Below are 144,179 nucleotides of genomic sequence, written 5' to 3'. Positions count from 1 at the left end.
CTCACACATGGATGGGGGAAACATGGCTGGTCGATGGAGAGGCGTCGGTGGTGATGATGGCGATGATCTCCTCCAATTCCCCGTCCCGGCGGAGTGCCAGAACGGAGACTTCTGGCTCCCGAGATGGAGTTTCGCGATGTGGCGGCGTTCTGGAGGGTTTCTGGCGACTTCGACTTCTCCCCCGTGCGTTTTTAGGTCGAAGGCAATAAGTAGTCTGAAAGAGGGCGTCGGGGGCCAGCCGAGGCCGCCACACACTAGGGCCGCGCGCCCCCCTCCTGGGCCGCGCCGCCCTAGGGTGTGGGGCCCTCGGGCCTCCACCTGACTTGCCCTTCTAGCTCCGTGAGTCTTCTGGAAAAATAGGACCTTTCGTATAAATTCCGAGGATTTTCCTGAAAGTTGGATTTCTGCACAAAAACGAGACACCAGAACAGTTCTGCTGAAAACAGCGTTAGTCCGTGTTAGTTGCATCCAAAATACACAAATTAGAGGCAAAACAACAGCAAAAGTGTTCGGGAAAGTAGATACGTTTTGGACGTATCAACTCCCACTTGCACTAGAGTCAATAATCTAGTTTACATATGTAAAGATATAACACCTTGGCCTTCCGGTGCTTTATCATGTTTTGCTCACGGGAGAAGTTTTAGTCAACGGATCTGACATGCTCAGAAACGTATGTATTTTGCAATTCATTTGCATCTCAACGCATCACTCATTTTCTAAATGAGTCGGCATTAAATATGTTTGGTCTTCTGGTGGAACCTTAATTCCGCGGTCTGAAATATGTCACTAATATTGTCATACACAATATAGTTTCAAAGTTCTGACACTATCGGAACTACACCAAGTTCTTAAAGAACCTCTTGACTTAACATCCTCAGTCATTGTCAAAACAATGACATATTCTGACTTCATTTGTAGAATTCGTCACAACATTTAGAACTCATCTAAATCTAGCATAGACAAATTCTAGCTCATTGTGCTACCTTTTAAACAACACTTAGCCTAATTTGAGATTGAAATTTTATTTTTGTATGTGACCAAACTAATATCGGTGCAACACCTTACAGCGATTTGTTTGTCATTACTCATACAAAACTATATATCCTTGGTTCTTCTAAAGTACTCAGGGATATTCTTACTGTTTATCCAATGATCATCACATGAATCATTCTGGTATATGTTCCTAACCATTTAGAGCATAGGACATCTGATATTGTACATATTATTCGTGATCTAAAATCACTCATGTGTTTTTACTCATTGAGTGTCAAATACACTCAAGTCTTGTAAAAACCTTCACATGAAAAGAACACCTTCTTTATATTGAACTACTTCAATATTCATTCTATGTACTTTTTAACTTAAACTTTTATGTGTTTCAATCCATCTTCATAGATCTTGACACTAAATATGTTTCAGTTCATATCCTTTCATTGAAGTTTAATTCTCAATGAAACCTTTTTAATCAATTATATAATTACATTATTTATAATCAACGATATGTCACCTACATAAAGTATTACAAATATGTCTCAACGCTCCCACTTAATTTCTTCCAAATGCAAGCCTCTTCATCGTCTCTGATGAAATCATAACTCTTTGATCATTTCATCCGGTGAAGATTCCAACTCCGCAATACTCACTTCATCCAATTGAAGTTTGTATTCCTATCTAGTATTCTACGGACTAGCAAAACTCTTGGTTGTATCTTGTATACACCTTTAATACACACTTCTGTTAAGTAATGTATTTTGCCATCCTACTATCATATCTCATGAAAGAAATATGTAGCGATTACTAGAATAATCCACATAGACTATAAGCATTGCTACGGAAGATCTAATCTTATCGTAGTCAACTCTTTGAACTTTGTCGTAAACAACTTTTCGACAAGTCGAGCTTATTCAAGGATATTCCATCCAAGTCCATCAATTTTATAGATCCGTTTACTTTCAAAAAATATTCATCTATCTTGGATTTCATGGCGTATAGCCATTTTAACGGAGTCAGGGCCCATCATAACTTCTTTTGTATGTAGTTGGTTTATCATTGTTCAAAAAACAATCCTTTGTTCACAAATCATTTATTTGATCACAAAGTAAACCATACCTACAAAGTTCAATAAGTACTTCGATCTCCATGACTATAACATTTTGTAGACATGGGAGCCATGATCGTCGTGGCCGTTTCCGGAACCAATTCCGATGCTGCGCTACTCTGATCATTATGCTCAGGTTCATAAACCTTATCAAGTTATATTGTCCTCCCACTCAAATACTTCGCTAAAAACAATTTCTTGGAAATAAGTAAGAAACATCGATAAACACTTTTGTCTTTGTCTCCATAGTGGAAAGAATTCCCAATCAATTCTGTGGGATAACCAACAAAGACATTCATCCGATTTTGGTTGTAAACTTATTTACTTTATGCTATGCATTCCAAAATTTAAGAAAGGACTATTAGGGTTCATACCCATGCCATAACTCGTATGGTGTCATTTCAACGGATCATGATGATGCTCTATTCAGTGTAAAAGCGGTAGTCTCTAAAGCATAATCCACAAAAATATAATGGCTTCATTTTATCTCATCATTAATCCAACAAGGTTTGGATACGTCTCTCGGATACTTCATCATCACTATGATACTCCAAGAAATGTGAGTTGTAGAACAATTTCATAACTCTCTTAGATGTTCGCTAAAAACTCGTAATTCAAATATTTCCACTATGATCTAATCATAGATATTTGACTTTTCTATTACGATGATTTCCACTTCATGCTGAAATTTATTTGAATCTATTCAAATGTTTCAAACTTCTTCCTTATCGAATATATCCACATATATATACTCAATTCATTGTTGGAAGTTTTTCATGAAGTAGAAGAATCTCCCGCACACAACTATGCCCAGTGAACCACATATATCATCATGTATGTTTCCACTAAGTTAGTTTCCCGTTCAACTCTTGGCCTATGAACGGTATTTCAGTCATTCTCTTTAGAAAAGATTTGCAAGCGCCAAACGATTCAAAAATCGAATGACTCCAAAATTCCATTTGCATGGAGTTCCTTCATGCGTTCCTTTCTAACATGACCTAAATAGCGGTTCCACAAATAAGTGGAATTCAAATCATTTGCCTTATGGCATTTTAGCGTCAGTGTTATGTATGTGTGTTTCACCATTAAGATTTATAATAACTTATCCATCGTACATGGAGTAATGTCATAATTTGAACAACTCATTGTTTTTATTTGACCAGAGCATAATAACAATTATTAAGTTCTTTATTATAAATTCTAAGGGCTAGATAGAATGCCAACGACGAACATAATAACACTTTATTTTTGTTCCAGACGTGCATTCCTATCATATTCCTTGTCAGTCACTTAGGCCATTGTATTCTTGTATTGCGTTGTTTTGTATGACACTTCATACCAACCAATATGGTACAAATACCCAAGAATTTCATTGTGTGACCAAACAAGGAATACATCCATAACATGTATATCATTTATATACACCTGAGCTAGACTTTCTAGTCTTTTCTTTTCTTTCTGCCAAAATATCTTTTGTAGTTTCTCTTTTAGCTTTCCTCATTATTCAGAAAAACACTTTAACATCATTAACTTCTAGGTTTGTTGGTCAAATACCAATAACCATGAGGTTCTTACTTTGAAGTTGATCATCATATGACAAGTGTTTCAGATTTTACTATTAGTAACTTTGTAATATGATGAACAATTTCACTCATAATTTTATCCATCATATCATGATGACTTTTCCGAGACCATGTCTGTACATGCTAGGCTCGTAAAGTTTAACCTCAGTATTTGCATGTGCAAATCTGGCTTGCACCCGTTGTATGCACACGTAGAATCTATACCTTAGTATTCGAAACGATGAGTCTTTAGCAACGGTGCATACTAAGGACGAATATGCGAATATCGTTAGTGCCCCAATAGTTGGAGGATTGGGACGCCTTGCGTCTTCAACCTTCGTACATTCCCATAAAACTTATGAGTTTATGTAGTCTCACTAGATTATATTCTATCATCTTGCAATAAGGTCTTAGATATCACATATATCTCATACCTTGCTTATTTCTGAAAACTAAATTTTCAGCTCCTTACTTTTTTAAACAGATTTGAACTTCAAGTTTCATGGAGACAAGATAACTTTAGGTACTAATTGAAATCATAGCTCTTTGAATCAACAATGTGAGGTTTACTAAAAGTTTGCAATAGGACTTAATCATTTCTTGATTCTTTAACAATACGGTACCAGTCCGTAAAGTTTATTTGTCAGATTTTAACAGTATTTCTATCTCAATTACAAGACTAGCGCTTGGTAGAAAAACGGATGCCAATACTACAAATTAATTCAAAATACTACTCAGACTATGTTTATGATAATTAGTTCATGTTTTAATCTAATTACTAATGAACTCCCACTTAATACAACATCCCTCATTGTTGTTAAGTGGTACATGATCCAAATCCACTACATCAAAACCGATCATCACGTGAGATGATGTAGTTTCAATGGTGAACATCAACATGTTGATCATATCATCCATATGACTCGTGTTCAACCTTTCGGTTTCCGTTGTCCCGAGGCCATGTCTGTACATGCTAGGCTCGTCAAGCAAACCCAAGTATTCCGCATGTGCAACATGGCTTACACCCGTTGTATGTGAACGTTGAGTCTATCACATCCGATCATCACGAGATGCTTCGAAACGACGAACTATATCAACGGTGCATACAAGGGGAGAACACTTTATTATCTTGATATTAATGTGAGGGATCATCTTATAATGCTACCGTCGCGATCTAAGCAAAATAAGATGCATAAAGGATTAACATCACATGCAATTCATATGTGATATGATATGGCCCTTTAGTCTTTGCATCTTCGATCTTCATCTCCAAAGCACGGACATGATCTCCATCATCAACGGGCATGATCTCCATCATCGTCGGCGTAGCGTCAAGGTCCATGGCGCCGTCTTCATGGTTGTTCACCTCATGTAGCAACTATTACAACTACTTTGAAATACTACTCAACATGAAATTTAAAGACAACCATAAGGCTCCTGCCGGTTGCCACAATACAATAATGATCTTCTCATACATATTCATCATCACATTATGGCCATATCACATCACCAAACCCTGCAAAAACAAGTTAGACGTCTCTAATTTGGTTTGCATATTTTACGTGGTTTAGGGTTTTCGAGTAAGATCTAATTTACCAACGAACATGAACCACAACGGTGATACTAGTGTTGTCAATAGAAAGAGTAAATTGAATCTTCACTATGGTGGGAGAGACAGACACCCGCAAAGCCACTTATGCAATACAAGTTGCATGTCGAACGTGGAGCAAGTCTTATGAACGCGGTCATGTAAAGTTAGCCCGAGCCGCTTCATCCCACCATGCCACAAAGATGCAAAGTACTCGAACTAAAGACAACAAAGCATCAACGCCCACAAAACAATTGTGTTCTACTCGTGCAACCATCTATGCATAGACACGGCTCTGATACCACTGTAGGGATTCGTTGCATAGGAAACAAAAAATTTCCTACCGCGATAACGCAATCCAAGCCAAGATGCAATCTAGAAGACGGGAGCAACGAGGGGATGATCAAGACTCACCCTTGAAGATTTCCAAAGCCTACAAGAGTAGGCTCTTGTTGTTGTGGTAGACGATCACTTGCCGCTTGCAAAAGCGCGTAGAAGATCTTGATCACAGTGCCACAATCGGGCAGCACCTCCGTACTCGGTCACACGTTCGGTGTTGATGAAGACGACGTCCTTCTCCCCGTTCCAGTGGGCAGCGGAAGTAGTAGATCCTCCTCGGAATCCCGGCAGCACGACGGTGTGGCGGCGGTGGTGGTGGAGATCTCCGACAGAGCTTCGCCTAAGCTATGTGGGAGGGAGAGGTAGGAGGGAACCGCTAGGGTTTGGGAGAGGGGGCACCGGCTAGGGCAGCCTTGAGGGGGTGCGGCCATGGTGGTCTTGGTGTGGCCGGCCAGCCCCTCCCCTCTTTATATAGGTGGAAGCCCCAAGGATTAGGTCAAAAGTCTTCGAATAAGACCCCAACATAAAACCTTCCATATGACCAAACCTAGGGGGAGTGGGACTCCCCCCTTTCCTTTGGTGGGGTGGCCGGCCACCATGGGGAGGAGTCCACTTGGGACTCCTCCTCCCTTAGGCTGGCCGGCCAAGGTGGGTGGAGTCCCTCTGGGACTCCACCTTCCATGCTTATTTCTTCCGGACTCTTCTAGAACCTTCTAGAACCTTCCAGAGAAAATACCGGATCATTTTCAAACCTAGAAAATGACTTCCTATATATGAATCTTATTCTCCGGACCATTCCGGACCTCCTCGTGATGTCCTGGATCCCATCCGAGACTCCGAACAAAACTTCGAACTCCATTCCATATTTCCATATCTACTTAAACGACATCAAACCTTAAGTGTGTCACCCTACGGTTCGCGAACTATGTAGACGTGGTTGAGACTTCTCTCCGACCAATAACCAATAGCGGGATCTGGAGATCCATAATGGCTCCCACATATTCAACGATGACTTAGTGATCGAATGAACCATTCACATACGATACTAATTCCCTTTGTCACGCGATATTTTACTTGTCCGAGGTTTGATCATCGGTATCTCTCTATACCTTGTTCAACCTCGTCTCCTGACAAGTACTCTTTACTCGTACCGTGGTATGAGGTCTCTTATGAACTTATTCATATGCTTGCAAGACATTAGATGACATTCCACCGAGAGGGCCCAGAGTATATCTATCCGTCATCGGGATGGACAAATCCCACGGTTGATCCATATGCCTCAACTCATACTTTTCGGATACTTAATCCCACCTTTATAACCACCCATTTACGCAGTGGCGTTTGATGTAATCAAAGTACCTTTCCAGTATAAGTGATTTACATGATCTCATGGTCATAAGGACTAGGTAACTATGTATCGAAAGCTTATAGCAAATAACTTAATGACGTGATCTTATGCTACGCTTAATTGGGTGTGTCCATTACATCATTCATATAATGATATAACCTTGTTATTAATAACATCCAATGTTCATGATTATGAAACTAATCATCTATTAATCAACAAGCTAGTTAAGAGGCTTACTAGGGACTCATTGTTGTTTACATAACACACATGTATCAATGTTTCGGTTAATACAATTATAGCATGGTATGTAAACATTATCATAAACACAAAGATATATTATAATAACCATTTTATTATTGCCTCTTGGGCATATCTCCAACACTGGCCCACCTCTGACATCGTGCCTTCGCGTATTTCATCCCCCGAGAACCCTAAGCAGAGGGGGAGCGAACAGAGAAATATTCCGCCGCCGCTATGGGGCGGAAACCTATAGAGAGAGAAAAGCTCTCTGGCAGGCAGAAATCTGCCGGGGAAATTCCTTCCCGGAGGGGGGAAATCATCGCCATCGTCACCGCCATCGAGTTGGACTTCATCGGGATCATCATCATCATCATATCCACCACCAGCACCATCATCACCGCCATCTCCACTCCATTCCGCTGTAACATTTTGGGTTTGATACTTGTCTAGTTCATAGGAGAAACTTTCCCGGTGTTGATTACTTCTTGTTGTTGATACTATTGAGTGAAACCATTGGATTAATGTTTATGTCCAGATTTTTATTCATCATTATATCACCTCTGATTATGATTCATATGATGTCTTGTGATTAGTTCATTTAGTTCTTGAGGACATGGGAGAAGTCATGATGTTAGTAGTGAAACTATGTCGAGTCGTATTTAATGTTTTGATATTTAAGTTGTGGTGTTATTCTTCTAGTGGTGTCATATGAACGTCAACTACATGATACTTCACCTTTATGGGCCTAGGGGAATGCATCGTGTATTTGGCTACTAGCTCAGGACCCCACTACTGCTCGTCGTATTTGGATTGGTATTGCTACCGCACATGATTTTGAAAGTTAATTGTGGGGTTGTGGGAGTGATAGAAACCCAAACCCTCATTAGAAAACCAGTATATGAGGGAGTGTAGGATCTCAAAGTTTAAGGCCGTGGTTAAATTTATCTTCATTTCTTTCCTGTAGTTGCGGATGCTTGCAAGGGGTATAATCACAAGTATGCATTAGTCCAAGTACGGGTAGTGCATTAGCATATGTTCACCCACACAACACTTACCAAACCAATGAAGATTATTCAGCTGCGTGAAGCGAAATCACTTGACGAAATTCCCGTGTGTCCTCATGAACGTTTAGTTATCATAAGTAAAACAACCGGCTTGTCCTTTACTCTAGAAAGGATTGGACCACTCACTGCAATTATTATTACTGTCTTTTATTTACTCGTATTTTATTTATTTGCAATACCAAATACCCCTGAAAACCTGTGTGGTAGTGTTTACAGTGAATCCTTGATCAAAACCGTTTGTCAACACCTTCTGCTCCTCATTGGTTCGACACTCTTATTTATCGAAAGTACTTCGATACACCCCTATATTTGTGGGTCATCACGCCGCAATTGCTAACGCCCTCCGAAGTTGTCTCAACACGCTACAAGCATCCCGGATCACCAAGTACGAAGGCAAGACCTTTAAGAAGGGATGCGACGTTGGGACAATGAACTGAACCTATAGTTTCCCCGGGTACTCGAGGTGATGTATATCAGCGGTAATCTCGTCAGCGCTGATGAAGCGGCAAGGATTTCTCCCGAACCCTACTACCACCAACCCCTGGATATTCGTGGCCAAGAAGCCCCACGAGGCCCATACACGAAAGTGGTAGGGACGAAAGCAGTAGGTCGATGGATAAGACAGACATAAAACAACCTATAAAGCACTACCAGTTCTAGGCTTGCTTGGCCCGGATCCAGCCAAAAAGGTCGCAGCCACCGCCTCCATCTCACCATCGCTCGGCAGCCTACAGCATCCCACCCGATGTTGGGGCCGCGCCACCACCAGCCTGCTGCCCACCATTCTTCGGACTTACGGGCCACCATCCTCCTAGTGGCCAGATCCGCCCAGAAGACACTGTTGTGCCGCCGTTAGCAGGGTCAGGCCCGCCTGGCCTAGATCCATCCCGCAGCGAGCACAACAACACCAACGTTGCACGTCGCCGGCCTCCAAGCGAACCAGCCTGCCGTCAAGCCACCCCTCCTTCCTTCACAGAGGTCTACCGAGCACCCACCCACCACCAGCTAATGCAGAGGCGGCCTACGGCCCTCGCTGCCCGCAGCCTGCGCTGCTTGGAGACGCCGAAGTCGCAGACCCTCCCCGCTGTCGGTCGTGTCGCCGCTGAAACAAAAGCCCGAGCACCCACCCTCCTGAGCAAGAGGACGAGAAGGCCTCACCGCCGCCAGGGTCGGCCAGGCTTTGCCCGGCTGCGCCCTCAGACAACGGGGAGGGAGAGGAGGGGGGAGGGGAAGGGGAGGCCCGGTGGCAGCGAGATCTAAGGTTTCCTCCAGGTCCCATGTGGGGCGACGTGGGAGGGGAGGGGTTTCTTCCACGTGGGGTGGGATGACAACGGTGAGTTGTACGACGCCAGCTGCGTGCTCTCCGGCGAGGCAGGCCTGGAAATGGAGGCGCTCCTCCGCTACCTCAACTCCTGCACGGCTTACAGATTTATTCAGGTTCGTGGGGTAGAGCTGCTTGTGCAAGGGCGACCGTCTCCATCTGGGGAAGATGCAAAAAGAATTTTCGATCGATTCATGGACCTAGCGGACGGAATTCTTACTGATATGTGTGTGTGATGCGTGCTCAAATAAATTGGGTCATGAAAAAGGGATCCAGGAGGAAGGCATTTGCTGCGTGGCTCTTTTCTCGTGATGTCCATTAACTCATTTTGGTTTCAGTCGGCATTTCTAGACATGAAAATGTCAACTTCAAGAAAGAGAATCTTTTCCGGACGATAGGCCGACAACTGCAATAAAAACCTTCCATTATTGACCGACCCATAGACGTAGCTACATGCAACGCTTGGTCAAAAACTGATTTACAATAGTGAATGTAATATATTTTTATACCATTTTTTCGAAAAAAGAAATATAATAATATCAGAAGATACCAATTACATCCAGGCTCTGCAACAACGCAACATCCTAATGACCCAATGGCTGTACGGATGCACACAACCAAAAAAGAGAAAAGAAAACTAAGAAAAAAAAGTCCCGCTACAGTGTCCCAGGCCTAGCAACAACAATACATCCACCACCAGGATAACACCTGAAATACAGACTCTCCAAAAAAGACGCCTCCAAGAAGAAAACAGTGAACCAGTGCCGTCGTCGCCTGATCAAAGATCTTAGGTTTTCACCTTGAAGATAGTCCCCGCACTCAAAACAATGCCTCCAACAAGGTCATTATCAGGCACAACCAGTTAAGGCCAGACCTTGGGTTTCACCCTGAAGGTAGGACTCTAAACTTCACCGGAATAAAAGCATGGGTGCGCGCGACCGAATACCAACCGATCCAGCAAACTCCAGGCAAAAGATGCACTGTTCCATTCGCGAGTGGAGCCTTCCGGAACTCATCACTCTGGCTAGATGAAGAAGGATCGGCATCCAGAAGGTCTTCGTCTTGGCGCGTGAGAAACCCTTGGACCGCCGCTTTTATGCAGGCCGAGGCCCCACGCAAACGGCCATCCTCGCCGCCGTCATACCGAAGATCCGGCAGGACGAATGACCCTGGGATGCGGGAGCCAGCAGGCTACACCGCAACCCCTGATAGGAGCAAAACCGCAGTCCACTCTGGGCCCAGATTAGGCCCTGGCCGCACCGCTTTTATTGTTCATGTTTCCACAGGAGGGAGCTTTTAATACAATGAGCTCTTTCGATCGCCGCCCACTTGCTATCACTCGAGTGGTAACTGGGGAATATTATGGTTAAGTGGTTGCGATTTCTTATTTCGTCACTTGCACAGTTTCCTCTTCCTCTTTCAACCTCTTATACATACTCAGAAGTAGGACGCTGGAGCTACTCGCAGTTAACTTTAGCGGATTGCATAACAGCTTCATTTTTTGGTCAATTGATTGCATAGCAATTTAAGACTTTTAACAATCGATGGTAACGAAATATTAGAATCTCATAACGTTTGGCTTATTTTAGTACCGGAGGTTGGAGCGGAGCCTTTCCATCGAGTGTAGTAGTATCCGACGGGCCGTGTTACCACATTGCTCACCGTAAGCCTTGGTTAATTTCAATACCGGAGGTTTGGGAGCTCAAAGTGTATGCTCTTTCGATCGCTGCCATCATCGCTGTAGCAAAAGGGGAGTATTAGGGTGAAATAGCCATCCATGGTGAGCTATAGTAGTATTCAGCGTGTTTCGTTGGAGGAAACGCCTTCGACGGCTCTTGTACTCTCATTTGCCTAATTTGTTTTCTTCAATTTAGTTATAGTATAATCGATAGGGTAGGTTGGAGAAAATTCACTGTCCTTTTGGATAATCCACTTGCTACCACTCGAGTTGTAACTGGGGAATATTATGGTTAAGTGGTTCCGATTTTTTATTTCGTCACACGCAAATGGAAGAATCAATACATTAGAGAAATGCCTAAATCAGTGCAAACAAAAGTGTACTAATAATATGCTAATGGACACTAATGTATAGAATAACCCGTTGCGACCCAGCACAAAGACCAAACCAGAGCCTCAATTGAAGCCATGTCTTATCAATAAGTGAATACATAGTGATAATAGCAAGAGATAAAAGACAAATGAAATGATAATAGAGAAAGAGATAAAAGACAAATGAAATCGATAGTAAACATACAACTCATACTCTGGTTGCACACAAGGTTAATCAGAAAATCATCAATAGCAACACACTGTCACACAACACAGATGATAGAATCAAAAGGTCACACCATAGTAAAGTAAATAGCCCATATAGCAATAATATGTTTAGTCCTACTATGATGGTATCTAAGGTTGGGATTTGGGCATTCTAACTCCAAACCGTCCATATCTCCGGTAAGGTAGCCCCGTCCCGAATTGCTCTCTTGCAAACTGTCAGGCTGCTACCAAATTAGAGCAGAGCAGCGGGTCCATGGCCTATGGCTTTGCTCGGAGAAGATGGACCACCAAAACTGCAGCAGTTAGTACGCCTTGCACCTCAAAATCCATGTTTAACCGGGACACAATCCTAATTTCTTTCTCCATAAGATTGTTAACAAGGTCGAAATTTTGGATAGGTCAGGCGATAGGAAAATTGCCTACAAAATGAATAATTAAAACCAGACACCAAGTTTTGTACACCACGATAGCAAACTTACAGTAGTCCCACGAAGTGGACATCAAGAACAGAGCTTTAATTTAACATAAAACGGTATGATAAATTGCAGGTGAAATGGCTCTAGCTACAGAAAAGGAAGAACACTTCATTAACAAAAATGGAATATCAATCAGAAGTCTTAAAGGTAGCATACATATCTGCATTACTACGTGCCTCATCAGGGTTTTGTGACTTCAATAGCTGTACGACGAGATGCACATAATTTAATCTACATCATTCATATGGATCATTTAACAATCATTGTTAGAGTTCAAAAGAGATCTAAAAGCCAAGACTTGATATCAAATTCATAAAGCTGTCTGCAGAAAGCAAGGTGCAAGAATAGAATAAAGACTTGCATTAAGTCCTACAAATCTTACATATGTTGACCGTCAAGGGAGGACGGAAGACACTTAACTAAAGTTAACTTTCCTCTTCAGTGAGATATCTTAAACGTGTCTTGCATCGGATATGAATAAACATTTACAGGCATGTTTATTAGTCAAAGAATCAAAGCAACAGGAACTATTTATTAACCTTATTTATTCGTGCAAGCTGCACTTTTATAGTTCTAGGGTTTCAATATCTTGCAGGAAACAAATATATAAATCATCATTTCGAAGAGCAAAGAAACTAATAATCTCTTGCATTAGAAGCATATATGTTAGAATTGAAACTTAGCTAAGAAAATCCTATACTGCAACACAGCACTGCACAGCTAGAAGATACCTGACACCCTTTAATGGATTTAGTGAAACTTTCAGTTAAAATGAGGATCCCGAATGTTTCTTCACCAACTGCAAAAGAATTAGAAGTTGCATTTAGTATAACCCAATAATACGGTCCTTGTTTCACAGATCTAATAAAGATGCACTTCAACGCAAGACTATAAGAGTAGGCTGCTTATCACATCACTGGAATGACAAAAAAATCGACTGAATATGCATATGGATTGCAGCAGACTTAAAATAGTAGCAGGGCTATTGGAATGACAAAAGAAAACGGGTAACTGAAGTGATTTATACATGTTGAACTGTATCCTGTGATGGAACTATGACCTTCTAGTGAGCTCTGAATCTCCAGCCAACAATCATATCTCACTTTAATAAATAAGAAACATAGTCCATCAGGAGACCTAAAATATTCTATCCTTCTATAAGCACCAACCCTTCTCTGAACAATTATAATTATAAACAACTCAATTGAGAAATAGGAAGCACACATTCAAAATCAAAGCAAGCAACTGCAATTTTAAATATGTGTTCTTATCAGTAACAGTGCTTTAAAAAAACTGCTATTATCTTCTTGCCACAAAGATACCACAATCCAGAATATATCAATAACACTAAACATGCAACTATTAATCATTAATGGAAAGAAAAAGGTTGGAATCAATGATGGTTACTACACGAAACTTGTATATCATAATGTCCACAGTAGCTGGAAGACTTTTGATCTACCATGTTTTAATTACCATCATAAGAAACTAAAGCAGTACAGTAAAGACAAATAAAATGCAATACATGTAAGTTGTTATGTACCTATGCGCAAACTTTCCCGCCTAAAAAAAATCCTCTGCTCAAACTGAAAATGTATGTACATATGTCCTCCCTAGAACCGAGCATCACCCCTACGTCTACTCTCTACACAAGACATGCCAACTACTGCACAATCTGTAACATGGGTGGCCTGATTGCTCGTGCTGTTTTTACATCTGCAAGTGAATGAAATAGAGATTCTGGGGAGAGAAACAAAACATCATCTACCAAATCAAAATGCAATGGCTCAATAATCTATTTGTTGATCCGAGATATTATCCAGTTGCATTGATATAGCTTAGCGTACTAAATTTATGAGAGAAAGTAACAACCGAATTTTCAGAAGCGTTGGCATAGCTACTAATTTTCAGAATTGACCTATTTTCAGAACTATCCTTTCTTCCATTAATCACGAACCAAAAAAATGCATGCACCAACAAAAGAATTAATGCAATAGTGATGTAGTTATAGAATCGCAGAAGCCAAATGAGATGGAACCATCGCAGGGTGCACATTCCATAAAAGATAATAAGGAAATGCATCACCAAAATTCAATCTTTTGGAAGAAATCATCCACAAAAATGACCCGATTCAGCATATCAGGTGAGGCAAGTTGAGAGATTAAAAACATGCGAGAGAAAGATGTGCCGGAGCAGGCCTCGAGGATGAGCAGCATGCAACATCTGATCAGCAGCTACATATACATTGATCCTCACTTCAACTGATTTTCAAGATCTATTCAGCAGCTATATATATGCATCTGATCAGCAGTAGCCACATATTGTTCAGTCAACAGAATCAGTATTTGTTGGCATTTCCAAATAAAAGAACATCACTACCTTCAGAAAATTTATTTCCCTTTAGTTAATGTATTAGGTACTATCTATTCAGAAAATTTGACATTACTATCTACCAATAAATACTATTTTGTTTTGCTATTGGTAGATAGTAATCATATATGCAACAAAGAACTATTGGTAGATAGTAATGTCAAATTTTATTTTGTTTTTCGCAACAAGCAGAGAATAAGGAAATACACAAAACTTGCCAGGTGCATTTTGCTAGCACACAACTACATGGTACTACCTAATACTTAAACACCACTACAACAAAAGCAAGAGAAAAGCTACGCGCAAATGATCAGTGTACTTTAGTTAACCGTCGGCAACAAGGCCACCTATGCTCTGAAGAACACATCCAAATCATCCTAATATCCCACAACCTGTGGCCACCCTCAAGACAGAAATGCTCGATGCTCCATCCAACCTCTGTATGACAGTAAGGTGAAATACTGAAATCAATATTTACGTCATGATAAAGCTTTCCAAAATATTTGAGTACAGAAAGTAGGTGCAAGATTATATGAACAATTCAACACTAACCCCTTTCAGCGCATAAGATGTAGGCAACTAAGAATATAATATTAATCGAAGGAGTCCAAGATGGCCAATGGTGGTTGTTGTCGCCCTCGGTGAATCTCCTGGACATCCAAACTCTAGCTGTGAAATAAAATAAAATTAGGGAGGAAGGAATTAGGAGTCGGTAAAAATAAAGAGAAGATGATGCTCCCACGGGGAGAAAAGGAGGTCAGCTGTGTAAAATGGGATGCTCTTCTCTGACCTTGTGCAAAGACATGGCTGTCGCCACCCTCCAAGGGACGCGCTCCTGCAGTGCCTCCTCTCATCCGCCACCGCTGTCGTCTCGTCCGCCTCTGTCGCGCTCGTCGGTCATCCTCCAGAGCATGTCCTTTATCCTTTTCCTTCTCTGCATACAGAAGAAAAGCCAATTAATCATCTGAACCACCTGCATCAAGCACCAGCACGATCAGAATCTTTACAAAGAGGAAAAGTTCATAGAGATATCCTAAGAATAAAACAATCTAAACTGAAGCATAACTGTTTGGATCCTTTATGCAATGCTTTTATATTCATTCGGTACCTCATTTTCCTCTCATCACAAAAGCTCAGCGCCAACATGGCGTGTTAATTAATGAGTTTCAGAAATAAGTGTGCATCTGGATATTGGTAACATAACCCCTGATGCATGGTTTCATATAGGATATATATCCCATCAACGAGGTTCAAAAATAAATCAGGTCACAAGCTAATGAATATAATCTACTCATGGAGAATGCAAAAAAAACAGTCTGCAGCAGCAAAGCTGCATTTGATTCTTTATCGAGAAAGCAAACCTACAAACTACAGCCCATAAATGAATAAAAGTATAAACCTACAAATGACAACCCACAACAAAATTCATTCACAAACCTAGAAATCAGTACATTATTGTACAGAGCAATGGAACCGAAAAGTCGACGATGTAGGGAAAAGAAGATACCGTGGATTGTCACAACCAGTATAGAAACAACCAGTAAGTGAATAATTATAGAAACAGAAAAGGAGGAACAAAGCTTTCTCACCTCACCATTCCATCACAAGAACTCACGCCAAGCTCCGGCATCCACCCTCCACTGGGCTTCCCTACCTACAGCCTAAAGAGAGGAGATATATAATTTGAGATTGAGAAATAGCTATTGTATGGAGACAACAGAGTACAAGAGACGATGAAAGAAAGAGCGGAGTGGAAGATGTGATTGCTTGTACCAACCATAGACAATATGAACACACATGCTGCTTGTTATCGCCATTGGTAAGAATCTTCTGTACACTGAAACCCTAGCTACAAAATAGAAGACTCAAATTCCTGTGACTCTTCCCTTTGCTCAAATCCATGCCAAAGATGAAAAAACAGCAGCCAATCCTAATCAACATCAAAAAACATTAATGAGCTGAATAATAAACTGGCCAAAACGATTAAGAACTCCAAATATGCATATATATATGGAGAATATGGCCAGAAAATTAGAAGTAGCCAATACACATCCAAATATATATGTATTTATATGAGCATATGACCAGAAAATTAAAAATGGCCAATATACATGCAGATCTAGAGCAGATTTTAGAGAGGGAAGATGCATTGAGAGGAAAATGAGGGGCAAAGGATAGGAAGGAGGAGCTCACACAAGGAGGTGCAGCAAGAAGCACAGCGCGGCTCAATGCTGGCCGCCAAAGACTCTCCTCTCAACTTGTGTAAACCTGCTCATACATGTTCCAAAACAAAACCAGTGAGCTCAAGAGGCAGATGTGGCTAAAATAGACTCAATTTAGGGAAGCCAAACCAACAAATATTTACAAAAGGAAAATGCAATATCTAATTTTGATGCAAGGACATAGAAACATGAAATCAGTATAGGAATCTCCTCACTATCCAAACCATTACTGCAGAATAGAAACTAAATTAGGGACAAGGGATAGGAAGGGGGAGCTCACACAACTACACAAGGAGGTGCAGCCAGAAGCACATCGCGACTTGATGCTGACAGCGACGACTGTCCTCCCAATCTGTGTAAACCTGGCCATACATGTTCATCAACAAAACCAATGTGCTCAACAAGAAAATGTGCCAAAAAATATAAGAAATATAAAACATCCAGTGCATCCAAGAATTTACGCACTCTGAACAAAATTCAATCGCCGTTTCTTCCTGGTTTGTTAGCCCAGCATCATAAAAGAAAATAGGATCTAACCTGCAGTGTAGGCAATAATTAGATATCTCGTGCCAGTAGAATCATGAACATTTGCTGCACAAACCACAAAAGAAGATCTCATGTAAATGAAGATAAATCCACCAGAAAGAACATACATGTGTTGCATATGTGTATAAAAGGTGTAGATCTAAATACGCATATTATTTTTTCAACCACTATATCCTCCCAGATAATCTGCAACTATCGTTGTTAGTAAGCTAACACCAAGGAAAGAAATTAAACAAGGTTACCTTCAGATCAGTTGGAGAAAGTGAGGTCGTTGGCAAGGAAACCTACCTCAACCATCTTCCTTGTGGTGGCGACGACCACACAGGCGCGCTCTTCCATCTCTATTGCTCTGGCCAACCGGTGCAAGATTCGCGAGGTCGAGGCGCCGCCATGGAAGAAGGATTGAAGGCTTCCTCTCGTTGCCTCCTGACCTGTTGCCTCTCACCCAAACAGTGTGGTAGGGCTGTCCTCGTCGGGTGCGGAGGCAGGGGAGGACGAGGCGGAGGAGGCGCCGTTAACCGGAGATCCCGAGCCCCACCGGCGCGGAGATCCTGACCTGTTCTATCTCAACCAAAACTAATATAACCCTGCAAATCAAACATCAGCACAAAAGATAATCTGTTAGCAAATCAAGCAATAAAGAATAAAAAAGGCGATTCAAAGGTATATGATCCCCTGCTTCTCTAAATGAAGGAAAACTTCAGATTAGTGTTCAATCCTTTGAAATTTTACCATTAAATACAAACATATAAGTTTGGTAAACCAAATAATTCTAATTATTTTTCATTCTATGATTATTTATCTTTTTAGTTTAATTACATGCCAAGGAAATAATGAACAACAATGTCACTTCACACAAATCACTGATGGAGAAAAATCGTGAGTACAGAAAGAATAACACCCATAGTAGAGAACTTGTATATTTTTAATGGGGAGATTTGAGTATAAAAGCCATGGCAACAAGAAACTTGGAAAGTCACCTGATTTTGTTTTGCAAGGATGGCCATCTAGCCCGAGGACACCGTACTACCAGGGGAGTCGCAGCCTCAAGCACGCCACAAGGACTGCTGCCGCCAGACATCTTGTTGACATCTTCGGGGAGGAGATGAAGGAGCACCAAGTCCTCAAAATTAATCTGCAACAATCATTGAGAGTTGTTTTTTATAGTAAACTCACACCAAGATAAACAACTATACAATATCAAGGATTTTTTGCATGCTGCAATATAAAGAGCATGACCGCATATCCTATTATGCATTAGAAACTGTGAATTCTTTGGGTTCCCAGAACAACCAACATAAATTAAAGTATAACTGGACCATTTGTGCTCATATACCTTAATCTATCATTTTTTTTAAAGTGAATCCTTCCTATCTATGCCTAAACCAATAAACAAAATCTGAACATAGAGAGAGATGGGGATAAGGGTGCGCACCAGGAAGAGCAACATCAGCTCCCAGTAAGGTGTTGGGGGACCTTGTCCTGCTGCTGCCGAGGCCAGAACGAACGGCCAACAAAAGCACAATGGAAGAATCGTTTCTCTGCCTTCCTGGATGTCTCGTTAATGGTTCTGATCTGGGAATCCCATAGATCCATCGGATCAAAACACAAAGAAGAAACCACAAAACTAACATGTTAGATCTAACAACCTAGAAATAGAAAAGAGAACAGAGAAGAGGGAGAAGCAAACCTGAACCCGTTGCCGCCTGACTCGCGCCTTCTAGGCTTGCCGGCCGTCCGGCCATCCACCATCCGGCGAGCATCCGCCGCCGCCGCGTCCAGTCGTCGCGCCGTCGCATCTGGCTGTCCAGCAAGCCTCCGTCACCGCCCATCACCGGTTACAACCAGCAGCACACACACATCTAGCATCAGCCCACACCGGCAACAACACAAGCACAGTACCCACATACAGTCAACGAGAGACAGAGGAAGGAAGTAGTAACTCACCTGCCTGACAGAGACAAGAACACGCCGAGGAGGAGGAGCATGCGCGACGTGCGCATCGCGGCCGCTGGTGGACGAACTGCACGCGCGCGGCGAGCTCCCGTGGCTCGTCGCCCATCTCTGCATCGTCAACCACCGCATGGAGATGTAGGAAGCCACCGGCGGGGCTGAGGAGTGCGTGCGGATCTCAGCGCGCGCTGCCTGCCACCGCCGCGTCCAGCCGCCGCCGGCTCCCACGTCCAGCCGCCTCAGTCGCTCAAGTGCCGCTCCCGCTGGAGAGGGGGAGAGAAGGTCGTGGATTGGAGATGGAGGAGAGGTGGCGGCGATTGGGGAGGAGAGGAGGAGGTGGGGATTGGAGGAGGAGAGATTGGCCCGTCTAGGTTTTCACTGCCCCAGACCAGAAGGGTGACATGAACGAGCCTGTGTGGCTGCCTATGACCGGCGGCCCCCGCACGTATAAGGTCCCGTCTGTCATAGACTCGACAGGACAAGCAAAAGGTGATAAAACAATTACGACATCCGATGGCTGAGGTGAAAAGCGGGTTGCAAAATTTACTGTGGGCGTGAAATGGACGATCAAGATTGTTTTGCCCCCTTGGAGTGGCCTGGTTAGCCGGGTACTCTAGCATCATTTATAGGAGAAATACAGCTCCCAAACTTGCTGCCTCGACTTGCGCCCTGCCCACACGATTTCCAGCAGCACAATCCCAAAGCTGTAGACGTCGGTGCTACGGTTGAAACTGACATCGCCATGTTTTCTGCATTGCGGATCCATGTATTCCCAAGTCCCTACTGCGGTAGTCACCAGCGTGGCATTGCCTTTGTTGGCGATCCTTGATAGCCCGAAGTCGGCGAGCTTGGCGTTGTATTTGTCATCAAGAAGTATGTTGCCGGGCTTAATATCTCTATGCAGAATGTACGGCTCGCAGTCATGGTGGAGGTAAAAAATAGCGGATCCTATTCCCTTCACTATATTGTACCTCGCTGGCCATGACAGAACTGTATCCTTCTTGTGTAGATGATCGTTGAGGTCGCCCTCCAGCATCAGTTCATAAACAAGGAAGAGCTTGTGATCCAAGTGCTTTAGACAACACCAACACATCAAGCTCCAAGTGCTTCTGCTGTAGCAGCACCAACCTTCCAGCCTTACCAGATTTTTGTGCTTGGTCTTGCCAATAGTTTGGAGTTCTGCAAGAAAGTCCTTTCTCCCTTCACTAGACCCCTTGAGGATTTCCTTGATAGCAACATCTTGTTTCTGGCCCTGGTCGACCATGAGTGATTTCCCAAGATACACAGCACCAAAGTTACCCTTTCCGAGCCACCTCTCCATGGAGAAGTTGTTGGTTGACTGGGCTAATTCTCGACACATGTATTTCCTAGGGCCAGCTTCCACCCTAAGGGAGTTGCGCTGCCGTTTCCACATAAACCATGAAAGAATGAACCAAATTAGGAGAAGAACCCCACAAACTCCTGCAACAATCCCGGCAATTTTGCTTTTACCTGTCAAAAAGGAACGAAGATTGTGAAATAACTAGCATAATGGTGTGCTCAAGTTGCACTGCTTCAAATTTAGTATTACCTCAGGGATTTGGTTAATGGTCGGTAAATTTGGTTACCATCCGGTAACCGAGTTTTCGAGCATCCTCGGTAAATGAGCTAACCAAGCAAAAAATCCCGACTTTTTTTGAATTTGAACGCCAGGTGTATCTCCTACTATAACAGAGATGATTGTGTGGCGTAATGGTAGTGCGGCGCTGATGTACTCTTGGTGTCGCTAGTTCGGCTCGCTCAACCCCCGTTGTAGTCGCTTTAAAAAAGATATTTGTTCAGTTGTAATCTGACATAATAGTGCAAAAAAGAAGCACATGGCGGGTTGAAACTCGAGACATCAGGCCATATGTTGAAATTTCAGCTTAAACACAACTTAAGCGCTTCAGGGAAATTTTGAATTCAAAATTAATATTTCAATTTTCTTGGTAACCACTGGGGATTTCTCGGTTACCGCGGTAACTGGGAATACCATGCGCCCTCAGGGGAAAAAACTTTTGGAAGCCAAAACCTTTGATTGGTAAGCTAACCTGCGGAACAATTTTTTTATTTAGGAATAGATGCAGTAGTGATTATCTTGTTTCAAAAAACACTTATCATATCTATGAGCAACGACTAACTGACTTTCTAACCTCTGGATCCCATTGTCAGGCCGGCGGGGCACGTCAAAACGGTGGAAAAGCGACATATCCAAAGTCAGTATTGTTTATAAATTTCTCTCTTTTCTCTTGAAAAAAAATGAAAAGTCCCAGGGTCAGCTCCAACCTACGGTGGCCGCCGGCATCTCGACCGATGAAACAATACATAAGAGATGATAGAAAATAAATTCAAGTCTGCGAAATTGCACTTTGTGCTTGATTTCAGTAATTAGCTACTCAGCTTCTCTAGATGATAGATTTCTTTTTAGATACATGAAGTAATAAACAAAATACCTATTGATGATGCTTGTTTCTTGAGGTTGGGAGCAAGCGTCGAGTTGAAGGACCATGACAACATCTGATGGAGCTCCGCGTTTTTGACGCCGGTGGCGGCAGAGAACCCCACCGCCACCTCCGGCGGGAGCAAGGACGTGACTGGGTCGGGCAACACTGCGCTGACTTCAGCTGGCTGCACGGAAGGATCGTCGTCGAAGTGCAGTCTAGCGACCAGCATCCGGGTGCTGCTGGTGAAGTTGATGGACGCTGTCATGGTCCCACCCAGACCCGGGCTGGCCAAGCTCGTCGTGTTTACCGAGTTCTTGACGGTGTTGACGTCGATGCCGATGTGGTCGGATGATCCGCTGGACGTGTACGTGTTAAACTCGACGGCGACGAACCGATCCTCGCCGTAGGCGGTGCCCGTGTTGAGGTCCATGAGGCCGAGGCCGCGTCCCTCGGTGTTGGGAGGCATCAATGAATCGTAACCTGTGAGGAAGAAAGCCATGCCATATTGCCATCCCCTTTCGGAAGGCCTTGTGGAGGGGGCACAATGGTGAAGGTGAACTGCGTGGCGAAGCTGGCCACCTCGCCGGTGGCGGTGTGGTAGAACGGCACAGGGTGGCCGTAGGACATCCGCCCGGTGCAGTTGCGGCTCACATTCGAGTTGCATGTGAGGGAGACGAGGTTGCCGCCGTGCACGTTCGCGTCGCCCTCGAAGCGGAGGTCGTGCCCGTCGTAGGAGGATGAGTTGGAGAAGTCGAAGCTGAAGGAGATGGCCGATGCCGCGGCGGCGACTTGCCAAGGAGTACCAAGCGCGATGGAGAGGATGAAGCAGCCGGCGTAGAGGAAGAGGGGTAGAAGAAGCTGCGCCGTGCCGCTGTTTGAAGGTAACATAACTCGCTGTTGCTGGCTAACTAAGTAACTATCTAGCACGCGTGTGCTGTGAGCTTAGGAGCCAGCTGTGACCTTGCGCCGTTCATGCATATAGAGATAAACGTCATTTTTTCATCGAAAGTGGGAGGCAACAAGGGAAGAACCTTCCTCATAGGCTGGTACTAATGTCACTCTCCTACCTTCCAAGTTGGTGTGTTCTCCAAAAAAAAACCTTCCAAGTTGGTGGGGTTACGTTAAGTGCACTTGGCGATCCACTTGTACCGATTTTGCTATGTGACAAAGGGAGATGTTAACATTTCTGAAGTTTGGGCTACGCTCCAATCATACTACTCGATTTTCTCCGCTGCCGTTTGTGACAGCCTTGACATTCGGGGCTCGTGTTATACTCTCTGCATCTCCTAATAGGTGTCGTATAAATATAGATTGAAAAAATCAATGTTTTTAAGATTTAACTAAGAATATAAAGTTATGTAATACCAGTTATCAAATCAATATCAATAGACTAATCATAAGATATATTCGCATAATAATACTTATTTAATGTTATAGTTGTTGATATTTTCTTTATTATATTTCGACAAATTTTAAAACTGAGTTTACACACCACCTCCTATGGATAAAGGGAGTATTCTTTATTTCACAGACAAGTGCCATTGCATCAAGATGGCTAGCTAGCATCCAGCCACTTGGATGATCTTCTTGTACGGATTTCTGGATGTTTGTTTTTCGCTTATTCTTATGATTCAATAAAGGGATGTGTGCATCTCTTGGATGCAGAGGCCGGGGTGTAACCCCCATTTCAAAAGAAAAAAACATATCAGCACTTACCGTATAAAAGGAAAGATATTTATACCTAAAAACGGAGAGTCCAGCTCAAGTGAAACCCCATAAATACCACATGTGCATTTAATTTCGTACAGAGAGGAATCAAAAAGTCATAACTCTCAAATCGTATATTGGAATTGCGTTTCATTTTCAACGTTACGCGCCCGCGGCGAGGTTTTAAAAACTAGATCCCATTTGTGTATGTTTCGGCAAACTTTTTTTTCTTCTGAAAAGCAACTCTATTGCCGTGGAAAATCAACTTTAGTGGTGTAGCAAAACAACTTCGTACAAAGAGTTGCTTTCACTATCTTCATTATATATTTTATAGCCAACTTAGTTTCTAAGGTATTTACTTAGAACCAACGGCCAACAACTTCATAGTATCGATACTTGCTAGTTTCCCACTGTAGTTTCTAGTATGTTGGTAACCAGAAAACTTATTAGCAGTGAAAATACAACTTCATAACCACATAATACTCAACTTAGACGCGGTGGTAGACAACTTAGAAGCGGTGAAACTATATTGGGTAATGAATGTAACTTAATCATATACAACTTAACAAGAGTGTGTATGTAACTTAATAGTAGTTGTTATGTAACTTCGAAATAGTGGGTATGCAACTTATCACATGTGTGAAGTAACAATTTACTTTCTACAAACACGAATTAGCAAATGTGTGAGTGAATAATTTATTCTGTGCAAAAGTACAACTTGGCTCATATATGGAACCCATAATACCACCGCCACAAATACAACTATCACATGTCTGATAGTGGTCACTAGCCCACTATTTCGACTCGTCGAATCCGACGACAAGGAAAGACTACACCAGAATAAGGGATGTTCTCGATGAGGCTATCCATGGCTACTCCTAAAATGGAGGCACCTTCAACAAGAAGGGGGAATGTATCAGGCCGGGCACTGGCAACGTCTAGATAGGCAGGGTGATTGAACGATATGGACGACGAAGGACATGTATAAACCGTTCCCAACGCCGCTAAAAAATACGTCTCGTTGATTGAGGTTGGTGTGCCTACCATTATTTTCAATCGATGAACAGTGTGTAGTGTGTTGTAAACTAAACTTGCTTAATTAGCTCAAAACAGTCGTCGTTGTTAGAATTTAATTACTATTATAGTCGTTGTCGTTGAACTTACTTACGTGATATCGGGGAGTGATGTTTTGGCTCCTGGGTGCGTATGCTCCCTTTAGTTTGAACTGCAACTTTGATATATTTTAGAATGTCAAAAAAATTTAAACAAAAAATTCACATGTACATCTTCACATGCTAAGTGCGCACAAAGTCTTCCCATAAAAAATTAACTTGTCGTTTGGGCTGTGTAAAAAAGACAAAATTTAGTGCTAAAAATAAGGCTTTTTGTGAGACTTGTTTTGTTTTTTTTACATCGACCACAAAAAATATCGGTTTTTCGCGAAACTGCACGAACGCACATAGATTATCGAGATGTGCATGCGAAATTTTTTGTTAGAATTTTTTGACAACTAGAAATATGTTTTTTGGGTGGAGGGAGCATATGCACCCAAGAGCCGAATTGAATTTCCGCGTGATATCGATGCTATATATCTTTTAGGTTTATATTATTTCTTTGCTTTAATTTTTGTGAACATGTATGCATGTGAACCCTCTAATTCTTTTCATTGCATTATATACTAATATGCCTTGTGTCCATAGAGATGACGTATTACGTGGTGTTCGAGGGGCGGGTTCCAAGAGTCTACGAGGAGTGGGATGGCTGTAAGAAACAGGTGCACAAGTTCAACAACAATTGCTACAAAGGATACGCTACTAGACATGAGGCGGTTGCCATGCAAGTGGAGGAACCACCACTCGAACAAAAGCAAGATAAAAATCTTCGTTGTGCTCCCGCTCTTGCTCATCATCGTCGCGGCGGTACTCTATTTCATCCTAGTGTAGGCGGCCGGTGCCACTTTCATTTGTATCTCGAGATGATGAACTTTGTATGAATTAAGACTTGTATGTAAAAATTTATACACTTGGCACTATATGTATCTCGGGCTCTAAGTAATATGATGACATAGTAATGTGTATGTTTTCATATACCATGTCAAATGTACATGATGTTTATATTATATCTGTATAATGCTGCAAAACCTATATAAAATATGTATGTGTACATCAGGTAGTACAAAATCATGTATACATGTCACTAATTTTGTGGCGCGCCTAAAATTAATTCTGTGGCGCACCACAGCGCCATGCGCCATAGAATATCATGCTTCTGTGGCGCACGGACGATGGTGTGCCATAGAAAGATGATATTCGGTGGCGCATGGGCCGGTGCGCAACAGAATTCCAATTTTAATGGCGTGGATTCTGTGACGCGCATGCGCCACAGAATATGGTTTTAGGTGCGTCACAGATGAGTCTTTGGTGGATGGCTTCCAGATGGGGGTGTCTTCTTTCAAGGCTCGAGCTACACTATCTATCTGGCAGCCTCATGATATTTCCACATAGGCTGAACTCGAGCAGGTATGGATGCATGTGGAGGGTGTACCTTATATGTGAGGTATTTCCTTGTTTTGTGGGCTGTTAGTTCTCTCATTGGGACAACCTTGGATGTGGATCTCCTCACTCTCCGGAGCCGTGGCATTATTCGCATCAAGGTTGGTATGTTGAATTCGAAGGCCTTAGATAAATTGGTCGATGAGGCTGGGACATGTGTGGGAGCGGCTTGTGTGGTCAAACTCAAGACATCTGATTTCTTCTTTCGTCGTGAGCCTGCGGATTTTGTCCCGGATCCCGCTTTTGTTCCTTTCTTTTGGCGACGAAAGGGCGATGATACTGACGTAGAGGATCTGGCAGGGAGAAGGATATTGATGGTTCTTTGGGGTCGTCTGGTTTACCCGGATCGTAAACAAGCAATATGGAGGTGGATGCTAATTTGGCTACCTGCACTGTTTCAAATAATGGAAAGTCGATGGAGGCCTCTAAATCCCCTGTTTTGAAACTTTGTTTTACGGTCACACCTTTTTAATCCTAATCGTACCACTCAAGGGTCATTCAAATTGTTGACAGCCTCGTATTTCTCCGGGTCTTATACGTACTACTGAGAGCATCTCCAGCCGTTTGGGCTCCCCACGCCCAAATCCAGCGATATTGTCGTCCGGATTGGAGGAAATTTTGGCCTGGGGAGGCCCAATTTCCCAGCCGCGAGCCCAGGATGGATGTAACGGACTTCGGCGAATTCAGACAAAATTGGCGAGTTCGTTCAAACATAAGCGAAATTTAATGATATTTAACATATAGAGGTGAGTTCGTACATATATTTGAATTCGGCGATTGGCAAACTAAAACTTAAACTAAAAAGCGGCCTACTACATGCCGAAATGGCGGTAGAAGGACGTGTAGTCGCCGCCGTCGTCGTCGTCGCTCGAGTCGGCGTTGTCCTGGGGCGGCGGCGCCTCGTACCAACGGCTCGTGCCCTGGCCAGCGTTGCCGGCGCGTGGCGGCGACGGACGGTAGATGTCGTCGTCGCTGCTCTCCTCGAGCTTTGATGACCCACAAGTATAGGGGGTGTATCGTAGTATTTTCGATAAGTAAGAATGTCGATCCCAACGAGGAGCAGAAGGTGTTGACAAGCAGTTTCGATGAAGGATTCCCTGTAAATGCTCACAGACAAGTATTCATGGGGTTTTGATGTAACAGTTGAATAAAGTACGAGTAAGTAAAGTGCGAGAGAAATAATTGCAGCGAGTGGCCCAATCCTTTTTAGCACAAAGGACAAGCCGGTTTGTTTACTTATAATGACCAAACGTTCTCGAGGACACACGGGATTTTATTCTAGTGCTTTCGCTACATACGGCTAAATAATCTTCATTGTTATGATAAGTGTTGTGTGGGTGAACCTATGCTAATGTACCGCCCTTCCTAGGACTAATGCATACTTGTGATTATACCCCTTGCAAGTATCCGCAACTACAAGAAAGTAATTAAGAATAAATGTAACCACAGCCTTAAACTCTGAGATCCTGCTATCCCTCCTGCATCGATATACCAATGTGGGTTTAGGTTTCTGTCACTCCGGCAACCCCGCAATTGGCAAACGAGTACAAGATGCATTCCCCTAGGCCCATAAAGGTGAAGTGTCATGTAGTCGACGTTCACATGACACCACTAGAAGAATAACACCACAACTTAAATATCATACCATTGAATATTACTCAACCATAGTTTACTACTAACATTTAGACTTCACCCATGTCCTCAAGAACTAAACGAACTACTCACGAGACATCATATGGAACATGATCAGAGGTGATATGATAATGAATAACAATCTGAACATAAATCTTTGTTCAATGGTTTCACCCAATAGCATCAACAACAAGTAGAAATCGATACCGGGAGAGTTTCCCCTATCAAACAATCAAGATCAAACCCAAATTGCTACAGCGGTGACGAGGTGCTGCGGTGGAGATGGCGGTGATGATGATGAAGATGATGGTGATGGCGGTGGAGATGATGTCTAGCTCGATGACGGTGACGATGGCGTGATTTCCCCCTCCGGGAGGGAATTTCCCCGGCGGATTCCTGCCCGCCGGGGAGCTCTTTTCTCTCTGGTGTTCTCTGTCCCGCAGAGGCGGCTGTAACTCCTCGTGAGGTACCCTCTGTGGCTTAGCTTTTCGGGACGAAGGGTTTCGCGAAGAAAAGGAGGCGAAAGGGGCTGTGGGGCCCCCACACCACATGGTTGCGCGGCCAGGCCATGGGCCGCGCCGGCCTGTGGTCTGGCCCCACCTTGGGCCTTCTCAGCTCCTCCTTCTGGCTTCCTTCGTCATCTTGAAAAATAGGATTTTTGCTATAATTTCCTTCCACAGTTGATCTTCTGAAATATTGCGTTCTGACGGTGCTTTTTCCAACAGAATCCTGGCTCCGGTGCTTGATCCTCCAATAATGATGAAACATGCAAAATAGATGAAATAACATAAGTATTGTGTCCCAATATGAAATATATCAATGAATAACAGCAAATTATGATATAAAATAGTGATGCAAATTGGACGTATCAACTCCCCCCAAGCTTAGACTTCGCTTGTTCCCAAGCGAAACTGAACTCGGTAAACAGGACCACATGTTTATGGAGTGAAGAGTCGATAAATAAAATACGGACAAGAAGCGTCATATTCATTCACACAAGACATTCTAGTAAACAACTTCCTCATATAACTCAACTTGAAACAAGTATAAAGTAATCACAAATAAAGGTGCATAAGAAATCATAGTTGGTGATGGCAAACTTCGTTCTTGGTCAAAGAACAATTAATAGGTTATACTTATCTATCGAGCAATGCTCTCATATTAAAGTTTATATTGCACAACTTGCATACTCAATCATAATAGTCTCCTCATAATCATTGATAACTTGCAAAGCTATATTCATTTAGATAAAACTTGTACTAAACAAGGAAAAGTAAAAGACATGACGAAGTAAATCACAATATAATGGTTTGATCACAACTACTCAAATGCTTGCTTGAGATGGAGGGAAATAGGTTTACTGACCCAACATAAAGTAAAAGACAGGCCCTTCGCAGAGGGAAGCAGGGATTAAATCATGTGCTAGAGCTTTTTTTCAGTTTTGAACTCATATAAAGAGAATAAAAGTAACATTTTGAGAGGTGTTTGTTGTTGTCAACGACTGGTAGCGGGTACTCTAACCCCCTTGCCAGACAACCTTCAAAGAGCGGCTCCCATTTTATTTTTATTTTGTGTGGCACTCCTTCCAACCTTTCTTTCACAAACCATGGCTAACCGAATCCTCGGGTGCCTGCCAACAATCTCATACCATGAAGGAGTGCCTTTTTATTTCGGTTTTATTATGATGATGACACTCCCCCAACCTTTGCTTTCACAAGCCATGGCTAACCGAATCCTTCGGGTGCCGTCCATCAATCACATACCATGGAGGAGTGTCTAATTAGTTTAATTAGTTTGGGACTGGGAATCCCATTGCCAGCTCTTTTTGCAAAATTATTGGATAAGCGGATGAAGCCACTAGTCCATTGGTGAAAGTTGCCCAACAAGATTGAAAGATAAAACACCACATACTTCCTCATGAGCTATAAAACATTGACACAAATAAGAGATACTAAGTTTTGAATTGTTTAAAGGTAGCACATGAAGTATTTACTTGGAATGGCAGAAAATACCATGTAGTAGGTAGATATGGTGGACACAAATGGCATAGGTTTGGGTTCAGGTTTGGATGCACGAGAAGTATTCCCTCTCAGTACAGGTCTTTGGCTAGCAAGGTTAAATAGCAAGCATAAGAGTTGAGGGAAACAAACAAATATACATGTGATAGAAACAATCATGCATCTTCCTTGTAAGCACAAACAATTTTAACTTCAAAATAATAAGCTATGAGCTAACAAGAAAGAAAGACAATGAAACAACTACATGTATTTCTCTTTTCTACTTAAACCTCAAAGTGTTGTTGCTATTGACCAATGCTAAGTTCGCCGAAACCAAATAGATTTATTCAATGCTCCCAAAGTGATACCAATACTAATGACAAGATAAATCATATAATAGAGATTGCAAACTAAAATAAGATGTGCAATATGTAAATGATAAGACTTCTCATTAATATTCCATAACGATAACTCACACCAAGGGATACATAGACAACCAACTAAAGGAGAGATACTTCCAAACTGCAACCCATCTTATATGATAACTTCCCTACTCATGATATGACACTACTTGACAGTAAAAAGTAAAAGATAGTGATGATGTGATACCGCGGCACTCCCCCAAGCTTGGAACAAACCAAGGGGATGCCAATACCGATGATGAATTACTCCTTCGGCGATGGTGGTGATGAATTCCCGTCATCAGACTTCCAAGGAAGAGGCTCTCCATCAAGAAACGACATCTTGGTCTCGGGAATCCTGAAACTAGCAGCATGGCTTATGTATTTAAACCTGTTTTCATACTCACAGTTCTGATTCTGAACGTCATAGAGCTGTGCTTGGAGTTTGTTGGTGGTGTCGTGAAGTGAGAGGATGTCGCCCCATAGCCTTGCGGTTTCCTTCTCGTGTTCAGCAATGAGTTCAGACACAATCTTGTGGAAGATATCCACTTCACGCTCAGCCATCTTCTTGTATTTGAAAACCTCTTGTTCTAGCTTCTCCATCCTGTCTTCCAAGCTTCCTTCTCCTTTAGGACCCTGAACATCCTTGATCTGCAGTTCTCCCTCGACAAGCATCAACTCCTTTGGGTGCATCCTCAGCTCCTCCATGTACAAGTTGCCAACATCCTTGCAGGAGCTGTCCTTCGGAGTTCCCGACAAAGACATGATGGCTCTAGATCCGAAGCAAATCCTGGCAGAAACAGCTCGAAACAAAACACGTCGAGAAAACGATATACGGGCCTTCAGGGGTCCGGGGGATTATATAGCAAAAATTTTCACGACAAAAGGAAAGTACCAGATCGAACCAGGGTCGGAAAGGGGCGACGAGGCGGCCAGACCATAGGGCGGCGCGGGCCCAGGCTAGGCCGCGCCGGCCTATGGTGGCACGCCCTCGTGCGTCTTTTCCACGCCGTTTCGAACTCGTAATTTTTCATATTTTCCAAAAACAGCAAAAATATTGTTCGGAAAGTAAATTGCGAACTTTTCATTACCAGTACTGTTACCTATTCAAAGTCGAGTTCTGGCGGACTGTCAATTTGTCCTTTAATGAAAGCCTCCGGTGTTTCCACTTGAATAATATCAACATCAACATTATAAGAATCACCCGAGATATAATGCTTGAGTCTTTGTCCATTCACCACTTGCGTAGCATTGCCTTGGAGAGAGCTAATTTTAATTGCTCCTGAACGATACACCTCCTCAACAACATATGGTCCTTCCCATTTCGAGAGTAATTTCCCTGCAAAGAATCTGAGACGAGACCGATACAATAGGACTTTATCCCCAACATTAAATTCTCTTTTGATAATCCTTCTATCATGCCATTTTTTAACTTTCTCTTTGAAGAGTTTAGCATTTTCATAAGCTTCACTTCTCCATTCATCTAGAGAACTCAATTGCAACAACCTCTTATCACCGACAAGTTTAGGATCTTTATTTAATTCTCTAACTGCCCAATAAGCTTTGTGCTCTAGCTCTAAAGGTAAATGACAAGCTTTCCCATAAACCATTTTATAAGGTGACATTCCCATGGGATTTTTATAAGCAGTTCTATAGGCCCATAGTGCATCCTTCAATTTACTAGCCCAATTCTTTCTAGTTTTATTAACGGTCTTTCCCAAAATAGATTTAATCTCTCTATTTGATAATTCTACTTGACCACTTGTTTGAGGATGATAAGCGGAAGCAATTCTATGATTAATACCATACCTAGCAAGAGTTTTTCTAAAACCTCCATGAATAAAATGAGAACCTCCATCAGTCATAATATATCTAGGCACTCCAAATCTAGGAAAAATAATGTCTAAAAGCATTCTTAAAGAGGTCTCACCATCAGCACTTTTTGTAGGTATGGCTTCCACCCATTTAGTAACATAATCAACAGCAACAAGTATATGAGTGTTACCTTCTGAAGACGGAAAAGGTCCCATGAAGTCGAATCCCCAACAATCAAATGGTTCAATAACAAGAGTATAATTCATAGGCATTTCATTACGTCTGGAGATATTACCAACCCTTTGGCATTCATCACAAGATAAAATAAACTTTCTCGCATCCTTGAAGAGAGTTGGCCAATAAAAACCTGATTGTAGAACCTTTTGCGCGGTTCTTTCTCCGGCGTGATGTCCTCCATAAGCACTACCATGACATTTACTCAATATCTCTTGTTGTTCGTATTCGGGAACACATCTTCGCATAATACCATCCACTCCTTCTTTATATAAGTGTGGGTCATCCCAGAAATAATGCCTCAAGTCATAAAAGAATTTCCTCCTTTGCTGAGCTGAAAAGGTTGGAGGCAAGTACTTGGAAACAATAAAGTTAGCATAATCAGCATACCAAGGACTGTCTCGCGAGCTAACCTTTATCACAGCCAATTGTTCATTTGGAAAACTATCATTAACAGGAACAGGATCATAAGCAATATTTTCCAATCTAGACAAATTATCAGCAACAGGATTATCAGCACCTTTCCTATCTACAATATGTAAATCGAATTCTTGCAAAAGAAGTACCCATCTAATAAGCCTCGGCTTAGCATCTTTCTTTGTCATAAGGTATCTAATTGCAGCATGATCAGTATGAATCGTAACTTTTGAATCAACAATATAAGATCTAAATTTATCACAAGCAAAGACTACAGCTAATAATTCTTTTTCAGTTGTAGCATAATTTCTTTGAGCAGCATCAAGAGTTTTACTAGCATAATGAATAACATTCAGTTTTTTATCTACTCGCTGTCCAAGAACAGCGCCTACAGCAAAATCACTAGCATCACACATAATTTCAAAAGGCAAATTCCAATCAGGAGGTTCAACTACAGGAGCAGTTGTTAAGGCTTTCTTTAGAGTTTCAAAAGCTTCCTTACAATCATCATCAAAAACAAAAGGTACGTCTTTTTGAAGAAGATTAGTAAGAGGCTTTGAAATCTTGGAGAAATCTTTAATAAATCTCCTATAAAACCCAGCATGACCAAGAACACTACGAATACCTTTAACATCCCTCGGATAGGGCATCTTCTCAATTGCTTCAACTTTAGCTCTATCAACTTCAATACCTCTCTCAGAAATTTTATGTCCCAATACAATTCCTTCATTAACCATAAAGTGGCATTTCTCCCAATTAAGAACAAGGTTAGTTTCTTCACATCTCTGCAAAACTTTATCAAGGTTTCGCAAGCAACTATCAAAAGAATTCCCATAGACGGAAAAATCATCCATGAATACTTCCACAATACTCTCACAAAAGCCATGAAAAATAGCAGACATGCATCTTTGAAAAGTAGCAGGAGCATTACATAAACCAAAAGGCATACGCCTATAAGCATAAGTTCCATAGGGATAAGTAAAAGTGGTTTTCTCTTGATCTTTAGTTTTAACAGCAATTTATGAAAACCCAGAATAACCATCAAGAAAGCAAAAATGAGTATTTTTAGACAATCTTTCTAGCATTTGATCAATAAATGGTAAAGGGTAATGATCTTTCTTAGTAACTTTATTAACTTTTCGAAAATCAATGCACATTCTATACCCTACAACTACTCTTTGAGGGATGAGCTCATCATTATCATTAGGCACAACAGTCATTCCTCCTTTCTTGGGAACGCAATGCACAGGACTAACCCATCTACTATCAGCAATAGGGTATATAATACCAGCTTCAAGAAGTTTTAATACCTCATTCCTTACCACCTCCTTCATCTTCGGAATTAGACGACGCTGATGTTCAACAACAGGCTTTGCATCATCTTCCATATTAATAGCATGTTGGCAAATAGAAGGAGAAATCCCCTTCAAATCATCAAGAGTGTAGCCAATAGCTCCTCGGTGTTTCTTCAATATTTCCAATAACCTTTCTTCCTCAATCTCTGAAAGCTTAGAACTAATAATAACAGGATATATTTTCTTATCATCAATATGAGCATATTTAAGATTATCAGGCAAAGGCTTTAATTCAAAAACAGGATCTTCCTTTGGTGGCGGTGTTGTACCCAAATCTTCCACCGGTAAATCATGCTTGAGAATAGGTTGGCGAAGAAAAATTCCTCAAGCTCATCTCTTTCTTTCCTAAAAACTTCACTCTCGCTATTCTCCAAATGTTGCTGCAAAGGATTATTAGGAACAAGAACAATAGATGCACACTGCTCCATTTTAAAATCATCACTAGGCAAATCAGCTTTATAAGAAGTTTTGGTAAATTTAGAGAAGTTAAACTCATAAGATTCACCAGCAAATTTAGTCAAAATTTTCTCTTTCTTGCAATCTATAATAGCTCCACAAGTATTTAGAAAAGGTCTACCAAAAATGATAGGACAATAATCACTAGCAGCAGAACCAAGTACCAAAAAGTCAGCAGGATATTTAATCTTACCACATAGAACTTCCACATCTCGAACAATACCAATTGGAGAAATAGTTTCTCTATTAGCCAGCTGAATAACCACATCAATATCTTCAAGTTCACAAGAATCAATTTCGTGCATAATCTCCGTGTAAAGCTCATAAGGAATAGCACTAACACTTGCACCAATATCACATAAACCATAATAGCAATGATCACCAATTCTAACAGATAGCATAGGAACACTAACTTGTTTGGGTTTATTAGGATGTGAAACAATATTAGAAGCATCTTCACAGAAAATAATATGACCATCCTCCACATTTTCAGTCACAAGATCTTTAACTATTGCAACAGCAGGTTTAACTTTTATTTGTTCTTCAGGTTCTACAGGTTTCTTTTCACTTTTATGAACCACACTATTTATAACAGAGTACTCCTTCATTTTAGCAGGGAAAGGAGTTTTTTCAATATAAGCTTCAGGAATAACATGATCAGTAGTTTCAACTACAATGCATTTATTAATAGATGAATCAATTTTATCTTTATACGGTTCATGATACTTATCAAAATTCTTCTTAGGCAATTCATAATGAGAGGCAAAAGCTTTATAAAGATTTGCAGCAACTTGAGAATCAAGACCATATGTAGCACTCATATTACGAAATTTATCAGTATCCATAAAAGCTTCAATGCATTTATAATCATAAATTATACCTGATTCTCTATCCTTGTCGTTCTCCCAACCTTCGGTATTTTCTTGGATCCGATCAAGAAGGTCCCTTTTAAACTCTTCTTTGTTGCGTGTAAATGATCCAGAACAAGAAGTATCCAGCAAGGTCTTGTCTTGAAAAGAAAGTCTTGCATAGAAATTATCAATAATAACATTACCAGGAAGCTCATGAATGGGGCATTTGAGCATTAAAGACTTCAATCTCCCCCAAGCTTGGGCAATACTCTCTCCATCATGAGGCCAAAAATTATATATGCGATTCCGATCCTTGTGAATTTCACTTGGAGGATAGAACTTAGAATAAAACCGGGGCACAATATCATTCCATTCAAGAGAATCCCCATTATCCAGTAATTTATACCAATGCGCCGCCTTACCAGACAGCGATATAGAGAATAGTTTCTTCCTCACTTCATCCATAGCAATACCTGCACACTTGAATAAACCGCATAATTCATGCAAGAACAATAAATGATCTCCAGGGTGGACAGTTCCATCCCCTTCATAGCGGTTATCCATAACACGTTCAATAATTTTCATAGGTATTTTATATGGTATCACTTCCTCACCTGGCGCCTCATCCACTACCGTTGCAGTAGTAGTAGATTTCCCAAATAGAAATTGAAGAGAAGATCTCTCCATAATGACTTATAGCAGCAGGCAGAAATAAAATCAGCACAAACAGTAAAGGTTTTCCTTACCAATTCCACTTACCAATAGCGCTTCACTCCCCGGCAAAGGCGCCAGAAAATAGTCTTGATGACCCACAAGTATAGGGGGTGTATCGTAGTATTTTCGATAAGTAAGAATATCGATCCCAACGAGGAGCAGAAGGTGTTGACAAGCAGTTTCGATGAAGGATTCCCTGTAAATGCTCACAGACAAGTATTCAGGGGGTTTTGATGTAACAGTTGAATAAAGTACGAGTAAGTAAAGTGCGAGAGAAATAATTGCAGCGAGTGGCCCAATCCTTTTTAGCACAAAGGACAAGCCGGTTTGTTTACTTATAATGACCAAACGTTCTCGAGGACACACGGGATTTTAGTCTAGTGCTTTCGCTACATACGGCTAAATAATCTTCATTGTTATGATAAGTGTTGTGTGGGTGAACCTATGCTAATGTACCGCCCTTCCTAGGACTAATACATACTTGTGATTATACCCCTTGCAAGCATCCGCAACTACAAGAAAGTAATTAAGAATAAATCTAACCACAGCCTTAAACTCTGAGATCCTGCTATCCCTCCTGCATCGATATACCAACGGGGGTTTAGGTTTCTGTCACTCCGGCAACCCCGCAATTGGCAAACGAGTACAAGATGCATTCCCCTAGGCCCATAAAGGTGAAGTGTCATGTAGTCGACGTTCACATGACACCACTAGAAGAATAACACCACAACTTAAATATCATACCATTGAATATTACTCAACCATAGTTCACTACTAACATTTAGACTTCACCCATGTCCTCAAGAACTAAACGAACTACTCACGAGACATCATATGGAACATGATCAGAGGTGATATGATAATGAATAACAATCTGAACATAAATCTTGGTTCAATGGTTTCACCCAATAGCATCAACAACAAGTAGAAATCGATACCGGGAGAGTTTCCCCTATCAAACAATCAAGATTAAACCCAAATTGCTACAGCGGTGACGAGGTGCTGCGGTGGAGATGGCGGTGATGATGATGAAGATGATGGTGATGGCGGTGGAGATGATGTCCAGCTCGATGACGGTGACGATGGCGTCGATTTCCCCCTCCGGGAGGGAATTTCCCCGGCGGATTCCTGCCCGCCGGAGAGCTCTTTTCTCTCTGGTGTTCTCCGCCCCGCAGAGGCGGCTGTAACTCCTCGTGAGGTACCCTCTGTGGCTTAGCTTTTCGGGACGAAGGGTTTCGCGAAGAAAAGGAGGCGAAAGGGGCTGTGGGGCCCCCACACCACATGGTGGCGCGGCCAGGCCATGGGCCGCGCCGGCCTGTGGTCTGGCCCCACCTTGGGCCTTCTCAGCTCCTCCTTCTGGCTTCCTTCGTCATCTTGAAAAATAGGATTTTTGGTATAATTTCCTTCCACAGTTGATCTTCCGAAATATTGCGTTCTGACGGTGCTTTTTCCAGCAGAATCCTGGCTCCGGTGCTTGATCCTCCAATAATGATGAAACATGCAAAATAGATGAAATAACATAAGTATTGTGTCCCAATATGAAATATATCAATGAATAACAGCAAATTATGATATAAAATAGTGATGCAAATTGGACGTATCAAGCTTCACCACCTCCCTGGGCGCGGCGTTCCTAGCGGCGGATGGTCTGGCGGCGTGGGCGGCGAGTTGACGCGCGGCAGCCAGATCCAGCAGCCGCCGCTGCTGCTCCGCCTCCTGGCGCTCTCAGTCCCGCCTGGACCACTCCAGTGCGGCGTCCTCGGGGAGGCTGTTGTCGGCGGGCACCAGGTCCTTCAGCGACCTGGCGATCGCCTCCGCCGCCGCGGCGTCCTCCGCGCGCTTCGCCTCCTCCTCGGCGAGCTGGTTTGCGGCGGCCTCCTTCTTCGACGACTTCCTCTTCCGCCCGCTCAGCGGAGAGGAAGGCTGGTCGCGGATGACGAGGGCGCCGCTGCTGCGCCCTCTGGTCGGCGGTGGCGAGGCCGGTTCCTTCTTGACCGTCGAAAGAGACGCCCACTCCTGCTTGACGGTGGCCGGCGTCGACCCGCCGGACCTGTACGCCGACCGCGAGCCAGACGAGGAGGAGGATGGCGCCATCCTCCTCGGCATCCAGGAACTACCGTGCCGGCGCGACACGGTAACCGCCACCGGCGGCGGCATCCCCAGGACGGGGGAGTTCCCGTCCTCGATGTGCGCGAGCACATTCTCGAGGGTGCGGCCAGGCGCGCTCAACCATCGGCGGTGGCCGGCGGCGTTATTCCTTGCCGGAGGAGGAGGATGGCCGTCGTACGCCCGGAGTTCGCGTTCATACCTGCGCCGGAAGAACGCGATCCACGATTCGTGGTTGTCGGGGAAGAAACGCGGATCCGCGCGCTGCTCGTCACTGAGAGTGACGAGTACCTCGTTGATCGCCGTTTCGAGTAAGTCCCCACCCGTTGGCGGCGGCGGGATTGGCACGCCGCCTGCGCTCAGCCTCCATCCCCCCGGTGCGCAGAAGTCCGGCGGCGCCGGGTAGCCCGCCGCGTGGAGGATCCGTCCCTCCCATTGGTGGAGAGAGCGGCGGCCAAAGCCGTTGTTGGCCGCACCATCGTTCGCCATTGCTACCTCTTTCGAGTTCGGGGAAGATTTGGTGGAATGCGAGAGAGGTGAATGCGGGGCAGACGCGGTAGTTCGGCGATAAATAGAGGTAGGCGCGCGTAATACCGAGGCGACGGCATTAACCCCTCCCTCCCTCCCTCTCTCTCTCTCATCCTCATAGATTCTCATCTTTGTTTGTGCAGATTTTGTTTCATCTTTGCATACAAGGTGTTTGACAAAAAACCTGTAGGGGAATATTAATCTGTCTCTTCTCTTTGCACTATTTTTACTAAAAATTTCCACTTCTGGAAATTTAGCCTCAATAAAAGTAGAGTTGTTTGTCTAGTTGTTTGCAGTAGGTCAAAATATGGTCATGCGATTGGCTAAGAACTGAACTAACTACTTTTCTTTAATCCCCTGCCATCTCTTCCCCACCTCTTCCTCCCTACCTAATATTCATGGGTTGTGTTTCAGGCCTAGATTCGTTGAGACAGAGCTACAAATGTTAATAATGGTGGTGCTAAGATGAGGATCCGAGGTTCCCCTCTCCCACGTCAAATCTCCTTTTTGCATTGAGTTTGGTCTGAATTACTCTGTGTGTGCAAAAGAAATATCAATGCTAATTAGTTTTATACTGAAAAAACAAGACAACCAATGTATGAACTTTTCAGTCTTTTATATTTGCAGACTAGTGCCTTAAAAAACCATCTCCACTAACATGTGTGTGTGGCCTAGGAAGGAATAGTACGATGGCGTCTCGCTGGAGCGACGAGGTTGCCATGGCTGCTCCTCCATATAAAGGTTTCAGTTCCGCATGCTTGCTTGTTATCTTCATACCAATCCATGTTTATGTTATACTGAGTGTTCACTCACACACCCACAATGTTTTTTGATCCCTTAGTTTGATATTGCTTTGCTCAAGTGCTTAGTGTGTGCTTTGCAGCTTTCATTAGAAGAGTTGAACAACGGCAAGGGATAACATCAGTAGGTCAGCTTGCTTTGAGATTAATACTGCCGACGGAGATGTTATTTGGTAAGCTTCATATAAGCTTACTTTTTAATACTATTCAACTATATGATAACTGAACAGAAATGTGCTTGTTTATATTCTTCTCTAATATTTCTAGGAATTGCTTTGTGTGCAATTAATTATCAGATGCCCCTACGCCGCAGGGACTTACTACAGACAATTGCAATCTGCACACCAGATTGGTTCTATGTCAGATGATCTTTGTAACATCCAAGGATTCCAGACAATTGTGGGGTAGATTTAGGAAGGGATTGCATTGCATCATAAAATTTGGGGAAATTTCGCGCTTAATTGCATAATACATCGAAGAGGGATCAAGTTTCTCTCTCGACACCACTTAGGTTTTAGGGTTTCGAGAGTGCGATAAACTTCGACATGACCTCTTTGCATTTAGGTTGCTTATGAGTTGTTAATCAACTTGTAAAATTTAAACATGAAAAGGATTTGAGTTTGAATTCAAATTCAAACTCAAACAATTCAAATAGAATTAAATAGCATATAATCATAATATTGAGTAATTCAAATAACAATAAAGGATACAGATAAATATATAATATAAAGCTCAATTTAGATAAACCTTGAGCTTTATTAATCAACACACATATTACATTGTCAATTACAATATTCTTATTACAACAAATCAAATAAAAGGAAAAGAAATGAAAAAAGAAAATTACAAGTATCTATCACTAAAACCCTAACTACTGTTCATCATCTTGATCATGAAGAACTTCTGGATGATTTTGATCTTCTCCAAAACCTGCAAACAAAGAAACACAAAAGCACCACATTGAACCAACCACTTAGTTGTTAGTAAAAATGCAAAAATAGGAAGATAAGCTTGCAGCAGCCGAGCTGATCCACACCAGGGAACAAGTCCCAAGCCAAAGCAAGCACACAACTCACAAGGAGCGGTGCATGAACACCAACACACGGCCATTTTGGCTAGTCACCAAAATGCATGTCCTTGTTGTCGACCAAGGAACAGAGCACAGAGGGGTATAAAAGCTTTTCAGCTTCCAAACCCTAATGTTCATCGACACAAGCACCAGAAGGTGAAGAACAACAAATATCCTAGACCATCCAGTGCATATTCCACCAAGAACATGCCACTGTTGAACAGAAATGGAGAAGTAAGCTCAGAGCAGATCACAAGCCAGGGAGGAGAAGGACAAGCACATCACCAGCAGTACAACATCAGAAGCAAAACCTCTATAGAAACAACTATCTAGGTGCTGGAGTGAGGTATACCACATAATCATGAGCAAGCAATGGTTTTGCTCATATTTCAAAGCATATGCACAACACACCCAAGCCATAGGGTAGGGCTACCCTGATTGTATCATCATTTGGTCCTAGACCAGATGATGCTGGCAAAATGGGGAGAGGCCAGTAAAACAAATCCCAGAGGACACTAGTTATACCAAGTGAATCACCACAGAGGCAACCAAAAGTATCCAGCATGGATTTGATCCAGTGCTTGCCTAACCAAACTCACCTAGCAGCATACATCTAGCTAAACCATCAAAAAGATAGACATTTATACGTCTATATAGTTTTCAACATCAAGTGTATTGGAATCAAATGATTGATCACCAGTATCATTGCACAAAAAGCATGCAAGTGGTAGGAGCAACCATATCTAGCAAGTAATTCACTGCTAGGGTCACAACAGCTACCTATCAACACACACAAGCCAGCCAGACAGAAATATCATCACTCCAGGGAGTTCAATGGCAAGTGGAGGTGCCAACCATGATTGGTTTCCATCCAAAGATTGCACAGATAAATAGGAAATCACTACTGCATCATACAGTTCATTCCTTTTGTCAGAATTAGGAAGCAAAGCTTCACTGACAAGCAAAAGCATCAATAGAAGCCTACACAGTTGATACCAGAGGCATCAGATAGAGCACCAAGCCCACAGTAATGCTTTTACAAGCAACAGCAACCACCAGCACTTGGTGAGGAGCTTCAGATACAAGCAAAAGCATCATATAAACAAGTGTATATGAATACAATCAGCACTGGATGATCATATGATCATCCAAGACCACAAACACAAGCGGTAGTAACTGCAGCAGGTAATACAACACATAAATCACCTTTTATAATTGTATCCAGAAGCACATCAAAGAAGAATTGATGCACTATTACAATAGGCAACACAAGAAGGGCACATCAAAGTATAGCATGCATCACTGGCACTTGCACAAGCAAGAATTGCTCACAGCAATTAGCCAGGGACATCATATATAAGATAAACAGGATAGACAGTAGAATGGCAGCAGCTAGAGTAGCATGGCAAGGCCATGAGCATCACAGCAGCAGCACAGACATATACATAGTTATAGTAGTAGCAGTAGAACAGCATGGCACAAGAGATGAACATAACCACAGTAGCAGCATCTAGGATAGCACAGCATGAGCACACCAACAGCAGCAGCTAGAGTAGCAGTAGCAGGGCATGGCTAGCAGCAGCAGCTCTAGCCATGGCATAGGATAGCCAAGAGGACAGCACAGCAGCACGAGTGCAAATGCTGGTGTACTGGCAAGCCCAGTACACCAAGGTGATGGATGCCAGTGCATCCAGAGGAGGAAGACGAGGTGGAGCAATGGAGAGAGTGAGGAGGAGCACGCACCTGGGTGAAGGAGCTTGCAGACGCAGCCATGGCGGCCACGGCGGCACGAGCTAGGCCACGGCAGCGCCAAGCCGCTGCCAGGCCAATCCACGGTGAGCGCCACAGCGCCCAGCACGTCACCAGCACACCACCGAGCAGCACCAGGGCAGCCTGGAGCATCTTCCGGCGCGCATTGACGGAGGCGGCCGTAACCCTAGGTGTCGCGGGGGTCGAGGACGAGCGGGAGGCGATGATTCCTCCAGATCGACACGGACAGAACGACGCGCCGTCGTGAGATGCGTCGAACGCGCCCCATGGCGAGGGCCAAGGCGGCCGAAGCTGGCCGGAATCTACCGATGACGACGGAGGCGACGCAGGGGTCGTAGGAGCATTAGGGTTAGGGTTCGACCGTGCGGGAGAGAGAGAGTGGCGAGTGAGGCCGATGGGCTGAACCAGGTGGGCTGGTCCAGCCTAACCTAGTGGGTTGGCCTAACAAGTGGGCCCAGGGGCAAAAGGGTAATTTCACCACCCATTTTATTTGAAACTTTGCCATAAATCCAAAAATCGTAGATAACTCTAAAAAATAGAATAGAATATGAAAACCACTTTAAAAATTATTCTCTATTCTAAACAAATACTTATTTTAATATTTGAACCAAAGTGAAAATTGATAATTAATTATCCAAGGAATAATGCAATAATAAAGGAAATTAAAATAGACCTCATGTTTTTAACAATTAAACAAGTCCATAATAACATTGGACTTAACCTTTTCTTGGAAACACTCCAAGACATTATTTTTACTCTTAAGGAGAAAAATCAAATATTTCTTATTCCCAAAACTCTGAGAATTGAATTAAAAACACCAGCTGGGGGGAACAACTTAAAAACACCAAAAGCATGCATCAATTGGATCTTTAACCATTGTCCTTATCGAACAATGATGCTATCTTTCAGAAATCGAGGACGAGAGTGGATTTGGTGATCGGGGGTACGTGAGCGCCCCCTAGACACCGTTGGATTGCCTTTGAGATTCTGCCATCTCTTTTTTCGTTGTCTGTTGTTGCCATCCCACCAAAACGCTCGAGCTGGACTGCTCCTGGCCGCGAGCTGCCCCACGAAGAGCGTGCACGCGCCGGGGTTCATGACACGCACCGGAATTCTGTTTTGTTTCCGTGGGACAGCACCACCACGCGCTCGCTGCTGCCCACCACACGCACGTTTAGGATCTGGAGCAGTTTCGTCCCTCTCGGAGCGCCACCGCCCACCATCGATCTTCTTCTTCTCGCCGGATGCCGGGGGCGAGCTGCTGCTACTGGGGCTGAATTTTTGCGTCGACCGGAGCTCGTCGACGCGGGGGTTGCCTGGACAACCTCCTCTCTCCCTCCTCCATTCATTCGCACACTCTAGGGGGCACCTCCTTCGCCACCGACCAGGCGCCGCAAGCAACATCAATTAGTGCTGCGCGAGCTCCCTGGCCCGGTCGCCTCCGGCATCGCCCTGGCTTCAGCATCCCGGTGTCTGCCATGGCCGTCCCTACAAGCGCTGACTCGATTTGCGTTGAATCGATTTGGAACCTTTTCGAGATGGACGCTCGACGGCGCCGGTGGAAGGAGCGCCGAGGTGGAGGAGCAAGGAAAAGCCTCGCCCTTAAGCGCCGCCGCTTCTCCCTTGCGTGCCACTTCCACGAGATGGTCGTCGCATCCTTCCTCTGCAGCCACTTCCTCCGTGACATCGAGCAGATCCGCCTCCGCTACCACCCGCTCAAGAACGCGCTCCGCGGCAGGCTCGGCGCCGGCCTCGCCGACGTCTCTGCCGTGCTCGGGAAGCTCTTCACCGCGCTCGCCGCCACGCAGGGCAGGCTCGGGGACCCGCGTCTTAGCTCCGCCGACCTTCTCAAAGGCCTCGACGCCGGCAGGAAGGCCGTACGCCGCAGGATCAGGACCCTCGCGTGGCTCTGGCAGGCGCTGTCCGTCTCCTTCGTCGCAATCGTCGAGTGGTGGAGAGCTTTTCCCAAGAGCGCCTCCGCCCCAACCTTGCTCGCGGCCATTCCTCCGGCCTCCCCTACATCGCCATCGATAGGAGCTCGAGGGTCCCCGTGCGCAGAGCTGCCGACGCCGGAGCGGCCAGCGAGCCAGGGCAACGACGAAGCGGCCGGCAAACGAGCCTTCCTCCTCTGCCGCCGATGAGCACTGCCCGGGGAGCGCGGCGGCGACCTCCGACTCGATTTGGGTTGGTGGAGGAAATGGGGTGAGGGGTTGGTGGAGCGGCCGATGGTCACCAGATAAGGGAAACGTGTTCTGAGTCTCCATCTAACGGCGTTAGACATGTGTCGAGTAGTCAGGGGGAGCTCACGTACCCCCTGATCACCGGGCTTCATCCGAATCGAGGACAAGGGTCAGTCCACACCATCCAACTGCAATACCTTACAGTCTTCAGGCAAGTTCATCGCTTGTTCATGTCATTTGAGTATTTTTATTAAATTACTTGCGAAGTACTATACTTATCACTCTTGCATCAAAAAATATTATTTTCATAACTATGAATATGACTATGTGGTTGGCAATGGAACCATGGTATGAGTCCGGTGGAGGTTCCATTGCAATGGGTTATTATTCACATAGGATTAACACCAAGGTCATTCAGTAGTTCTTGCACCGTAATAACCGTGTTTACCATAAGATCTGGAGTGAGACGGAGTAGTCAGTTGTTTTTTTCCCTCTCGCATATCAACGGGTACAACTGCAGGTGGCCAGCTGGGATATGCTTAGGCAGGGAGGAAGCCCCGGGGGACAAAGCCCATTGCTTCTACTGCAGGTTGTACCTATGATGCATTGTAACGGGCTGGCCCAGGGGTCGATCATATGAGTCGGTCGAGGCCAGTGGATTACAAAAGGGTGGGTATGCGGGGTCGCGGGAAAGCCCAGTGATTGGCTATGACTTATACCTGACCTCACACCAAGGAAGTGTGAACGAGAACTAGAGTCGGCTGGTAACAAGGTTAAGTTCTCTTATGGGTACAGAAACACACCTCTGGAGAGTGTATCCAATTGTAGCTTGTCACTCCCTGTTCCGGGATTGGAACTGCGAACGCTGCTGGAAAGGAACTCCATGAAGTTCTAGCAACCGGTGAAGGCTAGCGGACATAGCTCTTCAGAATAAAAGCAATCTTTTGAAGAAATGTTTACAAAAACCTGCATTGCCTTGGACTTTCTGGTCCATGATCGTAGCTAGTGCATAAAACACCTCTTTCCTATAATAAACTTATTGAGTACGCTCGTACTCATCCCTCTTTAAATCCCATGCTTAGATTGCCAGAACAGAACTAGGGGGAATCCCGAGGAGGCAGACTACACGGATGACGTCTACTACGAGGAGCCAGATCTCTCGGGAGGCGTCGAAGGAGTGGACTACCTGATCGAGTTCGGAGCCGAAGAGACTAAGGAGAGGCATAAGTTAATAGGTTACTGTAGTAGTAGTAGTAGTCGGGCAGCACCGAACAATATAGAATAAGCTGCTCGAGTAGTCATGGTTCTAAGTCTAGTCCTACCTTTAGTTCGTAGGCTTAGTGGAGTTCGACTGGAACTCCCGAGTTATCCTCTGCGGACCCAAGAGGAGCTCCCTTATGATGTACATTTCTGGATTGTAATAATATTAAGTGAGTAAGTTTGGACCAGCTATGTTTCCGTTGTACCACTCTGAGGGATGTGATACATGTTATATCCACGGCCAGCATACTACAACATGCAGTGGTATGCAGGGTCACTACAATCTTTCAGATGGATGTTGAGGTAAAAACTATAACAGTGCAAAGATTCGAGGATCGCCATTTTTTTTGAATGCTTACATTACTATTGTACCTCCACCTTTCTTGCATATCGGCATGCTATATTACAATCGGTTGTGGGAATTTGAGTGACGTGAAAGGTTTGCTTTTTGACATAAAAGAACGACCGTAAGACAATCTGGAAGAAATATCTAATTATAAAAGATCTGGTTATACGGTTGGTCATAACATGCTGCAAAAATAATCATAGTATGAGACATTGAAATACAAAAATACTCTACTTCAGAGTGTGGTCCAGTGAAACTATTATATGCATTTTATTATTTTAAGAATTCACTACTAAATTTATTTTGTTAATAGTGAAAGGTCTCATTGAATTTATGGATTTTTCTCATCGTGAGAGTAACTAGAAGAGGAATATCTTTTTCAGTTAATCATTGTTTACAAACCAACCGAGTAACATTGCAGCTAGCGCGTATGTGCTTGTAGTAAATATTCTCTACTGCAGATATTAGAGGCTCCTTTATATCCATAGTTTGAGGTTCTTTAAGGATCAATTCTAATTATCAGGTGTCTGGTATCATTGTATTCGGCTAAACATGCTATTGTTGTTCAATGCTTGCAAACATATGTACTGCAATTAAGTGCATTTATCCGTGAAATTGAGGAAGGCATCTCTGGTGCTTTCTCATCTCTGTGATTCATGCCAGATATACATATAATCATTTTTAGTTTGACGGTGACTGTGCTTTAGGTTAGTCAAAGGACGTGGATATTTTAAATTAACACGTGATGTTAAACTATACTATAAGGCTTTAAGATGGTTCTAATAAAAATTTGTTCACGATAATCTTTTCTTGATCTATGAAATTTCATCTATACTCAAATGTTTGGTTTTTATTCTGTTTTTAGTATTTGAAATCTAGCCGATTAACTGTTGAGTTCATAATAATTGGAAAGCAGTCGAATGATTCGGGTTGACTTCGTTGTCACAACATGGCTTAAAACTATGCTCTGTTGATTGGTTGTATTTTTTGACCTTCATTCAGTAATTCCATGCAAATTTGAAAGATCGTTTAAAGGAGACGCAACTTTATCTACGTGCGTGCTCCCTACCAGTGGTGCCCCTTGAAATAAGACTGGGTTGTCATGTGCTTCTTCCTTAAGATTCAGAATACTGGGATGTGATTTACCTTGAAGTAAGACTGGATTATTTCTTAGATTTTTATTTATTATGGATCAAAAGAAAATATCTAAATGTAAAACAAGAAACATTGATAATTAGAAAGGCATACTAGCTGGCACCCAGCCTGTTGCTGAAATAGACCGGTTCATCAGTGAAAGTTTCCAACTGATTGGTTTTCTTTTGTTCATATGAAACCCAGTTTTTGATAGTACCAACAAGAGAAATATAATTAGTGCCTCTACAGAGTGACGAATAGGCAGCTTACCTATAGTTTAGTATTTCTTCATAATTGAGTTCTTGAACTAATCCGCTATTATTTTGTTTTTTGACTCTGTTTTGTAGGTTCAGGTTCTAATAAATACTAGATAATACCCCGCGCTTTGCTGCGGGAATTAATTAAAATAATATAAAGCATTTATATATATTTTTGTTTAATCTACAGGCATTGGAAAATGACAGTGGGCAATGTGTCAAATACAATCTATTTGTGATAGACTATATATATACTATGCTAATTATAAAGTGTGTTAGATATACTGTCTTAACAGTACAAATAATCTCTGAGATTACTCAGCCAGTGGGATTTATTTGCACCATTACCATTGTAAAGTAATAGTACATATAAACTACTGATCTGATCTGTTCTTATATGGTACCAATTTCCTGGCAATTGGTATATTCAACAATCTCTTCTAGAATAGCAAGAACAACACAATGCAGTTTACTTCCCAACAATACACATAAGATATCTGAAATTCTATGAGACACGTACGAAAGGAAGTAGACGCATTAAATGTTTCCATTTCTCCTCTCCCAGAATAAAGAAAAATGACACAGATTTGGATCACTAACATGGAGATATAATACACACGTATGGTAGTAGAAAGAACATCTCTTTTGCCAAAATCGGTAGTCTTGCTGCTGTGAATATTGATACTCGTATGGTTTCTGAAATGCAATCCGGGGTACAGCCTATACTTTTCTAAATAAGAAATTTGACATTATTACATAGTCAATAAAAACTTGATGGGACGTAGTAGACAAATTAGAGCAAAAACTGACGATTGCTGTAAGGGGATAACAAAGAAGCTAATGTCAGGAAACACCGGTTAACCTTCAATTCAAGAAAGATCAAATTGCCTGGTAGAAAAAAGAACTTCAGGTAGATTTACTAAGCGGCACCTTGCCGAATACCTACAGGGCAGAAGGATGATCAGTACTCATATGCGTCACACATCAATGAGTGAAAAAATAGAAAGAAAGATGAAACTAAATACGAGATCGCACAACATACAGAAGAAAGAAAAGAGAGAAACACACACCTGTAAACACATACCTTTTTGGAGCATCGCAGGGTGTTATTACCGTTGATACTTAAGATTCAGCTGGACCAAAGATGATGTTGTTGACCACCAAGCTATATTGCCGGTCTGCAAAGCACTCATCTGTGCGACCTGCAAAACTGTCATGCATGTTATTCTGAATTATTTGGACCGATTGGTCTAAAAGGTAACGAGTAACAACACACGTGTGATCTGATGTCAACCGAGATGCAGATCCGGGATACTCCGCCGTGGACACAGCCATAAAGTACGAATACACTGACTCGTTGTCGATTCACTCCAGTGGATGCTTCAGGCATTTTTCTAATCATAGGTGACATTTCTTGACCTTTTGGTCTGTGAGAAAGAGAGTATGGATGCTCAAACAATCAACTCCGCATTGATAGTCCATTTGCACGGGCACACATTCAATTCACTGAGGTTAGATTTCTAATTCTTTTGGTGTTGATTACGCAATAATGTTGCTTGTGCATCCCAATTCAGTAGGGGTCATCTGCAAAGGCCTTTTGTTTCTAGAGGCATATGCCAAACCCATGACTTAAATAATTTGAGACCACTGGATTTGTAAGATTTTTGAACTGTTCTTCACCATTGTTCTGTGTCTGAAATATGTTGGTGTAGCCGATGAGGGAACCTACAGAACAGTCGTATTAGTCATGCAATTTCATGTGTAGTGCTTGCTCTCTTTCCTACTGAGATAGATGCTATTGGTGTATATACTTATATGTGATGATGCCATGATTGTCTGCCCTCTAATGCTTGGTTATTTTTTGAGCATGCGCTTTCTTGCATATTTCCGAGTTCAGAAGTAAAGGGGATTGAAATTATATTTTCTTGTTCCATTTTAATTTAACTGACATAGAATTGCGACCAATTGGTACATACACAACGCCATTTCTGACCTGAAGGGGAAATGAGAATAGGAGTTCTGTCTATCAATTATATTTAGCCGACTTGGATGTCCACTAAAACAAAATCCATCTGTCATGTATATCAACTGTGATCCTATTAACTTTACGTCAGAAAAATACGAGGTTGCTTAAAAGCGTTGGATTTCGCCGATTTGAAATTCAGCTTGTTTTTCTTGGTTATGAGCTAAAAGCTTCTACTGATAGGCTGAAAAGTAAATCACTTGACCATATCAATTTACATCAATCAAAAACACTTCTGGTTGCCAATGCTGTCGTTAGGATTTGTCTGCAGCTCCTGCTGATCTTGGACAGCGGATCAGATGGACTTTTGGGAAAAATGATACCTTCAGCTCACTTAGTATATTTATTATTCTTCAATGTTCTCCTTTGTTTTTAGATATGCTTTATGATTTTGATGTTGTTTCTTTTACCGTGATCTGAAATAAGTTCTGGTTTAGTTATCTGTTTTGGTTTTTGTTAGGATAAGAATACTACACAGATGGTCATGCTCTCAGTCCTTATTTGTTTAACTTGATTTTTGTTACTCAGGTTAATCATGAAATCATTACATAGATATTTCAGAAGCATATCACAGGATTTCTCCGCTTGAACTGGGAATGATAAATCTCCGCAGCTGTATTTCTTCTTTGTTCCCATATATCCAGTCGTCCAAGATTGACCTATTAGTTAGACTTACGGAGTTTTTGAGTAGGTGCACTAATTTTTTACAGGGTAAGTGTTGGTTTTCAGTATTCTGTGGGATTGAAGCATTTCACTGTCAAATTTTGAAAGCATATGTCACGGGTTGGGGGAGGATTGGATCGTAGGTTGTAGTTGTGATCGGTGGGAGGCTTAGGGCGATAATCCCGTCGGCCTATGGTTGGAGAAGGAGGTGAGGATAGGCGCCTAGGCGCAGGGAGCAAGAGGTGAGAGATTGGATTAATTCTGCTTGTTCCTTGAAACGCATAGGGATGGCTTTATATATTAGCAAATTACAGAATTTGCATCTAACTCTAACTCTAGTTTAGGTAATTGGCAGGGTAACCTTCTTCGGGACTAAACCTTTCCAATTATACCTAAACTCTACTAACTTAAACTAGGAGGACTCTAAGAGGCCGCAGGGCCCTTGCCCTTGCGACGGCTGTAGGCTTGGCCCCACATGACATCTCCCCCTCCATTCTGAAACAGCTTGTCCTCAAGCTGGAAGTCTGAATAGCGCTCCCTAAATGTGGTGACATCCTCCCAAGACGCTGCAGACGCAGGCTGGCCTTCCCATTGAATGAGCACCTGCTGGACTCCACGAGCAATCCGCGCACGCAATGCTTGTACTGGAGTCGGATGAACGCGTCCCTGAAATAGCGGAGGAAGCTGTGGAGGACCTGTCGGAGGCGGACCATGGTACTTCTTGAGGACCCCAACATGAAACACGTTATGAATGCTGTTGGGGGGATCACCCCCGGTATGCCAAAGGCATGCCAAACAGGATGGTTTAGGCCATCAAGATACCGGTTTAATGTTCATACCGGAGCACGAAGATAGGAGTTTGGCTAAGTGAAGCTAAACCGGTATCCCCAAGAGGGGTATACTGGAACCGGGTAAAGAAGATACCGGGATACCAGAAAGATGAGCATGTCGGCAGAACTGGTCAAAGATTCTCTCCAGAGCTAGAGGACAAAGATGAGCTAAGCAAAGTAGCTTTAAACGAAGGCCTGACGATAAAGAGGAGGATGACGAAGAAAGAAGCCGGAGGACGTCAGCCTCCCTGATTAAAGAAGACCCCGGTGTCATCTATGATTAAAGTAACTTTGTAAAGTAGTTTGTCTAGTCAAAGATGCCATTAGGATTTCTTGCCCTGTAAGCCACCCTCTCCCCTATATAAGGAGAGGGGGCAGCCCTCTTCACGGGCGACGAACACATGTACGCATAGTAAAGCCCTGGTACTGAGAAACTTGTAACCTGTGGAGATCAGTAAAGAAGATGATCTAGAGCGAGTTCTTCCTTGTGTCTTTCTTCTTCAACCTCTAGCCTTGGCTAAGTTCTTGAGGAAACCATCCGGAAGTTCATCCCATCTAATCACAAACCCTCCCCCGAATCCTCTAGCGTCCATTCGGCCCCAACTTAAGCCATCCTATGGCATCTGTCTGTTCACCACGACGACAGTTGGCGCCCACCGTGGGGCATGAAGTGGCGCTTGCAGGAGTTCATATTCGGGCGGGCATCCTCGAGGTCGCCGGCGAGCGGACGGTGTCTGCGCTCGTCCAACGCCTCTACTCCATGGACTTCATCAACGATAACGCGGGCTGCTTCGCCAACGGCGGCATCTTCCCCAAGAACGGCCGCATCATCGAGTTCGGCAGCCACCGCGTCTACTTCGACACCGTCCCTGTGCGCCAGCGCCTCTCGCCGGTGCTGGTGGCACCGGACCCACCAAGATGGCTCTGTGCTGGCCGCGCCGCCGGCAGCGTCGAGGTAATGATGACCGGCGTGGTTGGTGCAGGCAAGGAAGCCGTGGATGAAGGTGCTGGACGTGCGGCTTCGACCCGTGCGGCCAAGCCACCGCTGGAACGCGACGCTGGAGCTGCGGGAGCATCATCCGCACCACCGGCAACAACACTCCAAGCAGCGATGAACGTGCTGGCAACGCCCATCGCGCAGAACATCGACCCGGCAGCGGCTCAGGCGGAGCTAGAGGCACAACGCCAGAAGCTGCTCGCGAACGGCGCCGACATCGTCCGGGCGCAGCGCGAGCTGAACCTAACCTTACGTGAGTACAACGCTGCCCATGGCTTTGCTTCTGTTAGCGCTCATGCTGCTAGGATACCGGAGAACCGGCTTAAGGCTCGCAATCTAGATCAGGATCTGCGTAAGGAAGTTCTTGCCGGCAAAAGTACCTCTGCATCTGTTAGCATTGTAGAGAAACCTAAGTACAGTAGCCCGGATAAAACTATAAAGGCTGCTAAGGCTGCAGTAGATCTATATGAATCGCTTTCCGGAGAGGCTTTGGCAAAACAGCAAGAGCGTGTTAGAGAGCTGCTGGAAACTATCGAGCGGTAAAACGCTGAGCAGCTAGCTAAGCTGAACAAAGCTGCGGCCTCAAAATCCGCGCGTTCGACAAGAAATGCCGGAAGCAAGTCCCATGGGCAGGCTTCGTCCCCCCATCCGGACAGAAGAAGAGAAAAAGAGATGAACGCACAGCAGATGACTGTGTACGATCCGGTTCTTGCCGGAAAACAACAAGCCGGGCAACACAATGCCGGTAGAAAAAGCCAAGGGGCAGATCGAGGCTACGCTAAAGGAGGCTATGCCGGAAACAATCATGCCGGTAGATATGAAACCGGGCAAAACTATCCAGCTGCAAGGGCAGCGTATGATGAGGAGGAGATGCCTCCACCAAGGTACCGGCAGGCAAGGGCCGCGGCACCGGAACGCTACGATGAAGCTGACTCGACAAGATTCACCGCTTACCGAAATCCTTTGGGAGAGCGCGTGGGAGAAAGACACCTACCAGAACGGGATGCGAGGCACCGTCTGGATAGAGTATATCTATCTGAAATGATAGAGGCAGAAGGTCCTCCGGGTCCAAAGTGCTTTGGCCCAAGGATCATGAAAGATCAACCACCGGTTCGCAACTTCCAGTTGCCCCGTGACACCAAAACATACGATGGCACCACTAAGCCGGAAGATTGGCTCGCAGATTACGTGACCGCGGTGTACGTCGCTGGTGGCGGAGGATGTGTAGCCGGAGGGGGAAACCGGCGTTGGGCCGTGAGGATTGTGCCAACGTTTTTAGTGGGACCGGCAAGAATCTGGTTGAACAACTTGCCGGCAGGAAGCATAAATGGCTGGTTGGACTTTGAGGAAGCCTTTGTAAGTAACTTCAGTAGCACCTACCGAAGGCCCAACAGGCCTCAGCAGCTCGCTTTGTGCGTGCAACGCCCGCAGGAAACAGACCGGGATTACCTGACCCGGTGGAACTCTATTAGAAACTCTTGTGAAGGAGTGATAGAAGCACAAGCCATTGCTTGGTTCAGCCAGGGATGCCGGCGAGGTTCGCCTCTGTGGCAAAAGCTGCAGCGAAACATGCCAACAACTTTGGCGGAGATGATACGTGTGGCGGATAACTATGCGTTGGAAGACCCAATGCAACCGGCGGTGCAAGCTGAGCCGGAACAGACAAACCCACCTCAGCAGCGCCAGGAACAATACCGGGACAACCGGAGCAACAAAAGAAGGGAAGATTTCCCGGATCGAAGGTACGCTCCGCAGCAAGTTGCTGCTGTGCAAGAAAACTCTGATGCCAGCGGTAGCCAGAGGCAGAAAACCGGATCGCAGCCATGGGAGGGTCCTAAGAAGCAATGGGTCGAAAAGAAACCCTGGGGCCAGAAAAAGAATTGGCAAGAACCCGTAAAATACACCATGGAAGCTGCCATGGATCAACCTTGCCGGTGGCACACGCCGAACCCGGCTCACCCATCAAACCACCTGACGAAGGATTGTTCTTGGACCAAGTACTTGATGCAAAAGGGAGCAGTAAAGGATGCGCAAGCACAAGGGTGCACCACAATGTTGCCACCATCACAAGATATGCTGCGCCAGCAACAGCTACCGCCACCACCACCACTTACTGGACCAAAAGCTTTACCGGTACAGCCTCAGCCGAACAGGCAGCAGTACCAGCAAGTCAATCAGGTGGGAGAAGGCTATGGCCAAGCACCTCCACCGGCACCTTTGGGCCGGAATGTCTATGAGGATCCAGACGTGTGCTGTGTCGTGTTCGTCACTGAGCCGACAGACAAGCAAAGCCTACGTGCCGTTCCATGGAAGTGAACGCGGTGATGCCGACAATACCAAAATACATGCTGTGGTCCGATCAGGAAATCACCTGGTCGTTCAAAGATCACCCCAAAATCATGCCGAACCCGGGAGGTTACGCTCTCGTGGTGGACCCAATCATGAAAGGGCCAACGACTCGCGTCAAGTTCAGCAAAGTGCTGATAGACAATGGGAGCAGCATAAACATAATGTACCGGCACACCATGCATACGCTGGGCATAACAGAAAATATGCTTCAGCCAACTCGTACAACGTTCCACGGAATCGTTCCGGGTTTGTCTTGCGTGCCGGTAGGAAAAGTTCGGGTGGACGTGTCGTTTGGAGGACGTGACAATTGCCGGGTTGAAAACGTCGAGTTCGAGGTGGTGGACCTAGATAGCCCATACCATGCATTGTTGGGTAGACCAGCATTGGCAGCGTTCATGGCTACAACTCATACGGCTTACCTCAAGATGAAGATGCCGGCACCTCGTGGACCCTTAACTGTGGTGGGAAACTTTAGAGTCTCACTAGAAACAGCATCTGCCGGATCAAATCTAGCGGAATCGCTGGTGATCGCAGAGGAAAAAAGATGGATGCAAACTGCAGTTGCGCTGGCTCAGTCCTCACAGTTGAGTTTAGCGGCAATGAGTGGAGACTTAGGCTCACCGGCATTCAAGCCGACGAATGAAACAAAGGACATTGTGCTGGATCCGGCTTACCCAGAGCGCACCGTTCGTATCGGTGCCGGCCTCGATCAAGCATAGGAAAGCGCGCTCGTCAGCTTCCTTCGTGAGAATCGGAATATCTTTGCCTGGTCTACTGATGACTTGGTGGGTGTTCCGAGGGAGCTGGCTGAGCACTCTCTAAACGTCTGGAAAGATGCCAAGCCGGTGCGACAACCTTTGCGCCGGTTCGCTGAGGATAGGAGGAAGATTATCGGAGAAGAAGTGACAAAACTGCTGGTTGCCGGATTCATTGTGGAAGTCACGCACACTGAGTGGCTGGCCAATCCGGTAATGGTCGAAAAGAAAAAAGATGAGAACCTGGAGGCAAAAGCTCCAAAGGTGTGGCGCATGTGCATCGACTACACCAACCTCAACAAGGCTTGCCCAAGAGATCCTTTTCCTTTACCGCGGATCGATCAAGTGATTGATTCAACTGCTGGGTGTGAGTTGTTGTCTTTTCTGGATGCGTATTCCGGTTTCTACCAAATCCCCTTGAAAAAGGAAGATCAAATAAAAACTGCGTTCATTACCCCGCACGGGGCTTATTGCTATGTTACTATGCCTTTCGGTTTGCGCAACGCTGGTGCAACGTACCAGCGCTGTATGCAAAAATGCTTGTTTAATCAAATTGGAAAGAATGTGCAAGTATATGTGGACGACATTGTGATAAAAACTAAGGTAAAAAACACCTTAATCGATGACATTCGGCAAACATTTGATAACCTAAGACGGTTCCGGATGAAACTTAATTCGGCAAAATGCACCTTTGGTGTCCCTGCCGGTAAGCTGCTCGGTTTTCTCGTGTCAAGCCGGGGCATTGAGGTAAATCCGGTAAAAATCAGGTCAATAGAAAGAATGACTGTTCCACGGGAACTAAAAGATGTGCAAAAGTTTACCGGAAGCTTGGCGTCGCTAAGCCGGTTCATAAGCAGGCTAGGAGAAAAAGCTTTGCCACTCTACGCTCTGATGAAAAAATCCGATGCGTTCGTCTGGACCCCTCAGGCAGACGCGGCGTTTAAGGAGCTAAAAACGATGCTAGCCACTGCACCAATATTGGCTTCGCCGCTGGAAAGAGAGCCCATGTTGTTATACATAGCAGCAACTAACCGGGTTGTGAGTGTGGTAGTAGTAGTAGAAAGAGAAGAGGAAGGAAAAACCGTCCAGAGGCCGGTATACTACCTGAGCGAGGTGCTCTCCCTCTCAAAGCAAAACTACCCGCACTTCCAGAAAATGACTTATGGCGTGTTCATGGCCGCCACGAAGCTCAAGCACTACTTTGAAGAGCACCCCATGAAGGTGGTGAATGAGGCACCCGTCTCCGATATCATGTGCAACAAAGATGCTAGCGGTAGGATCGCAAAATGGGCGATTCAGATATCACCATATGTACCGATGTATGAAAGAAGGGATGCCATAAAATCACAAGCTCTAGCTGATTTCTTGGTCGATTGGGCGGAAATGCAATACAAGCCGCCGGAACACAAGATAGAATACTGGAAGATGCACTTTGACGGATCCAAACTCAAAGAGGGTCGAGGTGCCGGTGTGGTGCTCACCTCACCAAAGGGAGATCATCTCCGGTATGTTTTACAAGTGCATTTCAGGGCATCAAACAATGTCGCTGAATACGAGGCTTTGATCCATGGGCTTAAGGTTGCAAAAGAAATCGGTGCACACCGGATCATTTGCTACGGAGATTCAGATCTTGTGGTACAACAATGTTCCGGAGATTGGGACGCAAAAGATGCCGACATGGCCTCGTACCGGTTTCACGTGCAAAAGATTGCCGGATTTTTCGAAGGGTGTGAGTTTCACCATGTGCCGCGTGCAGAAAATGAAGCCGCGGATGCTTTGTCCAAGCTGGGATCGTCCAGGCAAGAAATTCCTCCCGGAATAGCCTTAGCACACTTAAGAGTACCATCGATCAAACCGAGTCCGGAGTCGGAGTCAATTTTTGTACCGGAATCACATATTGTACAAATGGATATCGACGAAGGAAACCCGGGGACTGTCCCGGCAAGCTCGGGGACTGCTCCGGTAGGCTCGGGGACTGTTATGCCGGTACCGGAAGAAGCAATACTGGTGGATAACATGGACATAGACGTACCGGTGTTCCTGGTTCGGGAGGCACCATCATGGGTTAAACCTATTAAGGAATTCCCGATCAACGGCACCTTGCCGATTGACGAAAATGAGTCTAGAAGGATCCAGAGGAGGTCCAAAGCTTACACCATCATCAATGGAGAGGTGTACAAGAGAAGTGTTACCGGTGTCCTCCAAAGGTGTGTGGAACTGGAAGAGGGAAAAGAAATGCTCGAGGAAATTCACCGAGAAGAATGTGGGCATCACGCTTCGTCAAGGGCGCTAGTGGCAAAAGTGTTCCGGCATGGGTTCTATTGGCCAATGGCCTTGGAAAATGCGGAGGATCTGGTAAGAAAATGCAATGGGTGCCAGAGGTACGCCAAGCAAAATCATACCCCAGCATCCGGTTTAAAGACCATACCGCTAACTTGGCCGTTTGCTGTTTGGTGCCTAGACATGGTTGGCCCATTCAAAACCGCAAGGGGAAACATGACCCACATCTTGGTTATGGTGGATAAATTCACCAAGTGGCTAGAAGTGAAACCCATTGCAAAATGTGATGGGCGCACAGTGGTGAAGTTCTTAAAAGATGTAATTTTGCGGTACGGCTACCCACATAGCATTATCACTGACAATGGCACAAACTTTGCTCAAGGTGAGTTCAAAAGATTTTGTGAAGACAACAATATCCGGTTGGATTTGTGCTCAGTGGCACACCCACAAGGCAATGGCCAAGTTGAAAGAACAAACGCTTTGGTACTTTCCGGTATCAAACCAAGACTCATCGATGCGGTGGAAAAATCGCCGGGGTGTTGGCTCGATGAGCTACCATCTGTACTGTGGAGTATAAGAACAACTCCAAACCGGTCTACCGGATACACTCCATTCTTTATGGTTTATGGAGCAGAAGCGGTCATACCAACTGACATTCTCCATGATTCACCAAGGGTGCAACTCTATACCGAAGAAGAGGTAAAGGAGGCCCGAGAAAACGATGTGGACTTGCAAGAAGAAGCAAGAGAATTAGCTTTGGCAAGAACAGCCATTTACCAGCCAAACCTCAGACGCTATCACAGCCGGAAGGTTAACCCGAGGGTATTCCGGGAAGGAGACCTGGTGTTACGCCTAGTGCAGCGCATTGAAGGCCGGCACAAGCTTTCCCCCCCATGGGAAGGACCTTTCATTGTGAGCAAGGCTCTTCACAATGATGCCTATTACCTAATTGATGCACAGGAATGGAGGAAAGGAAGGGCGGACAGATCCGGAGAGGAGACCAAGCGTCCGTGGAATATAGCACTGTTGCGTCCTTTCTACTCTTGAAGTTGTGGTGTAAGAAGTTCCTTTTTGTACCTTATTTACTATGAATAAAAGATGTCGGAACCTCGAATGAGTCTCGGGGACTACCCTTACTATGGTTGCATGAAACATGTTTATTTTTTTTCAGTTTACCGGTTGCTTATTGAACGTTTTTTCTTTCCGGTTTAGTAGTGTGCTAGACCCTACCGGAGTCTTCGACTCTGCTGTTGTCCGTAACTCGGCTTCATGGCAAGCAAGATAAACCGGTAGGGGCTAAGCACATGAACTGCGAAGAGGGAGAGCAGGAAAGAACAATCCGGAAAATTTAACTAACCCCGGTTATACCGGTTTTTTGCAAAAATTTCGAGTTATTTCTAAGTTCAAGAAAGTGCTTGCTTGGTAAAAGAACTTTGTGCTCATACGCCAAAAACGCCCAGAGAAGGTAGGCAGAGCCAAAGCAAAAGAGCCAAGTATGCATCAAATTGGATGCGGAAACAATTTCGGAATCATTGCAGTGCAAGAAAAAGTAAATCAACAAGCAAATGTGCTAAGGCAAACATAACTTAATTAACTACCGGTATAGCGTACCGGCATAAGCTATTGTACCACAACCAAAATAGAAGTTAAGTATTATCTTACATCATAAACCCCGGCATACCGGGGTAGAATTTAACGGGCAATGTTTCCAAGTGCAACAGGACAAGCATATCACAGGCAACATTCAGATAAAGTTCAAGCAACAGGGGCTTCAGGAGGAGCGTTTTTGGCGTCAGGACCCTCTGGAGGCGCGTCACCGGCTCCGGCCTCATCAGCGTCTTCATCTTCCTCCTCGTCGCTCAGATAGTCCTTGACGTCTGGAGGAGGGGGGATGAAGGTGCGCATTTCAGCGAACTCCGCGATGTGGTACGCGCGATCCTGCCGCTTAGCGGTGAGGACCGGGTCCACGTCGGTTGGAGCCCCTTCGCGCACACTGGTGAGGGCGTCCAGGTCCAGCTCCGGGTACCAGGAGCAGGCAACGCGAAGCGCTGAGTCTGCTCCGGCACGGGCAGCAGAGCACTGCCACTCCCGGATCCTTCGGCCGGCACCCTTCAGGCGATCGCAGATGAGGGAGAAGCGGTCTGGCACTTCTTCTCCGGGCCAGAGAGTCCTGTAGAGCTGGGCGGCCACCTGCGGAACGTCGGAAAGGTTCCGATCCACGCAGCGCATGTGGGAGACCCGCGCGTTCAGCGCAACCAGGTGGTCATAGGGGTCCCATGGCGCACCCAGATTCTTGTATGCCTGGGCAACCCGGCGCTCTCCAACCTTCTTTGCAGCATGCGCCTGGGAGTCCGGGAAGAGCCCTGCGAGACAAAGAAAAGAAGCTAAGTACATGCTACCGGAACAGATAAGCTTATAAGCAGGAACCGGAAAGGAAAAAAGAGAAACTTACGAAGGGCAAGCGCATCAGTCTGCGTAACAAGAAGGTCGTACTCCTTCTGTTCCGCATCCAGCCGCGCGGCCTTGTCCTCGGCTGCTTTCCGCGCCTTGGCGGCCTCTTCCAGCTCAGCCTGCAACACCACGTTGGCGTTGCTGGCATCCTCCAGCGCCTCATTCAGCTTGGCCTCCGCCGCGGACTCAGCAGCCTTTAGCGCCTTGGCATGATCAAGACCAAGCTGGATAAGCTGGTCCTTGAGCTCTTTATAGCTGGCCTTCTGGGCGCTCAGATCCTCCTGGTGCTTCCGGATAAGTTTGTCCTTCTCCTCTGAAACCCGGAAAGAAAGTGTTAGCCAGGTTGTACTGGTACAATGCAAAGAAAGCAAGTTAACCGGAAAACAGGAAGCTGTACCTTGGGCGGCGGCAAGCTGCGCCTTGAGGGCCTCAATAGAAGCTTCCGGGATAGCTATTGAAACAGAAGATCATAAGTGTTAAGAATTGAGAGAAAGAAAGATTTTCGGTAAAAAGATGCCGGAGGCGCAGAAATTTACCTTGGCACTTGCTATGTGCCTCAGCGAGATCCCGGTGCTCCCAAAGAAGCTCCTCAAAGAGGATCTTCCGAGCGTCAGCCGTGGTCTGTTCGAGAAAATGATGTTAGCTAAGAGCAAAGATCTTAACCCGAAACTCGGAGACTGGCTATGCCGGTTTCGCGCGTTTCTAGTTAAGTTTCGCGCTAAGAGCTACACTCTCAACACGAAACTCGGGGACTGGGAGGATAGACAAGATTCAGCAAAAAAGAGAAACCGGCATAAGTTGAAAGTTCAAGGAAAGATAGAAAAAAGCCAGAAAGAGAGGAACCAAGATAAATCAAAAAATAAAACAGGTTTTGTGAGACTTACCATCATGTTGTTCGTGGCATCGAACCACGCGCTGTCCAGCTCTTTAACGGCCCGACGCAGCCGCATGAAGTGCTCCTCTGAGCACCGCGCACCAACAGGGTCAGGCGCCGGTAGCCGGTCCTTGCCCAGGCCGCGGGTCGCCTTGGACATGTCCGCGGCGTTCCATTTCTCCGCATAGGGCAGCAAGTGCCCCAGCTCCCGGCCTTCGCGCTGGAACGCGGTGATCCGTCCAAGCAGGCCGGTGGCCTTCTCGCCGGCTGCGTTAGCGGCGCGGGAGACGTGCAGCACCAAGGTGTGATGACCCAGCGTACCACTGCATGGTGTAGTACACAAGTCGTTGACATAACACAAGTGAAACACCGTCCACTCATATTACATCCCTCAGAGTGGTACAACAGAAACATATGCGAGTCCAAGGTATGTCTATAGAAGTACACACGAACTGTTTACATAAGATCAACATAGCCTCCTACTTTACATTGAGGTAAAAGTTCAAATAAAGCTCCAGAAGAACGACTCGTAGTCTAATTTATTGCTAAATCTAGCTAAAGAACTACTAGGCTTGCTATAGACATCTAGCTACTTAGGTGCTAGGATTAGGGAAATGTTCCCTTCTATTAATAGTCTAAGTTTCCACTCTAGCTGATGCAGAAATTGACTCCATTGACTTCTTTGATTGGCTTCTTCGTTTTGTTGTAGTTGACTCCTTTGTCTTCGAGTTCCACGGTAGTTTCTCCTTCGGTGCCTCCATAGCTAAGCAGGGGATTTAAGAGTGGGATGAGTACGAGCGTACTCAACAAGTTCATATTAGGAAATAGGTGTATCATGCACTAGCTACAGCCACAGACCAGAAAGTCATAGGCCAATGCAAGTTTTTGTAAACATTTCTTCAAAAGGTTTATTTTATTCTGAAAACTATGCCCGTCGGTCTTCACGGGTTGACCAGAACTTCGTGGAGTTCCTTTCTGCCGCGTCATAGCTCCCTTCCGAACAGGAGTGACAAATAATAATTCGCATCCTCTGCAGAGGTGCATTACTTTTCCCATAAGAGAACTTATCCTTGTTGCCAACCGAGTAGCATGCTCGTCCACACTTCCTTTGGTGTGAGGCCAGGTGTAAGATCCAAGCCCACACCGCCTTCTCCGCGACTGCAAACCCACCCTTTTGTCCGACCCTACACCTCCAAAGACTTCCCCGATAATACGGCTTTACTCATGGTGTACTCCTGGACAATCCCTCATAGATCGTAGAGCTTATCATCACTAATGGATGGGGATTTAAAAGGATTTCCCAACCTATTGCGGCAGTGCCTCCAACACCCCACCAGCTCTCCGATCCGTTGGCGTGCAGAAGGGAAAAGATACGGCTGGCTTCCCCAGAGCCATTATAGATCTTATGGTCAACGCGATATGTACGGCGCTAGAATCACTGGACGGCATTGGTAATTAATCCTAGGGTGATATAACCCATTGCAATGGAACCTCCACCATATCAACACATACCATGGTCCCATTGCCCACCACATAGTCATATTCATAATTGGAAAATAATATTTTGCTTTTCAATGCATGAGTGATAAGTATAGTACTTTGCATATAGTTTGATAAAAATAATCAAATGACATGAGCAAGCGATGAACTTGCCTTTCTTGACTGCAAGATTATGCAGGCAAAAGCTTCGATACGTGATAACTCCAAATTCTGAAATACCATCATCGTCCGGTAAGGACAATGTTTAAAGAACTGGCAAAGATGCTATAATGCATAGTATGAGATGCAATCGTCCCGAGCGTAACCTAATCTCGATGATTTAAGATTGATGAGTTGTAAAGATTTATTTAGGGTTTGTTGCACTTTTAGAATGGTTCTCAAACAAGGTTCTTATTAGGGTTTGGTTATATTAGCATCATAATCAAATGATATAAGACATCATAACAATCATACACATAAGAAATAGTAGTGGAATAATATGTGAAGAACAGTTGTCAATTTTTAGTTCTACAGGACGTGGTTGATGATTACTTATACTATACTTCAAAAGAATAACTTTTGAAGAACATGTTGTTTAAGAAACATTTAGTATTTCAAAGAAGGATTAAGGCTTCTAAGGTTTGATTGACATTTGTACTTCAAAAGAATAACTTTTGAAGAACAGGTTAAATAAGAATATGAATTATACATATATAGGAGCTATGGCTTTCTAGGGTTTACTATTGAATTCATTTAGTTCCACTAATAGGAACTAGTTGGTTCTTAACTTGGAATGGGTTTCTATATAGCAAGTATTGGTAGTTTTATTGCTATGGTTTCTTCTAAGCATCATATCAAAGGATGGTTGTTTAAGATGGTTTATAAATTAGCTATTAGGGTTTACTATGGTTTCACAACTACTTAACTAAGTAATTTCTAATGGTTGCCCAGCTAAGTGGCTTATCATTTCCTAAGTAGGGTTGAGTTGGAATAGGAGCATGTGATGTGCATTACTACACAAGATTGGTATTAGGGTTTCTCATCATGGTTTAACTAGGGTTTGATGGTTGAGGTTAATCCTAATGGTATGGTACCTAGGATTGATGATAAATGGTACTAACATGTGGTAACAAGCTAGGGTTTATACCTAGGTGATACTAGTGAATCATATAGGTTTTAACTAAGAATAGGAACATGAAATGATAATCTCGTGTGACTTGGTTTTATGCTAGTGGATCATAAGCATGCATTCAATTGTTGCTTATTAGGGTTCTATATGTCAATTAAATCTCACATGATCACATGTGACACATAACTAGGGTTTTAGAGTTGCTTCTAAGGTGGAATGATCACATGAACTAATGGGATCAAGGTCTTACTCAAATTGAAACTAGGGTTTCTAAATTATGGTACAAATCCTAAAATGATGATTGGCAATATAGGTGTGGTATGTAATTACTTTACAACAAAATTAATAATGGTTTTAGCATTTTATTAATTTTCACAAGAATTAATAATTAGAGTAACTCCTAATTAGGTTTAATTCAGAAATAAGGGTTTAACAATTATTACTAGGTTTTAAAAGTAATAACTTGCAAATTAAAATTATTTAAGTTCACAATATTTAAGTTACTAAATTAATATTGGCTTTTAATATTTTCTTGACTTATTATTATTTAAGAAAGTAGTAAATTAGAATTTTCAAATTAGGGTTTATGAATTACCACTAATAATTAAGTTGATGAAAATATGATAAAGAAAACTAATCTTAATATTTTATTTAGTTACTGAATATCTAATATTTAATTTTTAAACTTCACTAATTATTGAATTCAAATTGGATTCAAAACAATTGAAAAGGCATAATTAACAAAGTTAAAAATAAGTGAATTTTTTATTTTTACACACATTTTTATTTTATATTTTATTTGAATAGAGTTTATTTTTGTGAGCATTTTGATATATTATTTATATTTTTCTGAGTTGAAATGAATTTTCTAGAATTTCGCAAAGTTTCTGTATTATTCTGGAATTTGAAATTTAAACGAAATACTAAACATACCCGTTCATTTCTACCCCTAGTCACAGACAGGTGGGACCATTGACTCGGTCAGTTGCCACGTTGGCAACGACCAGTCAACACGTATGTGGGACCCTACTGCCACGTTGGCAACGACGACGGCAAGACGCCGGCGACCAGTGGACGACGGCGCCGCCTCTACAGGGCCCCCCGAGATGCGCGGATGGTTGCGTTCGAACCGCGACTTGATTCTGAGCAGGATAGTGTCAACGCCACCACCTGGAGGTCACCGGAGTTGCTCCGGCGAACTCATCTGCGGCGGCGCAGTCCGGCCAACTATTGAACTAACGCTAGGATGCACTTTAGGAAGCAAGGGATAGCTCATTCGACGCGCCTGCTCACCTTGATGCTTCCAAGATGCTCGACGGAGTCTGCCGGAGGCGAGGATGATGACAATCTTCAATTTTCTGCGGAATGCCGATGAAAGGGAACGGTCGATTGGCGACAGCTGAGACCCCCTCTCCTCGATTCCTTCCACGAGGATGCTCCCTGAGACACGGCGCATCTCCTCGACCTAACGGTGGACTCCGGGGTGGCTTCTATCGACGGCTAGCCGGAGAACTGGCCGGCCATGGCGGTGGTTCTAGTGAGAGATAGAGGGTTCGAGATAAGGATTGAGAGGGTGGAGAAGAACAAGGACTACACGATGATGCTCTCCACCAATTTATAGGTCAAGAGAGGCTTCGAGGTCTCGACACGGCGACGGCCATGATCAGAGAGGTGGCGGTGTCTGGAGGGTTCCTATTGACGAAGATCTTTTCCTCCAGGATAAGCTCGGATGCGAATCATTTAGGTAGAGCTTTGGGTATGCCTGCAGCGTCCGGCGGCGTTCTTATCCTCGTCGGGGACAACGTCTACTGGCGCCTCCGCGCTGTCGAGCTCGGAGACGACGACGACGTCGTTTTTCCTCTCGCACGAATTTTAAAGCAATCGAATCGGTATGTGGCTTTGGGCTGGGCCGCGTCTGGGCTGCGTTGGCCTGCTTCGGCGGGTGCGGTGCTGGGCTGCGACGAAGAGGTAAGCCTGGTAAGCCCCCCCTCTCTCTGTTTTCTATTTTCTTTTCTATTTTCTGTTTTTATATTCTGATTTGAATTTGCTATTTGAATTCAAATTGATTTCTGGATTCTTTTGCAGGTTCTAAATTATTTGAATATCAAAACAATTTGATAATGTTTCTCACTGTATTGTTTTGTTTTTAAACAACCATTTTATAATTGATTAATTTTATGTTCTCATGAGACACCACTCAAAATTTAAAATAGTTATAGATTTAGGGTTCATCTCAATTGCCTTTTAAATTTAGGAATCAATTCTGTTTTAAAGAATTTGAAATTGAGAACATGTGAAGGTGAACATATTCTATTGTGCTAGTGCTTATTCATAGTGATTACTCACATATAATTTAATTATGGCTAGAGTTTCATATTATTGGTAATGAGGTTGGAATTGTGTTATGATTGTATGTGAAGAATTATTCCTATGGTTTTAAGAAGATGGCTAAGAAAATTCTATAATCACTAATCTGGTTGTAGTAAACTTTAGCTTGAACTAATTAAGATGGATCCTATGTTTATAATCAGCAATGCATTTGCTAATGATGGTTTAATTTATATAACACTACTTCATTTGGTCTACTAGGATGGAAAGGTAGAGTTCGATATTTTATGTGAAGTAATTCCTAGGTGAAAGGTTTAGGGTTTTGGTGATGCTTCACTAATTGAAGTATTAAATAGGCATGAGGCATGGCAGGGTTCTACTTATGATCCAAAGTGATGCTTGGATTGGAATTCAAATATGGCTTAGGGTTTTAGTTATGATCACCAATGTGATACTCAACTAGGATTAATACTTCTCTAATATTCTTGTATGAACATTGCTATGGTTAGTATTATAACTTCTCTCACTTCTCAATGTCTTGGGATAGCCTAAGGTCCTACTCAAGATATGATGATATGATCCTCTAAAGATATGGTTTGCCTAGGGATTCTACCTTGCAATATTCTGTAGCTTGTTCTTCAGGAAATCTGATAAACCTGCATCTTGTGGTATGCCTCCACCTCCTAGCTTGTTCATCTAGATCCTAACTAATTCACATGGAGTGGCTCTATGTGTTTTCTTCCTTGTATCATGCTACAAGGTGAGCAAATGGATGAAGGGTGTGGCTCTATTTATAGGCTTGGGCAAGCTCTAGTATCATGACACATAGATGGTGACTCTTGTTTTGGTTTGGTGAATAAGGTGCTTGGTTGTCATGTCCTCATCCATAGCAATCCTTTGAGCATGAGGTGGCAAAGCTTGGAAAGCAAGTCATGTAGATATTTTCATCTCATGTGGCATGATCCTTATCCCCTCATATGATTTATTTTTGGATAGCCAAGTGGCATTTGCTACTAAATATCTTGTGGATGGTTTTATTATTGTTGATGAGTCACTATATTATATTTGATTGGATTTATATTATAATATTGGTGAAAAGGTGAAAGTTGAAGGTTATTCCTCAAATTTGGATAGTTGTTGTTTGATTTCACCAAGGCATGGTCATATGAGTTTCAAAGTACTCATAGTTAATTTTATTCAAATAGTTTGAACTATAATTCGTAATGTAAATGGATTTAGTTTTATGATATTCCATATACTTAATAAGTTATGATTTAAATAAGAATGTGTGGCTTTTATGCACTTTAGACCCTGTGGTTTACCTTATTTATAAGTGAATTAAATTACACACTAAGGTAGTTGCTAACTTTTAAGTGTTGTGTAATAGTTCTGGTTCCTTTTTGATCCAACCTATGGATCAAATTATGTCTACCCAAAATAAGGGTTTAGCAAAGATCACAGTGAAGTTTATAGCGCTTGACTTGATGATCTACTTCAATTCCAGCAAGTCAAGTGAAACTTCAGTTACTGTGGTAAGTTTTATTTGAAGCGCGAAAATTCCCCGGATTTTCTATGCATGAATGCAATGCACACTTTGGTGTTCTCTCATTTTATTGCCTCTAAACCTGGGATATTACAGCCTCTCCCCCTTAAACTGAACTTCGTCCCGAAGTTCGAACGCTCTCATGTTTCGGAATGTTGAAATGTCTTGAACAGATCACCATCCTTCAACTCCATGGTGATCTCATTAGATATAATTGAATATATCCCTTGTCCAGATCCTTCATGAATCTTCTGATGTCTGGCACTGATACTTTCTTCAATTCTATGATTTCTTCCAACACTCTAAGCTTCTAGGCTTACTATCCAAAGATTCTTGGATTAAGACATCTTATGGTGTTAATGGACTTTACTAATGGTTGTGGTGACATCTTCCTATTTGGGTACTCAAAACTTGGTTCTACCAGCTGCGGTAATCCAGCTGCGATGTAATATGGCACTATGGTGTACCAGCTGCGATGTTCAAACCTCGATTCTAAAGGATTCATTTAAAGCAGGGTATTGTTTTCCCTTACTACCATAACGAAAGTAATTGTACTTCGTAAGGTGTTTACAATAGGCATGGTCCTGGTTGTTTAGTCATACGAATGGATTAGACTCATTTAGTCCATCCCATCATGGCTTCTAGTTTATACTAGTTATCTTTCTTTTGGTTTCTTTAGGTTCCATGAAAGGAATCTTTCTAATAATCATTAGTTTTGGTCTGGTCAAACTCCTTCGTATAGTATCTTCTTATTGTTCTCCGATATCTTCTTCCTCCAACTTCATTATCGAAGACTTACTTAAGTTCTCTTGGTTTCGAGTAATTACAATTACCCACTCAAGTTAAGGTCTAACCCTTACTTCCTCGAGATATGAACCTTGGCTTCTGGTCTGACAACCTCCTGAGAGTACTTTTATAGGGGTAGTTCCCAACAACCTTATCAAAATAAGATCGGACTTCCTCTCAGTTCAGACCTTCTTCCTGGTCCATCATACTCCAAATATTATATCTTAATACTTCTCATTCAACCTTCCTCTCCCCCTTGGAATTTACTAATGATCTTCAAACTTCCTTTCTTCTAATCATTAAACTCCAAGGTTAGGTAGTTGGTTTAAGTCTGGTTCATATTTTGTACCTTTCTAAAGTCTCACGAAAAATTCTTTGCGGTGTATCCACACAGTTGTGAATATCCGATGCGAATCCTCCGACTAAATATTTATTAGCTATGGAATACCAGCTGTGAAATACTAGCTGCGGAATCCCCTTTTCTTTTAGGTAAAGAAATGTTCAGGCTGTGGCTATCTGGTACCAGCTGCAGATTACCTAGTACCAGATGTGGCTTATTGGATACCAGCTGTGGCTATGTTATGGTTCTAGTCAACTTCTACCTACCAGTTGTGGCTACTTTTATAGTTTTAGTTAAGATATACCTCACTTCACATACTTTCTTTTCATGACTATCCTATATCAGCTGTGGTCTGATGATACAAGTTGCGACTTCACTTGTCTATTTTCCTTCTTCTAGGGTTTGTTTTGCAAAATAACCACTTGTTGACACTATGAAAATAGTATTGTAAGCGTCTTCACTTGCATTCCCTTTTTCCAGCATGAATATGGCTCTACTTCTACTCCTCCATATTCACTATTTTTCTCACTTCCATGATACTTCCATGTTGAAGTACTCCTTGATTAAGGATAAAAGTGAGTTTGATTGGTCTTTCCTTTAGAGTATTGTGGTTGCTCCCCACAATTTGACTTCCTTCATCTAGTGAACCTTCATCTTGACTTTAAAATCTTCAGAACTCGTCACTTCCTCACACGAATACCTTTACCCTCTAGACCTATAACATCAAGTAAGAGCTTGATATTGCAACATGCATTTGCATATCAAAGTCAAACTTCATGTATGGATCTAGTCAATCAATGAAAATTCAATAAAATCCAAGAAGATTCAGCTTTGTGTTTATAATACACATCCTTATATGCCTGAATACAATAGTTGGGTAAGACATCCCTAAACATCAGGATCAAATGTGTAATATATAACACCACATAAGATAGGTTTAAGATGTGATACTTAGCACAATACGTGAATTTCTACTAGTGGTCTCAACATTTATCTAAATTGCACATTTGCAATAAGACAAACTTGAAACAAAATGGCCTGGGATAGTTGGAGTTAACCTAGTTTTCTTTGGAAGTACTAACAGAATAGTATACCATATATATGTGCTATTGAGGACTACTTCCTATAATACAATTAGTTCTAACATGTTTACTCTAATCACATGACTGTTTAGAATATACCACCTATAACTCTAGGATTTCTCTATGTGATATGCTCTGAATAAGCCTTCTTTAAATTAAGTACTATGGTTCCCACATACTTGGTACAGTTATTAGGATTTTAAGGCCTAAGCTTTCGAACTATTCCTTAAATCCTACTCCTTATCATACTTCTGTTATCATACTTATGATGTTCTACTCCATCACATCTTGATTCTCAAGTGAATCATATATGATTACCAACTCTACCATGAAAAGTAGACTTATATGACTCCTATCACTCTTCCTTACCTCCTATGATTGACTCATCATAGGTATATACTACATCATATTACTTATCTACATTACTTAACATTCGTCATTTGACATTTTAAATGACTCTTACTTAACTATAACATGACTTGGTATACATCTTCCAATAGGATATCTTCCTTATGGTTGTATCCTCTCTTTGGACTACCATGTGTTGTATACCAACTGTGGTCTACTACCACCCAATTATCTTAAGCTTCAATGGTGTTCTAATTATTTGGAATGAAGCAAGATAACTAACTAACTTCACTTAAGAAAATAGATAAGAAATATTGACTCAAGTGTGTCAGGATTATTCTCAAGTGAATACCCATCTCAAGTCAAAAGAATAGTTGGTTTGGCTAAGACAACTTCCTATAGACACTACCAAACCTATAGGTCTCCTTTAAAGGGTTTTAATCCTAAGGTCAAAGCATTTGCTCTGATACCAGCTGTGATGACCCAGCGTACCACTGCATGGTGTAGTACACAAGTCGTTGACATAACACAAGTGAAACACCGTCCACTCATATTACATCCCTCAGAGTGGTACAACAGAAACATATGCGAGTCCAAGGTATGTCTATAGAAGTACACACGAACTGTTTACATAAGATCAACATAGCCTCCTACTTTACATTGAGGTAAAAGTTCAAATAAAGCTCCAGAAGAACGACTCGTAGTCTAATTTATTGCTAAATCTAGCTAAAGAACTACTAGGCTTGCTATAGACATCTAGCTACTTAGGTGCTAGGATTAGGGAAATGTTCCCTTCTATTAATAGTCTAAGTTTCCACTCTAGCTGATGCAGAAATTGACTCCATTGACTTCTTTGATTGGCTTCTTCGTTTTGTTGTAGTTGACTCCTTTGTCTTCGAGTTCCACGGTAGTTTCTTCTTCGGTGCCTCCATAGCTAAGCAGGGGATTTAAGAGTGGGATGAGTACGAGCGTACTCAACAAGTTCATATTAGGAAATAGGTGTATCATGCACTAGCTACAGCCACAGACCAGAAAGTCATAGGCCAATGCAAGTTTTTGTAAACATTTCTTCAAAAGGTTTATTTTATTCTGAAAACTATGCCCGTCAGTCTTCACAGGTTGACCAGAACTTCGTGGAGTTCCTTTCCTGCCGCGTTCGCAGTTCCCTTCCCGGAACAGGGAGTGACAGTCACAATTCAGTATCCTCTGCAGAGGTGCGTTCCTTTTCCCATAAGAGAACTTATCCTTGTTGCCAACCGAGTAGCATGCTCGTCCACACTTCCTTTGGTGTGAGGCCAGGTGTAAGATCCAAGCCCACACCGCCTTCTCCGCGACTGCAAACCCACCCTTTTGTCCGACCCTACACCTCCAAAGACTTCCCCGATAATACGGCTTTACTCATGGTGTACTCCGGACAATCCCTCATAGATCGTAGAGCTTATCATCACTAATGGATGGGGATTTAAAAGGATTTCCCAACCTATTGCGGCAGTGCCTCCAACACCCCACCAGCTCTCTGATCCGTTGGCGTGCAGAAGGGAAAAGATACGGCTGGCTTCCCCAGAGCCATTATAGATCTTATGGTCAACGCGATATGTACGGCGCTAGAATCACTGGACGGCATTGGTAATTAATCCTAGGGTGATATAACCCATTGCAATGGAACCTCCACCATATCAACACATACCATGGTCCCATTGCCCACCACATAGTCATATTCATAATTGGAAAATAATATTTTGCTTTTCAATGCATGAGTGATAAGTATAGTACTTTGCATATAGTTTGATAAAAATAATCAAATGACATGAGCAAGCGATGAACTTGTCTTTCTTGACTGCAAGATTATGCAGGCAAAAGCTTAGATACGTGATAACTCCAAATTCTGAAATACCATCATCGTCCGGTAAGGACAATGTTTAAAGAACTGGCAAAGATGCTATAATGCATAGTATGAGATGCAATCGTCCCGAGCGTAACCTAATCTCGATGATTTAAGATTGATGAGTTGTAAAGATTTATTTAGGGTTTGTTGCACTTTTAGAATGGTTCTCAAACAAGGTTCTTATTAGGGTTTGGTTATATTAGCATCATAATCAAATGATATAAGACATCATAACAATCATACACATAAGAAATAGTAGTGGAATAATATGTGAAGAACAGTTGTCAATTTTTAGTTCTACAGGACGTGGTTGATGATTACTTATACTATACTTCAAAAGAATAACTTTTGAAGAACATGTTGTTTAAGAAACATTTAGTATTTCAAAGAAGGATTAAGGCTTCTAAGGTTTGATTGACATTTGTACTTCAAAAGAATAACTTTTGAAGAACAGGTTAAATAAGAATATGAATTATACATATATAGGAGCTATGGCTTTCTAGGGTTTACTATTGAATTCATTTAGTTCCACTAATAGGAACTAGTTGGTTCTTAACTTGGAATGGGTTTCTATATAGCAAGTATTGGTAGTTTTATTGCTATGGTTTCTTCTAAGCATCATATCAAAGGATGGTTGTTTAAGATGGTTTATAAATTAGCTATTAGGGTTTACTATGGTTTCACAACTACTTAACTAAGTAATTTCTAATGGTTGCCCAGCTAAGTGGTTTATCATTTCCTAAGTAGGGTTGAGTTGGAATAGGAGCATGTGATGTGCATTACTACACAAGATTGGTATTAGGGTTTCTCATCATGGTTTAACTAGGGTTTGATGGTTGAGGTTAATCCTAATGGTATGGTACCTAGGATTGATGATAAATGGTACTAACATGTGGTAACAAGCTAGGGTTTATACCTAGGTGATACTAGTGAATCATATAGGTTTTAACTAAGAATAGGAACATGAAATGATAATCTCGTGTGACTTGGTTTTATGCTAGTGGATCATAAGCATGCATTCAATTGTTGCTTATTAGGGTTCTATATGTCAATTAAATCTCACATGATCACATGTGACACATAACTAGGGTTTTAGAGTTGCTTCTAAGGTGGAATGATCACATGAACTAATGGGATCAAGGTCTTACTCAAATTGAAACTAGGGTTTCTAAATTATGGTATAAATCCTAAAATGATGATTGGCAATATAGGTGTGGTATGTAATTACTTTACAACAAAATTAATAATGGTTTTAGCATTTTATTAATTTTCACAAGAATTAATAATTAGAGTAACTCCTAATTAGGTTTAATTCAGAAATAAGGGTTTAACAATTATTACTAGGTTTTAAAAGTAATAACTTGCAAATTAAAATTATTTAAGTTCACAATATTTAAGTTACTAAATTAATATTGGCTTTTAATATTTTCTTGACTTATTATTATTTAAGAAAGTAGTAAATTAGAATTTTCAAATTAGGGTTTATGAATTACCACTAATAATTAAGTTAATGAAAATATGATAAAGAAAACTAATCTTAATATTTTATTTAGTTACTGAATATCTAATATTTAATTTTTAAACTTCACTAATTATTGAATTCAAATTGGATTCAAAACAATTGAAAAGGCATAATTAACAAAGTTAAAAATAAGTGAATTTTTTATTTTTACACACATTTTTATTTTATATTTTATTTGAATAGAGTTTATTTTTGTGAGCATTTTGATATATTATTTATATTTTTCTGAGTTGAAATGAATTTTCTAGAATTTCGCAAAGTTTCTGTATTATTCTGGAATTTGAAATTTAAACGAAATACTAAACATACCCGTTCATTTCTACCCCTAGTCACAGACAGGTGGGACCGTTGACTCGGTCAGTTGCCACGTTGGCAACGACCAGTCAACACGTATGTGGGACCCTACTGCCACGTTGGCAACGACGACGGCAAGACGCCGGCGACTGCGGGACGACGGCGCCGCCTCTACAGTGGCTCCCCCGAGATGCGCGGATGGTTGCGTTCGAACCGCGACTTGATTCTGAGCAGGATAGTGTCAACGCCACCACCTGGAGGTCACCGGAGTTGCTCCGGCGAACTCATCTGCGGCGGCGCAGTCCGGCCAACTATTGAACTAACGCTAGGATGCACTTTAGGAAGCAAGGGATAGCTCATTCGACGCGCCTGCTCACCTTGATGCTTCCAAGATGCTCGACGGAGTCTGCCGGAGGCGAGGATGACGACAATCTTCAATTTTCTGCGGAATGCCGATGAAAGGGAACGGTCGATTGGCGACAGCTGAGACCCCCTCTCCTCGATTCCTTCCACGAGGATGCTCCCTGAGACACGGCGCATCTCCTCGACCTAACGGTGGACTCCGGGGTGGCTTCTATCGACGGCTAGCCGGAGAACTGGCTGGCCATGGCGGTGGTTCTAGTGAGAGATAGAGGGTTCGAGATAAGGATTGAGAGGGTGGAGAAGAACAAGGACTACACGATGATGCTCTCCACCAATTTATAGGTCAAGAGAGGCTTCGAGGCCTCGACACGGCGACGGCCATGATCGGAGAGGTGGCGGTGTCTGGAGGGTTCCTATTGACGAAGATCTTTTCCTCCAGGATAAGCTCGGACGCGAATCATTTAGGTAGAGCTTTGGGTATGCCTGCAGCGTCCGGCGGCGTTCTTATCCTCGTCGGGGACAACGTCTACTGGCGCCTCCGCGCTGTCGAGCTCGGAGACGACGACGACGTCGTTTTTCCTCTCGCACGAATTTTAAAGCAATCGAATCGGTATGTGGCTTTGGGCTGGGCCGCGTCTGGGCTGCGTTGGCCTGCTTCGGCGGGTGCGGTGCTGGGCTGCGACGAAGAGGTAAGCCTGGTAAGCCCCCCCTCTCTCTGTTTTCTATTTTCTTTTCTATTTTCTGTTTTTATATTCTGATTTGAATTTGCTATTTGAATTCAAATTGATTTCTGGATTCTTTTGCAGGTTCTAAATTATTTGAATATCAAAACAATTTGATAATGTTTCTCACTGTATTGTTTTGTTTTTAAACAACCATTTTATAATTGATTAATTTTATGTTCTCATGAGACACCACTCAAAATTTAAAATAGTTATAGATTTAGGGTTCATCTCAATTGCCTTTTAAATTTAGGAATCAATTCTGTTTTAAAGAATTTGAAATTGAGAACATGTGAAGGTGAACATATTCTATTGTGCTAGTGCTTATTCATAGTGATTACTCACATATAATTTAATTATGGCTAGAGTTTCATATTATTGGTAATGAGGTTGGAATTGTGTTATGATTGTATGTGAAGAATTATTCCTATGGTTTTAAGAAGATGGCTAAGAAAATTCTATAATCACTAATCTGGTTGTAGTAAACTTTAGCTTGAACTAATTAAGATGGATCCTATGTTTATAATCAGCAATGCATTTGCTAATGATGGTTTAATTTATATAACACTACTTCATTTGGTCTACTAGGATGGAAAGGTAGAGTTCGATATTTTATGTGAAGTAATTCCTAGGTGAAAGGTTTAGGGTTTTGGTGATGCTTCACTAATTGAAGTATTAAATAGGCATGAGGCATGGCAGGGTTCTACTTATGATCCAAAGTGATGCTTGGATTGGAATTCAAATATGGCTTAGGGTTTTAGTTATGATCACCAATGTGATACTCAACTAGGATTAATACTTCTCTAATATTCTTGTATGAACATTGCTATGGTTAGTATTATAACTTCTCTCACTTCTCAATGTCTTGGGATAGCCTAAGGTCCTACTCAAGATATGATGATATGATCCTCTAAAGATATGGTTTGCCTAGGGATTCTACCTTGCAATATTCTGTAGCTTGTTCTTCAGGAAATCGATAAACCTGCATCTTGTGGTATGCCTCCACCTCCTAGCTTGTTCATCTAGATCCTAACTAATTCACATGGAGTGGCTCTATGTGTTTTCTTCCTTGTATCATGCTACAAGGTGAGCAAATGGATGAAGGGTGTGGCTCTATTTATAGGCTTGGGCAAGCTCTAGTATCATGACACATAGATGGTGACTCTTGTTTTGGTTTGGTGAATAAGGTGCTTGGTTGTCATGTCCTCATCCATAGCAATCCTTTGAGCATGAGGTGGCAAAGCTTGGAAAGCAAGTCATGTAGATATTTTCATCTCATGTGGCATGATCCTTATCCCCTCATATGATTTATTTTTGGATAGCCAAGTGGCATTTGCTACTAAATATCTTGTGGATGGTTTTATTATTGTTGATGAGTCACTATATTATATTTGATTGGATTTATATTATAATATTGGTGAAAAGGTGAAAGTTGAAGGTTATTCCTCAAATTTGGATAGTTGTTGTTTGATTTCACCAAGGCATGGTCATATGAGTTTCAAAGTACTCATAGTTAATTTTATTCAAATAGTTTGAACTATAATTCGTAATGTAAATGGATTTAGTTTTATGATATTCCATATACTTAATAAGTTATGATTTAAATAAGAATGTGTGGCTTTTATGCACTTTAGACCCTGTGGTTTACCTTATTTATAAGTAAATTAAATTACACACTAAGGTAGTTGCTAACTTTTAAGTGTTGTGTAATAGTTCTGGTTCCTTTTTGATCCAACCTATGGATCAAATTATGTCTACCCAAAATAAGGGTTTAGCAAAGATCACAGTGAAGTTTATAGCGCTTGACTTGATGATCTACTTCAATTCCAGCAAGTCAAGTGAAACTTCAGTTACTGTGGTAAGTTTTATTTGAAGCGCGAAAATTCCCCGGATTTTCTATGCATGAATGCAATGCACACTTTGGTGTTCTCTCATTTTATTGCCTCTAAACCTGGGATATTACACAAGGGCTGCTGGCCGCCAGAGGAGGCGCTAGGGGCCGTTTCCTTCCCCTTGACGAGCGTCAAGGTCTTGGGCTGCGGCGCCGTTGAAGTGGCACCGGCTGGCTCGGCGTGAGGAGCTTCCGGTGGTGTCGTTGGCGTAGTCCTGGGAGAAGGGGGAGCGTCAGGCGCGTCACCCGGGTTGGAGCTTGCCGGCGCGGAGGTTTCCGGCACGGCTCTGGAGGGGGAAGACATCTTGGTCTTCTTCTTTTTCTTCTTTTCTAGGACGGGAGGAACCAGAGGTTCCGCCCGCCCGGCAGCTTCTTCTCTGGCGCCGATGTTGCTGGCGCCGATATCTTGGGTCTGGGGAGGGGAGACAAGGTCCTCCTCCGCGCGGTAATCGGGCGGTGTAGGGGCCGCGCGCCCCGAACTTGTAGTGCCTCCCAGGGGGGAGGCAGAGATGGTGCCGGCACCAGATGGTGCCGGGCTTGAGTGAGGAGGAGGAGTTGAGGTCCTTGCGGATCCGGCAGAGCCCTCAGGCCTGGGGCCGAGCTTGAGCGCGGCGCTGAGAGAGAGAAAAAGAAAGGGTTGGAAAAAAGCAACCGGAAAAAAGCTTGGTAAAAACAAAACAAACAGAAAGACAGGGCCTTACCCGGAAGAGGTCGGCATCTGCTTGCTCTTGTACCGCCTCACGCCTGTGACCTTCCCCGCAAAGGGTTCAGTCCGGAAGCGCTTGGATGCAGGGCCCTGGCTCGAACCGGCGTCAGAGGCCGGAGCCTTGTTCTTTTTGCCCTGGGCCATGAGTTTCTCCACAAACTCGTGGTCTGCCTCGGCCTGCAGGGGAGGAACGTGCTCGTGGACCTATGGGTTGACGTTGGCTGAGGGAACATCTACAGAGAAACAATAACAGAACAATATGAGAGATCAAAAAGAAGAGCTACCTCAAGCAAGGTCAGGTCGTCGGACGAACCGGATGGTTCCGGTGGAGACTTGCCCAGGCGCGAGGCTGGAGTCCGGCCCATCTTCAGATCCTGCCAACGGATGAAGGGGTCCGGGTCGAACTTGTTCAGGGCACGCTTCCGGCAGGGGCCTCGCCGGTCTGAGTCAATGCGGGGGAAGCGGTCCTTGGCCTGAAAGCAAAATAAAAAAGGGTTAGTCACAATATAAAAGTTGCCGGTAAACCGACCCGAGTTGCGTAATTTCTTACTTCTTGGGTCGGAGGGTTAGTGGAACTAAGAGGCCGGAGGCTCCATTCCCAATCTTCCGGCATGGCAGTCTGGTAGATCTGCCTAGCCTTGAGGACAATGTCCTTTTTGCTGAGAGGAATTCCGGTGATCTTGGTAGGATCACCGGGACCGTACATCTCGCTCATCTTATGCATGCGGCGCTTGAGAGGAAGCACCCGACGCGAGATAAACGTGCGGATGATATCGTCGGAGCAGATGTCGGTATCCTTCATCAGCTGCTTCATGAAGCGTATAACCCGGTTGGTCTCTATATGAGATTCCTTCGGATTGTAGCTCCAGTTGGCCCTCGTGGGCGGCGCCGGATTAAAAGGCGGCAAATCGATGAGATCTGCGGCGCCGTTGTTATTCACGTAGAAGAAGGTCCCTTGCCATAACCGGCATGACTCGAGACCGGAAAACTTGAAAAAAGGGCTCCCTTGGCGGGAGCCGATGATGCAAGACCCGCATTGTATGGGAGGTTTGGGTTTAGGGATTTCCTTGCCCTGAACGGAATTGATCCGAAGAGCAAAGAAACGGGCAAACGTCTCGCGAGTGGGACGAATGCCGATGTAAGCCTCCATAAAGGTGGCATAGCAAGAGAGGTAGAAAATGGCGTTGCCGGGAAGATGGTGAGGTTGGAGTTGGTAAAAATTGAGGAAAGTCCGGAAGAAATCAGAGACGGGAAGGCCGAAGCCGCGCTCGAAGTGAGCGAGAAAGACAACGCGTTCGCCGGGTTGAACCACCGGCTCAATCTCGTCGCCAGGGAGCCGGCAGGATACTCATTCCGAAATCCTCCTGGACCGGTAAAGCCAGTCGATCTCGTACTGGCTAACGTTGGAGCCCATCCAGGCCCCGCGTGTGATGCCGGCGGAATCTACGCCGGAAGCTTCGCTAGAGCTACTGGTTTCTTGGTTGCTACCGGAATCAATGTCCATCTGGACAAGATCAGCGGTTAGTCCGTCGGAGGACTGGCTACGCCGGCTAACGGAAGAAGAGGCAGAAGAAGAGGTAGAGGAAGATTCCTCACTAGACATGAAATTTGATGCAGAGAAACAAGAATCCCACGATTTACCCCCTCGCGGAGATCTACGAGTAAGAGAAAAAGCAAAAGAAAAGAAGAAGTAAATACACTACCAACTCAAGATCTAGAAAGCAAGCAAGAGAGGGGCAAACGCAGATTGAGCCTAACCTGAGGCGGCGGAGTCGCAGAGGAAGTGGCTCGCCGGTGGATTGGCGAGCTCGCTGTTGGCGAGGAGGTCCGTCGACGGCGAGGCGGAGAAGAGCTTGAAGAAACACCAAATGCCGCAACCGTGAAAGGAGCACCGCAGATGTTCTTCGCGCGGCGAAGTCCGGCGACGTCCGGCGAAGCAGTAGCGAAGATTCGCTGGGCGGCGGGGCTCGAGCGGCGAACGAAGCGGCGGAGACGCAAGAGCAAGGAGCACTGTGCGCGAGGAAGTGGGGAATGCGAGAAGAGGAAGAAGAAGGGGCGGTTTCGCCTTATAAAGAAAGAGAGAGAAATGGGCCGAAAACCGCTGGGCCGCAGCGTTTCGGTCCGCGGGCCGCGACGGTTCGCTCCACGGGCCGCCGCGTGGCGCGGCGATACATGCGTAACAACAGAAAGCCACAGGGAGGTACACACGGATCCAGAGGGGTGGTTGGGATCCGCTGTGATGCAATTAATACGCGCGCGGAAGCCGAAGGGAAGCGACCCCTAACACTGACGCGTCAGTCACAGTGCGCATGTCTCTGACAGGCGCGGGGCCCGAGATATTCTCGACTTCGCCGAGGAGGTTTTTAATGACTAAGATGCCGGAGGATAAGATACCGGAAAATGCCTTGCAAGAGAGAAAACGTGAGTCCGGGCAAAGATGCCGGATCTAAGCTAAGCGCCGGATAGATTAAACCGGTATCCAAAGACGTGAGAACCTGGCATGGTCTGTTGGATAGAATCCGCCAGACTATACCAGCTTCGGGGACTAATGTTGGGGGGATCACCCCCGGTATGCCAAAGGCATGCCAAACCGGATGGTTTAGGCCATCAAGATACCGGTTTAATGTTCATACCGGAGCACGAAGATAGGAGTTTGGCTAAGTGAAGCTAAACCGGTATCCCCAAGAGGGGTATACCGGAACCGGGTAAAGAAGATACCGGGTTACCGGAAAGATGAGCATGTCGGCAGAACTGGTCAAAGATTCTCTCCAGAGCTAGAGGACAAAGATGAGCTAAGCAAAGTAGCTTTAAACGAAGGCCTGACGATAAAGAGGAGGATGACGAAGCAAGAAGCCGTAGGACGTCAGCCTCCCTGATTAAAGAAGACCCCGGTGTCATCTATGATTAAAGTAACTTTGTAAAGTAGTTTGTCTAGTCAAAGATGCCATTAGGGTTTCTTGCCCTATAAGCCACCCTCTCCCCTATATAAGGAGAGGGGGCAGCCCTCTTCACGGGCGACGAACACATGTACGCATAGTAAAGCCTTGGTACTGAGAAACTTGTAACCTGTGGAGATCAGTAAAGAAGATGATCTAGAGCGAGTTCTTCCTTGTGTCTTTCTTCTTCAACCTCTAGCCTTAGCTAAGTTCTTGAGGAAACCATCCGGAAGTTCATCCCATCTAATCACAAACCCTCCCCCGAATCCTCTAGCGTCCATTCGGCCCCAACTTAAGCCATCCTATGGCATCTGTCTGTTCACCATGACGACCAATGCGGGCACGAGGCGGTAACTCCAGACGATATGCCACCGAATCAATCTGAGCGAGGATCTTGAAAGGCCCAAAATACTTGGGTGCCAATTTGCCTTTTGCTCCCGCTCCCAAGAACGCCGCTGGCCGGTGCTGCAGACGAAGCCAAACCCACTCGCCCACATCAAAGGCAATAGCCCTATGCTTGACATCATAAAAGTGTTTGTACTGCTGAGCTGCTTGAAGGAGACGGTCACGGACATCCAGCAAGAACTGGTCGCGGTCCAGAATTTGTCGCTCCACCGCCTGATTATGAATCTCGCCTGGAGTATAATCACGAAGAGACGGAGGGTCACGGCCATACACAATCCTAAAAGGTGTGTCCTTCAGCGCCGAATGATAGGAAGTGTTGTAGCAGTACTCAGCCCATGGTAACCATTGAAGCCACTGGCGAGGCCTATCCCCAGTAATGCATCTAAGGTACATAGTGATGACATTATTCACTGCCTCAGACTGGCCGTCCGACTGTGGATGGAATGCGGAACTCATGTGTAAGCGTGTACCCGCAGCCGCAAATAAAGCTTTCCAAAATCCCGAAGTGAATACCACATCTCTATCCGAAATAATTGATGTAGGAAAACCGTGAAGACGAACAATATGGGAGAAAAACTCCTTAGCAACCGTCTCAGCAGTATATGGATGTGCCAAAGGAATAAAATGGGCATACTTGGAGAAACGATCCACCACTGTAAGGATGACACTCTTACCGCCCACCTTAGGTAATGCCTCAATAAAATCCATGGAGATGTCTTCCCAGACACGAGATGGTACTGTCAATGGCTGTAAGAGTCCAGTGGGATGAAGCTGCTCTGTCTTATTGCGTTGACAAACTGTACAAGCACGAATATACTGCTGCAGGGCGGACCGTGCTTGTGGCAAATGAAAATCCCGGCGAAGGCGATGCAAAGACTTCTGGATACCTTCATGACCATCATCGTGAGCTGCCGCCAAGACCTCCCCGACAAGCGGCGACGAGGGAGGCACATAAGCCCGTTGCTGGAATGTAACAATGCCATCGACCAATGCCCAAGGCTGTCCCAACTCGCCTGACTCAGGCTGCTCCCGAAAGGCGACCAATACCGGGTCTGTGTGCGTGGCCTGACGGAGAGCCTCAAATAGATCAAAAGAAGTCCCTGTGATAGCGCATGTATGGCTGGTAGCAACCTCACGGCGAGAAAGAGCGTCAGCGACAATGTTCTGTCGTCCTGGTTTATACTCTACTGTAAAGTCAAAGCCCAAAAGCTTGCCAACCCAATGATGCTGCGGAATTGTGGCCAGGCGCTGTTCCAGCAAAAAATTGAGGCTGTAATGATCAGTTTTGACAATGAAAGCACGACCCCAGAGATAAGGGCGCCAATGACGCACGGCTTGAACAAGCCCTATGAGTTCCCTCTCATATGCCGCTAAAGAAACATGTCGTGGAGCGATGGGTTTGCTGAAGTAGGCAATTGGCCCTTCTCCTTGATGCATCACGGCACCAAAACCAGATCCAGAGGCATCACATTCCACAATGAATGGAGCTGTAAAATCAGGCAACCGAAGAACCGGTGCAGTAGTGAGTGCAACCTTAAGGGCCTCAAATGCGGTCGCCGCCTGGTCAGTCCAGAGAAATCCATCCTTCTTCAGTAGTGCGGTGACGGGCGCCGCAATGGTGCCGAACCCCTTAATGAACTTGCGGTAGTATCCCGCCAAACCCAAGAATCCCCTCACAGCTCGAACTGTACGGGGTGCCGGCCAGTCGACCACGGCGAGGACCTTATCGCTGTCCATGGCCACTCCTTCCGCAGAGATGACGTGTCCCAGATAGGCCATAGATTGCTCCCCAAAAGAGCACTTGGAGCGCTTGAGATACAACTGATGTGTGCGCATAGCCTCCAAGACGAGCTTGACATGGCGAAGGTGGTCCGACCACGAGGAACTGTATATCAAAATGTCGTCAAAGAAAAACAGAACAAATCGACGAAGGAAAGGTCCAAGTACATCGTTCTCAGTGCTTGGAAGGTCACCGGCGCATTGGTTAACCCAAATGCCATCACCACAAACTTAAAAAGGCCCTCATGAGTGCGGAATGCCGTTTTGTGGATGTCTTCCGGGGCCATTCGAACTTGATGGTAGCCTGATCGTAGGTCCAGCTTCGTGAAAAATTGGGCGCCTTTCAGCTCGTCTAGCAGCTCATCCACAACTGGAATAGGGAACTTGTCCTTGATGGTGACCATGTTGAGACCACGAAAATCAATACAAAAACACCATGTACCATCATGCTTGCGTACCAGGAGCACAGGTGACGAGAACGCCGACAAGCTTTGGCGGATAAGGCCCCGAGCGAGCATCTCTGCACATTGACGTTCCAGTTCATCCTTCTGAATAGCCGGGTAGCGGTAGGGCCGGATGACGACGGGCTGCGTCCCAGGAATAAGGTGAATATGATGGTCATGAGCGCGTGGCGGCGGTAGACCCTGGGGCTCGGCGAAGACGTCCAAGAATGCGGCCAGGAGGTTGTCGAGAAGAGCTCTGCCCTCGCAGACATGTAGGTGTGCAGGCCGGCCTGAAGAACCCAGACCTGTCCACTCCACCCGATGGTCCGTGTGCCAAAACGACATCCACTGAGTGGTGAAATCCCACACAATGGGTCCGAGCGTCTTGAGAAAACGTGTACCAAGCACAACGTCAAACCCGCCCAATGGAATGGCATGCAAGTCGACCAAAAAATTCTCCGTGTCAATCGTGATCGCTGCCTGCTTGAGTAGTCCACGGCAAGTAACCCGGTCCCCATTAGCAACTGTGACTCCAAGGCGGCGATCAGAGGAGAAGGGCAACCCCACAACAGTGGCCAACTCCTCGTGAATGAAGTTATGCGTACTACCAGAATCCAGCAGGGCAACCAGGTCACGATCCCCGATACGTATAGCAACCTGCATGGTATCGCTGGTGGGAATTCCAGTGACAGCGAGAAGTGAAATTTTGGCCTCCTCATGTGCATCTGCTAAGGGCTCCTCCTCGTCATCAGCGGACTGTATGTAGAACAGCCGTTTGCAGCGATGTCCCCGCACAAACTTCTCGTCACAATTGAAACACAGGTTCTTGGCACGGCGGTCATCCATCTCAGCAGGGGTGAGCTTTTTGAAAACGAGTGCTGGTGCTGACCCGGCTGATTCTTGGGCTGCTGGAGTGGGGCTGGCTGCGGTCCTGGACGGGCGGATTGGCCGAGTCGCAGTTGTGGCGGCTCTAGTAACAATGTTCAGGTGCTCGAAGGATATGGCCAAGTCCATCGCGGCGTCGAGCGTAGCAGGTTTCAGCATCTCCACCTGCGTCTTCATGGGCTCCCCCAAATTATTGGTGAATATATCCCGCTCCTCGGCGTCGGCGATTGGCTGGATCCGTGAGAGATTTTTGAGGAAGCGCTTGGAGTAATCCGCGACAGTGCTAGTACGGCGTGTCGAGATCAGCTCCCCGAAGGGGTTGGCGCGGGTCGGTGGTCCGAAGTGGTTGGAGATTAGGGTCTGAAACTCGCCCCAAGACGGTCGCTGACCCAGTTTTGCCTCGAGGTGGCCGTACCATAAGGCGGCGACGTCGGTGAGGTGGTACGAAGCCAACCAGGTCTTATCGGATTCCTGCGTTCGCTGACCGAGGAAGAAGAGGTTGCAGCGCGTCAACCATAGTCGTGGGTCGCTTGCCCCATCAAAGAGGGGAAAGTCGATTTTGTAGAGGCGGGGGGCGCGATCAGATGCGTCCGCCATGGCCGGCGGTACACCAACCCTGGCCGTAGACGTTGGCGCCTGCATGAGCCCTAGGCCGCCAAGTTGGGGCGCGCCCTTCCCTTCAAGGCGAAGGAGAGCGAGATTGTGGGCACGTTGCTGCTGAACTGTATCCGCGATATCGCCCTGGAACTTTTGGAGCGTCTCGGCGATGGACTTGAGGGTGGCGCGGTCCTCCGCACGGTCAACCCTTGCTTGGTGATTTTCATCGGCGAGGCTGGTGAGGGTGGCGAGCACAGATTGGTGATCCTCCTGCTGTTTGGCGATGATCTCGGCTAGGGTTTGCGGAGGTGGCGGCGGAGGCTCCATGGCAGCCGCCGGGATCGAAGATGAATCTGATACCAAGTTGTCACGGGTTGGGGGAGGATTGGATCGTAGGTTGTAGTTGTGATCGGTGGGAGGCTTAGGGCGATAATCCCGTCGGCCTATGGTTGGAGAAGGAGGTGAGGATAGGCGCCTAGGCGCAGGGAGCAAGAGGTGAGAGATTGGATTAATTCTGCTTGTTCCTTGAAACGCATAGGGATGGCTTTATATATTAGCCAATTACAGAATTTGCATCTAACTCTAACTCTAGTCTTATATTTACTAATTGAAGACTCCCTATAAGCCACCACGTTAATCCTCACGGAAAGATAAAAATAACCGTCCGATCTTCCTATCTCATGAGCCGAACCATTGGATTACAATCCTTTGCCCGCAGTCCTAATGCAACCTGAGAAAAAAAAGTGAAGGCTAGATGCACACGTTACAGCGCCGCCGCGGACGCTCCTAATTCTCCTATGTCCCTGCCCACTTTAGCACGAGGTCGTTCCTAATGCCCTCTCCATGCCGTGCAGGTTATTTACCATCGGGAAATCCCTGGTTGATTCATCCCAACGCAAAGATCTCTGAGCAATCTGCAATCATATTGCTTGGCTGCATAAATCTTGGATCTGCCGATCGTCAGTATTATTATAAAAGGATTGTGTATAGCTATGCTTGGGATCTTAATCATAGCGCCGTCGACTGCGTTCCGAGGACGAAGCAATTTCCGGCCAGACGTTACACACGCACGCGAATACTTTCTGCCGCGGTGCGCACGTTCAGCTAAGGCTGAAGCTAGCTTGATCGATTCTTGATGAACTAGCACTACTACCGTACGCACACAACATAAAACCAATCTGGCAAAGGACTCCGGAAAGCCAAGCACATGATGTTTTCTATCGTTGCTCCCTTCGTGAAGCCAACCACCTGTAAGTGTTACAGCTTTGTTTCATCGATATAATTATATTAGGTATAGACTTTTGTTAGTGCATCGTCTAAATTAACTGTCTTTAATATCTCATCTCTCCTAAATTAATTGACTTAGTTTTACCTAGATAAAGCATATATCTGCAAAAGTTCAATTAATTCGAGACAGATGGAGCACTGTGTACATATATACAGTCGATCATCAATTTCGTTCTCTTCTATGCGGATGTGCAAAGTCATTCAATTTGATGCAAGTATGCACGTAGGACTTGCTATTTTGCTAATGATCCGGCCTGATGCCTGATGGAGCCTATCTCTTGGTACGTACACGAGCCGATGAGAATACACATGCATTACACAGTTTCTCTACTAGCCTAATGAGAAGCTATTTAGGCATCCTTGCAGAATTAAAGTCATTTACACTCAATATATAAACATTGAGTATAAGGAGATGGAGAAAAGAAATTCGTTAACCATTAGGTTTTGGATGTTGTGACCCAAGCAACATCTCGATTAAAGAAAAAGAAAAATGACTAACGTTGTATTTATGAAAAATGGTAATTCTTCTTCAAAACCCAGGAGTAGTCAGTCTGCATGTTGTCTTTAGGAAGTGGCCCGCGAGGCCAGATCTCTATCGTCTCCCTCTGATTGTCGTTGAGTTAATATATTACTCCATCCATTTCGGAAATAATGTCGAAAACTTATCTAAATTTAAATGTATAGTATCTAGATATATTTAAACTTAGACAAACCTGCGACTATAACAATTCATCTTCTAGCAGGTAGTGTATGTGCCACATAAAGAATAAATGCATATATTGTAGTTTAAATGTCCACTGAATGAAACAGTTATCGTCCAATGGCATTACAAATGAGAGATCATGTGATTTAAGTACTATTTTTCTCCATCTTAATTTCGATGACTTAAATACAAATTTATTTAGAGGTAACGTAAAACTAATACAATATTATTATAGGTTTTATTCTAATATTCATAGCGATTTTATATTGACATACAATATTTTGATTGGTAAGGAGTGTGTAAAGTTTCATCAATTTAAACGAACATGTATGTGTAAAAATAGTTCACAAATACAGATTTAAGACTGTGGTAATTTCCATAATATGGGGTATTATCGAAAATACCGATTAGATGAAAAGTACTATCATAATCTATTCAAGTTACGTATGGTTTGGGTTCATACACGAGATAATCATATTTAGTACTATGCATACCTTATATATGTATATGACATACACCTCGAGCAATTAATGCATATACTGAATTTGAAGGTAAATAAATATATATATGTATGTGTGTGTGTGTTTATCATAGGAAAACATTTTTATGGACTAAATACATGTGTAAGAGCCTGGTGCTGGAAAGTACAAAAATGTATATGAGCAAACCAGTAAATTATTATTGAATAAAAAAAGAAAAATATAAGTGTGAAAAAGCATATTCAGCTGTGGTCAAACAATCCTCAAAATCATAGAATCACCAAGTTGTAAAATATCCAGATTAAATACACATAAATGATTTATATAACATAATTTGTATTCCGTGCGAAGCACGGGTTGATGACTAGTTTAGGTAACTAGATGATGCCCCGCGCGTTGCAGCGGACATAAAAGAGCAATAACTATGCGAAATCAGCATAAATAGTTTTGTGGAGAAAAAAGATGTCTACTATGTAGAGGAGTTTGCATAGATACAAATGAATACATCTGTTAGAAAATAGGATTCAATATTTTCACACGAAAATGGGAATACAATTCAACAAATAAAGTCATTCCCTACAATGAGCTCCAAAAGATAAAGGAGATAAAAGTCATCAAACGGATAAACCAAATGCTACATGTATATTGGCTCATAAAAGTGCAGTATAGATTGGTGGTGGAGCCAAACAAAGAAAGGACCCATGGTGACGACTGCGGCAATATAGCTATCTTGAAGTTTAGTTACTTGGAATGCATTTGAATAAACAACCTTTTTGCCAAATACCTTTCCAGCGCGAAAAATGAAGGTACATCTGTACTGAACTTACATACCTACATGTATACTAAGACTGATTCAATTGAAGGTACTTGAGTCACATCATTGGTTAAATTCGAAAATGACAAAGTCGTTTCCATTCTGCATGGACATAAAGTATTTCTTTATGAATAGGCAAAATGTTGGTGCAGAAATGGTATTTTGTTAGAACATTAAAAAACTAAAAGGTGAGTCAAGTTGTAACAGCTGACTGCTGGTAGAAACTGAGTCCTTCAGCAGTTGCATACATGTGGTGAAAGTCTACAGCCCAAGTGATGCAAGATCTGCAATATGTAGAGATGTAGTTCTTCAAATATATGAAAAACTGTCTAGCTGCCTCGCTCCTCACGATGAACATGAGCATGCTCTCAGTTGACAACTCTCATCTATGTGATGAGTAATCCAAAATACACCAAAAGCTGAATATACTGCTCTGATATGCTCTGATATAATGATATCTGGTTATTGAAAAGAAAAAAACCACTTCTATGTGATGACCTGTGAAGATACGGACGCGAGTAAGACCACTTTGACAATTATGTACTACATGTATCTCGAGGGATGGACACTCGACTGCCTGAAAGTGACATCAAAATGAAATTTTGTTTATTCACCTGTATGAAAGTGTCCATTATCATGCACAACCAAGTCCTCGTTAGCTACAGTTGAAGTCTCATATACCATCGAAGAAATCAAACCTGGGCATAAAAACTTAGAAAGGCAAGAGCAGTTGCCATACCCCAAATTATTATAGAACATAGGAGAATAATGAGCTTTCATATGAACCCACTAAAAGAAATCACTGTTTTCACTAAAAGAAAGTGTGTCATATACTCATACCCTGAACTCCTACTGGGCTACACAACATTGGAGAAGAATGAACTCTGACGGAGGACTTGCACTGATGTATGAGCCTATCGAAAGTACTCTGTTTTCAAGATGAACTAAGAGGAAAAAGTTTGCCATATACCAAACTGCTGCACTGCACTGGAGGAGAATAAGCTCTGAAGGAGGAATTGCACTGATATATGAGCCCATGTGTAGAACTCAGTTTCCACAATAGAACTAAAAAAACATAATCACAGGGAGAAATATACTTACAGAGGGTCCTTTAGTTAATATCGCTATGCAGTTTTGTAGTCCACCTCAAGAACTCAACAGGGAGTAAATATACTTCTTGTAATCAATCTGGAAAATCTGGAAAATTCCTAATCTTTGCAGATAAAATTACAGATAAACCAAAACAGGGAAGAGAGCGAATCAGTATTCTAGATCAAAATCCGCTAAATATTAACCACTCCAACGATAAACCAAAAAAGGGGAAAGATCAATCAGTATTGTAGATCAAAATCCGCTAAATATTAACCACTCCATCAATGTCAACGGGCAAGAAGAGATATGACTTGTCAAGATCTGCTGGTGGAACATGGCCGCAAGCCCCAACGGCAAGGCGACAGCCGGTGCAGGCCGGGGAGGGAGAAGCAATATTTTATTATGAAGGCAGATAACTAATCTTACTTTGGAGGTTTGGATAGATCAAATTTTGTAGATCTTCTAGCCGCGGCGTTCCTCAACGACTTTCAGATGCAGGCGGCCGCTTCCTCAACGAATTTTGTGGATCTCGAGCAGCTTGTACAATCCAATCAAAACCCAATCAAATCAGGTGGCGTGGGGAAATGTGGATCAACTCTCGAGCCGGGTGGAGCACAACCTGAAACACTAACAAACATATGTTGAGGGATTGAGAAAAGGAAAGATGAATTAGAATGGGGAGCGGCCATGTGTGGAGGCGTGAGCATGCTATCGTGCTTCATGCCGATGGCAGCAAGGCCTAGTTTTTAACATGGAGGAGGCAGCGACGGATGAGTTCCATCGAGCCGTTTTCACTCGTTCAATCCCCGGATTTATTGGGTGATTTTATGAGAATTTGTGAGGAGGTCATAGCTGGAACATTCATGGCGAGGAAGCGCGTTGTTCTGGCGAGGAAGGGCAGCAAGGATTCATGTGCCTCCGTTCGGGCGTGGTGCTGGAAAGGATTGGCCACCGAGCGTGTCGGCTTGGCCAGATTTTTAACCTAGTGACGTGGCTTGCTGTGAGAGCAGCAAAATGGGGCCATCTATTAAGAAAGAGAAGATTGGCAGGGTAACTTTTTCGGGACTAAACCTTTCCAATTATACCTAAACTCTACTAACTTAAACTAGGAGGACTCTAAGAGGCCGCAGGGCCCTTGCCCTTGCGACGGCTGTAGGCTTGGCCCCACATGACAGCATACCATCTATCGGTGAGATTATCTTACAACCATGTGTGTGTATGTTTTGTTTGCAGATGTCAACTCTACTATTTCATCCTCTGTTCTCTCATTTAGTTCAGATATATCATATATGACTATTATAATCTTTCCCTCTTTCACTGCCACTCCCTTTATTCTGGAGAGTTGTTATAAATAATCACCATACTAACTCTCTGTATGTAGTGCAAAAATTATTTAGTTCACATTCAAACCTAGGTGGAATTAAGTAGCTGACGTTTGTCGATCTACCAACCCAATATATAAATAATTTGTTCTATTCTTGATAGAAATTTCAATACTAGGTACCTTAAATGCCGAAATGTTTTATTTGGTATCCCCATCTCTCACAGATGCTCCAGACAATAGGTACATATCTCTAAACCTATCTTTTAGAGATGCCCCATACAATAGAAACATATCCTGGAGTCTCTCTTCCATCAAGAGTGGGGTTTCAAGCGGTGTCCCGCATAATCAAAACTAGAGCAAACTGAACCTGTAACTGATGCAAAATTAGCAGTGTTAGTGAAAAGATTTGTCCCGCATATCGTCCCGCTTGACACCCTACTGAAGATTAATTTCCCAGTTTATATGATCCAGAATATGGGTAACAGGGTTTGCGCTACTTGTGTATACGTATTGTCTCTTATATTCCTGCTTTAGCTTTTACGAATCATATCTGGATGAAGTGGTTTATCCTTCAAAATTAAATATGTCAATAAAACATCACTATTTTTCTTCCCGTCATCATGTCTTGTAAAATAGACTGTTGCCAACCGTTTTTTATCCATTCAACACGATATTGTGCTGCTCTTGACTACCGTTCGGTATGATATCACCTGAATATTGTCTTTGTTGTTACTCAACAGCCAGCTGTTACATGGAGGTTGTCAAAATTCTAACCAATGTCATGATCCAGGTCATGTTCGATGCTCCAGGACATGCTAAAGAAACTGCAACTGCCCAATCAAATAACAGTCAGAGCACAAGATATATGGTTCTGAGTGAAAGGAAAATACTGAAAAAATAGAGCCAGAATGGGTTTGTCATTGAAGATTATGCTACCGCTTCTATGTACAATATATTTCTCTAAATTTTCTTTACATCTATTTATTACTAATTACTACTTATTATCGGCTTGTATTGCTTAACTGATCTGTGTAATTTTGTGCTGCTCCCAGTAATTAAGTCAACTACATTCTCTTTGTTCTCTTTTCGAAAAATATAATATTTTACAAAATATTAATCAGTGTGGAAGAAAATTTTATTAGCTATGTCGTGTCCCCTAAAGACTGTCCTTCCTTTGTAATTGACATGTACATACGAATTAGGTTCCCGCTGCAAGCCCCCTTGTGCAACTGTGTGGATATTGCTTTTGCCATTCGTTCGTGCTAAGTTCTTTTTGTACTTCCCTTTTTAAACGAGTTCTGTGTATCTTCCCTACCGCCTACTCACATTAGATTTTCATACATGGTTAATATAGCGGTTGCCAAATTATTTATCAGCGCGGAAGTGGGAGAACGTGGTCCAAGGCTCGTTCCTGAAATACTTTTTTCGTACTCCATTTGTAATTTAGTGTTATTCATCCCAAGTTCATCCCTATTGGCTTAGTTTTATAAAACTAAAAAGAATTATTATTATTTTTTCACCTAATTGTTATCGTGGTTATAGAAAGTACACATCGCCTTGAGTTTCACGGGATCGTGCGCCAAGCACTAGTAGAAAAAGAGGCTTCCATCCACCCCCATTAGTCCCCAAAATATTCGAACCGCGACTAAAGGGGTCTTTAGTCGCGTTTCGGGAGGCGACCCGCGACCAAAGGCCCAGCGGGCTCGGTCGACAGCTGGGGGGCGGGAGGGGCTTTAGTCGCGGTTGGCCAGGCCAACAGCGACTAAAGGTTCTCAGGCCTGGCCCGATGGCCTTTAGTCGCGGTTGGCCAGGCCAACCCCTATAAATACACTTCAGCACACTTCACTTAGCCATTTGGTGCCACTTCTATTCACAATATTCACAAGGAGGTGGTGGGTTTGCTTTTGGTTCCTCTTATGCACACAAGGTGTTCGATGAAATGCCCGAGCGCATGAAACAAACATGATATGAAGTGTCCGAGCCACACTTGAGATTTCTCATTTCTTTTTCCTCCTCGATCGCGGTTAGCAACTTGAACCTTTCATGTGTCATTGATAAAATATGCATGTGTGTAGTTCATTGTTTAATTTCTATTATTTGTAGCTAGTTAGTTTAACAAATGCATGATGGTTAATTATATACTTTATATAATAATAATGCAGATGAATTGGCAATGGATGTACGGTAACCGACTCTCCGGCGAGTTCATTATGTGTTTGAAAGATTTCCTCGTAGTGGCTAATGCAAACAAACAGGGGGGTTTTGTTATCTGTCCATGTGTTGCCTGTAAGAATCAGAAGGGTTACTCTTCCTCAAGAGACGTTCACCTGCACCTGCTTCGGCACGGTTTCATGCTAAGCTATAATTTTTGGACCAAGCATGGAGAAAGAGGGGTTAGAATGGGAGAAGATGAAGAAGGGGATGATATCATCGATGACAACTATCCTGATCATTTCGGTGATACTTTCATGGAGGATGTTGAAGGTGGGGAAGGTGAAGGGGAAGGTGAAGAAGAGGCACGTGATGAGTCCGCTGATGATCTTTGTCGGACCATTGCTGATGCACGGAGACGCTGCAAAACTAAAAAGGAGAGGGAGAATTTGGATCGCATGTTAGAGGATCACAAAAAGTCGTTGTACCCAGGATGCGATGATGGTCTTAAAAAGCTGGGCTGCACACTGGATTTGCTGAAATGGAAGGCACGAGAAGGTGTAGCTGACTCAGGATTTGAAAATTTGCTGAAAATATTGAAGAATATGTTTCCAAAGAATAACGAGTTGCCCGCCAGTACGTACGAAGAAAAGAAGGTTGTCTTCCCTCTAGATTTAGAGGTTATGAAGATACATGCATGCATTAACGACTGCATCCTCTACCCCGGTGAATACGAGAATTTGAATGAATGCCCGGTATGCACTGCATTGCGTTATAAAATCAGAGGCAATGACCCTGGTGACGATGTTGAGGGAGAGAAACCCAGGAAGAGGGTTCCCGCCAAGGTGATGTGGTATGCTCCTATAATACCATGGTTGAAACGTCTGTTCAGGAACAAAGAGCATGCCAAGTTGTTGCGATGACACAAAGAGGACCGTAAGTCGGCCGGGGAGTTGAGACACCCCGCTGATGGAACGCAATGGAGAAAGATCGACAGAGAGTTCAAAGATTTTGCAGCTGACGCAAGGAACATAAGATTTGGTCTAAGTACAGATGGCATGAATCCTTTTGGCGAGTGATACGTCTCAAACGTATCTATAATTTCTTATGTTCCATGCTAGTTTTATGACAATACCTACATGTTTTGTTCACACTTTATGTCATTATTATGCATTTTCCGGAACTAACCTATTGACAAGATGCCGAAGTGCCAGTTCCTGTTTTCTGTTGTTTTTGGTTTCAGAAATCCTAGTAAGGAAATATTCTCGGAATCGGACGAAATCAACGCCCAGTATCTTATAATTCCACGAAGCTTCCAGAACACCGGAGAGGGGCCAGAGGAGAGGCCCAGGGCCACCACACATGGTGGCGGCGCGGCCCAAGGGGGGGCGCGCCCCCCTAGTGTGTGGCCCCACCAGGGCCCCTCCGAGGCTGCCCTTCCGCCTACTTAAGGACTCTATCGCGAAAACCCTAAAAGATAAGCCACGATACGGAAAACCTTCCAGAGCCGCCGCCATCGCGAAGCCAAGATTCGGGGGACATGAGTCTCTGTTCCGGCACGCCGCCGGGACGGGGAAGTGCCCACGGAAGGCATCTCCATCGACACCACCACCATCTTCATCACCGCTGCTGTCTCCCATGATGAGGAGGGAGTAGTTCTCCCTCGAGGCTAAGGGCTGTACCGGTAGCTATGTGGTTCATCTCTCTCTCCCATGTGATCTTTATGTGATCATGAGCTTTGTGATCTAGTTGAATATCATCTATGTGCTACTCTAGTGATGTTATTAAAGTAGTCTATTCCTCCTTCATGATGTAATGGTGACAGTGTGTGCATCATGTAGTACTTGGCGTAGGTTATGATTGTAATCTCTTGCAGATTATGGAGTTAACTATTACTATGATAGTATTGATGTGATCTTCATAGTGTAATGGTGACAGTGTGTGCGCTATGTTATTTCTCGGTATAATTGCAATGATCTATTATGCACTCTAAGGTTATTTAAATATGAACATCGAATGTTGTGGAGCTTGTTAACTCCGGCATTGAGGTGCTCTTGTAGCCCTACACAATGAATGGTGTTTGTCATCCAACAAGAGAGTGTAGAGAAAGTAGTATTTGTTTATTCAGTTATGTGATCAATGTTGAGAGTGTCCACTAGTGAAAGTATGATCCCTAGGCCTTGTTTCCAAATACTGCAGTCATCGCTTATTTACTGTTTTACTGCATCTTTACTTCCTGCAATATTACTACCATCAACTGCACGCCAGCAAGCTATTTTCTGGCACCGTTACTACTGCTCATATTCATTCATACCACTTGTATTTCACTATCTCTTCGCCAAACTAGTGCACCTATACATCTGACAAGTGTATTAGGTGTGTTGGGGACACAAGAGACTTCTTGTATCGTGATTGCAGGGTTGCTTGAGAGGGATATCTTTGACCTCTTGCTCCCTGAGTTCGATAAACCTTGGTTGATCCACTTAAGGGAAACTTGCTGCTGTTCTACAAACCTCTGCTCTTGGAGGCCCAACATTGTCTACAAGAATAGAAGCACACGTAGACATCAAGCACTTTTCTGGCGCCGTTGCCGGGGAGGTAAGGTAAAAGGTATTCACATCCTTCGACTACTAAGCTATTTCCTAGCACTGTGACTGGTGTGTGAGTGCTCGAAGCTATTTCCTTTAAATCCTGCAATTGCATCTTTTTGTTTCTTGTTTTACACTAGTAAGGCATAATGGAAAACAAATGTGAGCTTTTTAATCTATTTCCTGAGTTAAGACATGGATGGTTTGATGCGAAAATTTAAAAACCTATGGAACCTTATTTGCATGCTAGTAGCAATGATATTAGTATGAACGCTTCGAACACCATTGTTGCTAATGCTATGGAAAATTTTAAGCTTGGGGAAGCTGGTTTTGATGAGCATGATATCTCTAGTCCCCCAAGCATTGAGGAGAAAATTTTCTTTGATGATACTTTGCCTCCTATTTATGATGATTATAATGATAGTGGTCTTTTGGTGCCGCCTACTATGGAGAGTAAATTTTATTATGATTATACTATGTCTCCTACACTTGAGGAGAATAATAATGATAGCTACTTTGTTGAATTTGCTCCCACTACAACTAATAAAATTGATTATGCTTATGTGGAGAGTAATGATACTTTTATGCATGTGAATAAAAATGCTTTATGTGATACTTATATTGTTGAGTTTGTTCATGATGCCACTGAAAGTTATTATGAGAGAGGGAAACATGGTTATATGCATCTTAATAATATTAAGTCTCCCCTCTTTATGCTGAAAATCTTGAAGTTACACTTGTTTTATCTTTCTATGCTTGTTGCATTATGCTTCACGAATTTGTTTATTTACAAGATTCCTTTTCATAGGAAGTGGGTTAGACTTAAATGTGTTTTAAATTTGCTTCTTGATGCTCTCTTTTGCTTCAACTCTTATTTCTTGCGCGAGCATCATTAAAATTGTTGAGCCCATCTTAATGGCTATAAAGAAAGCACTTCTTGGGAGATAACCCATGTCTTTATTTTGCTACTGTTTTGTTGTGTCTTGGAAGTTGTTACTACTGTAGCAACCTCTCCTTATCTTTATTTTATTGCATTGTTGTGCCAAGTAAAGTCTTTGATAGTAGGGTGCATACTAGCTTTGGATTATTGCGCAGAAACAGATTTCTGTCTGTCACGAATTTGGGCAGGGTTCTCTGTAGGTAACTTAGAAAAATCTGCCAATTTACGTGCGTGATCCTCAGATATGTACGCAACTTTCATTCAATTTGAGCATTTTCATCTGAGCAAGTGCAGTGCCTCTAAAAAATTCGTCTTTACGGACTGTTCTGTTTTGACAGATTCTGCCTTTTATTTCGCATTGCCTCTTTTGCTGTGTTGGATGGATTTCTTTGTTCCATTGACTTCCAGTAGTTTTGGGCAATGTCCAAATGTGTTAAGAATGATTGTGTTACCTCTGAACATGTGAATTTTTGATTATGCACTAACCCTCTAATGAGTTTGTTTTAAGTTTGGTGTGGAGGAAGTTTTCAAGGGTCAAGAGAGGAGGATGATATACTATGATCAAGAAGAGTGAAAAGTCTAAGCTTGGGGATGCCCCGGTGGTTCATCCCTGCATATTTTAAGAAGACTCAAGCGTCTAAGCTTGGGGATGCCCAAGGCATCCCCTTCTTCATCAACTTATCAGGTTTCTTCTATTGAAACTATATTTTTATTCGGTCACATCTTATGTACTTTACTTGGAGCGTCTGTTTGTTTTTGTTTTGTTTGAATAAATTCATGCTTGTGTGGGAGAGAGACACGCTCCGCTGTTGCGTATGAACACAGGTGTTCTTAGCTTTACTCTTAATGTTCATGGCGAAGGTTGAAACCGCTTCGTTCATTGATATATGGTTGGAAACAGAAAATGCTGCATGTGGTAATTGGTATAATGTCTTGAATAATTTGATACTTGGCAATTGTTGTGCTCATATAGATCATGTTTAAGCTCTTGAATCATGTACTTTGCACCCATTAATGAAGAACTACATAGAGCTTGTTAAAATTTGGTTTGCATGATTGGTCTCTAGAGTCTAGATATTTTCTGGTTAAGGTGTTTGAACAACAAGGAGACGATGTAAAGTCTTATAATGCTTACAATATGTTCATATGTGAGTCTTGCTGCACCGTTTTATACTTGAGTTTGCTTCAAACAACCTTGCTAGCCTAGCCTTGTATTGAGAGGAATGCTTCTCGTGCATCCAAATCCTTGAGCCAAAAACTATGCCATTTGTGTCCACCATACCTACCTACTACATGGTATTTCTCTGCCATTCCAAAGTAAATTACTTGAGTGCTACCTTTAAAATTTCATTCCTTGTCTTTGCAATATATAGCTCATGGGAAAATAGCCTTAAAAACTATTGTGGCATTGAATATGTAGCTTATGTATCTTATTTCTTAATAAGTTGCTTGTTGAGCGGTAACCATGTTTCTGGGGACGCCATCAACTTTTACCTTTGTTGAATAGCATGTGAGTTGCTATGCATGTTCGTCTTGTCTGAAGTAAGGGCGATTTTCATGATCAAATGGTTTGAGTTGCATATTGTTAGAGAAGAACATTGGGCCGCTAACTAAAGCCATGAATTATGGTGGAAGTTTCAGTTTGGACACAAAATCCTCAATCTCTTATGAGAATATTATCTGTTGTTAAATGCTTATGCATTAAAGAGGAGTCCATTATCTGTTGTCTATGTTGTCCCGGTATGGATGTCTAAGTTGAGAATAATCAAAAGCGAGAAATCCAATGCGAACTTTCTCCTTAGACCTTTGTACAGGCGGCATAGAGGTACCCCTTTGTGACACTTGGTTGAAACATATGTTATGCAATGATAATCCGTGTTAATCAAAGCTAATTAGGACAAGGTGCGAGCACTATTGGTATTCTATGCATGAGGCTTGCAACTTATAGGATGTCTTATACATAACACATATGAATTATTAATACCGTTGACAAAATTGTTTCTATGTTTTCAAAATGAAAAGCTCTAGCAAAAAAATAGTAATCCATGATTCCCTCTGCGAAGGGCCATTCTTTTACTTTATTGTTGAGTCAGTTTACCTACTTCTTTCTATCTTAGAAGCAAACACTTGTGTCAACTGTGTGCATTGATTCTTACATGTTTACCTATTGCACTTGTTATATTGCTTTATGTTGACAACTATCCATGAGATATACATGTTGAAGTTGAAAGCAACTGCTGAAACTTATATCTTCCTTTGTGTTGCTTCAAAGCTTTCTACTAAGAATTTATTGCTTATGAGTTAACTCTTATGCAAGACTTATTGATGCTTGTCTTGAAAGTACTATTCATGAAAAGTCTTTGTTATATGGTTCAGTTGTTTACTTATTGTCTTTACTATTGCTTCGAATCACTTCATTCATCTCATATATATGCTTTACAATAGTATTGATCAAGATCATGTTGGTAGCATGTCACTTGTTATCGTTTACATACTCGAGGGCGAGTAGGAACTAAGCTTGGGGATGCTTGATACATCTCAAACGTATCTATAATTTCTTATGTTCCATGCTAGTTTTATGACAATACGTACATGTTTTGTTCACACTTTATGTCATTATTATGCATTTTCCTGAACTAACCTATTGACAAGATGCCGAAGTGCCAGTTCCTGTTTTCTGCTGTTTTTGGTTTCAGAAATCCTAGTAAGGAAATATTCTCGGAATCGGACGAAATCAACGCCCAGTATCTTATAATTCCACGAAGCTTCCAGAACACCGGAGAGGGGCCAGAGGAGAGTTCCAGGGCCACCACACATGGTGGCGGCGCGGCCCAGGGGGGGGCGCCCCCCTAGTGTGTGGCCCCACCAGGGCCCCTCCGAGGCTGCCCTTCCGCCTACTTAAGGACTCTATCGCGAAAACCCTAAAAGATAAGCCACGATACGGAAAACCTTCCAGAGCCGCCGCCATCGCGAAGCCAAGATTCGGGCGACATGAGTCTCTGTTCCGGCACGCCGCCGGGACGGGGAAGTGCCCCCGGAGGACATCTCCATCGACACCACCGCCATCTTCATCACCGCTGCTGTCTCCCATGATGAGGAGGGAGTAGTTCTCCCTCGAGGCTAAGGGTTGTACCGGTAGCTATGTGGTTCATCTCTCTCTCCCATGTGATCTTCATGTGATCATGAGCTTTGTGATCTAGTTGAATATCATCTATGTGCTACTCTAGTGATGTTATTAAAGTAGTTTATTCCTCCTTCATGATGTAATGGTGACAGTGTGTGCATCATGTAGTACTTGGCGTAGGTTATGATTGTAATCTCTTGCAGATTATGGAGTTAACTATTACTATGATAGTATTGATGTGATATATTCCCCCTTTCATAGTATAATGGTGATAGTGTGTGCGCTATGTTAGTTCTCGGTATAATTGCAATGATCTATTATGCACTCTAAGGTTATTTAAATATGAACATCGAATGTTGTTGTGGGTATACTTTATGGGTATATCAATGACATGGCCTGGATCCGGCAAGCCCGGGTGGCCCACCGACGGTGATGGTGGCATGTGGCCCATCGGGCGGCCCAGTTGCTGTTGATCGTGAAGGATGAAGTCCAGCCCAGGAACGAGGAGCCGGATCTTAACCGACCTACAAAGGAGGCCGGATCCGTGGAGGCCCATAAAGTATCCGGATCCAGCACGGCCTAGAAGGAAGGCGGATCCTTGACGTACACGGCAAGATATTGTACCGTAGTTAGGTAACTTGTATTCCGGCTAGGACTCTCCATGTAAACCCTAGATCCGTGCGCCTATATAAGCCGGATCCCGGGAGCCCTAGAGGCACAACCACAACTCATTGTAACAACGCGAAAGCGCCCAGATAATTCCAGACAAGCAGCAGTAGGCCCTATCATCGTGCAGGTGTTCCGAAGCTGGGTAACTCGCGTACCACCGTCCCGTGTGCACTCCGCCCTATGGCCCCTACTTCCTCTCCCCCTCGTGAGGATCCCTCCTCCGAGGTACCGTCGAATAGGCAACGACAGTTGGCGCCCACCGTGGGGCCAGCGGCGTCTGGACGCCGGAACCGGGAGGGTTCCGCCATGGGAAGCTACGACGACACGATCGCGGTGGGGCGTGTTCTTTACACCGGGAATCTTCCGATCGTCCCTCCGGATGAGTGCTGGATTCCGGCTAAGACTAACCCCGTCAAGCTCTCCATCGTCCCAGTTGGCGGCATACACATCTTCATCGGGGAAACCGTCGATTCCGACGGAAACCCACTGGTAAGTAACGCTGACGCGACCGCCGCTGAGCAGGACGCAGTCGCGAAGATCCGATCTGAGTCGCAGGAACTTCCTAAGGAAGATTCCGCCTTAGATCTGAAAAAATTAAAACCCACCCAATCCGCCCCTGAGCAGGAAATAACGGTGGAAGACCAGTGCAGATCCGCCTGGGTCTCCCAGGTGTTAGAAAAGCAAAGGTGTCACTTCGTACACTTCATAGCCCATACCGCAGGAGCCGCCCCTCAAGAAGTCGGAGCTGGTCCCGTGCAGGTTGAGGCGTCGGAAAACGCTGCTCCGGATCAGCAGGAGGCTGTCGGAGAAAGCGGAGCCCCGGTGGAAGAGTCGATCCTGGGGAATCTAAGCCCAATTTCCGGAGATACCCAATCCATGGACACTGAAGAGTTCGACCGCAGGGTGAAGGAATATGGATACGGTGATCAGTCTGAAGTTGATTCCGCCCAGCCAAAGCAGGTACTTGCGACCGTGGCGGCGCTGGGAGAACATGAATTAGAAGGGACAGCCAGCCAATCCGACCCCCAGCCATCCCATCAGGGATCTCCAATGTCGCGGGAGCGACCCCGCAAGGATTCTTCCTCGGAGGACCTCCTGTCGCCTGAAGAGATGGTTGCACAAGCAGGCATGGATGCGGTTTATCGCTCGGATATTCTTAACAAACCCATCACTCCCGAAGACATAGAAGCATTAGAAGCTAAGAGACTGGAGCTGCTGGCCACAGCCAAAAAGTTTAAGGACACTGCAGCCGCCATGCTGGAGGAACGGAAGCACGCCGCAGTTTTTGTGGAAGACTTCATCCAGCGCGAGCAGGAGGTGGACGAAGGACTGGCAAAGGTCAAGGAACTCCGAAAGCATTGGGAGGACAAGATCGTTGAAGCTCATCATGAGGTCGAAAAGGTCCGGCGTGAGTTGATAGCTCCCCGCAGGATCACCTTCGCAACTCCAACGGAGCAGCAGCCGTTCGCCACCCCGAAGGACAATATGACGAAGGCTGCAGAGATCTTGAAGAAAAAGAACGAGGAGATCGATATCGACTACGTTCGCACGCTCGTCGTGTCAGCAATGATGCAGCAGAGCAAGGCAGACACTTCGCGCAAGTTGGAATCTAACCCGGAACATTGCGTCTCCACTGCGCAGAAGGACGCCCACGATAATCGCCATCGAGATGACGAATCGCGAACCGGCTCTTCGGAACGAAGAAGGAAAGCCAGAGAGCACCCAAATCCAATCCCCGTCCCATCAAAGACGCCTCCGTCAGATCCAAGAAAGGGAAAGGATGCAATGTACTCTGGACGGGACAAGTACCGCAACCCCTCTCCTCCGCCTAATGGTTACCCGCGTCCCCCTCGCCGCCGTAATCCAGCCGGAAACATCAGGCCCCAGGGCCATGGTGGAATTATTATCCGCGACAACGTGCTGCCCTCAAGAAACAGAAACAGGGAGCGCACGCCGGAACCTCGCCGGAACCAGAACAACGATCGTGAGACCGAGCCTAGGAGGAGTCGGATGAGGAACGCGACCCGGAGCCTCGCCGGAGCCGGAACGGCCAGGGCAGCCAACGCCATGACGAAGGCAGCCACAGAAGCCGGAGCCAGCACCGGGAAGGTCGCGGAGAATCTGAAGGCGGAAGCGAGAAGTCAGATCGACCCCCTCGCAGGTCTCCCTCACCACCACCTAGCGGTGGCGGCGGAGGTGGAGGCGGAGGCGGCGGCCGAAGATCTCGCTCTCGTTCACAGTCTCCTCGCCACGATTCGCGCGACGCGTGGGAACGCCTCAACGAATACAGAACTGATTACATCGGTCCAAAATGCTTTGGCAGGATGATTCGAGAGGAACCAAAGCCAAGGATGAATCTCAAGCTACCCAGAAATCTGAAGAATTATGATGGCACGGAAAGGCCGGATACCTGGATTGAGGATTACTATAATGCTGTAACCTTCGCCGGAGGAACCCCTAACATCGCCTGCCGCATGCTTCAGTTGTACCTTGTAGGTCCAGCCCGGATCTGGCTCAGCGACCTCGAGAAGAACTCCATCTTTTGCTGGTTTGACCTGAAGACCGCTTTCGAGAAACACTTCAGGGGCACCTACAAGAGACCTGCCACAACAAGCGACCTGCAGACATGTATCCAGAAGAAGGGTGAAACGTCCAGGAATTTCCTCACCCGATGGTTGGCATGCAGAAACGAGTGCGAGAACGTTGATAACCGCACAGCAATGCACGCCTTCATTGGTGGCTTGCAGCGAGGAGGACTGCTGCGGCACAAGCTGACCTACTTGGTCAATGCAAACAAGCTAACTTTGGATGACATGATCACCATCGCCAGTGATCATACTGCCGCCGATGACGACGCTGGCGGAGATCTAGCAGCCACAGCAATCCCCCTGCACCAGCAAAAGAAGAACCGTGATAACGGCAGTGGCAGCGGCACCAAGCGGAAAAACCCTGATGACCAAAAGAGTGGTGGATCCAACTTGATCGCCATGGCCTTTCAGCGCGGAGGCCAAGGAGGCGGAAGAGGACGCGGCCGTGGAGGCGGAGCCGGCAGGGGCCAGCAGCACGGCACTGAGGTCACAGCTGGCGGACCCCGCGCCCCGCAAACCTACGAGGAGTACAGAGACATGCCCTGCCTGGCCCACCTGGATCCGGTTACAGGGAAGTCCACTCACACCAACCGCAACTGCAAGTGGGTCAATGATCTGAAAAATGACCCGGAAGCAGGATACAAGCGAGCCCGGAAGCACCGCCCTCGCGGCAAAGGAGGCAAGGGCAAGAACAAAGACAAGGAGGAGGACAGTTCCGAGGCAATGGATAAGGATGATCACTCGCCGGATCCCAAGGCAGGGTCCGTAGGTAAATCCAACCCTTTCGTGGAAAAGAGCGTGGGGGCTTATCACACTTTCCTCGGAACCCCAACAGTCCGCGCTACCAAGTCAGCTACCCGGATCCTGAACGCCACAGTTCCGGCTGTGCCGCAGTATGTCAGGTGGTCGGAAGTCCCGTGCACATTTGACAGGGAGGATCATCCTGTCATTGTGCCAAAAGAATGCTACGCCTTGGTTGTAAGTCCCCGCATAGACGGGTATGACTTCTCCAAGTGCCTCATGGATGGTGGAGCCAGCTTGAACATCATGTACCTGGAGACTCTAGAGCGGATGAACCTCACCAAGGAACAGCTCAAACACAGCACAACTGAGTTTCATGGCGTGGTTCCGGGTCCACCACTCTTTTGGTCATCCGGGTCCACGCGAGAGCGTGCTACATCTACAACAAGCTCAAGATTCCGGGTCCTAAGGGTATGATTACCATATCCGGAGACTACAAGAAGGCTCACGAATGCGAGTTAGGCGAAGCCGCCTTCGCAGAGTCTGTGATATCTGGAGAGGAGCTGCAAGGCTACAGAGCCGCGGTGGATCCGACTGAGATGCAGACCACCAAGAAGCAGATCTCTGAGCAGAAGACCTCCTTCAAGGCCGCGATAGAAACCAAGAAGCACGACCTCATCATAGGCGACCCTTCCAAGCAGGTTTCAGTCGGAGCCAACATGGACCCCAAATAGGAAGACGCGCTCGTCGAGTTCCTCCGCGCTAACATGGATATCTTCGCATGGCAACCTTCTGACATGTCCGGAGTACCTAGGGAACTCGCCGAGCACTACCTCAACATAAATCCGGGGGCTAAACCGGTGAAGCAAGCTATGCGACGCTTTGGAGATAAGAAGCGCCGCGCCATAGGAATGGAACTAGCTAAATTACTATAGGCAGGTTTTGTAATAGAAGTTATCCACACTGATTGGGTCGCAAATCCCGTCCTTGTACCCAAAAAGAACACTGAAATACTAAGAATGTGCATCGATTACTCCGGCTTGAACAAGCATTGCCCGAAGGATCCGTTCCCCTTGCCGCGCATTGACCAAGTCATTGATTCGACGGCGGGGGCGGAACTTTTGTGTTTTCTTGATGCGTATTCCGGGTATCATCAGATCCGGATGAAGGAGTCTGACCAAAAGGCAACTTCGTTCATCACCCCCTTCGGCACTTACTGTTATGTCACCATGCCCTTTGGTTTGAAAAATGCAGGTGCCACCTACCAACGTACGATGCAGCGGTGCCTGAAGGACCAAATCGGCCGGAACGTGCACGCTTACGTCGACGACATCGCGGTCATGACCCGGAAAGGATCCGACTTGATCAGCGACCTCACAGAAACCTTCGACAACCTCCGCAGGTACAAGATGATGTTGAATCCGCTGAAGTGCGTCTTTGGCGTGCCATCCGGAAAACTCCTTGGCTTCATAGTCTCTCACAGAGGCATTGAGGTTAACCCGGAAAAAATCAAGGCAATCCTGTGTATCAAACGGCCAACTTGTCTTAAAGATGTGCAACGACTAACTGGTTGCGTCGCAGCAATCAGTAGGTTTGTTAGTCGTCTTGGCGAGAAGGCGCTACCTTTGTACAAGCTGCTGACGAAAACAGACAAATTAAATGCAGGGACGACGCAGCCGACGCAGCTCTTCGGGGGTTGAAGGAAATACTCACCTCCCCACCTATCTTGGCAGCCCCAGCAGAGTCAGAACCAATGCTCCTTTATCTGGCAGCTACCAACAAAGTCATCAGTCTCGTCATCGTGGTGGAGCGAAAGGAAGAAGGTCATGAATATGACGTCCAAAGACCTGTCTATTACATTAGCGAGGTACTGACGGAGTCAAAGCAAAGATACCCTCACTTTCAGAAGCTAGCTTATGGAGTGTTCCTAGGCAGCCGGAAGCTGAGACATTACTTCCAAGAGCACCCGATGTGATTGTGAGCAAGGCTCCGCTGTCAACAATTCTCAACAACGCTGACGCAACAGGGCGTACGGCTAAATGGGGCATCGAATTATCCGCCTTCGACATCGCTTACAAGCCTAGGACTGCGGTTAAATCCCAAGTCTTGGCAGATTTCGTCGCAGATTGGACAGAAGCTCCGGATGCAAGTCTGGAGCCGGAACCAGAAACATGGGTCATGCACTTCGATGGATCCAAGCAGCATCAAGGCTCAGGAGCCGGAGTCACCCTGAAGTACCCTACCGGAGAAGAACTGCAGTATGTTCTGCAGATCCACTTCGAAGCTACAAACAATATGGCGGAATACGAGGCTCTACTACACGGTCTGCGCATCGCTAAGGAAATCGGGATCAAGCACATTATATGCTGTGGAGATTCCGACCTGGTGGCACAACAAGTAGCCGGAACCTGGAACGCCAGAAACTCCGTCATGGCGGCCTACAGAGACGAAGTTGACGAGATCGCCAAGTGCTTCCTCGGATACGAAGTCAAGTACGTCAGGAGAGACGATAACACAGCGGCAGACATGCTATCCAAGCTCGGATCCGGCAGGAAGCAAATTCCGCCTGGCATTTTCCTGGAGCACCTACGGATACCCTCAGTTAAGGGCGCTAACCCGAAAAATCCAGAGGTGGCAGTATCTCCGGCAAAGGAAGTGATGGTTATCATTCCGGCTTGGACCCAGCCTTTCCTGGATTATCTCATTGATCAGAAGTTGCCGGAGGACGAGGTCCTAGCACGACAGATCATCAGACGAGCAAGATCCTACACAATCATTGATGGACAGCTCTACAAACGAAGTGCAACGGGAGTTTTCCTCAAATGCGTCTCCAGCCAAGATGGCATTGAAATACTCAGAGAGATCCACGCAGGGGATTGCGGGCATCACGCCGCTCCCAGGTCCCTCGTTGCCAAAGCTTTCCGGCTAGGGTTTTACTGGCTCACAGCTAAAGAAGATGCTGACAAGTTGGTAAAAACCTGCCGAGGTTGCCAGTACTATGCTACTCAACCAAATGCTCCAGCCCAAGAGCTGAAGACCATACCTATCACCTGGCCGTTTGCGGTCTGGGGGCTCGATATGGTTGGTAAGTTAAAAAGATCATCTCCTGGCGGTTTTGAATACCTTTTGGTCGCTGTTGACAAGTTCAGCAAATGGATCGAGGCTAAGCCAGTGAGAAAAGCTGACGGTGCTACGGCACTAAAATTTGTCTGCAGCCTCGTGATGAGATTCGGCATCCCACACAGCATAATCACAGATAATGGTACAAACTTCGCTCAAGGAGAGTTGAGGGATTATTGTGAGACAGTAGGGATTCGGCTGGACCTTGCATCTGTGGCTCACCCACAATACAATGGTCAAGTTGAAAGGGCTAACGGCCTAATATTATCAGGAATTAAGCCACGCCTTGAAGAACCGCTGCGACGAGCAGCTAGAGCTTGGGCTGACGAGTTGGAAGCTGTCTTGTGGAGTTTGCGAACTACCCCTAACAGGTCAACAGGGTTTACCCCATTTTTCCTGATATACGGATCCGAAGCCGTGCTTCCCTCCGACATCATCCACGATTCGCCGCGAGTTTCCGCCTTCAACGAAGAAACAGCTGACGAGGCCAGACAGCTATCTGTAGATCTGATCGAGGAAGCTCGGAATTTAGCTGACCAGCACTCCGCCATTTACCAGCAGAAGCTCCGACGTTATCACAGTCGTCGAGTCCGGAATTGCTCTTTCATGGCAGGAGACCTGGTCCTCCGCCTTCGGCAGGTGAAAGACCATAAGCTGCAATCTCCTTGGGAAGGACCCATCGTCGTTAGCAAAGTGCTTCATAACGGATCGTACTACCTTGTTGATTTCCGAGAGCTGAAGGACAGACCTGCTAATTGGCACCGGAAACGCAAGCGTGAGGATCCGGATGACATCTACGACGAGACAGATCGCCCCTGGAACATCGCACAGCTACGTCCTTTCTACACTTAGCGTATTTTTTCCGAGTTACAAACTCTGTAATAGTTATACATGATCAATGAAATAAAGCTTATGGTTCACTCTTTGAGTCTTTTACCTCCTTTACTTGTTCATTTTAGATCGTGTATGTTTTTCCGACTAAAACCGCAAAGCTGGATGTTTCCGCCTAGGCGTGTATGAAAGTTGTGATTTTCAAAATCGTCCTTTAAGACGTAAGCCTAAGTTTTCTGGTGGAAATTTTTTTTGTTGCGAACTCGTGGATTCCTGGTAGCGACTTCTGGCACCTAGGCTGGGGGCTTGTTTCCGCGGTTATGGACGGACGCCATTGGGCTTCGTCGCCGCAGGCGAGCGTTTCCGGCCAAAGGTTTTCCGGCTCGTGGAAGGTCAAACGAGCAAGCCGGAAAATTAACAAACCAGCACTTGCTTTTAACAAACGAAACATGCAAATAATTCTAACGGATAGCAGGATAAGTTTTCCGCCCACGCATAATTGTTTCGTCCCTAGATACTTAAGAATTTAAGTTATATTACAAACCCTCGCTGGGGCCAAAATGATGCATTGTTTCTCCCGCAGGAATAAAAGTTTTCACTCCCCCTTAGCCGGAGAAGTCTTGCCCTCTGGATCTTTTTCCTCGGCGTCTTCGGCCGGAGATGACACGTCTTCATCACTCTCTTCCTCCTCTTCAGAAGCTGCAGCGCTGGCCTTGGGTTCCTCTTGGGGAGCGTCCTTGGAGCTGGTCCAGGTAAATTGGGTTCTGGATTCCGCAGGTCGCGCCTCCGCGTCGCGCTCCTTTTGAAGTTTGGCTTCCAGGGGCTCGTCCGCAGGAAGAACGACCTTGTCGTAGAATTCATCATGCCGGATCCTGCGCGCGATGTGGGTGTCGTAACCGCTCACTGCATCCAGGAGCGCGTTAACATCCGCATCCAGAGGAACACCCATGGTTACCTGCTCAAGATCAAGCTCCGGGTTATGTGCTACGCACATAGTTAAGGTCATTGCAGCTGCGCCTCGGGCTGATGATGCTTGTAGATCCGTCACCAGCTCCGGAAGAATGTCCATCTTCTTAACAAGTTTGCGCAGCCCACAGGTGCGACTCTTCTTGAGGGATAAGTTGTGACATATCTTCCGGGAGGCGGAAATGAGATCTTTGCAGTCGTCACCCGCAAGTATAAGGAGATCGTCCCGAGGAAAGCGATTCCGGCGCTTCTCCGGGTATCCAAGTGGCTCTGCAAGAGACAATCAGATATCAGCATGCAAGTTGAGCACAGCAATTGTTTAGACCTCTAGAAAAGCTTTCGGATAAGTACCGAGGATTTGTTCATTGAGTGAATCCCAATGACGTTCTGCGGTCTCCATATATTTCCGGAGCCCATTGAGCTCCTTCTGCTGCCTCTTGATGGTCTCGCTGTCAGCATTTTTCTTCAGCACGAATTCCCCCTTTTCCTTGATGAACTCGGAGTTTTTCTCCGCCAGTTGCTTCTCGGCCTGCTCCCTCTTTTGTTCCGCCTCCATCAGTTTCGTTTCCAACTCTTGGTACGAGGAGCGCAGGTTCTCAAGTTCCGAGGAGGCTGTGACAAGGGAAGAGGATGCGCCTATAATAACATAAGTCAAAAGCAAGTTCAAAGTCAGAATGTGAACTAATGACAAAAAAGACGGAAACCAACCTTGGGCGTCCGCCAGTTGTTTGTTCAGTTCTGCATTCGCATCTTTCAGAGTCCGGATATTTTCCGCCTGACTCAGGGTAACGCGGCGCTGGAGGGCAATGTTCTTGTGCAGCTCGTAATGTAGCGCCTGCTGTTCCTGTAAAATATAGACAGAGCAGGAGTAAAAATTCTGCCTATAGCAGTGGTTTCCTTTGAAGCATTATTGCCGGAACTTTTCCGCCATAATGCTTGGGGGCTACTGATCCAACTTTTCCCAGAAATAATTTTTGTCTAAACATGTAAGCGCTAACTAGTATTTAAGTTTCCGCCTACATGCTTGGGGGCTACTGGGGAGTACCTTTTGCTTGCAGATGAGCTTGTCGAAGAACTGGCCGACGCCCTTCTTAAAGTCCTGGATTTCCGATGTCGCGGCGTCAGGCTTCCCCCAGGCGTTGTTCAGCATGGCATTGAGCAAATCCTGTTCAAGCTCCCATTTCTCCGCCTCGGTTAACTTGTTGAAAAACTTGGTAGCATATGCCTTGGGGGTGGAAGTGAGGTCAGCCGGATCTCCAAAGTTCTTCGGAAAAACGACGATGTCGCCAGCACCGGCTCCGGTTTTCTCAGAAGAAGTGACTTCAGCCTCTCCTTGGCCTTGTTCTTCTGCGTCTTCTTGGGCAGGGCCTTTGGCCTTAGGATCTTCTCCGCCCACCTTCTCACTGCTAACCGGAATTATTTCCGGTGGAGTGTTTGCGACAGGAGGGGGAGATTGATCAGCCTGAGGAGGGGACGGCTGAGGAGCAGCGTGGGAAGTACTTGGTGGAACTGGAGTAGTAGGACCAACAGCCGGAGACTTTTTCATGTATTTGGTAATGGGCTCTTGGCTGGTGGTCCGCGTGGCGGCGGTACTCGGATTTCTGCGAACAAGTGAAAGGGATCAAATAAGAACTAATTTCGTCAAAATAGAGGTGTACCATATTCGGAAACTTACGGGGCGCCGGGGATGATAGGGCGCGAGCGTTTGCCAGCTGTTGAAAGCATCTTCAGACGTTCACGTTCCGCTTTCCTCGAGTCTAGCGGAGGTGGCCTTACGGTCTTGGGTTTCTTGGCGGAGGCCTCGCCGCTAGCTCCGGCTTCTGAGCCGGAAGCTTTGGCACGGGGACGCTTCGAAGGTCGAGGGGCCGCCTTGCGGGGCGCCTGTTCCTCTTCCTCCTCTTCGTCTTCCGGAACCTCCTCCGCCGCGTCGCCGCTGACAGGGACACGAAGAATGGTGCGAAAGTTTTCCTCCGCCAAAGTATTGAGCTGGGGGGAATATGAATAAAAGTTAAAGTTAACATCCAGAAACTTATGAAGTTTTGAAATAACGAAAGGAACAGAGCTTACCGGAGGACACTGGTTGTTTGTGTAGATATCCTTGATCAGTTCCGGGACCGGTTGGCCCCGGCCTATTTTCACGAGCGTTTTGATTCTCCTTTTGAGGGAATCAGCCGGAAGGTCGTGGCGGGTGGCCCGGAGCAGGTCGTCCGCCCCGGTGTATGCGCAGATTAACCGCGCATTGTGCCGAAGTGGCTGGATCCGCCGGGTGAACCAGCTGAGGGTGAGCTGAGCTCCGGTTAGCCCATCGTGGACTAGCCAGGAGATTCTCCGCGCCGCCTTCTCCAAGATAGGGGTTTGGGCGAGCGAGGGAACGAAGCTCCAACTTGCGAGCTCTTCCGGAGGTTCGTTGATGAACTTGGGCAAACCGTCGTGGGTGTCCGGAACCGAAGCGTTCTTTTCATAGAACCATCCGGCGTTCCAGTACCGGACGGATTCGTGCGAATCGTGAGGGGGATACATGCGGCCAGGTCGGAGCATGAACGTCATGCTCCCATAGTTTACCATTGCTTTGTCCTTCGTTTCCTTCTTCACCCGGAAGAAAAACTGCCATAATCTGACATCTGGTCGGATCCCAAGGTGCCCTTCGCAAAGAGTCACGAAGTTGGAGAGGAGGAGGTATGAGTTTGGGCAGATGTTGTGAGGCTGAAGCCCATATGTGTTGAGGATGGAGAGGAAAAATTCCGAGCAGGGAAGCGACAATCCGCGCTCCACCCAAGCCTTTGTCATGACAGCTTCTCCGGCTCCGGGCTTGGGGACGTCGGTATCGCGTATGAAACTCCAGTGAGCGGAGATCATACCCTCGTTCTGGAGCTCTCTAAGCTTCACATCGGTAGTTTCGCAGGGCCACCACTGACCCCGTTCTCCTTCACGGATCCGGGCCTTGGACGCCCTCTTGTTTTCCGCCTCCTGTACTTTGGCTGCCATCCTAGCTTGTCCCTCGAGTTCTTCTTGAAGCTCTTTGAGGGAGGGGATCCGGCCTAGAGCGGTGCTGGAAGATGCGGAAAACGGTTGAGCTAACCTAATGTCGGAAACATATGGTGGCAGGTATGCTATGGGATCCGGACATATTGGTTCTAATGGATTGGGATCCGGGCTACTCGAAGAACTACCAGTACAGTGTGATGAATCGAGTGGCATGCTTCCGGCTGCACCCATGCGAATTATTTGAGTATCCGGATCTACACTAAGTTTATCTTCTACGAGGCCGGCGCACGTACCGTTAATGGCGCGGTGGCTCGACGGAGCTCCGGTGAAGTCGAGGTCACCAGACTTGCAGGAAATCACCTCGCGTGACCACGAATCGGTGACGGGAAGGATTTCCCGTTCAACCGAAGGGATCTTGGCGCGAGGAGAGGCTTGGACTGGCGGCGCGTGGAGCTCACTGTGGCAAAGTTCGCCGGAGTTGAGATCTGTCGGGCGGCGCGGCGCGAGGAAGAAGACGGCGTGGGTGAGAGGGTGAAAGAATGAGAAGTTACCGCGGGCGAGGGTTATATATAGCCCTCGTGCGGAGATTCGTGTTTCGGATCTGACGGTAGAAACTGAACAGTCACGCCGTTGGATGATCGACACGTGTCTTAGGTCAAATAACGGTAAAATGACGTGGAGGTAACTTAACTGTGCGCTCCCGAAATTTCCGGCTAGAAGATTTGCATCTCCGAAAATTTAGCGCGGGAAAAAAGGAAGTTGTGCGCGGGAGAAGTGGGCTTTCCGTTTCATTACCAATCCAGAAGAAAGGAAGATTTCCGAATAGATGATACCGGAAACAAGTAAAGGTTTTGAAGCTCTCCAAGATTCTCTTCGGATCCAAGCTGAATGAAGTCGGAGGAATGATGAATCTCGGAGAACTTCGGGGGCTACTGTTGTGGGTATACTTTATGGGTATATCAATGACATGGCCTGGATCCGGCAAGCCCGGGTGGCCCACCGATGGTGATGGTGGCATGTGGCCCATCGGGCGGCCCAGTTGCTGTTGATCGTGAAGGATGAAGTCCAGCCCAGGAACGAGGAGCCGGATCTTAACCGACCTACAAAGGAGGCCGGATCCGTGGAGGCCCATAAAGTATCCGGATCCAGCACGGCCTAGAAGGAAGGCGGATCCTTGACGTACACGGCAAGATATTGTACCGTAGTTAGGTAACTTGTATTCTGGCTAGGACTCTCCATGTAAACCCTAGATCCGTGCGCCTATATAAGCCGGATCCCGGGAGCCCTAGAGGCACAACCACAACTCATTGTAACAACGCGAAAGCGCCCAGATAATTCCAGACAAGCAGCAGTAGGCCCTGTCATCGTGCAGGTGTTCCGAACCTGGGTAACTCGCGTACCACCGTCCCGTGTGCACTCCGCCCTATGGCCCCTACTTCCTCTCCCCCTCGTGAGGATCCCTTCTCCGAGGTACCGTCGAATAGGCAACGACAAATGTTGTGGAGCTTGTTAACTCCGGCATTGAGGTGCTCTTGTAGCCCTACACAATGAATGGTGTTTGTCATCCAACAAGAGAGTGTAGAGAAAGTAGTATTTGTTTATTCAGTTATGTGATCAATGTTGAGAGTGTCCACTAGTGAAAGTATGATCCCTAGGCCTTGTTTCCAAATACTGCAATCATCGCTTATTTACTGTTTTACTGCATCTTTACTTCCTGCAATATTACTACCATCAACTGCACGCCAGCAAGCTATTTTCTGGCGCCGTTACTACTGCTCATATTCGTTCATACCACTTGTATTTCACTATCTCTTCGCCGAACTAGTGCACCTATACATCTGACAAGTGTATTAGGTGTGTTGGGGACACAAGAGACTTCTTGTATCGTGATTGCAGGGTTGCTTGAGAGGGATATCTTTGACCTCTTCCTCCCTGAGTTCGATAAACCTTGGGTGATCCACTTAAGGGAAACTTGCTGCTGTTCTACAAACCTCTGCTCTTGGAGGCCCAACACTGTCTACAAGAATAGAAGCACACGTAGACATCAGCGAGCAGAGCTCCAGCCATAGCACCTGGCCTGTGACTCTATGCATCTACAACCTTCCTCCTTGGTTGTGCATGAAGCGGATGTTCATTATGATGCCAGTGCTCATCCAAGGTCCGAAGCAACCCGGCAACAACATCGATATGTACCTAAGGCCATTAGTTGATGAAATTTTATAGTTGTGGGGCAGACCTGGTGTACGTGTGTGGGATGAGCACAAAGAAGAGGAATTTGACCTACGAGTGTTGCTTTTCGTAACCATCAACGATTGGCCTGCTCTTAGTAACCTTTCGGGACAGACAAATAAGGGACACACTACATGCACGCACTGCTTACATGAGACTGAAAGTGTATATTTGGGTAATTGTAAGAAGAACGTGTACCTGGGGCATCGTCGATTTCTTCCCCAAAATCATAACGTAAGAAAGAAAGGCAAGCATTTCAACGGCAAGGCAGATCACCGGCCGAAGCCTGCGGAACGTACTGGTGCTGAGGTATTTGATATGGTGAAGGATTTGAAAGTCATCTTTGGAAAGGGTCTTGGCGGACAATCAGTTCCGCAGGGAGTTGATGGGCACGCACCCATGTGGAAGAATAAATCTATATTTTGGGAGCTAGAATATTGGAAAGTCCTAGATGTCCGCTCTGCAATCAACGTGATGCATGTTACGAAGAATATTTGCGTGAACCTGCTAAGCTTCTTGGGCGTGTATGGGAAGACAAATGATACAAAGGAAGCACGGCAAGACCAGCAATGTTTGAAAGACCCAGATGACCGGCATCCGGAATGGTTTCAAGGTCGTGCCAGCTACGCTCTTACCAAAGAAGAGAAGGTCATCTTTTTTGAATGCGTGAGCAGTATGAAGGTCCCGTCTGGCTTCTCGTCGAATATAAAGGGAATAATAAACATGTCGGACAAAAAGTTCCAAAACCTGAAGTCTCCCGACTGCCACGTGATTATCACGCAATTGCTTCCGATTGCTTTGAGGGGGCTCCTACCGGAAAATGTTCGAGTAGCCATTGTGAAGCTATGTGCATTCCTCAATGCAATCTCTCAGAAGGTAATCAATCCAGAAGATCTACCATGGTTACAGAACGATGTGGTCCAATGTCTTGTTAGTTTCGAGTTTGTGTTCTCACCATCCTTCTTCAATATTATGACGCACCTCCTGGTTCACCTAGTCGAAGAGATTTCCCTTCTCGGTCCTGTATTTCTACACAATATGTTCCCCTTTGAGAGGTTCATGGGAGTATTAAAGAAATATGTTCGTAACCGTGCTAGGCCAGAAGGAAGCATCTCCAAGGGCTATGGAAATGAGGAGGTAATTGAGTTTTGTGTTGACTATGTTCCTGACCTTAAGCCGATTTGTCTTCCTCAATCGTGGCACGAGGGAAGACTAAGTGGAAAAGGCACGATCGGAAGGAAATCAACGATATGTATGGACGGCCATTCTATGACTGAAGCACACCACACAGTTCTGACCAATTCCAGCTGGGTGGCTCCGTACTTCGAGGAACACAAGAATATTTTACGCTCGGACAACCCGGGGAAGCCTGAATCCTGGATTAGAAAGGCCACATGGAGAATTTTGGTGGTTGGTTGCGAAAACATTTAATGAATGACAATGATGTTGGAGATCAGCTGCACATGTTGGCCAAGACACCATCTTCGACTATAACGACTTTCCAAAGGTACGAGATAAATGGGAATACATTTTACACGATCGCCCAAGATAAAAAAAAAAAGCACCAGACAAAACAGTGGTGTCCCTTTGATGCAGCAACCGAGAATGGGCAAAAAGTCACATATTATGGTTACATAGAGCAGATATGGGAACTTGACTATGGACCCTCCTTTAAGGTCCAGTTGTTTCGGTGCAAATGGTTCAAGCTAACAAGAGGTGGGGTAAAGGTGGACGAGCAATATGGAATGACAATGGTGGATTTCAACAATCTTGGTTACCTTGACGAACCATTCGTCCTAGCCAAAGATGTCGCTCGGGTTTTCTATGTGAAGGACATGAGTAGCAAACCGAGGAAACGGAAAGATAAGAAAACGATTAGTACATCATGCGATGATCCAAAGCGCCACATTGTTCTTTCATGGAAAAGAAACATCGTGGGAGTGGAGGACAAGACAAACATGTCAGAAGATTATAATATGTTTGGTGAAATTCCGCCCTTCAAAGTCAACATTGACCCAAGCATTAAGTTAAATGATGAGGACGCTCCATGGATACGGCACAATCGTAAGCAAGCAGGGACACAAGGGAAGAAATGATGTGCAATAATTTATTGTGCCAAACTTTGTTGAATTGATCATGTGAATTATATTATCTATGATGTGTTTGGTGTCCATTTTCGAATGATTCGATTGATTCGAGATACCACTGATGATACATGAAATTCGAACTACAACCAATGACGTGAAGGACATGCCTAGGCCTAGGAGTACATCTTGGAATGTTGGAGTGATTTAGTCATACTCCTGCCTAGGCGTATAATATGCATACTCGTATTCTTCATAGTGGCCGCTGTTGTACTGGTAGTCGTCGCCTTCTAAGTTGCCGCCGTCATCATCGCTGCCGTCGTCGCTGTCGTCGGGTGGCGCTCGTGGCTCGAATTGAGGGTAGCGCAGGCGGGGGATATCGCCGACTGTGATGTAGTCCATGACGCTCTGTAGAGTCCGGCCGTACCACCATAGCCGACGGCCGGCCTCGTGGAAGTTCCCAGGAGCTAGACCGTCCTCCTCATACCTGGCAAGCGCCCTCTCACGCCGATTGATGAAGAAGGCGTCCCAAGTATGCTGGTTATCGGGATGCCAGCGGGGTAGTAGTGGTTCGTGATGGCCACCCGGCGCGTAGTACCCTGAGGGACGGGAGGGACCAGCACGCCTCCAGCGCTTAGGCTCCAGCCGGCGGGGACGCGGTAGCCCGATGGGAAAGGGTAGTTCGAGGCGCAAAGCTCCTCCACCTGCTGGTAGGTTAGAGTGGGTACGGTGGAAGCCATGAGAGAGTGTTGAGATATTGTAGAGATGTGATAATGCTGGCCAAGCCAGGCTACATATATGTAGTGCGAAATGGCGGGAAAAATGGGAGCGGGAAGAAAGTGGCGGGAAGAAAGTGGCGGGAAGAAAGAGGCGGGAAGCGGGAGGCGGGAAGACAGGGAAGAAATGGCAGAAAGAAGAGGGTGGACGCACTGCTCGATGAGACAGAGGCGGGAAGAACTGGCGGGAAGAGGGGGGCGGAAAGACAGAGGCGGCCGGGAAGAACTGGTGGGAAGCGGGGGCGGGAAGATAGGAGGCGTGAAGACAGATGAGGGAAGAAATTAGATTTTTCTGAATTTTTTGATATATTATTTGTATTTTTAAGATTTTGAAATGAATTAGTTTTATTTTTCTGAATTTTTTGATATATTATTTGTATTTTTAAGATTTTGAAATGAATTATTTTTATTTTTCTGAATTTTTTGATATATTATTTGTATTTTTAAAATTTTGAAATGAATTAGTTTTATTTTTCTGAATTTTTTGATATATTATTTGAATTTTTAAGATTTTTAAATGAATTAGTTTTATTTTTCTGAATTTTTTGATATATTATTTGTATTTTCAAGCTCTGTCAGGCTGTTGGCCCGTCGTCGAGTCCCCCTTGGGCCGATGTTCTGGTGCAAGGAGGTTTGTTGGCGTGCACTAAGACGTGCTCTCTCCGGTGCAACATAAGAGAAGGCTCCCTCAACCTGGCGCTTGTTGGCATTCTCTGTGTTGTCTTTTGTTGTTGGTTTGCGTGTTGTAAGTGTGTGTTGTATATCTTGGTGTAACTCCTAACTAGTTGTTGGCTTATTCAAAGTAGGGTTCATTTCAAACCTTCCGTCTAAAAAAGGAGAATAATAATAGTCTAGCATACCGAAGTAACTCACATGAAACTCGACAAACAAAATGTACACCAAAAATCATTTGTCATCTTCTCCATCTTGCCTTCTCATTTTGGCTTTCCCTCGGTAAATTCCGAGAAAAGATATCCAAAGACCAAACCTGCACAATGAGAGGAAGGCTTGTGAAGCTTGGCAAGGTCTCCGCTTTGTGGATTGACGAGTAATTTATTGGTCTTGACTAAGGGTTAGCAAGGCTCGATCGAAAGCTAGCACCGCCAATGGTTCCATAAACATCCACACAACCGACCCTACAAACACCAGTACTCAATGTTGTAGGCCAAAAACAAAGCAGCAAAGCCTAAAGCGATCATCATAGAAAATAACCATGAAGCGCCCAATCTCCGGCGACCTAGGGCTCACCCGACGTGACCATGCTGTTGCCCTTCCCATATAGCCCTGCCAATGGCGTTCAGTCCCGCAGCTACCATGCTTCGTTGTCCTTTCCTTCCCTACCTCTTATCCGGCCATGCTGTACATATCTTGGACGCGATGGCGCTTCTCTGCCGCATGCCGCCTAGGGTTTTTGGTGCCGAGAGCTACGAGATCGGGAGAGAAGAAGGGTACACGGTCCACGCTTATATAACAATGGCTTTAGTCTGGGCCAGACCAAGCTGCGTGGGCTGCACGTGAGCCTTTTCTCTCTGTATGTTACCGCACACGCGATTGGTGGCTTGGAGCGATCGGCCCACACCCAGCGAAGAAGTGATCTGAGCGCGAACGATTCGGTGGATCGATGGAACGTTCCTTGTTTCAACTCATGCGGTGGCAATGGATGTAATTTTGACTGAAAATAGAGGTAATTTCAAAACGGACGAAAAAATTGGGGAGAAACCTTATTTCCTTTATTAGTAGGTAAAGATATAGATATAGATATAGATAATAGATATATAGATATAGATATAGATATAGATATAGATACAGATATAGATATAGATATAGATATAGATAGGTAAAGATAAAGATTAATTCAGTACGCAGTAGTACTATTTTTTAGGAGTAATATATTTTGCTTGAAATTTTTTGAACCAATAAATCCATATCCATAGAATATTCCGTGATTTGGGTATTACTCGTGAATCGTAATTAATTACAGAGAACTATAGTAGGATAGAGTAATAACGCTAGATACAATAAAACAGGGAAAATTGATACTGCAAGAGTCGGTCATTCCTCTATATAAACGTCGGCATAAGGAAGCAACTAAGCTCTACAACCACGACGAAAAGGAGAATAGGAGAGGGAAATAGAAGTAAAGAACTTCGTCATGGCTATCATCGAGATTAACGCAAAGGTTCTTTGCTTGATGGCTCTTTTGATGATCTCAACCTCCTTTTTGTCTAGCCAAGCATCAGGGAGGAACATAGGTACATTTCCATCTACCAAAGCCTATCAATTATATACGTAGTTTATAGGACCAAGATTATGAGCATGTTCCATCATTCTCCTGTTGCTAATGGTTTTTTCCAATAGGCAAGAACTTTTTGTTTTGTTTTATGTCCTTTAGGGGATCAGACGTTATAATTCACTTCTCAATTTAAAAGATAAATCTCGATGCATGGTCTCTTGCACCCATTGCCAATGGTTTATATCCATGTGTTATTCTTTTGTCTCAATGGCCCATTCGTCGGTTTATATCTGCCCGTAGTTCGCAATGTAAGTAGGACGTCAGATTGTTTCGTACTCAAGTTAGTCAATCTGACGTGACATATAAATACATTCATATTTTCCTGTGTTTTTTTTTATAATTAGCACACTTCTTTTGCCATTGCGTGTTGTTGATTGACATGCCTAGCACTAGAAATTGTCATGACTATTGATTCTGTCATAGCTTTAAAGATGATCATGGCATAGAAGATAGCTGTAGTTGTTCTGCCTGGTACTTGCAGAATATATGGTTTGTTAAATATGAAATTCTTATGAACTGCCTTCTTATGTCACTTTTTTTAATCTTTCTTTGAAATAGGTATTGAAGCCAACATTGGCACTGTGCAGACACGCGAACCCTACAAGTTCAAATGCACACCTGAAGATTGTAATCGTGCTTGCAATAGAGATTTTAAGGTTGGTGGGCAGTGCCATAGTGATGGTGGTTGCTATTGCAATAATTGACACCCTACTGGCCGATGCTGAAATTTGATAAAGTTAGGAAATAAACGGAGAGAATAAACAATTGTCTTCCATCCCTTTGATATATAAGTTGTTCTTATTAATGGATACCTGAGGTTTTTGGCCTCCCGTTGAAAAATACGGAATTATTACAACAGTAAATGCATGCATGGTCATGGAACTTGTGAAAGAAGTATACGTACCCTCATAATCACCAAAATAAAAAAGGACAGCGAACCCCTTGAAATTAAAATGGCACACATAATCGGGACAACGAACCCCTTGAATTAAAATAGCTCACATAAGAGCATCTCCGGCCGCGTCTCCTAAAACGACTTCCAAAGGTTTTTGGGGCGCGTCGGACATTTTTTGTTTCCAGCCGCGCGCCCCAAAGCCTCCTTCGGTCCGGCGTGGCCCAATACGGTGTCCAGCGCCCCGAGCCCGTCCCCGGTCCACAAGGACGCTCCAGGCATGCCGGACACAGCGAGAAGCGAGACGGGGAGTGGCGGGCCCGACGCATCATTGGAACATTCAAGTTTAATCTAACCGCCACCTACCTCGCGACAGAAGTTATTGGCACGCAGCGATGGTGCAGTTTTCGCAGAGGCGCAGCGATGCGTCTCGTCGCGCCTAGCTCTCTGTGCCGGTGTTAATGAGTGTCACCGCTCTCATGCCTTCCTCCGGCCTATAAAAAGGGGTGCTCTCGCATCGGCCCTCACACACAAACCATAGCGTCTCTCTCCCCAATCCTAGTCGCCACCATCTCAAAAGTCAAGGGCCTTTCCATGGCTGGTAAAGGCCGAGGCCGAGGTCGCGGTCGTGGCCGTGGACGCGGTCGTGGCCGTGGACGCGGCCGTGCTGGAGCAGTAAGGGCTGCACGATCGCCGTCGCATGCGATATCGTCGTCTTCCGAGGGGGAGTGGGAGTTCGAGTTCATCGTCATCCTCAATGGCGACCCACTCGGCATCCACATGCTGCCAGACAAGTTCACTGAGTTCGTCGCCGGCAACGAGCCGGCCGCGCTGGCTGCGTGAGGCTGGTTGCGGCTTCTGCCGGTGGCCGGTGGACGTGCTCTTTGACGGGCGCGGTAAGATGTACCTTCACGCCGGCAGGGGGAAGTTTGTGTGCTTCCATGACCTCCAGGCCGGCTGCGTCCTCACATTCTCATACCAAGGCGACGAGGAGATAAGCGTGAAGGTGTTCGACGAAACGTCCTGCCATCGGCACTACCACGGCGATGCTGAAGAGGAGGACGATTGAAAACGCCGAGTGTTCTTTCTTCGCTGCGAAACTGGTATGTTTCTGTATGTTCTCCCTTGAAAGGACCAACAGGGCTATCATTTGTTGGAGATATGCCCAAGAGGCAATAATAAAAGTGGTTATTATATATCTTTATGTTTATGATAAAAGTTTATATACCATGCTATAATTGTATTAACCGAAACATTGATACATGTGTGTTATGTAAACAACAATGAGTCCCTAGTAAGCCTCTTAACTAACTTGTTGATTAATAAATGATTAGTTTCATAATCATGAACATTGGATGTTATTAATAACAAGGTTATATCATTATATGAATGATATAATGGACACACCCAATTAAGCGTAGCATAAGATCACGTCATTAAGTTATTTGCTATAAGCTTTAGATACATAGTTACCTAGTCCTTATGACCATGAGATCATGTAAATCACTTATACAGGAAAGGTACTTTGATTACATCAAATGCCACTGCGTAAATGGGTGGTTATAAAGGTGGGATTAAGTATCCGGAAAGTATGAGTTGAGGCATATGGATCAACAGTGGGATTTGTCCATCCCGATGACGGATAGATATACTCTGGGCCCTCTCGGTGGAATGTCGTCTAAATAGCTTGCAAGCATATGAATGGTTCATAAGAGACCACATACCACGGTACGAGTAAAGAGTACTTGTCAGGAGACGAGGTTGAACAAGGTATAGAATGATACCGATGATCAAACCTCGGACAAGTAAAATATCGCGTGACAAAAGGAATTGGTATCGTATGTGAATGGTTCATTCGATCACTAAGTCATCGTTGAATATGTGGGAGCCATTATGGATCTTCAGATCCCGCTATTGGTTATTGGTCGGAGAGAGATCTCAAACATGTCTACATAGTTCGCGAACCGTAGGGTGACACACTTAAGGTTTGATGTTGTAATAGTAGAACTTGAATATGGAATGGAGTTCGAAGTATTGTTCGAAGTCCCGGATGGGATCCCGGACATCACGAGGAGTTCCGGAATGGTCCGGAGAATAAGATTCATATATAGGAAGTCATTTTATAAGTTTGAAAATGATCTGGTGCATTTATGGAAGGTTCTAGAAGGTTCTAGAAAAGTCCGGAAGAAATCACTAAGGAAGGAGGAGTCCCGGAGGGACTCCACCTCCCCATGGCCGGCCAACCCTAGAGGGGGGAGTCCAAGGTGGACTCCACCAAGGGGGCCGGCCACCCCCCTTCATGGAAGGGTGGGAATCCCACTTGGGTGGGAGTCCCACATTGGGTAGGTTTCCCTACTACATGGAAGGTTTTGGGTTCGGGTCTTATTCGAAGACTTGTAGTCCAACACTTGGGGTTCCACCTATATAATGAGGGGCATAGGGGAGGGGGCCGACCACCACAAGCCACCAAGCTGGCCGCACCCATAGAGGCCGGCCACCCCCTCTCCCAAACCCTAGCCGCCCCCCTCTCTCCTCCACCTCTCCCGCACGCTTAGCGAAGCTCCGCCGGAGTTCTCCATCGCCATCGCCACCACGCCGTCGTGCTGCCGGAGTCAAGGAGGAGCTACTACTTCCGCTACCCGCTGGAACGGGGAGAAGGACGTCGTCTTCATCAACACCGAATGTGTGACCGAGTACGGAGGTGCTGCCCGATCGTGGCGCCGTGATCAAGATCTTCTATGCGCTTTTGCAAGCGGCAAGTGATCGTCTACCGCAGCAACAAGAGCCTCATCTTGTAGGCTTTGGAAATATTCAAGGGTGAGTCTCAATGATCTCCTCGTTGCTCCCGTCTTCTAGATTGCATCTTGGCTTGGATTGCGTTCTCGCGGTAGGAAATTTTTTGTTTTCTATGCAACGAATCCCTACATCATTACCATCTAGATTTTCCAGTTTGGGTGACTGAGAGTGCGTGAGAGTATTCTTTCTTGGCAGCGAACATACGAAATCTGCGAGGCCAACTATAGTTAGGTTTCCTCACTTTGCAATCTTTTAAAAATGTATTAGTTTTGTGCTGTTTTTGTATTTCAGAGAAGTTGTTCTAAAAATATTCTCGGAATTGGATGAAACAAAAGCCGAAGTTCCTATTTTCCTGTCACGAAGATGGAGTCCGAAGGAGAGACGAAGAGGTGCACCAGGGAGGGTACACCATGCCTAGGCCCCCCCTGGCGCACACCGACCTCGCCCTTTTGCCTATAAATTGACATCCTCGAAAAAAACCTAAATACCCGATTCTCCATCCACGAAAAGTTCTGCAGTTGCCGCCATCATCGACCCTAGTTCGGGAGGGTTCTGAAGCTCTTTCCGGCACCCTGTTGGAGAGGGAGATCATCACCGGAGGCCTCTTCATCACCATCCCCGCCTCCGAAGTGATGCGTGAGTAGTTCATCTTTTGACTACGGGTCCATAGAAGTAGCTAGATGGTTGTCTTCTCCTCCTTATGCTTCATGTCTAGATCTTGTGAGCTGCCTAACATGATCAAGATCATATTTATGTAATGCTACATTTGTGTTTGCTGGGATCCGATGAATATTGAGTACTATGATTGAGTTGATTATAGATCGGTTTTATATGTTATTTGTGATCTTGCATGCTCTCCGTTGCTAGTAGATGCTCTGGCCAAGTATGTGCTTGTGACTCCAAGAGGGAGTATTTATGCTCGATAGTAGGTTCATGCCTCTAGTAATCTAGGAGAGTGACAATAACTCCTAAGGTTGTAGATGTGTTGTTGCTACTAGGGAGAAAACAACAATGCTTTATCCAAGGATAATTTTATTGTTTACTTTACACACTTTACTTAGTACAATAATATGTTACTTGCAACTTCATACCCAAAGTTGTTCGGATGATATCCCGAGGGTGGATTATTAGTCATAGATGCAGTTGAATTACGTTCTATGAATCTTGTTGTCATGCCTAAATGAATCTCGTAGTAATCATCTTGTCATGTATGGTATTTATTCTGTCAATTGCCTAGCTGTAAGTTGTTTACCCAGCATGTTATTTATCTTTATGGAGAGACACCTCTAGTGAAATGTGGACCCCGGTCCTTTCTATTACACTGATAAAACCATCTACTGCAAATACATGTTTTGTTTCCTTACTGCAAGCACTGTTCTCTTTATTTCACTTCAAACAAACATCTCTTTCCACACTATACGTCTAATCCTTTGTTTCTAGCAAAACCAGTGAGATTGATAACCTCATTGTAAGTTGGGGCAAAGTAGTTTGGTTGTGTTGTGTGCAGGTTCCACGTTGTTGCTGATACCGGTAGTGTGCCCTGCCAAAGTCAGCCAGCAACAACCTTCAGAAGTGATTTCTTTCATCTACTGGTCGATTAAACTTTGGTTTCTTTCTGAGGGAAAACTTGTTGTGCTCATCATACCTTCCTCTTGGGGTTTTCCAAATGCATTACCCTGCACAACATCAAGCTTTTCTGGCGCCGTTGCCGGGGAGAAAGAGGATTTCTGCAAGGGGAGTCTCTCATCTCCAATCTCTTTACTTTGTTATTGTTTTGCTTAGTTTATTATACTTTGTCTTGTTTGCTTCTTTTTATCAAAAACACACAAAAAAATAGTTCCTTTTATAGTTGTTATTTTGTTGCTTTATTTTTAGCTCATTATGTTGATCCCTAAGTACGTTCTGAAAGACATATCAATAGGTTGTGGTTCTATAATTGGAAGAGATAACATTGAAGAATTCTTTAATCATGTTAGTAAGCACAAAGATATTAATGATAGATCCTTAGTAGAACTTGTTCCTAATTATGAAACTGCTTAAGGATCAACATAATGAGCTAAAAATAAAGCAACAAAATAACAACTATAAAAGGAACTATTTTTTGTGTGTTTTTGATAAAAAGAAGCAAACAAGACAAAGTATAATAAACTAAGCAAAACAATAACAAAGTAAAGAGATTGGAGATGAGAGACTCCCCTTGCAGAAATCCTCTTTATCCCCGGCAACGGCGCCATAAAAGCTTGATGTTGTGCAGGGTAATGCATTTGGAAAACCCCAAGAGGAAGGTATGATGAGCACAACAGCAAGTTTTTCCTCAGAAATAAACCAAAGTTTAATCGACCAGTAGAAGAAAGAAATCACTTCTGAAGGTTGTTGTTGGCTGACTTTGGCAGGGCACACTACCGGTGTCAGCAACAACGTGGAACCTGCACACAACACAACCAAACTACTTTGCCCCAACTTACAGTGAGGTTATCAATCTCAATGGTTTTGCTGGAAACAAAGGATTAGACGTATAGTGTGGAAAGAGATGTTTGTTTGAAGTGAAATAAAGAGAACAGTGCTTGCAGTAAGGAAACAAAACATGTATTTGCAGTAGATGGTTTTATCAGTGTAATATAAAGGACCGGGGTCCACAGTTCACTAGAGGTGTCTCTCCATAAAGATAAATAACATGCTGGGTAAACAAATTACAGCTAGGCAATTGACATAATAAATACCATACATGACAAGATGATTACTATGAGATTCATTTAGGCATTACAACAAGATTCATAGAACGTAATCCAACTTCATCTATGACTAATAATCCACCCTCGGGATATCATCCGAACAACTTTGGGTATTAAGTTGCAAGCAACAGATTATTGCATTAAGTAAAGTGTGTAAAGTAAACAATAAAATTATCCTTGGATAAAGCATTGTTGTTTTCTCCCTAGTAGCAACAACACATCTATAACCTTAGGAGTTATTGTCACTCTCCTAGATTACTAGAGGCATGAACCTACTATCAAGCATAAATACTCCCTCTTGGAGTCAAAAGCACATACTTGGCCAGAGCATCTACTAGCAACGGAGAGCATGCAAGATCACAAATAACATATAAAACAGATCTATAATCAACTCAATCATAGTACTCAATATTCATCGGATCCCAGCAAACACAACATGTAGCATTACATAAATATGATCTTTATCATGTTAGGCATCTCACAAGATCTAGACATGAAGCATAAGGAGGAGAAGACAACCATCTAGCTACTTCTATGGACCCGTAGTCAAAAGATGAACTACTCACGCATCACTTCGGAGGCGGGGATGGTGATGAAGAGGCCTCCGGTGATGATCTCCCTCTCCGACAGGGTGCCGGAAAGAGCTTCAGAACCCTCCCGAACTAGGGTCGATGATGGCGGCGACTGCAGAACTTTTCGTGGATGGAGACTCGGGTATTTAGGTTTTTCCCGAGGATGTCAATTTATAAGCGAAATGGCGAGGTCGGTGGGCGCCCGGGGGGGCCCGCGCCTAGGCATGGTGTGCCCTCCCTGGTGCACCTCTTCGTCTCTCCTTCGGACTCCATCTTCGTGACAGGAAAATAGGAACTTCGGCTTTTGTTTCGTCCAATTCCGAGAATATTTTTAGAACAAATTCTCTGAAATACAAAAATAGCAGAAAACAGGAACTGACACTGTGGCATCTTCTTAATAGGTTAGTTCCAGAAAATGCATAAAAATGCCACGAAGTGTGAAGAAAACATATCAAGGAACATTACACAAACTAATTGGTGTAAAACAAGAATGGAGCATCAAAATTTATAGATACGTTTGCAACGTATCAAGGAACATTACACAAACTAATACATAATTGGGAACATGGTTTACCATAAACTAATACATAGTTTGGAACATGGTTGCCACAAACTAATACATTTTTAAAAGATTGCAAAGTGAGGAAACCTAACTATAGTTGGCCTCGCAGATTTAGTATGTTCGCTGCCAAGAAAGAATACTCTCACGCACTCTCAGTCACCCAAACTGGAAAATCCAGATGTGAATGATTGCCCTGTTGGTCCTTTCAAGGGAGAACATACAGAAACATACCATTTTCGCAGCGAAGAGACAACACTCGGCGTTTTCAATCGTCCTCCTCTTCAGCATCGCCGTGGTAGTGCCGATGGCGGGACGTTTCGTCGAACACCTTCACGCTTATCTCCTCGTCGCCTTGGTATGAGAATGTGAGGACGCATGCGGACTGGAGGTCATGGAAGCACACGAACTTTCCCCAGCCGATATGAAGGTACATCTTACCGCGCCCGTCGAAGAGCACGTCCACCGGCCACCGGCAGAAGCCGCAACCAGCCTCATGCAGCCAGCGCGGCCGGCTCGTTGCCAGCGACGAACTCGGCGAACTTGTCTGGCAGCATCTGGATGCCGAATGGGTTGCCATTGAGGACGACGATGAACTTGAACTCCCACTCCCCCTCGGAAGACGACGATATCGCATGCGACAGCGATCGTGTAGCCCTTGCTGCTCCAGCACGGCCGCGTCCACGGCCACGGCCGCGACCTCGGCCTCGGCCTTTACCAGCCATGGAAAGTCCCTTGACTTTTGAGATGGTGGCGACTAGGGTTGGGGAGAGAGACTCTAGGGTTTGTGTGTGAGGGCCGATGCGAGAGCGCCCCGTTTTATGGGCCGGAGGGAGGCATGAGAGCGGTGGCACTCATTTACACCAGCACAGAGAGCTAGGCGCGACGAGACGAGACGCATCGCTGCACCTCTGCGAAAACTGCACCATCGCTGTGTGCCAATAACTTCTGTCGCGAGGTAGGTGGCGGTTAGATTAAACTTGAGTGTTCCAGTGATGCGTCGGGCCCGCCACTCCCCGTCTCGCTTCTCGCTATGTCCGGCATGCCCGGAGCGTCCCTGTGGACCGGAGACGGGCTCGGGGCGCTGGACACCGTATTGGGCCACGCCGGACCGAAGGAGGCTTTGGGGCGCGCGGCTGGAAATCAAAAAAATGTCCGACGCGCCCAAAAAACCTTTGGAAGTCGTTTTAGGAGACGCGGCCGGAGATGCTCTTATGTGAGCTATTTTAATTCAAGGGCTTCGTTGTCCCGATTATGTGTGCCATTTTAATTTCAAGGGGTTCGTTGTCTTTTTTTTATTTTGGTGATTATGAGGTTACGTATACTTCTTTCACAAGCTCCATGACCATGCATGCATTTTACTGTTGTAATAATTCCGTATTTTTCAACGGGAGGCCAAAAAGCTCAGGTATCCATTAATAAGAACAACTTATATATCAAAGGGATGGAAGACAATTGTTTATTCTCTCCGTTTATTTCTTAACTTTATCAAATTTCTGCATCGGCCAGTAGTGTGTCAATTGTTGCAATAGCAACCACCATCACTATGGCACTGCCCACCAACCTTAAAATCTCTATTGCAAGCACGATTACAATCTCCAGGTGTGCATTTGAACTTGTAGGGTTCGCGTGTCTGCACAGTGCCAATGTTGGCTTCAATACCTATTTCAAAGAAAGATTAAAAAAAGTGACATAAGAAGGCAGTTCATAAGAATTTCATATTTAACAAACCATATATTCTGCAAGTACCAGGCAGAACAACTACAGCTATCTTCTATGCCATGATCATCTTTAGAGCATCTCCACTCGTCCCCCCGACGAGGCCCCCGAGCGACGTTTTTTCCATCCGGACGGCGAAATTCGGCCCAGTCGCGCCCCCGGTTCCTCGTTTTCGTCCGGATTTGACCCTTCATCCATCCGGCGAGCCCACGCCATCCCCGGCCCCCCGGGGCGCGCTCGGGGACTCCGGACGAAGCTAAACCAACCGCCCACGCCCACGTGTCTCCTCTTTCGTCCGGATTCCCCGAGCCATCCTCTTTTTCCCCGAGAAACGCCGCTTGGGGAGCACACGACTGGGAAACTACTCCTCCCCACGCCAAATCTTCCTCCAATCCGGACGAAAAATTCGCCGGATTTGGGCGTGGGGAGCGCCAACGAGTGGGGATGCTCTTAAAGCTATGACAGAATCAATAGTCATGATGATTTCTACTGCTAGGCATGTCAATCAACAACACGCAATGGCAAAAGAAGTGTGCTAATTATAAAAAAACACAGGAAAATATGAATGTATTTATATGTCACGTCAGATTGACTAACTTGAGTACGAAACGATCTGACGTCCTACTTACATTGCAAACTACGGGCAGATATAAACCGACGAATGGGCCATTGAGACAAAAGAATAACACATGGATATAAACCATTGGCAATGGGTGCAAGAGACCATGCATCGAGATTTATCTTTTAAATTGAGAAGTGAATTATAACGTCTGATCCCCTAAAGGACATAAAACAAAACAAAAAGTTCTTGCCTATTGGACAAAAACCATTAGCAACAGGAGAATGATGGAACATGCTCATAATCTTGGTCCTATAAACTACGTATATAACTGATAGGCTTTGGTAGATGGAAATGTACCTATGTTCCTCCCTGATGCTTGGCTAGACAAAAAGGAGGTTGAGATCATCAAAAGAGCCATCAAGCAAAGAACCTTTGCGTTAATCTGGATGATAGCCATGACGAAGTTCTTTACTGCTATTTCCCTCTCCTATTCTCCTTTTTGTCGTGGTTGTAGAGCTTAGTTGCTTCCTTATGCCGGCGTTTATATAGAGGAATGACCGACTCTTGCAGTATCAATTTTCCCTGTTTTATTGTATCTAGCGTTATTACTCTATCCTACTATAGTTCTCTGTAATTAATTAAGATTCTCGAGTAATACCCAAATCATGGAATATTCTATGGATATGGATTTATTGGTTCAAAAAATTTCAAGCAAAATATATTACTCCTAAAAAATAGTACTACTGCGTACTGAATTAATCTTTATCTTTACCTATCTATATCTATATCTATATCTATATCTATATCTATATCTTTACCTACTAATAAAGGAAATAAGGTTTCTCCCCAATTTTTTCGTCCGTTTTGAAATTACCTCTATTTTCAGTCAAAATTACATCCATTGCCACCGCATGAGTTGAAAAAAGGAACGTTCCATCGATCCACCGAATCGTTCGCGCTCAGATCACTTCTTCGCTGGGTGTGGGCCGATCGCTCCAAGCCACCAATCGCGTGTGCGGTAACATACAGAGAGAAAAGGCTCACGTGCAGCCCACGCAGCTTGGTCTGGCCCAGACTAAAGCCATTGTTATATAAGCGTGGACCGTGTACCCTTCTTCTCTCCCGATCTCGTAGCTCTCGGCACCAAAAACCCTAGGCGGCATGCGGCAGAGAAGCGCCGTCGCGTCCAAGATATGTACACCATGGCCGGATATGAGGCAGGGAAGGAAAGGACAACGAAGCATGGTAGCTGCGGGACTGAACGCCATTGGCAGGGCTATATGGGAAGGGCAACAGCATGGTCACGTCGGGCAAGCCCTAGGTCACCGGAGATTGGGCACTTCATGGTTATTTTCTATGATGATCGCTTTAGGCTTTGCTGCTTTGTTTTCGGCCTACAACATTGAGTACTGGTGTTTGTAGGGTCGGTTGTGTGGATGCGTTTATGGAACCATTGGCGGTGCTAGCTTTCGATCTAGCCTTCCTAACCTTGCGTCAAGACAAATAAATTACTCGTCAATCCGCAAAGCGGAGACCTTGCCAAGCTTCACAAGCCTTCCTCTCATTGTGCAGGTTTGGTCTTTGGATATCTTTTCTCGGAATTTACCGAGGGAAAGCCAAAATGAGAAGGCAAGATGGAGACGATGACAAATGATTTTTGGTGTACATTTTGTTTGTCGAGTTTCATGTGAGTTAATTACTTCGGTATGCTAGACTATTATTATTCTCTCTTTTTTAGACAGAAGGTTTGAAATGAACCCGACTTTGAATAAGCCAACAACCGGTTAGGAGTTACACCAAGATATACAACACACACTTACAACACACAAACCAACAACAAAAGACAACACAGAGAACGCCAACAAGCGCCAGGTCGAGGGAGCCTTCTCTTATGTTGCACCGGAGAGAGCACGTCTTAGTGCACGCCAACAAACCTCCTACGCACCAGAACATCGGCCCAAGGGGGACTCGACGATGGGCCAGCAGCCTGACAGAGCTTGAGGATCCAAAGGAGGGGGGTCATGCAACGACGCCTCCAAGAAGGTGCATGGCGCGCGAATGCGGCATCATCATCGGCACATACCAAGGTCTTGCCAAGCTTTCACCCAGACCCCGAACCACCACCACCCGAGCTCGGGCTAGGTCCAGAAACACAACATCTTCCACCGGCATTGGGATAGGCACACCGCCGAAACTACGACTAGACGCAGACCTATCAAAGCCCACCAAGTCACTAGGCATGCCGTCAACTACCGAAGAAAGCCGTGTAAAAGTACCTCGGCCGACGAGGTGAGAGGATTGGGACATTAGCGAGAGATCAAAGGGTGATCCATGAGACACTACAAGAGAAGCTTCCCCGAAGCAGGGCCACCAAGGGGAGCAGAATGAGGCAGAGAGACGGAATCCATCAGTTCGATTTAGGGGATCATCTTCGGGACGCCTTCAACAAGGGAACGACACCCGAAAGGTCACGCCATCACAGGCAATGGCAATGCCATGCGTAGCTTTCGCTAAGATCCCACTGGGTCAAAAATCAGGTCGCCATCGCGAGGACGTAGAGCGGACAGAACAGAGCTCGCTACCGCACCTCCAACCTGAGTTACACTAAGACCTAGCCCCAACTAGGTTCGACCGCAGCATGAACGCAAAAGCAACATGCGCACTAGCGTGACCCTGAAGGTCGGAGGGAAATAGCACAACCGCGACATCAGTTGTAGCCTAGGCCATGCTGCCTACCCCGGCAAACACGCACTGGCCCAGAGAATCAAATCCTAACAGGGTCAGACAGCATCGGAGACCTGCGCTGCGAGCGAAAGGAAGTCGCCGTTGCGAACGATCGAAGCTACCGGATCGACACAATTGATCAAGCATGAACGCAGAAAGCCCCGACCGGCGGCCACACCACCGCCACGTTCAAGGCCCACTTCGTCCGCCCAGGCAGAAGAGGTCAACTAGAAAGGGCCCTGCCATGCCCAGATCTGGCCAGGCCCACATAGCCAGCGGAGGCCACGACGTGCGAGGCGCCAACCTGCCAGCCGCAAAAAGGAGAAGCTCCACGCCATCGTGCGGTCGCGGCCCGCCCCGACGGGCCCGCCTGACGCGCGGGAAAGGGTGACCAGATGTGTGATACGTTGCAAACGTATCTATAATTTTTGATGCTCCATGCTTGTTTTAGACTAATTTCTATATGTTTTGTTTACACTTCGTTGCACTTTTATATATTTTTTGGAACCAACCTATTAACAAGATGCCACAGTGCGAGTTCCCTGTTTTCTGCTGTTTTGTATTTCAGAAAAGTTGTACAGGAAAAATTCTCGGAATTGGATGAAACAAAAGCCAAAGTTCCTATTTTACTGTAACGAAGACGGAGTCCGGAGGAGAGACGAAGAGGCGCCACGAGGCGGTCACACCAGGGCTAAGCGCGGCCCAGGCCTTAGCCGCGCCTAGGGATGGTGTGGGCCCCTCGGGCACCCACCGACCTTTCCCTTCCGCCTATTTATTCACCTGTTCGGGAAAAACCTAAATACCCGAGCCTCCATCCACGAAAAGTTTCGTCGCGGCCGCTGAAAGAACATCTTCTACAATTTGTTTTGTGTGTTTGATGTCAATGTATGCGATACACTAATGTTTGATGAAGTGGTGCAGGGATTATATAGATACATGTATATGAGTGACTTGTGTGGAAAAACAAGTCAAAAGGAAGCTGGAAAGTTTCACCAGGTCGGATAATCCGGGCCGGATATTTGCAAAATATTTGGCCCCCAAAATTTGGCTAAGGACCAGAGGCAGTGTCGCGCAGTACTTCTCTGGCATGGGGCCGGACATTTGGCCGGATATTTGGCCGGTTTTTTCCAGGGCCGGATTTTTTGGGGGGGCCGGATTATCCGGCCCCAACTTAGGCCGGATTATCCGGCCCTCGATAGTCTCCAACGGCTGGATTTTGAGAGGGGGTATTTATACCCCCCCCCCCTTCTCCTACCTTCCTCCTTGCTCAATCATTGAAGAAATTCTGCCAAGCCTCACCACCATTAGAGCCACTGATAACCCACAAGTATAGGGGATCGCAACAGTCTTCGAGGGAAGTAAAACCCAAATTTATTGATTCGACACAAGGGGAGGTAAAGAATACTTATAAGCCTTAACAACTGAGTTATCAATTCAGCTGCACCTGGAAAAGCACTAGTAATAGGGTGATGTGAAAGCAGCAGTAATATGAGAGCAATAGTAACAAGAATACAAAGCAAGAATAAGAATACGTAGGCAATGGCACCAGAAAATAGTTGATACTACTTCCAATGACATATAGAACGAGTATATGATGATAAGAGATGGACCGGGGTTCCCAGCTATCTACACTAGTGGTAACTCTCCAATAATAAGTGACAAGTGTTGGGTGAACAAATTACAATTGGGCAATTGATAGGATTGAAATAGCATTAAGGCAGAACATCAAGTCTATTAATTATGTAGGCATGTTTTCCGTATATAGTCATACGTGCTCGCAATGAGAAACTTGCATAACATCTTTTGTCCTACCAGCCGGTGGCAGCCGGGCCTCAAGGGAATCTACTGGTAATTAAGGTACTCCTTTTAATAGAGCACCGGAGCAAAGCATTAACACTTGGTGAAAACATATGATCCTCATATCTACGCCTTCCCCTCCAGTTATCCCAGTTGCTGTCACTCTGGGGCCTCGGGTTCCGGACATAGACATGTGCAAACAACTTGTAGATACAATCTAAGCAATAATTATAGAGCTTAAATCTAAGATCATGCCACTCGTACACTAGTGACAAGCATTAAACACAACAAGATTGCAGCAACAATAACTTCACAAACTTATATAGATAGACTAATCATAATGTAACAATCCATCGGATCCCAACAAACACAACACCGATTACATCAGATGGATCTCAATCATGTAAGGCAGCTCATGAGATCATTGTATTGAAGTACTTGGGAGAGAGTACCAACTAGCTACAGCTAGAACCCGTAATCCATGGGGGAACTACTCACGGAGCATGATGGAGGCGGTGGCGTCGATGGAGATGGCTTCCGGGGGCACTTCCCCGTCCCGGCGGCGTGCCGGAACAGAGATTCTATTCCCCGAAACGGAGTTTCGCGATGGCGGCGGTGCCCGTGGAGTCTTTCTGGAGTTTCATCAATTAGTATCGGGTTTTTAGGTCGCGAGGGATTTTATAGGCGAAGAGGCGGCGCAAGGGGGTGCCTGGGGGGCCCACCCCATAGGCTGGCGCGGCCAGGGGGGCACCTGCGCCGCCTTATGGTGTGGGGGCCCTGGGCCTCCTCTCCGGCTCCCCTTCGGTGTTCTGGTCCGTCTCGGTGAAATAAGATGTTTGGCTTTTGTTTTGTCGAATTCCGAGAATATTGCCCGAACAGCCTTTCTGGAACCAAAAACAGCAGAAAACAGGAACTGGCACTTCGACATCTTGTTAATAGGTTAGTTCCGGAAAATGCATCAAAACGATATAAAGTATGAATAAAACATGTAGGTATTGTCATAAAACTAGCATGCAACATAATAAATTATAGATACGTTGGAGACGTATCAAGCATCCCCAAGCTTAGTTCCTACTCGCCCTTGAGTAGGTAAACGATAACAAGGATAATTTCTGAAGTGACATGCTACCAACATAATCTTGATCAATACTATTGTAAAGCATATGAGATCAATGAAGTGACTCAAGGCAATGATCTATAGTTTGCTAACAAATAGATAACATATAGCAAAACTTTTCATGAATAGTACTTTCAAGACAAGCATCAAAAAGTCTTGCATAAGAGTTAACTCATAAAGCAATAAATTCTTAATAAGAGGTTTGAAGCAACACAAAGGAAGATTTAAGTTTCAGCAATTGCTTTCAACTTTCAACATGCATATCTCATGGATAATTGTCAACACAAAGTAGTATAATAAGTGCAATAAGTAAGCATGTAAGAATCAATGCACAGTTGACACAAGTGTTTGCTTCTAAGATGGAATGAAGTAGGTAAACTGACTCAACATAAAGTAAAAGAAAGGCCCTTCGCAGAGGGAAGCAGGGATTAAATCATGTGCTAGAGCTTTTTAAGTTTTGAAATCATATAGAGAGCATAAAAGTAAAGTTTTGAGAGGTGTTTGTTGTTGTCAACGAATGGTAGCGGGAACTCTAACTACCTTATCAACCAGACTTTCAAGAGCGGCTCCCATGAAGGACGTTATCTCTACCAGCAAGGTAGATCATCCCTCTTCTCTTTTGTTTACACATGTACTTTAGTTTTATTTATGGATGACACTCCTCCCAAACTTTTGCTTACACAAGCCATGGCTAACCGAATCCTCGGGTGCCTTCCAACATTCACATACCATGGAGGAGTGTCTATTTGCAGAATTAGGTTGCTTACTGATAGGTCAGGGCAAAACATGTGAAGAGAATTATTAATGCAAGTTAATTAATTGGGGTTGGGAACCCCATTGCCAACTCTTTTTGCAAAATTATTGGATAAGCGGATGAGCCACTAGTCCATTGGTGAAAGTATGTCAGAATTAAATGACAAGATCGAAAGATAAAACACCACATACTTCCTCATGAGCTATAAAACATTGACACAAATAAGAGATAATAGCTTTTGAATTGTTTAAAGGTAGCACATGAAGTATTTACTTGGAATGGCAGGAAATACCACATAGTAGGTAGTTATGGTGGACACACATGGCATAGGTTTTGGCTCAAGGTTTTGGATGCACGAGAAGCATTCCCTCTCAGTACAAGGCTTTGGCTAGCAAGGTTGTTTGAAGCAAACACAAGTATGAACCGGTACAGCAAAACTTACATAAGAACATATTGCAAGCATTATAAGACTCTACATTGTCTTCCTTGTTGCTCAAACACTTATATCTAGACCTTAGAGAGACCAATCACGCAAACCAAATTTCAACAAGCTCTACGGTAGTTCTCCACTAATAGGTTTAAACTACATGGTGCATGAGCTTAAACATGATCTACTTGAGAGCTCAAAACAATTGCCAAGTATCAAATTATTCAAGACAATATGAAGCATTTTCTGTTTCCAACCAAATATCAATAAGTGCTGCGGTTTTCAACTCCGCCATGAACATTAAAATAAAGCTAAGAACACCAGTGTTCATATGAAAAAGCGGAGCGTGTCTCTCTCCCACACAAGGATTGCTAGGATCCGAATTTATTCAAACACAAACAAAAATAAAAACAAACAGACGCTCCAAGTAAAGCACATATGATGTGAATGAATAAAAATATAGTTTCACTAGAAGTGACCTGATAAGTTGTTGATGAAGAAGGGGATGCCTTGGGCATCACCAAGCTTAGATGCTTGAGTCTTCTTTAAATATGCAGGTATGAACCACGGGGGCATCCCCAAGCTTAGACTTTTCACTCTTCTTGATCATATATCATCCTCCTCTCTTGACCCTTGAAAACTTCCGACACACCAAACTTCTCATAAACTTCATTATAGGGGTTAGTACTCAAAAAAAAATTAATCCACTTTGGTCTTGTAGTGACACATTGCAAGAACTCAATAAAACATTAGCTACAGCTCTCCACGTCTAGAAAGCCTTACTTAAAGTCCACAAGAGACAATGCAAAAAAAACAGAGACAGAATCTGTCAAAACAGAACAGCCAGTAAACACGAATTTTTAGGAGGTACTTCCGTTGCTCAAATCAGAAAACTCAAAACTAATGAAAGTTGCGTACGTATCTGATGAACACGCATGAAAATTGGCAGATTTTTCTGAGTTTCCTACAGAGAGACCTACTCAAATTAGTGACAGATAGAAATCTGTTTCTGCGCAGAAATCCAAATCTAGCATCAACCTTCTATTAGAGGCTTTACTTGGCACAACAATGCAATAAAATAAATATAAGGAGAGGTTGCTACAGTAGTAACAACTTCCAATACACAAGAAAACAGTAGCAAAATAAAGACATGGGTTATCTCCTAAGAAGTGCTTTCTTTATAGCCATTAAGATGGGCTCAGCAATTTTAATGATGCTCACATAAGGATGAGAGTTGAAGCAAAAAGAGCATCAAAAAGCAAGTTCAAAACACATTTAAGTCTAACCCACTTCCTATGCATAGGAATCTTGTACACAAATAAATTCATGAAGAACAAAGTGACAAGCATAAGAAGATAAAACAAGAGTAACTTCAAAATTTTCAGCATATAGAGAGGTGTTTTAGTACCATGCAAATTTCTACAACCATATTTTCCTATCTCATAATAATTTTCAGTAGCTTCATGAATAAACTCAACAATATAACTATCACATACAGCATGCTTTTCATGATCTACAAACACATAATTTTTATCAAGCTCAAAAATAGTGGGATCAAAACTTTCAAACCCACTTTTTAATAATCTATAACAAGATGATTGATCATTCTCAAGAGATATGGGACTCCTAGATAAAGTCAAGACCTTTCCAATCCCATTTTCATTAGTGGTACAATTAATATTATCAAGCAACATAGGACCATCATCCAGAGTTTTATCATAAACATTTGCTAAGCAAAACTCTTTAGTACCATGCATTTCGATATCAGGCACAAACAAAGCATTATCATAAGATTTATCAAAATAGCATGGATTATCATAAATAACAGTAGCATAATTATTCTCACAAGTTTTACTCATAGGGAATATTTCAAGAGAATCCACAGGAACATAACATTCATCCTCCTTTGGTAAGTACGGAGGACAATCAAATAGTGTAAGAGATAAAGAGTTACTCTCATTAGAAGGTTGGCATGGGTAGCTAATCCATTCTTCCTCCTTTTGTTCATCACTCTCCTCCTCTTTTTCATCCAATGAGCTTTCAGGTTCATCAATTTCTTCTTTCACAGGTTCCTGCAAATTGTGAGTGCATTCTTGTGCATTAATGAGTCTCTCTTTATAATCAATGATATAAGGATTATCACTGTAACTTTCTATGCAGAAATTAAGGATAGAAGAGACATAATCTTTAAGGTCCTTACAAACAACACAAGTTTCATAATTTTTAGACATGAAGGATTCGATCTCAGAAGCTCCCATAAATAAGACAAATTGTTCTACCTCTTCGAACCCAAAATGAATATAGTTATTCCAATTATAGTTCTTAATTAAAACTTCTTCACTAAAGCCACATTGGAATTTCAGATGTTTAGTATCCTGTTTAGAGCAACAGTTTATATCATGGCGTTTAAGCAAGATTTCAGCAATTTTATTCAATTTTTCTATCACAGCACTCATGACTTTACCCTTTCTTGATTCTCTATAACTGTTATATAATTCTATAAGCTCTAGATAGGTTGTGGGTTCTCCCATAACAACATTTTTTAATTTTCCGGTTTATCAAATTTTTATGGATTTTCGGGTATATAAGAAAAATAAAACAAGACAAAAATAAACTAGACAAAAGTAAACTAAGCAAAATAATACTAGACAGAAATAAACTAAGCACAAATAAACTAGACAAAAGTAAACTAAGCAAAACAAAAATAAAAACAGAGAGAGAGGTAGAGTGTACTCCCCAGGTGAACTTATGAGTAGAGCTATGCCTCCCGGGCAACGGCGCCAGAAAATAGTCTTTATAACCCACAAGTATAGGGGATCGCAACAGTCTTCGAGGGAAGTAAAACCCAAATTTATTGATTCGACACAAGGGGAGGTAAAGAATACTTATAAGCCTCAACAACTGAGTTGTCAATTCATTTGCACCTGGAAAAGCACTAGTAACAGGGGTGATGTAAAAGCAGCAGTAATATGAGAGCAATAGTAACAGTAACACAGCAGCAGTAATAGTAACACAGAGGCAATGGCACCAGAAAATAGTTGATACTACTTCCAATGACATATATAACGAGTATATGATGATAAGAGATGGACCGGGGTTCCCAGCTATCTACACTAGTGGTAACTCTCGAATAACAAGTGACAAGTGTTGGGTGAACAAATTACAGTTGGGCAATTGATAGGATTGAAATAGCATTAAGGCAGAACATCAAGTCTATTAATTACGTAGGCATGTTTTCCATATATAGTCATACGTGCTCGCAATGAGAAACTTGTATAACATCTTTTGTCCTACCAGCCGGTGGCAGCCGGGCCTCAAGGGAATCTACTGGTAATTAAGGTACTCCTTTTAATGGAGCACCGGAGCAAAGCATTAACACTTGGTGCAAACATGTGATCCTCATATCTACGCCTTCCCCTCCAGTTATCCCAGTTCCTGTCACTCTGGGGCCTCGGGTTCCGGACATAGACATGTGCAAACAACTTGTAGATACAATCTAAGCAATAATTATAGAGCTTAAATCTAAGATCATGCCACTCGTGCACTAGTGACAAGCTTTAAACACAACAAGATTGCAGCAACAATAACTTCACAAACTTATATAGATAGACTAATCATAATGTAACAATCCATCGGATCCCAACAAACACAACACCGATTACATCAGATGGATCTCAATCATGTAAGGCAGCTCATGAGATCATTGTATTGAAGTACTTGGGAGAGAGAGTACCAACTAGCTACAGCTAGAACCCGTAGTCCATGGGGGAACTACTCACGGAGCATGATGGAGGCGGTGGCGTCGATGGAGATGGCTTCTGAGGGCACTTCCCCGTCCCGGCGGCGTGCCGAAACAGAGATTCTGTCCCCCGAAATGGAGTTTCGCGATGGCGGCGGCGCCCCTGGAGTCTTTCTGGAGTTTCGTCAATTGGTATCGGGTTTTTAGGTCGCGAGGGATTTTTTAGGCGAAGAGGCGGCGCAAGGGGGTGCCTGGGGGGCCCACCCCATAGGCTAGCGCGGCTAGGGGGCCACCCGCGCCGCCTTATGGTGTGGGGGCCCTGGGCCTCCTCTCCGGCTCCCCTTCGGTGTTCTGGTCCGTCTCGGTGAAATAAGATGTTTGGCTTTTGTTTCATCGAATTCCGAGAATATTGCCCGAACAGCCTTTCTGGAACCAAAAACAGCAGAAAACAGGAACTGGCACTTCGGCATCTTGTTAATAGGTTAGTTCCGGAAAATGCATCAAAACGATATAAAGTATGAATAAAACATGTAGGTATTGTCATAAAACTAGCATGGAACATAAGAAATTATAGATACGTTGGAGACGTATCAGCCACCTCAAGAACTCAAGATTTGCAAGATCTCCTCCCTCACCCAACCAAAGCTCTTGATCTTTGGAGATTCGAAGGAGAAGACACCGATCTACATCCTCACCGAAGCGATTTACATTTCCCCCTCATATGCTTGAGGGCTCTCTTGCTAGTGATCCTCTTTGGATCCCTAGTTGTTTGTTGTTGACGTATTGTTGTTGATTGTTGTGTTGTTACAGATTTGGGAGCCTCCAATTTGGTTGTGGATGTGTGCCCCAAGAACTTTGTAAAGGCCCGGTTTCCGCCTCGAGGAAATCCCTTAGTGGAAGTGGGCTAGGCCTTCGTGGCGTTGCTCACAGGAGACCTGAGTGAATTCTTCGTGACTGTTGGTCTGGCTTTCGTAGCGAGCACACTCCTCCGAATGTAGACCTACCTTCTTGCAAAGGAAGGGAACTACGGGAATCAACTCCGTGTCTCCGTGTGCTCCACTCTCGGTTACCTCTATCCTTTATCTCCTCTATATTGCATTGCTATATCTTGCTTAGTCGTTGACCTTATCATATAGGTAAATTCACATAGTTGCATATCTAGAGAATTTACCTTTGTGTCAAGCCTAAATTGAAAAAAAAACTAAAAATTGGTTAGCACCTATTCACCCCCCCCCCCCCCCTCTAGGTGCGGCATACGATCCTTTCAATTGGTATCAGAGCCTCGGCTCTTATTTCGGGCTTAACCGCCTAAGAGTATGCCGGAGGATGAACACTCGGAGGGGGCCGCAAAGCCGGTCTCCATGGATGATCTCAAGTCGGTGGAAACATCCTTGAGATCCTCCATGCAAACCCAAATGGAAACATTGATGAAAATGTTTAACGACCGCTTTCCCGCGGCTCCCCCCATCATCCCCACCGAAGAGGAAAAGGACAAGGGTGCGTTAGAAGGGGGAGATGCTTCGACATCACGCCTCTCTATCAATCCCTTGAATGGTGATAACTTAAACACTATCAAACCCCCCGTTACTTCTCCTAGGGGAACTAGTGGAGGTGTTAGCTACAATCAAGTGGCTCCGCCTTTCCTATCTCCCGATATCCTGGTTCCCCATCCTCATATAAACATTCGGGGCGACCCACCTAAGTTTAATGTTAAAGATTTTGATACATGGCAATTTGAGTTTCGCTCTCATGTTCGCAGTGCCTCCAATGAACTTTGGAGAATCATCGTGGACGGCTTCAAGCCATACAACCCCGACAAGTTGACTAGAAGAGAAGCGGTTGATAGTCAACTCAATGACACTGCCTTGCACATGATTCAAACTAGTGTGGGGACAAAGGAATTGTCTCTTGTTCGGAATTTCACCACCGCCAAGGAAGCTTGGGATGGTTTGGTCGCTAGTTGCATTGGAAGTGATAGCATGAGAAGGAACAAGTACAATTCTCTTCGGAATCAAGCCGAAGGATTCTTGAGGCTACCGGATGAAGATCATGAAGCCATGTATGGAAGACTTCTCACGGTTGCCGATGCTTTCCGGAATGTGGGTGCCACCCACATCAATGACTCTTGGATCAAAGATAAGTACATTGATTGCATGATGTCGTTTTAACCCATTGATGTCAAGACTCTTGTTGGGAGAGAATGTTTTTCCTCTCTCACCTCTCAACAAGCGGTGCACGAGATGCAAGCTCTCAAGGTGCTCGAGCAAAACTCTCATGATTCTCGCAATCGTGCAATTGGAATGTCAAGAGGAAACAATCTTGCCTTGACGGTCAATTCCGTAGAAGAAGTGAACCCTCAAGAACCATATAGGACTTCTTGGAGTATGTCCTATCCGGAAGACTTGGAACTCCACTACAATGATCACATGGCATTCCATGCAAAATCCTTTTGGGTTGACCCGTCCAAGGCCAAGGAAGACAACATCAAGAGAAACAACTCAAGTGGATTCGCAAGCTCGGGCCCAAAAACAAGATCATGCTACAATTGTGGTGACAAGCGCCATTTCATCACTTCATGCCCCTATGAGCATAGGGAAATTAATGGTGGAAGGCTCATTCCCAAGGACAAGAGCAAAGACTCAAAGGGCAAAGATTCAAAGGCCCCAACAAGAAATTCTACAACAAGAGCAAGAAGGGCAAGAGGCCCTCAAGAATTGTGCTAGTGACTAGGGAAGAATATTCTGCCGATGAAGTTGAAAGTTCTAGTGGTGATGAAGAAGAAGAAAGCTCAAAGGAAGTGGCCGCCATTGTCACTACCAACATTCCCTCTTCATCTCTCTTTGAATCCCCCAATGAGAATCCTCATATCAAGAATGCACATTGCTTCATGACAAGGTACACATCTATTGTGCTATCAACTCAAGAAGAATATACCTCCGGAGATGATGATGTTGATGATGAAGAAGATGCAACCTCTAATGGATTGTTTGCTCTTGCCTCCCTCTCCACTAACTCTTCATCACCAAGTGAATCCCCCAATGAGGTCATTCATGTGGAGGAAGAAAGTTGCCTCATGGCTAAATCTTCCGAGGTATCATCTCCTAACCCCTCTATGCCTAACATATCAAATGATCTAGGGGTTGATCTTGCTAGTCTAAAAGTGAAACAAGAAATGCTAGATTTTGATGAGTTCATTCTTAACTTACAAGGTGACACTAGAAAGCATGTTTCCAATCTCATGATTCGTCTAGCACAACTAAATGATACTCTTGAGAAAAAAATGTCAAATAGAGAGAGAAGACTCTCTTGAAATACATGCTCTTAAAAATGCTCTTGAGGAAAGTCAAGAAACCATAGCTTCTCTTGAAGAGAGGCTAGAAAATCTTGAAGAGCCTCAAGATAAAATTAACAAGCTCACTAAAGCTAGAGATCTTGCTAGAGCTAAGACTAAAGTGCTTATAAAGGAAAAGGCCAAATTTGGTGTTGATCATGAGAAACTTGTGAAGGATCTAGATGAACTAGACAAGGCTCACAAAGCCTTGAAGAGTGAATACTCTCTCCTCTCCAAGTCTAATGAGCAACTTCAAATTAGGCTTGCTTCATATGAAATACCTAGTACCTCTACTCCTTCATGTGATCATGCAAATATTATTGAGGAAAATGCTAGGTTGAAGGATGAACTTGCTAAGGCCTTCTCTCCCCAAAGTAAACTTTCCTTGGATGATCTTTTGAGTAAGCAAAGGTCAAACAATGGGAAGGAGGGCCTTGGTTTTAATGCCAAGGCAAAGAAGGCAAACAAGCAAAAGGCCAAGCCCGCACAAGAGAAGAAGAAAGCTATCACTAATGGTGAAGCCCCTAAGGGCAAAACCATTAATGATGATGATGCGGGAATTGCTAACCCTCACTATGTTCTATTTAAAGATTATTATGGTGATGTTTATGCTAAATATGTTGGCCCATATGATGGTTATGTTGCTTGGTCTATTTGGGTCCCAAAGACCCTTGTTGCTAACAAAAGAGCACCCATTGAGAAATCGGTACCTAAATCCAAGAATTGATCTCATGTAGGACTATACCGCCGGAGGTTCAAAATGGGTACTTGATAGTGGATGTACAAGTCATATGACCAGCGGCAAGAACCTCGTCAAGGAGTTGAGGCCCAATATAAATAATATCACCGTCTCCTTTGGCGATAATTCTACATCCAAGGTATTGGGGTTTGGCAAGGTTGTGGTTGCACACAACATTACACTTGTGGATGTCATGCTTGTCAAAACCCTTGGTTACAATTTACTTTCCGTTTCCGCCCTTGGCAAGATGGGCTTTGTCGTCTTTATTGATAATGATATTGTGGTCCTCTTGTGGAGCAAGACTCTAAAAGTCGCTTTCATTGGGTATCGCGAACATAACTTGTATGTGGTGGACTTTTCGGGGACCACCACTTCAAGTGCGATGTGCCTATTCGGAAAGGCGGATGTGGGTTGGTTGTGGCATCGCCGCTTGGCCCATGTTAACATGAGAACTTTGCAAAGTCTTCACAAAGGGAACCATATTGTGGGACTAATGGAAAATGTTTCTTTTGCCAAAGATCGTGTTTGTAGGGCTTGTGTTGAAGGCAAAATGCATGACTCTCCGCACCCAAGCAAGACTATCATCTCCTCCAAGAGGATCTTAGAGCTCCTTCATGTGGATCTCTTTGGTCCTACCTCTCATGCAAGTCTTGGTGCGAAGAAATATTGCTTGGTTATTGTTGATGACTATTCAAGATACACTTGGGTCTACTTTCTCAAGAAGAAAGATGAGACTCAACAAATCTTCATTGACTTTGCTACCGAGGTGCAACGCCAACACAATCTCCTCATTATGGCAATAAGAAGTGACAACGGCTCCGAGTTCAAGAACTACACCCTCAATGATTTTCTTAGTGATGAGGGGATAAGACATTAATATTCCGCTGCATACACCCCTCAACAAAATGGTGTTGCGTAGAGGAAGAACCGGACTCTCTTGGATATGGCAAGGTCTATGATAGCGGAATACAAATCCCGCTATAATTTTTGGGCCGAAGCTATCTCCACCGCTTGCCACTCTTCTAACCGGCTCTATCTTCGCAAGGGCTTGAACAAGACTCCATATACTCACCGGCAACAAGCCCAATATGTCATACTTCAAGGTGTTCGGTTGTAAGTGTTTTTACAAAATCAAAGGAGTTCGTTTATCTAAATTTGCTCCTAAAGCTTTGGAGGGTATATTTGTTGGTTACGGTGCCGAATCTCACACTTATAGAGTCTTTGATATATCTTCCAAGATTATCATCGAATCTTGTAGTGTGAAGTTCGAAGAAAATGATGGCTCCCAAGTGGGGCAAGTTGATGCAAGATGCCATAGTAAGAATGGGTGTGGGATTTTTCTGCCCCATTGAGGGACACGGTGTGGCGTCTCGGGAAGGACTATGCTCTACCACGGTGGAGCCCTCATCTTCTCAACATCAACAAACCCCATCTCTTGAAGCAAATGATGCACCAACCCAAGAACAAGAAGGAAACCCTCCCTCTTGTGTGCAAGATCAAGAACAAGATCAACCAAAGGTTCATGATGGCTCTGATGAGGATCCATTCAATTCTTGTCATTCACCGAATATTGTTCAAGATCAAGCACATGAGGTTGAGCAATCTCAAGAAATTGAGGAAGCTCAAGTTGTAGGTCAAGACGGGGACCCAAATGATCAAGTTGATCAAGTGACACCTCCAAGGCCAAGAAGAACCAAGGAGGAGATCGAGGCCCGTCGTCTAGCAAGAAGAGAAAGGAACCTTGAAATTCGTGAACACACACATGACAAGGTCCTTGGTGATATACGAGCAAAGGTTTCCACA

The 144,179-nt window shown here is 44.6% G+C and overlaps 1 protein-coding gene and 1 pseudogene across 1 annotated transcript; both read right to left on the bottom strand.

Annotated features, from left to right (window-relative positions):
- Positions 1–19,612: 19,612 nt before the first annotated feature.
- Positions 19,613–22,831, bottom strand: LOC127300566 (L-type lectin-domain containing receptor kinase IX.2-like; annotated as a pseudogene).
- A 26,219-nt stretch (positions 22,832–49,050) lies between these two features.
- On the bottom strand, positions 49,051–84,459 carry LOC139831652 (uncharacterized). Its single transcript, XM_071820968.1, has 11 exons — positions 82,376–84,459; positions 80,942–82,313; positions 80,507–80,860; positions 78,846–78,939; positions 78,729–78,742; positions 77,372–77,560; positions 77,248–77,320; positions 60,193–60,246; positions 59,938–60,108; positions 59,453–59,707; positions 49,051–49,172 (listed from the first exon to the last, which is right to left on the bottom strand). The coding sequence occupies exons 1-11, from the start codon at positions 84,457–84,459 to the stop codon at positions 49,051–49,053; spliced, it is 4,782 nt and encodes a 1,593-aa protein (XP_071677069.1).
- Positions 84,460–144,179: the final 59,720 nt, after the last annotated feature.

The sequence above is a fragment of the Lolium perenne genome, chromosome 5 (assembly GCF_019359855.2).
Source record: "Lolium perenne isolate Kyuss_39 chromosome 5, Kyuss_2.0, whole genome shotgun sequence".
Taxonomy (NCBI): Eukaryota; Viridiplantae; Streptophyta; class Magnoliopsida; order Poales; family Poaceae; genus Lolium; species Lolium perenne.
Note: the sequence above shows the minus strand (reverse complement) of the source record. Positions and strands in the feature narration are given on the sequence as shown.

Excerpts from the sequence above, each read along its gene's own strand:
- LOC139831652 (XM_071820968.1), bottom strand. The coding sequence starts at position 84,459 with ATGGAGCCTCCGCCGCCACCTCCGCAAACCCTAGCCGAGATCATCGCC. Across the intron at positions 78,940-80,506 it reads CCTTTGATGTGGGCGAGTGG|CTCTTCTCCGCCTCGCCGTC; the intron begins GTTTGGCTTCGT and ends TGTTTCTTCAAG. Across the intron at positions 59,708-59,937 it reads TGAGGCGCTGGAGGATGCCA|GGCTCTTCCCGGACTCCCAG; the intron begins GCAACGCCAACG and ends TTTGTCTCGCAG.